At 32.2% G+C, this 144179-nt stretch overlaps 12 protein-coding genes and 1 pseudogene across 16 annotated transcripts; 9 read left to right on the forward strand and 4 right to left on the reverse strand.

Moving 5' to 3' along the window:
* The first annotated feature begins 8450 nt into the window (after window positions 1-8450).
* Window positions 8451-13777, forward strand: LOC114728846 (5'-nucleotidase SurE-like). Its single transcript, XM_028915802.1, is given in 10 exon segments — window positions 8451-8581; window positions 10217-10311; window positions 10762-10826; window positions 11189-11232; window positions 11764-11841; window positions 12016-12133; window positions 12135-12170; window positions 13052-13201; window positions 13525-13584; window positions 13667-13777. Coding segments are annotated over 10 exon segments (888 nt in total).
* A 19603-nt stretch (window positions 13778-33380) lies between these two features.
* Window positions 33381-37281, forward strand: LOC114728808 (uncharacterized). Its single transcript, XM_028915759.1, has 7 exons — window positions 33381-33479; window positions 33666-33783; window positions 34055-34143; window positions 34217-34263; window positions 34368-34456; window positions 35649-35782; window positions 36586-37281. The coding sequence occupies exons 1-7, from the start codon at window positions 33381-33383 to the stop codon at window positions 37264-37266; spliced, it is 1257 nt and encodes a 418-aa protein (XP_028771592.1). The 3' UTR covers window positions 37267-37281.
* A 1885-nt stretch (window positions 37282-39166) lies between these two features.
* On the forward strand, window positions 39167-40597 carry LOC114728811 (NADH dehydrogenase [ubiquinone] flavoprotein 1, mitochondrial-like). The gene has a single exon (XM_028915763.1). It carries the CDS (start codon window positions 39167-39169, stop codon window positions 40595-40597), a length of 1431 nt encoding a protein of 476 aa, XP_028771596.1.
* A 3123-nt stretch (window positions 40598-43720) lies between these two features.
* LOC114728807 (phenylalanine--tRNA ligase, chloroplastic/mitochondrial) lies at window positions 43721-51173 on the reverse strand. 3 transcript variants are annotated; one of them, XM_028915758.1, is made up of 11 exons: window positions 51037-51173; window positions 50344-50653; window positions 49674-49864; window positions 48481-48687; window positions 48285-48402; window positions 47273-47349; window positions 46116-46295; window positions 45445-45489; window positions 44703-44807; window positions 44308-44421; window positions 43721-44194 (listed from the first exon to the last, which is right to left on the reverse strand). In XM_028915758.1, exons 2-11 carry the CDS (start codon window positions 50549-50551, stop codon window positions 44144-44146), a joined length of 1296 nt encoding a protein of 431 aa, XP_028771591.1. In that variant the 5' UTR covers window positions 50552-50653; window positions 51037-51173; the 3' UTR covers window positions 43721-44143. The 3 variants fall into 3 exon arrangements, with proteins under 3 accessions (XP_028771591.1, XP_028771589.1, XP_028771588.1); XM_028915756.1 differs by having other exon boundaries at window positions 50344-50656; XM_028915755.1 differs by lacking the exon at window positions 51037-51173 and having other exon boundaries at window positions 50344-50730.
* A 13297-nt stretch (window positions 51174-64470) lies between these two features.
* LOC114728862 (thermospermine synthase ACAULIS5-like) lies at window positions 64471-67683 on the forward strand. The gene is made up of 10 exons (XM_028915820.1): window positions 64471-64721; window positions 65276-65342; window positions 65586-65680; window positions 65776-65878; window positions 66018-66106; window positions 66226-66382; window positions 66465-66540; window positions 66629-66687; window positions 66879-67015; window positions 67288-67683. Exons 1-10 carry the CDS (start codon window positions 64570-64572, stop codon window positions 67364-67366), a joined length of 1014 nt encoding a protein of 337 aa, XP_028771653.1. The 5' UTR covers window positions 64471-64569; the 3' UTR covers window positions 67367-67683.
* Window positions 67684-78366: 10683 nt separating this feature from the next.
* Window positions 78367-80790, forward strand: LOC114728824 (phosphate metabolism protein 8). The gene is made up of 8 exons (XM_028915780.1): window positions 78367-78554; window positions 78651-78716; window positions 78807-78904; window positions 78990-79027; window positions 79139-79226; window positions 79880-80089; window positions 80195-80260; window positions 80365-80790. Exons 1-8 carry the CDS (start codon window positions 78494-78496, stop codon window positions 80536-80538), a joined length of 801 nt encoding a protein of 266 aa, XP_028771613.1. The 5' UTR covers window positions 78367-78493; the 3' UTR covers window positions 80539-80790.
* A 1137-nt stretch (window positions 80791-81927) lies between these two features.
* On the reverse strand, window positions 81928-85672 carry LOC114728821 (linoleate 9S-lipoxygenase 5-like). The gene is made up of 9 exons (XM_028915776.1): window positions 85491-85672; window positions 85134-85426; window positions 84744-84984; window positions 84017-84364; window positions 83846-83931; window positions 83587-83694; window positions 83179-83483; window positions 82807-83070; window positions 81928-82696 (listed from the first exon to the last, which is right to left on the reverse strand). The coding sequence occupies exons 1-9, from the start codon at window positions 85651-85653 to the stop codon at window positions 81928-81930; spliced, it is 2577 nt and encodes an 858-aa protein (XP_028771609.1). The 5' UTR covers window positions 85654-85672.
* An 18224-nt stretch (window positions 85673-103896) lies between these two features.
* On the forward strand, window positions 103897-110624 carry LOC114728822 (vacuole membrane protein KMS1-like). Its single transcript, XM_028915777.1, has 8 exons — window positions 103897-104195; window positions 106461-106672; window positions 106955-107033; window positions 107279-107578; window positions 108445-108593; window positions 109369-109485; window positions 109791-109973; window positions 110264-110624. The coding sequence occupies exons 1-8, from the start codon at window positions 104120-104122 to the stop codon at window positions 110441-110443; spliced, it is 1296 nt and encodes a 431-aa protein (XP_028771610.1). The 5' UTR covers window positions 103897-104119; the 3' UTR covers window positions 110444-110624.
* Window positions 110625-111376: 752 nt separating this feature from the next.
* On the reverse strand, window positions 111377-113631 carry LOC114728823 (uncharacterized). Of its 2 annotated transcripts, XM_028915779.1 has the most exons (3): window positions 113443-113631; window positions 112103-112851; window positions 111377-111963 (listed from the first exon to the last, which is right to left on the reverse strand). In XM_028915779.1, the coding sequence occupies exons 2-3, from the start codon at window positions 112848-112850 to the stop codon at window positions 111896-111898; spliced, it is 816 nt and encodes a 271-aa protein (XP_028771612.1). In that variant the 5' UTR covers window position 112851; window positions 113443-113631; the 3' UTR covers window positions 111377-111895. The 2 variants fall into 2 exon arrangements, with proteins under 2 accessions (XP_028771612.1, XP_028771611.1); XM_028915778.1 differs by having other exon boundaries at window positions 111377-112851.
* Window positions 113632-120594: 6963 nt separating this feature from the next.
* On the reverse strand, window positions 120595-122641 carry LOC114728857 (uncharacterized). Of its 2 annotated transcripts, XM_028915813.1 has the most exons (3): window positions 122288-122641; window positions 121988-122126; window positions 120595-121748 (listed from the first exon to the last, which is right to left on the reverse strand). In XM_028915813.1, the coding sequence occupies exons 2-3, from the start codon at window positions 122056-122058 to the stop codon at window positions 120599-120601; spliced, it is 1221 nt and encodes a 406-aa protein (XP_028771646.1). In that variant the 5' UTR covers window positions 122059-122126; window positions 122288-122641; the 3' UTR covers window positions 120595-120598. The 2 variants fall into 2 exon arrangements, with proteins under 2 accessions (XP_028771646.1, XP_028771647.1); XM_028915814.1 differs by lacking the exon at window positions 121988-122126.
* Window positions 122642-128598: 5957 nt separating this feature from the next.
* Window positions 128599-129431, forward strand: LOC114728847 (mavicyanin-like). The gene is made up of 2 exons (XM_028915803.1): window positions 128599-128788; window positions 129079-129431. Exons 1-2 carry the CDS (start codon window positions 128599-128601, stop codon window positions 129429-129431), a joined length of 543 nt encoding a protein of 180 aa, XP_028771636.1.
* A 6124-nt stretch (window positions 129432-135555) lies between these two features.
* LOC114728830 (sugar transport protein 13-like) lies at window positions 135556-140928 on the forward strand (annotated as a pseudogene).
* Window positions 140929-142128: 1200 nt separating this feature from the next.
* On the forward strand, window positions 142129-143100 carry LOC114728848 (mavicyanin-like). The gene is made up of 2 exons (XM_028915804.1): window positions 142129-142306; window positions 142814-143100. Exons 1-2 carry the CDS (start codon window positions 142129-142131, stop codon window positions 143098-143100), a joined length of 465 nt encoding a protein of 154 aa, XP_028771637.1.
* Window positions 143101-144179: the final 1079 nt, after the last annotated feature.

Here is a 144179-nt window from a genome sequence, read left to right on the forward strand (position 1 = left end):
TCGTATTGTTTTTAAAGAAATTTAACTTTTCAATACTATTTCTGATCCTAATTATAATATCTTATTTATAGATTACAAACGAGGTTTTATAATTAGTATCGGAGGTAGTATCATTCATGAATTCTATTATCTAATCAAAAAATGAACATAATTCTCAACATGCAAAACATTTAGATGTTTGTACGAAACACTCAGTATGTCGTGTTTCAAGTCTTTGTGATTCATTGAAATCATGTGATTCAAATAATATATCAGACTGGGGCAACTAAAAAGCCCATAGCCCATTGGACATCTCATATCTCTTCTCGTGGATGAGGTCATGGATTGTAAATTCCATGTTAATATGTTGTCAGGCGAGTGAGGGGGTGTCCTCTCCTGGTGATTTGGAGAAAGGGACCAGTTATAACCTAGTCAACTTTTGTTATTAATTTTAGTGATTGAAAAATTGTAAGGATTTGTATTTTGAATGATAATGTACTTTGTTATTGTGATAATTAAATTAGAAAAAATCCTAATAAAATACAGTTGAAATACTTAAATTCAAATTATGACCTATACTTTTAACAAATTCTTAAGCCTAATATAAGATTTTTGAATGTTGTTAAATTATTAAAACATCATTCTTGAATTAAAAGGAAAAATTGATTATTTTACTCAATCTTTTATCTCTTATGATTATTTTTAGGACAAAAAAAAACATAAGTAATTTCATAGGGTTTAAAATTTGTATATATAACTAAAAAATTTGAAAATATTCTAATAAAACATTTTAAATTACAGCATAAATAGCCTTAAAATAAATAATTTTTTTCTGCTTGTAAATATTTACTTTAAGATTTCAAAATATTTTAATTACATGAAATATTTAATATTATGTTTTTATAATTTATGTTAATTTTATTTATTTAAGTAGACATTGGATTCCTACTCAAAACACATAATTTACAACAACTTAATATTAAATATTTCTTGTAATTAAAATATTTTAAATCTTAAAATAAATATTTACAACTTGAAAAAACAAAATATTTAGTAAAGAGTACTTATAATGTAATTTAAAATGTTTGATTAAAATATCTTTAGATTTTAGTTATATATAGAAATTTTAAAAACTATAAAATTACTTATGTGTGTTTTAGTCCTAAAAAAATAATTACAAGAGATGAGGGAACAGTTGGAAGAAGTGAAATAACTAATTTTTATTTCTAATTAAGGAGGGCATTTTGATCATTTAACAATATTTAGAAATTCTTAATAAAGCCTCATGGCCTAATTAGAAATTTGTTAAAATTGTATATCTAAATTTGAATTTAAGTATTTCTATTCAATTTAATTGGAATTTTTTTCATTAAATTATCATGATATTTTCTTATATTTTATTATTAGAGATTATTGACATTATTGTATTTTGTTTGACCATTAAATTATATTATTTAATATAATTGATATGAACTGTTGACTTTTGTAACCATTGTTTTGACCTGTCTATCTTTGGTTCAATTTTTAATATTTTCCAAAAAATTTTAATCTGTTATATCTATTATGCTCGAAGATTTTGTCTATACCAACTCCCTGAAGCGACAAGGTAATGCATGCATAAACATGTTTACTTATTATATGTAAATCAGTTTTAGCCCAAAATATATGTTTGATTTTTTAATTTTATATAAAGTTTTATTTTAATCCTTAACTTTAAAAGCTATATTTTAATTATAAAATTGTAACATTCCTTTTTTTTTTCCTTTATCTTATTATAGGGTTTAGTTTATATGGGTGAGATTAATTCATAATACTTAATATTAAAGCTTATTGAATAAATTGTAAATCATAGTTTATGTGATATACATATAAATTATTTTTTTAAAAAAAATAAATATAAATAAAAAAATTATATATAAAAAAAATTAATTAAAATATATATATATATAAAATAAAAAGGCAAGTGGGTGGCACGTGGGCCACCCACTGCCAGCGGGAAGAAGGGGGCTAAGACCCCATTAGACCGTGGCTTTCAACAAAAAAAAAAAATTGAATTGGAAATTGGAATGATGTGGTGGATCACGTGACCCACTATTATTTCCCCCTCCCTTCGTCCGCTTTTCCCTTTCCCTTTCCGCTTCGTTCTTTCCTCTGGTCCGCATCCACGCCGCGCCGCGACAATGAGTGGGCGTGAGAGGTAGTTTGAGTGTGTGAGAAAGGAAGGGCTCTACTTGGGTACATATAAAATATTTAGGTAAGCTATTTTTATCCTACTATTTTTTATTTAGCTCATTCTTTTTATTTTCTAAGTTATGGCAGAATGAATATTTTTAGGGCTTGTTAGATTTTTAATTTTTAAGGCTTCTAATTTAGTATTAGGATATTAATAGAGCTTATGTGGTTAGAATAAGAGTTTTATGACTTAGATTTTAGTTGGATGGTTGATTTGAGGCATTGTAAATTAGGGATTGGTTGAGAAATGGTGATTTGTATTAATGATGATATTAATTTCAAAATTTATCTCTTAGTTGAGTTCATTTGAGGTTATATTGAGGACCCAATGCTTAAACTTTGAGGATTGTTGTTGAAATAGTAATGTTGATAATTTTTGGAGAGACTTTAAGTAGTGGAAGTTGGATGTTTAGAGTAAATTGAGGAAAATATTATAAGTTATTGATTCTAATGAATGGGAAATGATTAATGGAAGAAGGGAATAGGATTTTAATAATGATTGAAGGCATAGTTGATATATGGTTATTCTTCTAAGAGTTAAAGTAAGCACTTTTTGGAGATTTTTAGATGATTTGAAGGAAATATTCTTATTAATGATGTGAATGAGAGAAATAGAGTTGGGAAGTATTAGGAATTGTCACTTGGAGGAATAGATGAATTATTATTTTTCTAAAGATAATTTTTTTTAAGCAAACCAATTATGGGGATTTAGTTAATAAACTATTTTAATGCTATATTAATTAGTCTTTTTATATTAATATATGTTTATCAATTTATTATTGTAGAGTAAGCTTGGTTTGGGCTCTTGGGTTTGAATCCTCCTACTTTTAGTTCTTGTGTCAAGAACTTGAGGTAACCACTTTTTAATTTACCTTGTATGCTTGTTGATGTGATTATAAGCATGTGTTGATATTATAAATGTTCTCAATATGTGTTATGGTGGTTTCTGTATGAAAAGTAATTTATATATCTATATCAAGATTTAAGTTTTGATAAATTTATTAGTTAAGTGGGCATGAATTATTTCATCTTATGAATATCTTGTCGATGTTGAACAAATTTGATTATTGAATATGAGAATACTTTATGGATATGAAATTGTGTAGAATTGGATAGTTGGATTGGGCTGTGTTGGTTGTGCTGAAATGTAGTTGTGGGAGGTCTGATTATTTATACCACGTGGTATAACCGTCACTTGGCGCCCAGTGGTTGGCATTAACATTCTTAGGGCCCTCGGTATCACCCTTCCTTTGGCCGGGTCAAGGGTCAGCCCAAGGGACATGACACCTTCCCATATTCCAAGGGAAGGGAACTAGAGCCGGGAAAACGGGCCGAGCCCGTCGGGCTGAGCCCGTTTAAGCCCGTTTAAGTCGAGGGCTGGGCTTGTATTTTGGAGCCTTAAAAGGAAAGTCGGGCTTAAAAGGGCCAGCCCTGTATGGCCGAAAAATAAACGGGCCGGCCCGTTTAGGCTCGCCAATTTTTTTTAAAAATTTCTGTCTTTTTTTTCTTAACTTAAAAAAGAAAACCCTAACATTTTAAATATTGCATACTCTTAGTTTTACTTATCTTGGCAGCTCACATAGATAGCATTCACAAAAAGAAAAAAAGAATCACTATAGTTGTGGGAAAAATAACCAAAAAAACATGAAAATTGCAAAATTTAAAACTAGGTATATTCATAAAAATATATTGTTATTTATAAGTTGTCAAAACCTATTAAAATACTGTATCTGTAATTTTTACAGTCTTTATTTATCATTCTCCCATATTTTTTATACTTGAAATATAATTGATCAAAAAATCTTTTAAACTAAAATAAAGATCTATATCATTTTTATAGTAGAAACAAATTTAGAACTAAGGATGATGGACTCTTTTCTTTTTTGTCGGTATGATAAATGATTATTCTTTATGCATACTATGTTTGTTAGTTAAACTTTTTTGTTAATTATTTATAATCAAACTAGATCATCCGTATTGTAATTATCTACTGAACTTAATGCTTATTTAGTTGTTTATGTCTGTCCTCTATTTAGTTTGTTTATTCAATAGACTTTATTATACTGTAATATATGTTTAGACATGATAATGTTTATATTTGTGACTCAATTTTATTTATAGTTATACCTTTTATTAGTAATTTTTATTGTTTCATTTTTATTATTTTGATAAAATATACAAAAAAAATAAAAAAATTCATTTTAATTAAAAAGACCAAAAGCCCGCGGGCTAGCCCGAGCCCGTCATCTCACGGGCCGGGCTTGAAAAAATAACTTATTTTTGGAACTCGGGCTTAAACGGGCCGGCCCGTTTAAGCCCGAGCCCGTCAAGGGCCGGTCCTGCAGGGCCGGGCCGGCCCGTTTTCCCAGTACTAAAGGGAACCCATGGTCCGATATGAGCTCTGTAACTTTTGGCCGAGTTACACCTCATTATTGGAGAGCTTGGTGCAGTCTTGTAAAAGAGATGAATCCTGTTATATGTGAATAGCCCATGGGTTCTGTCAGAGGTTACAAGGAGGTTATAAGGATGGATGATGAAGTTCTATGCATGCAAGTTACTTTTTGAATTATTATATATTGTTTTCTGTAAAGATGTTTAACTTATATGTTATTTGAAATTGTACTTTGCCCGCTTAGCTATCTTGTAATCACTCCCTGGATACTTGTTAAATTGGAATTGTCGTTACTGGGTCAATTTGACTCACCCCGTGGTTATTTAACATTTTTCAGGCGAGGGTTCAGGTGTAGGTCCCAAGGGGAAGGTGTCCGAGGCTTGAGTTTTCCTTTCCACTCTGTATAGCCTCTATTTTGATATACATGATTTGACTGATGTATATTGCCAAACTTTAGGGCCTTTTTGTTTTAGTTAACATTATCATAGCCTTTCCGTTGCATTCTAGACTTGTATTATTGGGCGGAGCCTTTTTTGGACATATGTGATTGTTATTTTGATTGCACTTGACAATGGGCAGCAGTGGTAGTTGTTTTGGTGGACTTCAAATGCCCTAGCCCATTTACAATTGGTCTTAATTGTATCTGAGATTCCAGAGTATTGCTGATGGATTTGATATATACATGAAAAATCAAATGTTGACCATTTCTTATTTTATACATGAAAATGTTTATTTACCATGAATTACGGGGGTTGTTACAAAAATTATTAGTCTGGAATAAAGGTACTCTAATAGCTGATGCTTAGCACACATGCACGAAGTGCTTCTTATGAATGCATAAATGCAAATGGAATCAAAGGTACTAACAAATTCTTAAGCCTAATATAAGATTCTTGAATGTTGTTAAATGAATAAAACATCATTCGTGAATTAAAAGGAAAAATTGATTATTTTACTCAATCTTTGATCTCTTATGATTATTTTTAGAACCAAAAAACACATGAGTAATTTTATAGAGTTTAAAATTTGTATATATATAACTGAAAACATTAAAAATATTCAAGTGAAACATTTTAAATTACAGCATAAATAGCCTTAAAATAAATAATTTTTTCTGCCTGTAAATATTTAATTTCAGATTTCAAAATATTTTAATTACCTGAAATATTTAATATTATGTTTTTATAATTTATGTTAATTTTATTTATTTAAGAAGACATTGGATTCCTACTCAAACACATAATTTACAACAACTTAATATTAAATATTTCTTGTAATTAAAATATTTTAAATCTTAAAATAAATATTTACAACTTGAAAAAACAAAATATTTAGTACAGGGTACTTATAATGTAATATAAAATGTTTTATTAAAATATCTTTAGATTTTAGTTATATTTATAAATTTTAAACACTATAAAATTACTTATGTGTTTTTCAGTCCTAAAAAACAATTATAGGAACACTTGGATGGGGTGAAATGGCTAATTTTTATTTTTAATTAAAGAGGGCATTTTGATCATTTAACAATATTTAGAAATTCTTAATAAAGCCTCATGGCCTAATTAGAAATTTGTTAAAATTGTATATCTAAATTTGAATTTAAGTATTTCTATTCAATTTAATTGGAATTTTTTTCATTAAACTATCATGATATTTTCTTATATTTTACTATTAAAGATTATTGACATTATTGTATTTTGTTTGACCATTAAATTATATTATTTAATATAATTGATCTGAACTGTTGACTTTTGTAACCATTGTTTTGACCTGTCTATCTTTGGTTCAATTTTTAATATTTTCCAAAAAATTTTAATCTGTTATATCTATTATGCTCGAAGATTTTGTCTATACCAACTCCCTGAAGCGACAAGGTAATGCATGCATAAACACGTTTACTTATTATATGTAAATCAGTTTTAGCCCAAAATATATGTTTGATTTTTTAATTTTATATAAAGTTTTATTTTAATCCTTAACTTTAAAAGCTATATTTTAATTATAAAATTATTAGTCTGGAATAAAGGTACTCTAATAGCTGTTGCTTAGCACACATGCACGAAGTGCTTCTTATGAATGCATAAATGCAAATGGAATCAAAGGTACTAACAAATTCTTAAGCCTAATATAAGATTCTTGAATGTTGTTAAATGAATAAAACATCATTCGTGAATTAAAAGGAAAAATTGATTATTTTACTCAATCTTTGATCTCTTATGATTATTTTTAGAACCAAAAAACACATGAGTAATTTTATAGAGTTTAAAATTTGTATATATATATAACTGAAAACATTAAAAATATTCAAGTGAAACATTTTAAATTACAGCATAAATAGCATTAAAATAAATAATTTTTTCTGCCTGTAAATATTTAATTTCAGATTTCAAAATATTTTAATTACCTGAAATATTTAATATTATGTTTTTATAATTTATGTTAATTTTATTTATTTAAGAAGACATTGGATTCCTACTCAAACACATAATTTACAACAACTTAATATTAAATATTTCTTGTAATTAAAATATTTTAAATCTTAAAATAAATATTTACAACTTGAAAAAACAAAATATTTAGTAAAGGGTACTTATAATGTAATATAAAATGTTTTATTAAAATATCTTTAGATTTTAGTTATATTTATAAATTTTAAACACTATAAAATTACTTATGTGTTTTTCAGTCCTAAAAAACAATTATAGGAACACTTGGATGGGGTGAAATGGCTAATTTTTATTTTTAATTAAAGAGGGCATTTTGATCATTTAACAATATTTAGAAATTCTTAATAAAGCCTCATGGCCTAATTAGAAATTTGTTAAAATTGTATATCTAAATTTGAATTTAAGTATTTCTATTCAATTTAATTGGAATTTTTTTCATTAAATTATCATGATATTTTCTTATATTTTATTATTAGAGATTATTGACATTATTGTATTTTGTTTGACCATTAAATTATATTATTTAATATAATTGATATGAACTGTTGACTTTTGTAACCATTGTTTTGACCTGTTTATCTTTGGTTCAATTTTTAATATTTTTCAAAAAATTTTAATCTGTTATATCTATTATGCTCGAAGATTTTGTCTATTCCAACTCCTTGAAGCTACAAGTTAATGCATGCATAAACATGTTTACTTATTATATGTAAATCAGTTTTAGCCCAAAATATATGTTTGATTTTTTAATTTTATATAAAGTTTTATTTTAATCCTCAACTTTAAAAGATGTATTTTAATTATCAGCTGAAGTATTCATTTAGTCCTTTAACTATATACAAAGTTTTAGTTTAGTCTTTTAACTTTAAGAAGTATACTTTTAGTCTATTAAGCTTAAAATTGTTAGTCTTAAGTGATAATTTTTTGAAACAATCATAATTGTTTTACAAATTAATCTTAACATATTAGTATTTAGTAATATTTTATTAACATTTAAGAATTTAATATCATCATTTTTTGTTAACAGCTTTAAGGTTAAAGGATTGAAAGTTTACTTTTTAAAGTTAAAGGACCAAAATAAAATCTTGTGTAAAGTTAAAGAACTGAAAGTATACTTTAATCTTAACTATTTAATTATAAAATTATTAGTCTGAAATGAAATCAAGACACTCTAATCGCTGTTGCTTAGCGCACACGCACGAAGTGGTTCCTATGAATGCATAAATGCAAATGGAATCAAAGGTACTCTGATGGCTGTTGCTTAGACCACACGCACGAAGTGGGAGCAAGATTTCTGGTACAATTGTATAAATACTCTCCTCATCCTCCTTCCCTTCCGCTTCCTAAACTCTCTCGCATTCTTCTTCTCTCTGAAACGGAGTACTCAGGCAACAACAATGGAGGAGACTAGCAAACCCACAATTCTCGTCACAAACGATGATGGAATCGACGCGCCTGGTCTGAGAGCTTTGGTTGAAGTTCTCGTTGCCACCAATCGTTACAATGTTCAAGTAGCGGCCCCTGATAGGTGCCTATATATTTTCAATAATCACTTTTTTTTTTATCGTTTGTTAATTTCTTTGGATTTGATCATCTCGTGTTTTCGTCTGACTTCTTGGCCATTTATCAAGTTCTAGGCGTGATACGAAATGTATTCTTGGATGTGGAGAGAGATATATATATATATATATATATATTGTTGCTTTGCTACAGCTAAACTTCGCATGTCCATCATCAAGAAGTATTAGCGAGACTGAGTTTGCTTATTAATTTAAAAAGGTGTTTGGATAAAATCAAACCATAGTTTGGAGAAAAATTTCTGAAAAATAGATTATTGGGATAATAGATTTTGTGAAAGAGTGATTCTGATAAAGTGAAAATATTTGGATAACTGTTGTTAGAAATACTTTTTATATGTGCTAATTACTAAAAAAACATAAATTAACATTATAGTTACATAAAAGATAGATTTTATAATTTATTTTAATTTGAAGGAATCAAATTGTTAATAATATATTTTTTTACCAATATAATTAATGACATATAAGATAATGTAATTAATAAATAATTAATATTTGTATATATATTTATAAAATATAAGATCAAATATGTTTATAAAAAAATAATTGAGGAATATTAAAATCATATTATCGTTAAAATTTACTCTAACAGGCATAATTATAGTCTTCAATTTGAACCAGAAACAGAATAGATTCACTTTTTTTGAAACTATAGTTTTGAATCCAAAACTATTAGGGCTTGTTTGGCTAACCTCCAAAACCATAGTTTTGGAACCCAAACTATGGTTTGGATTTCAAACTTGCCAAACAGGAGAAGAAATTGACAAACTATGGTTTTGGATCCAAACCATGATTTTAGAATAAATGAATTCATTCTGCTTCTAACTCAAATTAAAGGGTATGATTGTGTCTGTCAGAGTAGATTTAAACGGTAATATGAATTTAACACCTGTCAAATTTTTTTTTTATAAACATATTTAATCTTATATTTTATAAATATATATACACATATTAATTATTTATTAATTATATTATATTATATTATTAATTATGTTAGTAAAAAATATATTATTAACAATTTTATTTCTTCAAATTAAGATATATTATAAAATCTATTTTTTATGTAATTATCATATTAACTTATCTTTTTTTAGTAATTTGTATATATAAAAAGTGTTTCTGATAACAACTATCCAAACACTCTTACTTTAACAGAATCACTTTTTCTGAAGATCTATTTTTCACAAAATCTATTTTTCCAAAAATCTATTCTCCAAATCATAGTTTGGTTTCATCTAAACACCCTTTATGATTTTGGTCCCAAATTATGGTTTGTTAATTTTACTTCCTGTTTGGTAACTTTTTTACTCAAACTATGGTTTGGGGTTTAGAATGTTACCCAAATAGGGCGTAAAGAATGGCCAGCTTTTTCATATATAACAATGATTTTGTACAACCTGTAGCTCGGATTTTGTACCACCTGTAGCTCGCATTGTTATCTTACAGGTTTTTGTTGTGGTTTCGTAAGCGTTTACTTTTTTGTTTCCAAAGCTCTGGAGCATATTATTGACTCTTCAGCCCTTCCCCAGTTGTTACTTTTTCTTTAACGGTTTTCTTTTCTGTCTTGATTTGAACTTTTTCAGTGAGAAGTCAGTTGTAAGTCATAGTATGACTTGGCGTCTCCCTGTTACTGCCAAGCAAGTACACATTGATGGAGCCACAGCCTTTGCAATCTCTGGTTTGTTTCTGTTTCCCATTAACCTAAGTTGAAATGTTATTTCGCGCGCGCGCGCCACCAACTTGCATGCTTAAACATCTGCATCTTTTCCTCTGCTTTCTTTATATTCTTTTTGCTGTTGAGCCTCTTCCGCTTGGTGATTTTGCCCTTGGAATGGGAAATGGTGACTTTCATATGATCGATCAGTTTATTGAAGGCGGCCTTCTTTTATTGCTTCTTACCTATCAGTTTCAGGAGCAAATCCGCATGGAATAATCAAGATATTCGGATTTGTTAAATTCCTCTTCAGACTCTTGTACAGTTAAAATGCTTTTCAGTTGAGACGCGCGCGCGCGCACACACTTGCTAATTATTTAAAAAGAGTCTAATATTTTGCCTCGCATTTATTTGACATCAAACCTATATATTTTTCAGTCTCTCAACATCAAACTTTTTTTTTTTTTTTTTTAGGGACTCCAGCTGATTGTACTTCCCTGGGAATTTCCAAAGATCTTTTTCCAACAGTGGCTGATCTGGTACGGTTGAGGTTTAAAATTTTAGTTTTGAATTTATAAATTATCACATTCCTAGGATGGACTCTCTTCCCAAGTTAATACCATTCTGGCAGTTCTTCTATAGTTTCTTTATGAGAATACTATAGCGTATAGCGTTGTGATATGGTTTGTTAAAACTTGAAAAGGAGCTCATGGAACTTCTGATGATACAACGGTTACTGAACTCATCTGTGCCAAAAATTTTATGCCATATTTTTATTTTGTCAGGATTTTCCCCTCTCTTTCCTGAGAAGATCTCCTGCATGAGACCTATTTGATCAAGTCGATCCACATAAATAATCCTTCCTTTTGTTCACTAATGTCGTTTCTATCTATAAGTACAGGTAGTTAGTGGTATAAACAAGGGTAGCAACTGCGGTTATCACATGTATGTATCTTTTTCCCCCTTGTTTGGATTCTTTAATCGTATCTTTATAAAGAAGCATGGTTACCTTGAGACGGGGAAGAAGGGGTAGCATCTGAGGCTCTATTCCCTCACTAAGTAAGCAAAATAAAGTTAGGTACCATGACGTGGATTTATATCAATTCTATTTTTTATAGTTCTATTAGAAAGCTGTTCTTTTTTCATATAAAGCATTGAATTGGAAGGTACTGCTTAAAACTTGTTATGTGGTCAGTTTTAAAAGCTGGATGTTCAAGCAAAGGATGTAATAGAAACTTTAGAAGGACATAAAATTGAATTATAACAAAGTAATATTATTATTTTGACATTTCTTGAAGTGAGCAAGGAGATAATCGCATTTACATTCCATGAAATTTAAGGCACACCCAACTGCAATTGAAGCTATGATATATTTTTCCACTATTGTTGCTTCAGTAGTCATTACTTATGTCTCCATCTTGCCATTTTACACTTATGGGCTCATTGCTGTGCTGATTAGAATTCCCATTTATGCAGTGTTTCCTCAGGCACTGTGGCTGGAGCTCGAGAGGCTTTTTTCAATAATATACCTTCCATTTCCATCTCATATGATTGGTATAATGAAACAACTGTAGCTATATCACTGGGTTTAATTATTTCTACAATTGATTTAATTTTTGAAACAGCTTTTATCAATGATAGAGCTGATGGGAATTATAAGCCATGCCAATCACTTTTCCTTTTTATTCATTTTCCTATTTAATCATTTTAGATTTCCTGTACGTCCAGGGTTGAAGGAAAGAGTGACCCACATGACTTCACCCTTTCAGCTCAAGAGTGCTTGCCTATCATAAGTGCTGTATTGGTTGAGATAAAGAATCGAAAATATCATCAAGGATGCTTTTTAAAACGTAGAAGTGCCAACAAATGTTGCTAGTCATAAGGTACATTTTGATCATTGCTGCATTTCTCTATTTGGCATGCAAAATTTTGTTAACATGATGCAGACCACCATGTGCCTGCATGCCCCCATTTTGGCAAGATACAGAGCAAAGGATGACAACATTTCTTACACAAAACTCAAGAACTTGGCACTGTTCTTTTAACCAATCCGTCACTAAATTTGTCAAATAGTAAAGCTTACAAATCATCTACTTTTGGAAATATTTTTTCAGTAATAACCATCGCTTCTGACTTGACTGCTTTTGCTGATATCCAATTGCTTTTGCATGCATTTTTGCTTCCCTATCCTATAGAATTCCCCATCAGAAAATCCTATCAAGTTTTCACTTATCACTCGGATAATGTCTAATTAGATCTAACACGTTGTCAGCGGCCTAACTGAGTAATATTAGTGTAAATTTTATAGAATTGATATACTGTTTGCGGTAACTTGGCAATCCTATTTTCCATGATTTCTTTTTTGAAATTATAGCTTTCATGTGAATGGTGTTTATTTTGAGAGCAATGTCATCTTATCATCAATTATGATTTGTGGTACATATTGTCTGGAATATTAGAAAAATAGTTTAGCTCAGAATGCCAAGTCACAAGGCTAGGATCTAGTGTCTGATTTCATACATAATTGATATGCCCTTTTATCTTTAATTGACACATTTTGACGTTGTTTTCCACTCCATAAGGAATTGTCATGATTTTGTTTTTATTTGCCTTGGCATTATTGTATCCACCATATCAAAGTTAAAAGTTGTATATCATAGCGTAGTTGAGTTCAGGGGATTAATATTGCTGACTCTGCCACAAGAAATTTTTCCATCCAATCAAATATAAATTGTTGTTCTTGGCTGTCTTTTATGCATCAAAGGGCTACAAGCTGACTAAGCAGGGCCAAAGCCGGATCAAGATGGGATGGCGGCAAGTCACCTCTGAGATGACCATGGACATAGAGACAGCAGGACCTACAGAAGCGCACTCATCATCAGGATCACCTGGACTTCTTGTATTCAAGAGAGAAGTAGGCCCATTCCTTTATTTTATCTTCTCTTCTATTTAGAAATCTCATGTGCATTGTATATAATGCAGCCTGTGTTTCTACATTTTCACGGCTATAAGTGGAACTCCATTGTTATAACTACTGTATAGTTAATATTGTGCTTGGCAGCTTGAGTGTGCCGTGTTTGATTTAACTTAAATATGATGATGTAATTCTCCAATCTTGTCCGCTTATAAAGGATATGCAAAGTCATAGGGAATGCAGAATGATCCCACTTATCTTTTACCCTCCTTTGGTCTCAGTCTCTCCCTGATATGCTGTGGAAGTTTGTTTAACTCTTGCAGAAAAGAGGGCCCCAATGTGATGCCAACGATAATGATTACAAATTTTTGCAAGAAGGATATGTGAGTATTCTTTTACAAAAAAAGAAATTTCTTGAATACCAAACCATCCCCTCACATTGTTTGATTTTTTTTTTTTTTAAAGATTACTGTTACTCCTCTGGCTGGTCTGGCTAATGTGGAGGGAGATTGCCATTCCTATTTTAAGGATATGTTACTAGAGGTCTCTGAACACTCCTCTCCGGCAGTAATATGAACTGTAAGAATCATCTTGTATATGTGATTTATATGACAGTCTTTACATCATCCTAGGTTCAAGGGCGAACCGGCCTGCCCACATACGGTTTGGTCTTTTAAGGCCTGTTTGAAAAAGGAGACAAAACTTATATACTCATTCATATGCATTCTTCATTTTGCACGCACCTGGCGCATTCACACAGATGCATGCACACTAACACTCATAGTAACACTAAAACACACAAGAATCTCTCGCTGCAATTTGATGATTAAATAGGGCGCTGAAACATTCATATGGTAACGCCAAGCACATAAACTACTACGTGTAAAAATTAAGTATCTGAAGGCGTTCTTACTGCAATTTAAATTTCATAAAACATGTATTCATCACATTTAAGGCTTACTTTAACGACCTTTACTATCTCCCAACTTAGCACCATAGGATTAACTGCTACTTTTCCTCCTCCCTACCCCTGTCAGTGAATTCTTTCCTCTTGCAGATTACTCTAGTTGGGTGATTATGAGCTCAATCTGGAGCTAACGAAGATTATTTAGATCCTGAGCAGTCTGGTTGCTTTTATATGCACATCATTGCCTCAGTATTGTTAAGTTCGGGGCACATATTCATAGGAACTAGGGGCCTTTACTAGTTTATTGTTCAGTGAATTATTATGGGATGTTTGGATGAAATGGTTTAGAAAATAGCTTCTAACAAATAGATTTTGTGAAGAATAAATTCTGATAAAGTGAGAGTGTTTGGATAGTTATTATTAGAAGTACTTTTTATATGTGCAAATAACTAAAAAGGGTATAAGTTAATATGATAATTATATAAAAAATAAATTTTATAATATATTTTAATTTGAAGGAATAAAATTATCAATAATATATTTTTTACCAACATAATTAATAATATATAAGCTAATGTAGTTAATAAATAATTAATATGTGTATATATATTTATAAATTATAAGACTTAAAATGTTTATAGCAAAATGATTTTTTTTTCTAACAAAAATTTTGTGACATTTTTTCAATTTCGCTAGGTATATTTGTCTGGGCCAAAAAAAAAAGAGGCACATATCCGTTGGAATTATACAAACCCACTTTGACACTCGAATTTTCTTTCCAAAATCATATCAATTTTGCTTCTCCCCAAACCATGGTTTTTGGGCCAAAACCATAGTTTTGACCCAAAACCATGGTTTCTGCTTTTTTCCTAGTGTTTGGCAATTTTTTTGCCTGAACAGGGTCTATGTCTTATGTGTTTTGTGTTTTATTACATGTCTTGTATTAATTGTTACAAGTGTCCAGTGGTGGTAGCATCATTGTCAGTTCTATATGGATAGGACAAGGTAGATATTTTCAGTTTATGTACCATACTATAAATATCATACATGTATTCTGCCAAAAGGGGAGATTAATGAAAAGCATTATTTAGTTTGCCTTAAACTTCCTCTTCTCCTAGAATTTTATATTCTGGTTCTAGGCTCTCTCTTCCCCCCTATCTTTTTCTTTTTCTTCTCTTCTCTCCCCTTTTCTTACTGTCATAACTCTCAAGATCTACCATTTTGGTATCAAAGCCTTTGCATCTTGGGCTGTTGGGATACAATGAATGTAGTATTATCCAGTAAATTGTCTTTCTCCCATCTAGAACTCTAGATCCTGGTTCTAGATTCCTCTTTCCTTATCTCTTCTCTTTTCCTCCTAAATTCCTTTCTTCCCTACCCTTGTCCTAGATTTATTTTCTCTATTTTTCTATCTCTCCTTCCTATTTTCTTTTCCTCTTCTGTCCTAACAACTTCATCTTCTTGCTTCTCTAGGACTACAAATTCTAGTTCTAGAGTTTCTCTCTCTCTTCTTCCTCTCATTCTGCTTCTGTTTCTACTTCTATTTGGCTGTTTTTATCATTTTTGGCAGAAACAAGCTTCTTCTAGACATTTTACACGGAGAAATATGAGGCTACGTGTTGTAGAGAGCAATCATAATTCTATGGAAAAGAAAGATAATATTCCAATGTAGTTAATGATGTCAGTTACTGGACCAACCCAAGCAGTTACTTTTATTCCACAAATTTCTAAAACTAACAAGTAGTTACTGTAATATCCTAAATTAATTTTAGGATTTATATCAAAAAATTCAAAAAAAAAAAAAATAATCATATTTTATTATTATAATAAAATAATAATATTTATTAAAAAAAAGGGAAAGAAGTCAAACTTTCCACTAAATTTTGGTGGAAAGAATATAACCCCCCACATTCAGTTTTCGCCGAGCAAGGGAGAGAAAGAGAGAAATAGTGCGTGCGAGAGAGAAAGGAGCAGACCGGTAAAGAAGAGGAAAAGCTTTAAAGATATTTTAGGCACATAAAATTATTTTTTTCTATCAAACTTTCTTTATGAATATTTCCTATATATTTACACTTTCTAATAGTAATATTACTGTAATAATTAGAGAAAATTTTGATACTTATATGTGATGCAAGTATTGAGTTTTGATAAAAGATAACCATAAAAATTTAGAGGTAAATGAGTTATTTATTTTAATCTGTTTAGATTTACCCATTTATTAGTTTTTAATATTTAAATTAATTTATTTAGTTGAAAAATATGTTATATATGGCATATATCATATTTTTACGAGTTAAATTCAAGTTAAATAATTTATTTGGGTTGTTTGACATATTATTGATATTTTAATCAGTTTAGTTTTATTTATTGGATGACTGGAGGTTTTAAAATAATTATTTTAGGTAAAAAATTTATTATTTATGAAAATATATATGGTAGTTATACTATTAAAGTTTTGATTAGATTATTTATTTATAAATATTTAAATATTATTGAATTTTTATGGGTTGGTTTTGAGGTTCAAACTTAAAATGAGTTTTTAGAATTTAAAATATAATAATTCCATATTTTGAAATTTTGGAAAATTCTTTTTATTTGAGTAAATAATTTGGAGGATGTAGATAAATATTTTGGCTTGTTAGAAAATTATAAGTTGGTTTTGAAATACTTAATTTTGGCTTATGAGAGTTACGAGAATTTAAAATAAGAATTAAATTAAATTAAAAATTCAAATAATATATAGAAGCTTAATTAATTAATTAATTAATTTATATTAATACGTGGTTATATTAATTGTGTAGATTAATTATTGGTTGAGTAAAAGATTGACCTTATGGTAATCTTTTTTATTGCTTTGGTGAGAGGTAATCACTTTCCACTTGTTATATGTGTTAATATGTTATTTGTGAGGATTTTGCTATTTTAGAATAATGATTTATTATTTGGAACTTGAGTAGATATGTTATACTTTTTGAGCTATGAAAATTGTCTTGTGGGATTTTTGAAATTGTGATTGAGAAATTTAAAAAAATATATGATTTATATCTTATGGATTGTACTGAGAAAAAATTGAGACATTTTTCGTTATATTGTGAATGATTGGTAGTTATTTGGATTTTGGATTGAGTTTTATCCTACTATGTGATAAGGCTGCCATTGGTACATATTGGTGGGCTTCCTTCATTCCCAGAGTAAGGGATAGACCTTTATGACTTTTTATTCGTCCTTTAAAGTGTGGGATAGGCCAATTGTAAGGGATAGACTTTTGTGATTTTATATTCGTCCCCTAAAGTGTGGAATAGACCTATATGTCTGATTGATCTCCTATAGTAAGGGATAGACTTATGTGGCTTGTGCATTAGTCTCATAATGAGGGTTTGGATTATTGAAACTATCTGAATATACATTTTTTTATTGATATATCTATATTTTTTGAGATTTAATAATTATCCCACTTGACACCTGACGAGCACATGTTAATATGTATAATGAGTTGAAAAGTTGGTTACTGAGACGTTTGTTTCACCTCATGGTTTCTACTATCTTCAGGTGGTGGCCTATCAGGGAAGGCTTTGGAGACATAGTGTGCTGCTATAACTTGTACAGCCTCCCGACTTTTGTTCTATATGCTGATTTGTTATATATTGCCGCATAGGGCTTATCTACTCTAATGTTGTAAATTAATACTTTTAATTACTACTATCTGATATGAGAGGGTTGTTAGAAGGCTAGAGACCTTTAAAACTCTACAAATGACACTCTTTTAACATGTTGACTTTTGACTAATGGACTCCATAACTTATATTAAATGATTTATTAATTCATATGTTTGAAAGTATGAGTTTGGTTTGGGCTAATGATTAAATGATATTTTTGGACTTTGGAAATCCAAAACCCAAGTTAAAGAGCGATATTACTCATGATATAAGTCTATTTCTTTTAACCATGATAGTGATTTTAAATTTTTAAGGTTTTTTTTTCAATCATGGTTAATTTTTCACATAAATTGTTTGATTTAATTTAAATGAGTTTTGAAAGAACAGTGGTCACTACACAAAGAAAAAGGTTATCTTTCAAATGTGGGGATAAATTTTTCCTAATCATATATGCATAATTGCCTCTCTTATGCTCCTTGAGTTAATTGAAGATCCAAAAAATGATAATTTGGAGAACACGCACTGTGGCCTCTAAAGGAATCCAGTTGGGGAGGATATGATTTGACTCCCTCCGCCTTGAGGACAAGGCTGTTCTCCTAGGGGAGGGTTTTGATAGGAACCAAGGGCCTTTACTAGTTTATTGTTCAGTTAATTATTATATTTTGGTCTGAGTCTTGTATTAACTGTTACAGGTGTCCAGCGTTGCTAACATCATTGTCAATTCTATATGGATAGGATAAGGTAGTTATTTTCAGTTTATGTACCATACTATAAATATCATGCATGTATTCTGCCAAAAAGGGTGATTAATGAAAAGCATTATTCAGTTTGCCTTAAACTTCCTCTTCTCCTAGAATTTTATATTCTGGTTCTAGGCTCCCCCCCATCTTTCTCTTTTTCTTCTCTTATCTTCCCCTTTCTTTCTATCCTAACTCTCAAGATCTAACACATATTTCCTCAGGGCTGATTTAATGAGAAAGCCTATTTTTTGTGTAATAATAACCTACTATTTGTCACACAAAAAGAAACTACTATTCATTTTTATACCAAACCGATTGCCGTTCTTGTTTTTTATTTTTTATCTACATATTTGTACAACTTCCCATACAAACGAATAGATAACCTCCATTTTCTGCAAGATGTCACTCGCTTTTAGATAATTCTGATGAAAAATTCATGTTACTTCTTTATTTATGTGAAATTCTCAATTTGGTGCAATGTTGTGCTCATGAGGAGGTGCCATTAGCACCATGTGGTCACTGACCACAGGCTTGATTTTTTTAAATTCAGCCCAAGCAACGTTTCTCAATATTCATGGTTTTTTTCCCCTTCCACACTAATTGCCATTATTATTATTTATTCATACAAAGTTAAGATATATGCTGGTTTGAATTTCCATAAAGCATGTGGAAACTTTTAAATACATGAGATTTTTTGTGCAAAACTATATTATTGCGTATGTATTTGGAACATTTATACTCTTTACAAAAATTTGTTGAATAGAGATGATGCTTTATCAATTTCTTTGATCATTCTGCTGTCTTCTGAATTGATCATGTTGGGATTATTGCCGTTAAAAAGGATTATATTGAGAAGGCAAGCTTGTCTCCGCTCTGGCTGCTGCTCGTGCTCATTCACCAGGGCGATTTATAATTGAATGAGATAGGGATGTCGATCTTAACATGTTGATTACCAGCAAATATTCACACTTTTTATTTCCAATTGAAGATGAGTTGAAAAGTGGTTATACCAACTCTGGATTAAGTCATACTGGTAGTTGGATTACGTACCTTCTCCCCAGTCAGACAAGGCTAAAAATGTGAGGAGTTATGCTGTGTAAATCATTGTAGTCTTGGAAAAAATTTCAAGTAGCAAACAAAAATTCTTTAGATTTGACAAATGAAGAGGAAATTTGTTTGTTGTAATATCCATTCTGAAGTAGCTTTCATATGTCAACTTCAGCTAGGAAAGAAAAGGAACAAACTACCATCTCAACTGCTTAAACTAGACATCTTAACAATAAAAAACCTCGAGGTGGAAAAAAATTTGATTGGTTCATCTTAATAGACATACTTCTCAGAATACTCCGCGATATTTCATTCTACTATAATAGAAGCAGAATTACTAAAGTAGAAAGAGAAAAGATAGGATTTTTAAATATGCACTTAGTGGGAGCTTTATTGAACACAAAAACTGCAAGGAGGATAACCACTCTCTATTGGTGCTGCAAAAGTTAAAAGAAGAAAGGAGAAGAAAGAAAAGAAAATACTGCATGGGTTTTGGACATTAAATATTAATTACTTTTATGTACATCACGCGTGCCCCTTCTGTACTCTGCATTGCACATACAGTCTTCATTTTTTGGATGGCAAAGAAGGTGGATGTGATTCCACTAGTATTGACCAGAGGACGTGCACGTCTTCATAGGGGCAAGATTTGACATCTTCGTACAGAATGTAGATCCCTCTTCCTGAAATGATGAGGTAGAATTTGAGTTATCAGAATGCAGATTGGCCTCTTGCTAGTGATAATGAATGTTGGAAAGATGAAAAGCAGGGTATGATGAACATGATTCTCAGAACTCAAACAGAATGCAGAAAGAAAAGACAGGTTAGGTTCCATCATTTGAATGGTTTCTTGGAAATCTCATTGATACAAACATGCTAACGAAGGATTGCAGATGAAAGCAAATGAAGAAAGATAACTGATTCTCTCAAGCATTTCTGGATCAGAAGGAGAGCGCGCGCGCACAAGACAAAACATTGAGAATGCAGGCATGATGGAGAGTATCACAGAATTAACTTACTCTTCCTTTGAGTGGAATGCAATCTGAGCCACACTTTCTTGAGTGGAGAGAGGAGGGATTGCAGCCACCCCATTTGGTGAATTGGGTGTGGCTCATGCAGGTGAAGCAATTGGAGCGAAACAATAAGAAGAGAGTGTATGTGTGCGTGTGTGTGAGAGAGAGAGAGAGATAAAGGGGGGAAATCCTTGGCTTTGCTTAGACAAGGGTGAAGATTTTGCAAGGTCACTGTTCATATTTTGAGACATTTTACATTCCCTTGCAGGCCAATCATGAAACTCACGTTTGGTGTTGGTACAACGTCCTTTTCTACCGTGTACTAGAAGAAGCCACTCCACCAATCAGCTGTTCATCTCACTCTCTTTCACCACAAAAAGGTGAGATTCTCAAGTAATATGCATATTAATTGATATATGCCGGATATAGTTTCTTTTTTAAACGGGGCTCACTTCTAATATATTTATGTGTTCTTTAGACTGTTTCTATTGATTTATGTTCTTTAAGAAAAAAAAAAAAGCTATTCAATTAAACTTCTTTGTCTTATGTGAGTATGATATATATGTATGTATTCACTTTATTTATACTTGAATTTCCTAATCTTGATTTTGAAAAAGAACCTCTTTTCCTTTTTCCTTTTTTTTTTTAAATCTTTTTCTTTCTCAAGTTGAGATGCTTGTGGATGAAGACTGGGCATCGTGTTTCCATCATCATGGGGCATAGACATTAGTGGTAAAAGGCAAACAAGCACAATGTTTCCTTTTTTGACACTTGGACTTGCTCCTCTTGCATTTCAAGCAAGTACAATCCACTTTTTAGGATTATCACACAAGCCTTTGTTTCTCATTAGTCCATCTGTTCCACTAGGGTGCCTTACAAGAGTAAATGTTTCTCCCTTGTCTTGTTGACTCAGATTTGACGTGGCATCACATGATAACTGAAAAATAAATTAGTAGTTAAAGTATACATTTGATCCTTTAATTTTATATAAGGTTTCAATTTGATCCCTTAACTTTAAAAAATATACTTTTAATCCTTTAATCCTAATTTTTTTAAAAAAAATGATGATATTAAGATTTTAAACGTTGATAAAATATTTTAAATGCTAACATATTAAATTTAATTTTCAAAATATCAATTATCGTTACAAAAAATTATCATTGAAACCTAATAATTTTAGGATTAAAAGACCAAATGTATGTTTTTAAAAGTTAAAAGACTAAATTGAAACCCTGTACAAAGTTAAAGGACTAAATGTATACGTTAGCCAAAATTATTTTAAAGGAAATTAAAGAAAAAACAAAGAAGCTTGGTTGAACACATGGTATATAAATATTTTTATGCTTAGTTTGTCTTTATATATCAATTTGGCTTTAAATCGAATGTTTGTGTGTTTATTAATAGTTAGTTCATTCAACTTGGTGTTTAATAATGAAATCAAATTTACTAATATTATTGATAAAAAGACGTTTTAGACCCAACAACCAGTTGACGTAGAACAAAATATATAAACTGCTAAATTGACCACGTGTAAGTTTGTTACGATACGTTGAGTGTGCATACCAATAAAAATCATTTGTTTGGTCTATTTAAATTACATATGGAAAAGGAAAAATCCATCAAACCGCCCAGGAAAAAAATATTTGTTATGCTATTAATATAATCATTTCTGTGTAAATTATGCTTAATTTTTATAAGGTTATGTTTTATTAATAGTAATAAGATTTATGGGAAGATTGACTCTTCTTTTTGGGTTAGATTTTGATGCAGATATTTTAACAATAGAGGCTTGAGAGTGGTCCAAAGGGTGGAAAAATAATTGAAAGGAATAATCTTGAATAAAGTACTCTCTGGTTGGTTTTAATCATAAATATAAAAATTTAATATATTTTTTAAAATTAATTTATTTAACTTATAAAATGATATACTGCTATAAGCTAATGTTATTTTAGAAAAAAAATTTCATATTTATTAGAATTAAGTAATTTGTTTAGCTTTTTTAATTTATTTAAATTAAAGGGCTGTTTTTGGGCCTAGCCTCGTGGAAAAACACACATAGACGTACAATTCTTTGTTATTATTAATATCAATATATCAATATAATATTAATATTATCCACAATACAATTTTTAAAAAATGAAGAGTTGTATTGCTTGTTTGAATTCCCGACAGTGCGAATCATTTGAATTTTATACAAATATATCAAAGTTATTTTAATTATATATAAAATAACAAATTAATTTCCTCTATACTCTATACCATTGTTCAATTTATAATATGTCAAAATTGGGATGGTCTATTTCGATTTAGATCTTTCAAGAAAAGTTCAAATGTTTGTAAAATGTAAATGAATGTGGAAGTGCAGAGCTCTGTTATTGAAAAATAAATAAAACGACATTTTAAATCACAAGAAGTTTTCAATCATGTACGATTAGCACTTGAAGATGGTGTCCTTGTCTTGAAATGTACAAACTACCAAAAGCTGTAGTTTTTATGACTATCCAAAAGGGTTTAGGGATTGTCATTGTAACGTTAAGCCAATCTAAGAATGACTAATATTGTAGACGTGGGGTCCCACCACCATGGATTATGGATATAGCATGTCTTCAATTTACGCTTATGCCAACGTTTTTTTTTTTTTCAATTTAACAAAATAAAATTTAAATTTAAATTTCTACATAAAAAGTAGTGGGCAAAGATGTAACTAATAGATTTCATGCGTTGTATGAAGTTTAAGAAATAATCACATTATTGATTACTTATAAATAACGTAACTTGGTAGAATTTTCATGCGATATGCATAGATCAACTTTGAAAATAATCGTACTATGCATTACTTGTACACTAACACACAATCCATCTTTATCTTAATTCCTTTTTGGAGGAAAGATTTTTTTTTTCCCCAAGTTATACCACCCGTAGTTCTTAATATAAGAATTAGTTGTCTAATTTGAACAGGTTAAGAAAATTAGTTAAGTTAGTTATTTGTAATAAATAAGTATTACCTTTTTCTAAAATATCATTATTGATCATGTCTATTAATTAGAATTACTATTTGATGAAACATTTAACATATGCAACTATTACAAGATGTATTTTTTAAAAAATAGATAAGTATAAAAAATGAAGTAAATTAATATTTTATATTTAGAGTCAAATTAAATATCAAATTTGCTCGAGGTAGTACTATCTTATATTTGGTGTTATTGCTCAAAATCAGGCATCACCGCGTCTAAATGAGAGTAGTTCTTCAATAGCGTTTTTTGTTCTTCGATTTACATTGCTGGAATCCAATGGTCTGTCCTTTCTTCTTTCCATTTTCTCATATTCACTTTTATAAAGTTTCGAAGTCTCTTTGGCAGTGGTGCGTTGAGCCGTTGCAGTTGCCGGTAGATCAACGGTGGAGATCGTGCAGCGTTTAATGGCTGAGATTCACTTTTAATTGGGGTTGGCATACGTGGCCCTTCCCCATTCGTAGATTTAACCAACGTTTAGATCGGAAGAAATGCATCTCGATCCCAATTGCCAAGGTCCAAATGATGGTACAGCTTTCCTCTTTCCTTTCCCAACAATTATGATCATGTGTTTGTCATTGGATTAAGAGGTTGGGCCCTCAACTTTGTTCTGATTTTTATGGGCCCAGGTCTTCAATACTAGGCCTACAATTAATGGGCCCAAGTTGCTGGAGTGTACATGGGCCAAACCCAATAAACATGCCCGATTACATTTAGCCACCGTTTTTTCAACAAAAAAAAAAACACTTTAAGTGAGGTAGTCATTATTTTAATATTCATTAGTTGTAGTTATGCACTCTTATTTTAACATTTGTTGTTATGTTTTTATTATCTTTTCTTTTTCAAACTCAAACGAATGTGTCTTCTAAATTTTACGTGCCCTCAAATTTATTATATATATATATATATATATTTTTTTCGCCATCATGCATGTGTGTGTGTGAGATTTTCAATGGTAGGAGCACGTATTCATGATTCAGTTCATTGAAACTTCAAACAATCCAAAACACTGGCTTTTCAGAAATATTACGTGTAAAATATTTATTTCCGTTTCATAATTTTTTTTTAAATATTAATGAAAGTCGCCATTATGAGGAGGACACATGATGTGGGGGGGGGGGTTATGGTTTTGGGGAAAAAGAGAAAAAAACACATTTCACTTTGAATTCAAAAGGTAATGATTTAGTCATCATCATGTGGTCTGTTATAGTGGTGATCTGTTTCAAAATTTGAAATCATAAAATGATCCAGCCTTTTAAAACTACTACAAAGGGTAGGTTACTGATTCTTTACATACACACACATGTACTCCACTCCGATCCTAAATATAAAATTCATTTTATACAAAATTTAGGACTAGGAGAGTATATTGTGTGTATGTATTTGTAAATTTGATTTCAGATGTTTATATTAGACATGGATACTTTTTTGGCCCCAAAAAAAAATCTTTTCTATGTTTATAGTTTAATTCAATTATAATTCAATCCCTGTAATATAACCATTTCAAAACATTAGTCTCCATATTTTAGAAAATAAAATTATATGCTAACTCCTATCCTTGGTATCATAAGAGCTATTTTTTTATTATTAATATAAGATCTCAATTTATTTTTTCTGCCTTCAAAACATTAGTCTCCATATTTTAGAAAATAAAATTATATGCTAACTCCCGTCCTTAGTATCATAAGAGCTATTTTTTTGTCATCAATATAAGACCTCTATTTATTTTCTTTGCCAAATTTATAATTTTTTAAAATATCCTCATAAAGTATACGTACTAAGAAAATTTTCACTAACAGGTAATTTTAATATAAAAAAATAAATTATTACTAAGTCAAAACTGAACATAAGATTAATTTTCACAATTCCATATGATCCAAGAAAAGCAAGTGTGTGATGTATCTGGATGTATCAATCACAGCTTGTTTTTCAAATTGTAACAGGTGGTAGCTCAACTAAAGCCAACCAATCCCTCCAAATATTAATTTTCAATACAAAATAGTCAGAACTTTAAGTAGAGTTTATTTCTAGAATTCAGTATTTTTATTATTGTTTATTCATCTCCTGAACTTTTGAAAATATGATAGAAAAAGGAAGAATCTGTCTCATTTTTTAATGAGGACAAATGAATCTAATTAAGTCACACTAAAGTCCGCATTTGTGATTATTCATTTAACTTCAACTAATAAAGTATCAAACTTTCTGGTATTAAAAAAAGTATCAAGCTTGAGCTTTAGGAAGAGTGAATTAATACATTAACATTATTTATCGCTTTCACTTTTGATAATTTACTTGATTAATTTTTTTGGTAATCGAATTACCATAAATCCTGTCTCTAAAATGAAAGGAGAACCTATCGCAAATTATGAAGACTTTTCTTTAGACCTGAAATATATATTTTACATGCAAATATGTCAGAATACTAAAATTACATATTTGTAAGTATATTTATAGATATTTTAATTTATTAAAATTTTGGTTAATTTTAATTAGTCTCATATGAACGATGCTATAGTGCATGATAACATATGGCTATTCATGGCAGTGTTAATAACGTTACAGTTAAATAATCAAATAATTAACATGGCTATTTATGCGTACGTACTTAAAAAGTGAAATTAACAAGCGTAATAAAAAAAATTCTTTTTAACAGGTCACTCTGTTAGATTACGAATATAAATTTGACATTTTTATAAAGTCAATATTTTTTAAAAGTTATAAATTTGACTTGATGAGACACATAACATCCAACATGAATTCATAAGATCCACAATATCGCGTTGACAAGTCAACACATGGCCATGTAGATTGGTCAACGGTAATGTAGATGTCATCAATTCATGGCATTTGGTTCAATAAAACACTCGTACATTTTGTAATTTAATGGAATTATTAATGACATGGTTTTTTATTTAAATTTGAAAGTTCAACAAAATTATCTGCATGTGATCTAAAATTCAGAAGATATGAGCCCAAAGTTGATATATGAATTTAGAAATGTAACATGTCTTTAAGATGGCTACGATTAGATTATGGTGGTATTGTTCCTGTTTTAATACTTGCAAGGCAATATTAAATCCCAAAAAGTTTTTTTAAATACTCACAATTTCTAACCAAAACTTCTAGAGCAAAATGGGACATATTAACGCTCGAAAAAATTAATGAAAAGTTGAGTTGTAAATTTTAAGTTTTTTTTTTAGAATTTTTTTCTCATATTACAAATTATTTTTTTAATATATTTTCCAAGGAGACAATGTTGTATTTTATATAAAACTCAAATTGTCTGTCATGCAGCAGAATTTCTCATGCGTGAAGTGTAGGATCCACACTTGGCGTTGCACGGTTGGTGCATTTCAAAAAAATGGAATATTAAAAAAATTATTCATGGCCATTTTACATTAAATATAAGAACATTTAATCTTAGCTAAGGATGCATGATTCAAAATTTGGATAAAACTCGCATATACCAAGAAAATATTTAAGTTTGAATTTTATCTATTTTTCATCAAGACAGTGTTATAAGACTCAAATTGTCCGTTATACATTGGAGTTTCCATACAAGACATAGGGTAACACATAATGTTGCATGTTGGTGCGTGTCAAAAAATGGTCTCTTGTATTATGTATTGAATATTAGAAAATTAATTCTTAACCGTTTTACATTGAATATAATAAATTTTATTTTTAACAGCTAAATATCCATGATTCAAAATTTGCATAATAAAACTCACATGTACCGAGAAAATATTTAAGTTTGAATCGAACAATGTTGTATTTTATAAGATTTAAATTCTTTGTTATGCAGTAGAGTTTCCTATACATGAGTCGTGTGATCCACACAAGGTGTTGCACGATTGGCATGTGCTAGAAATTAGTCTCCTGTATTATGCATTGAATATTAGAAAATTTATTCTTAATTGTTTTACACTGAATGTAAGAGAATTTATTCTTAATATAGCTAAAGATGCATGACTCAAAATTTGAATAAAAACCCATATATACAACGAAAATATATTTAAGTTTGAATCAAACGTATTTTGTTTAATCTATTTTCCAATAGCACAATATTGTGTTTTATAAGACTTAACTTTCTTATCATGCATAAGAGTTTCTCTTACATGAAGTGTAGAGTTCAGTCCTGGTGTTGCACAGTTGGTGCGTGTAAGAAAATAGTCTCATGCATTATGTATTGGATATTAGAAAATTTATTCCTAGCCATTACACATTGAATATAAGAAAACTTATTCTTAACAGTTAAAGATACATGATTCAAAATTTGAATAAAATTTACATATACCAAGAAGACATTTAAGTTTGAATCAAACAAATTTTTTTTAATCTATTTTTCAATAGGATAATGTTGTGTTTTATAAGATTCAAATTGTCTTTTATGCAGCAGGGTTTCCCATACATGCAACGTAGGATCCACACTTGATTTTACACAATACATGCTAAAAATAATTTCTTATATCATGCATTGAATACTATAAAATTTATTCTTTACCGTTTTACATTGAATGTGAGAAAATTTATGTTTAACGGTTAAAGATACATGATTCAAAATTTGAATATAAAACTCACATATATCAAGAAGACATTTAAGTTTGAATCAAACAAATTTTTTTAATCTATTTTTTCAATAGAACAATGTTGTGCTTTATAAGATTCAAATTGTCAGTATTCCATACATGAGGCATAGGGTTCACACATGGTTTTGCACGGTTAGTGCGTACTAAAAAATAGTTTCCTATACTATGCATTGAATATTAGAAAATTTATTCTTTACCGTTTTACATTGAATGTGAGAAAACTTATTCTTAACAGTTAAAGATACATTATTCAAAATTTGAATAAAACTCACATATACCAGGAAGACGTTTAAGTTTGAATCAAACAAATTTTTTTAATCTATTTTTCAATAGGATAATGTTGTGTTTTATAAGATTCAAATTGTCTTTTATGCAGCAGGGTTTCATTCAAATTGTCTTTTATGCAGCAGGGTTTCCCCTACATGCAACATAGGATCCATACTTGCTTTTACACAATACATGCTAAAAATAGTCTCTTATATCATGCATTGAATATTATAAAATTTATTCTTTGCCGTTTTACATTGAATGTGAGAAAATTCATTCTTAACGGCTAAAGATATATGATTCAAAATTTGAATATAAAACTCACATATACCAAGAAGACATTTAAATTTGAATCAAACAGATTTTTTTTAATCTATTTTTCAATCAAACAATGTTGTGTTTTATAAGATTCAAATTGTCAGTATTCCATACATGAGGCATAGGGTTTGCATATGGTTTTGCACGATTAGTGCGTACTAAAAAATAGTTTCCTATTATGCATTGAATATTAGAAAATTTATTCTTTATTGTTTTACATTGAATGTGAAAAAATTTATTCTTAACAGTTAAAGATAGATGATTCAAAATTTGAATAAAACTCACATATACCAAGAAGACATTTAAGTTTGAATCAAACAAATTTTTTTTAAATCTATTTTTCAATAGAATAATGTCGTGTTTTATAAGATTCAAATTGTCTTTTATGCAGCAGGGTTTCCCATACATGCAACGTAGGATCCACACTTGGTTTTACACAATACATGCTAAAAATAGTCTCTTATATCATGCATTGAATATTATAAAATTTATTCTTTGCCGTTTTACATTGAATGTGAGAAAATTCATTCTTAACGGCTAAAGATACATGATTCAAAATTTAAATATAAAACTCACATATACCAAGAAGGCATTTAAGTTTGAATCAAACATATTTTTTTTAATATATTTTTCAATAGAACAATGTTGTGTTTTATAAGATTCAAATTGTCAGTATTCCATACATGAGGCATAGGGTTCACACATGGTTTTGCACGGTTAGTGCGTACTAAAAAATAGTTTCCTATACTATGCATTGAATATTAGAAAATTTATTCTTTACCGTTTTACATTGAATGTGAGAAAACTTATTCTTAACAGCTAAAGATACATTATTCAAAATTTGAATAAAACTCAAATATACCAGGAAGACGTTTAAGTTTGAATCAAACAAATTTTTTTTAATCTATTTTTCAATAGAATAATGTCGTGTTTTATAAGATTCAAATTGTCTTTTATGCAGCAGGGTTTCCCATACATGCAACGTAGGATCCACACTTGGTTTTACACAATACATGCTAAAAATAGTCTCTTATATCATGCATTGAATATTATAAAATTTATTCTTTGCCGTTTTACATTGAATGTGAGAAAATTCATTCTTAACGGCTAAAGATACATGATTCAAAATTTAAATATAAAACTCACATATACCAAGAAGGCATTTAAGTTTGAATCAAACATATTTTTTTTAATATATTTTTCAATAGAACAATGTTGTGTTTTATAAGATTCAAATTGTCAGTATTCCATACATGAGGCATAGGGTTCACACATGGTTTTGCACGGTTAGTGCGTACTAAAAAATAGTTTCCTATACTATGCATTGAATATTAGAAAATTTATTCTTTACCGTTTTACATTGAATGTGAGAAAACTTATTCTTAACAGCTAAAGATACATTATTCAAAATTTGAATAAAACTCAAATATACCAGGAAGACGTTTAAGTTTGAATCAAACAGAATTTTTTTAATCTATTTTTCAATAGGATAATGTTGTGTTTTACAAGATTCAAATTGTCTTTTATGTAGCAAGGTTTCCCATACATGCAACGTAGGATCCACACTTGGATTACACAATACATGCTAAAAATAGTCTCTTATATCATGCATTGAATATTATAAAATTTATTCTTTGCTGTTTTATATTGAATATGAGAAAATTCATTCTTAACGGCTAAAGATACATGCTTCAAAATTTGAATATAAAACTCACATATACCAAGAAGACATTTAAGTTTGAATCAAATAGATTTTTTTAATCTATTTTTCAATAGGACAATGTTGTGTTTTATAAGATTCAAATTTTCAGTATTCCATACATGAGGCATAGGGTTCATATATGGTTTTGCACGGTTAGTGCGTACTAAAAAAATAGTTTTCTATATTATGCATTGAATATTAGGAAATTTATTCTTTGCCGTTTTACATTAAATGTAAGAAAAATTATTTTTAACAGTTAAAGATACATGATTCAAAATTTGAATAAAACTCACATATACTAAGAAGACATTTAAATTTGAATCAAACAGATTTTTTTAATCTATTTTTCAATACGATAATGTTGTGCTTTATAAGATTCAAATTGTCAATATTCCATACATTAGGCATAGGGTTTACATATGGTTTTGCACAGTTAGTGCATACTAAAAAATAGTCTCCCATATTATACATCAAATATTAGAAAATTTATTCTTTACTGTTTTACATTGAACGTGAGAAAATTCATTCTTAACAGTTAAAGATACATGATTTCAAATTTAAATAAAACTCACACATACCAAGAAGATATTTAAGTTTGAATCAAACGGATTTTTTTTCCATATATTTTTCAATAGGACAATGTTGTGTTTTATAGGATTCAAATCGTCAATTTCCCATACATTAGGCATAGTTCACACATGGTTTTGTATGGTTAGTGCGTATTAGAAAATAGTCTCCTACATTATGCATTGAATATTAAAAAAATTTCTCCTTAGCCGTTTTACATTGAATATAAGAAAATTAGTCCTTAAGAGCTAAAAATGCATGATTCAATTCTACCCAAAAAAAAAAAGCATGATTCAGAATTTAAATAAAACTCACATATACCAAGAAAATATGTAAGTTTGATTTAATGGTTAAGGAGTTTAATTCCATAATGGTTGCTAAAGACCTCATGGAAGTTATGTCATTCCAAGGGATCCTTTTAAAATTATCATATTTCTGTGGTCATTGTATGTATCTCTCTTTTTACTTGTTCTTTTGCCCGTTGTTTGGTAGCAAAGTAACATGGTTCTTGGCACTGAAAAAGAGAAGATCCATACTGAGTGGTCGTGAAAGATTCAAAATATCAATAGAAGCACAAAACTCACAATTATATGTACATGTAGAAAATATAAGGGAGAGTCACACTTTAGTATTGAAAAAAAAGAATTATATAATACTTTAATACCTCACAATTATAAAATGCCAATAAACTAAATAATGAAAACAACATAAGTTATATGGATGCTGAAAGATCGAATATAATGAATATTAAAAGGTGCTTATTTAAAAATAATTCCAGCTAGAGGCGGCAATTTCTATTTCGTGTTATATTTTTCAAATAAACCCATTTGACATATATAATATAAACCTAATAAATTCCAAATCTTATTCTATTCACTTTTGATGTTCATGTGCCCATCTTGTACGTACACCTTCACTTTTCATCATCAGTTCCGTAGTCCCAAATTTTCCCATCCTTGTTGTTTCTTTTGGGCACAACAAGGGATGTATATCTCAATTATCCTCTATCTTTTTGAATTTTCTATTTCAAGATCATTATTTTTTCAAGCCAAGAATATCGTTACTCTTTCTCAGGTAGCCATATGATATTTAATATTATTGAATCAAATTTAAGCATTATCCACTTTAATGAAAGGTATTTCTTTATGGATTCAAGCCTGAGATATACGGGGTGTTTGGTTTGTCTAGGAAGCATTGTTAACACAAATTGAGACAATTCATATCATATATTTATTTCATATATCGTAAAATTACTTTTAAAATCATAATTTGATTTCTAACGTAACATCCTCATAGTGTTTAAATGGTTATAGCCCCTCTTATTAGGACCAACCAACACCTGTTTGTTAAAATATTATCCTTTTACAAGCCAAGGAGATATTATAATTTCAAATAATATATATAAATTTAATGAGAGATTATCTGTGAAACAGTAAACTTCTTCAAAGATGTTTTGATGATATGCATTTTTTCTTCAGAAAAATGAATTCAATTTTAAAAATAACATGTAAACTAATTTATATTTTTAAAAACCTAGTTACTGTTGATGTTGAAGTTATTGTTGATTGTTAAGGAAAATTACTAAATACTTCCATATAAAAAATTTAATTATTAAAAAATATGTGACAAAATAAGTAACATGTAGTGGGAAGTTCTAATACAAGAGATGACACTAATTCACACTAGTCACTTGTCAAACTTTTTGATGATCAGATTACTATCGGAGAGTAATTTTCTCTGGTTGTTATATACTTTACAAATACGTATAAATCAATATGTTCGTAATACAATGGTAAAGATATATTTGCATGAAAATTAAACTTTAAGAAATTATGTGTAACTTAAAAAAATTTATCTATGCATACAAATTAAAATTCCATCAGTTTTAAAATGATTCTCATTTGATCATTTCAGAGTTTTTTTTTTAGAGTTTTCAATTTTTTAATTCGGGTTTTTTTTAACCGAAATTTTTTATCTGGGTTAAAAAACCGCTGTTGAATTAGGATTTAGAAGGGGGACAATGTACAATTTCCGTTACAACACAAGGGCAGAAAGTATCACTGTGGTGACACGTAAGCCATTGACCATCAAAAGCACTGTGAAGTCGTTGACGTTTTCAAATACTAATAATAATAATAAGCCCTTTATTTATTTATTTTATTAAAATAAAATAAGGCGCTTCTTTCATTTTTGAAAATTTCTTCTTCCCTTAAGCTTTGCATGCGTATAACGGCGTTCTCGTCAGCCGTCTTCTTCCTCTATTTATACGCCCTCCGTAGCCTCGTCTTCCTCCACCCCTCTCTCTCCCCCCCTCTCTCTCTAAACCTCTTCTTCAAAGTTTGTATTCAGATTTCTGAGAATGGGGAAGAAAGACCAGAATCACCAGAAAGACCCTACCTTCAAAGTTGAAGCTGTTCTTCAACTCATCAGAAAACAATCACCCCTCACTCTCAAACAGGTCTCTCTCTCTTTCTTTCTCTCTCCCCTCCATTAATCCACACTCATTTCTTCTTCTACCCACACCCACACACACACACACACACACACACACACACACACAGAAAATGTGAGGATTATTACCTATTCATGGATTTCTAATTAATGCTTAACTTGTATGGTTTTGCTGGTTTGATTAATTTTGCAGGAGAAGTTCTGCAACTATGCTTGTGTTGAACGGTTTCTCAAAGCGAACAAGGATAATGTGAAGAAAGCTGCCAAGCAACTCAGGGCTTGCCTCTCTTGGAGAGAAACTATAGGCATCGGTGTGTGTATATATATATGTATATATATTCGTCTAGTTCTCTCATCAGATTCTCTCTCTGTAAAAGCTTCATTTCTGGCGTTATTCTAAAAAAATCTGCGAATATTCTCCTTTTGGTTCACCCAAGAATTTTGCTGTTTCCTCTCCACTTCCTTTCTGAATCAAGAGTTAAACTATACACTAAAGTTAACACGCAGAAATACATGTAAACTAATTAATCCCCATACCTAAAGCTGAAAGATGATAACTTTTTTTTCTTTTGGGGTAAACAGAGAATCTGATGGCAGATGAGTTCGCAGCTGAAATCGCCGACGGGTTAGCTTATGTGGCTGGTCAGGACGATGAATCCAGACCTGTAATGGTAATTTCACTACCCTTCTGTCTTCTTCCTTCTTCTTTCCATGGAACTGAAAGTTTATTGGCTGTATCCACAGATTTTCCGGATGAAGCAGGACTACCATAAGTCACATTCTCAGAAACTGTAAGTTTCACTTCCCCCCACTTTCCCGCTTCCCAAACAGTAGAAAACTTGCACTTCCTCCAAGAAACCAAACTTAACGTTGTAGTTTTTTGAAACTTCCAAAGGTTCAATCGCTTGTTTGTGTTCACATTGGAGGTGGCCATTTCAACGATGACCAGAAACATGAAAGAACTCGTCATCCTCTTCGATGCAAGTAAGTGCCTTCAAATATCCTTTTTTATTTTTTTTTGACCTGAGCCTTCAAATATCATATGACTTTTGTTTTGGGAGACCTTATTATTATTAAGATCAAACAGAGAAGGACAGCGAAGCATAGTTTCTGAGGGAGTTTCAGAGATTGTCCGGTGTGCCCTTTATGTGTCACGTCTAGGCTGGGATAGGTTGCTTAGTTTGGAAGGGGTATTATTGGGAATTGGAGTGTCGTCATTTGACAATTGACATTCTGCTCAGAAATTGGTCCATTCTTTTGGATTTTTTTTTTTAGTGAAAAGATTATGCCACTTGATGATTCTCCTCCTGCACTAACTGCTCCTTTTTGGCTTTTGACAGTACCATCCCAAGAGAGATCTTTAGTCTGCATTTCTGTTTCCTCAGTTGACATTGTCCTGAGAATTTTGATTCCCATTCTATCTCTATTCACAGTTAAGGCGTAACCATTTGGTGTTTGTTTACTATAATTGTGATTACTAAAAGCACTTATTTATATAATTTGAGATAAAACTTCTCTTACATATTTACTTTTTATTTTATAAAGCTTAATTGAAAAACTGTTTTTAAAGATTTTTATCGTCATCACAAACAGTCAGATAGTGCCTACTAAAACCGCCATTTGTTAAGTGCTTGTAAACATTTTTTTACATAAATCAGAATAAAATTTTTCTTATATAATAATCTCGTGCTCCTCTAGTCTTATTTATAGGTCAGAGAGAAAAAACATTTTTTTGATACTATTTATAGGGTATTAAGAAAATTTTTTTGTATAGATGTACAATTTTACTCTTCATTTATTATTTTGTTGATTTTGTTTGCATAAAATATAATATATATTAAATAGGAATAAAATTAAAAAATTATTGAATTTTAAATTAGAGTTAATGAAGTTTAAGATTTTTCTTGGTCTGTGTGAAATATATTAAAAGTGACTTATAAATAAGATTAAAAAAGTATTTTATAAATGACAATTAAAAAATTATTTTTGAAGGGTTTTATCGCCATTCCAAGCAAATCACAGTTGGAAGTGATTGCCCTTCACTCTCGATAATCCGACACAGAATTGTGTCTTCCTGTTGGTAGACTATTTCCTCATGGCTAAAAGAAAGTGAAAAATGAGTAATTAATTACTGTTGGGTACTGAAAAATAGGTAATTAATTACGGTTGGGTGCAGGTTTTTACAGGTCAGCATCAGCTTTAATGAACATATTAGTGGGAGCACTGAAAATTGTGGCAGAAAATTATCCAGGGCAGCTACAGAAGGCCTTTGTGATTGACCCTCCTTCACTCTTCACTTGTTTGTGGAAGGTATAATTAAATTCAAATCCCCAAACACTGCCTAATTTTGGTACTTACCAAATTCTGTTCTATTCACTAAATATTATAATTTGTTACTATATCTTTCTATAATAATTATAAGATCTTATTCCTATAATTAGGATGGGAGGTATTATAATTTTTTTTTGAATTAATTAGTATAATTTTTATAATTCATATATCAATCACATCACATATATTTAAAACATTGGCTTTAAATTATTAAAAAAAATCTGATTGTAGTGCTCATGTGCATGGCTGCATGCTGTGTTCCCCCTTTTTTGACCATCAACAAAAGGACCACTTGCCCACTGTTGACTTCTTATAATACCTAGCCAGTCAGGTCCCCACAAAATCTTATCCCCAGTACATTTGAAAATCTTTTGTTTATTATTTTCTTATACTTTATCTGGTAAATTAATATATGTTGATCTCTATAATTTTGTACTACTTTTTTGTACCAAGCCCTTCAAATTTTATATGGTTTTAAGATCTTTTTTAAATTCTTTTTATCATTATCTTTATAGTTTTACTTGCTTTTTAATCAGATTTTTGTAGTTTTGTTTAATCAATCACATGAAATTATGAGAACTTAATTATAAATCAGGCATAACAGGACATGATAAAGAGGGGAAAACAATAAAGATTTTATTAAAAATCAGGTAAAATTATAGGGACCTATAAATTCATCTTTTTTAAAAATGCTTACCTCATAATTTCATATTAAATCGATGATTATATAGATAATTATTAATTGATACTACTTTAATGAATTTTGTATATCGTGAGTGCAGGGAGTTCGTCCATTCGTTGAGCTTTCAACGGTGACGATGATGGTATCGTCATCAGACTTTGAAGAAACGCATGATATAAACGACTTCGTATCATATCCCCGAGTCTCATCTCTGCGATTTAGCCCGTCCGTCACAAAACCAACGGCTAGAATTGGTTCTTCCGCATCTTCCCGATTTGCCTTCACAGCGTCCAATGGCAATAACTCGTTAAAGCCTTGGTACCTTAGCCTAACTGACACATCAGCATCCAAGGTGGGACCCACAAGCCCCTCACCCAGACCTATGGGCCCCGCACTGATCTCCCCATTCAACGCCCGATCCTATTCATTCGCGTCGCCAGTTGCTCGTGGGCATCCACGTGGAGGAGATCTCAATGGTGGAGGATTAATTAGACCAAACGCAATGTCGTCTACTCCCATGCCGCAACGTGTCACAGATAGAGAGGCTACCAAGAGGGGCCACTCGTTCTTCCAATCACCGGCCGTTTTCTTCCGCAGGGATGGCCATGCGAGTGAAAACGGCAAGTCTCGAGATGCCTTCTTGCCGTTTTTGCGGTTTTATAGAAGGCCGTATAATGAGATGATATATAGGTCAAAGATGAAGCCTCCACTTGGTGGCCTCATCTCTATTGTCTCTCCACAATTAAGAAGATGTCATGTTTCAATGTCTCAGCGTTTTTGAATGGAAAAAGTAAATTTTCCCCCCAATTTTATTATAAGTTACAAATGTAACTCTTTGGTATTATACTACTATTACATGAATTTCTTTTTTTTTCTTTAATAAAAGAGTTAGATAGATCATATGGGTTTCAAGCAAATTGAAAATTGTGTTGTTCACAATTTAGTGCACAATGTGACTTGGGAGATGTACATACCTTTGTCCATGGACTCCAATTTCTACTTTTGATGATATTCCATGGTAGTTCATTGGTCCTAATTCTTATTTTCATGTTTGGTTTCTCTCATTTTCATTTTAATTCTTAGAAATTCACAATGAACTTGAAACAAGTTAAAGCATGATATTCCTAACTCTAAAATTTTGTGTTTTAATGCCTTTTAGTGAAAAAGTTTAGATAGACATGTCTTGCACTTAAATAATACTATCTCTAATCTTTAATATAAGACCTTGTTTGATTTTTATTTTGGTCCTAAATATAAGATCCCAATCCACTTTGTCTCTCATATTTATACTTTTTTTTTTCAAAATAGTCCTTCTAACAATGGTAATTCTAGCCAATATACTTGATTAGCAAGAATATTTTAGGAAAGACAACACATATCTAGAATAAATAACTAACTCAACTTATTTCTTTAATCTCCTCAAATTAGTCAATTAACTTTTATAATTAGGACCGGAGGTAATACTTATAGAAGTGATTATAAGTTGCTCACTAGTAAAATTCTTGCATCACGACCAAATTTATATACATGTTTTTGTGAAATATGGAGCAACTCTTTTTCAATTAGACCAACTTGAAATGGACTACTTTAATTTATTTTCCTATTATTCCATTTCTTAAAAAGTAATTTTAAATACGAAACTACGCATTATATGTTTATAATGTTCAAATCTCTCTCTCTCTCTGTGAAATAATACTATTATTGCAACACTCAATAATTTAAATCTTTTCTCTTCTGACATGCCATTCTATTAAAAATGGAGTGATCAAAATGAATAAAAATTTATATCAGACCTTATATCTTCTTTTGTTATTACAAATTCTCTCTATTCATTTTTTATATATTTTTATTGCAAATTATCTCTATATTTGATATTCCAGGGCACTAACATTTGAGCTCGAGACATAATGATCCAATTACCAATGTCTCCCCACGAAGAACAACTTTACTAATTTAGCTTTGTCATACCTCAAAATGATTAAAAGTATAGTAGTGTCTGGATATATCCACACACACACACATATATGGACTATCTTATTATATTCATAATTTTAGAATAAAAACGTATAAAGAATTAAGAACTATTTACTCTTATTTTACTTGGTGAAATTCCACTTGTAATTTTGTTCAATGCAATGGAGGCTTGAGAGAAACAAGAAAGCGTCTACCGTGGGCAAAGAATTGGGAACTCAGCTTTGATCGTTGAATCAAACCTATAAAGTAGATCTCAGTTTTCTCCGTTACCGTACCCCACCCTGGAAGCCATCCATATCGGTACCTTCTTCTTCTTCTTCTTGATTTCCTCGTTTCATTCATACATTCAGACAAATATATTCCTGTGAACTTGGGACCCTAACAAGTCATTAATAACTATGCCATTTGACATTGAAAGGAAAAAACATTACTGATTCAGAGGGTTTCATTTCATCATTTAGGTTTCATACACACGAGTTTGTTATAATGCAGAGACTATCTGAATCAAATATCATAAAATATTGCCATCTACAAATTTGAATCCTTTCCCTGTTTAAGATTTGTTGTTATTGTTTTCCTTCTGATTGCATTGAGATGTTGTAACGGAGACTTTAGCACCGCTTATTTTCCTTTCTCTTATTAACTATAACTTGGTCCTTTTCCATTTCATTGTTATAAAAATTGATCTTTCATTTGATCAGGCAACCATGAAAGGCATTCTTAATTCTCAACAGTACAGAAAAGCTTTGATTCAACTGCAAGCTGATAAATTGTGTTCTGGGTTGAGACTGTTAAGCACTCAGACTACTCCACAACCTCAACCTGCAGAGAAAACTCATTTTGGTGGCCTCAAGGATGAAGATAGGGTTTTTACAAACTTGTATGGTTTGCATGATCCATTTCTCAAAGGTGCAATGAAAAGGGGCGATTGGTATCGGACTAAAGATTTGGTACTCAAAGGAACAGATTGGATTGTGGATCAAATCAAGAAGTCAGGCCTCCGTGGACGCGGCGGTGCCGGCTTCCCCTCCGGCCTAAAATGGTCCTTCATGCCAAAAGTTACAGATGGTCGTCCCTCGTATCTTGTTGTTAATGCTGATGAAAGCGAACCTGGGACTTGCAAAGACAGAGAGATCATGAGACATGACCCGCATAAACTCTTAGAAGGTTGTCTAATTGCTGGAGTTGGAATGAGAGCCAATGCTGCTTATATCTATATCAGAGGAGAATACGTAAATGAAAGAAAATCACTGGAAAAAGCAAGGCAAGAAGCTTATAAAAAAGGATTTTTGGGGAAAAATGCTTGTGGATCAGGCTATGATTTTGATGTTCATATCCATTTTGGTGCTGGGGCATATATTTGTGGTGAAGAAACAGCTTTGTTAGAGAGTCTTGAAGGCAAACAAGGAAAACCCAGATTGAAACCACCATTCCCTGCAAATGCAGGCTTATATGGCTGTCCAACCACAGTTACAAATGTCGAAACGGTGGCGGTTTCGCCGACTATTTTAAGGAGGGGACCGGACTGGTTCGCCGGATTTGGGAGGAAGAACAATGCTGGGACAAAACTATTTTGTGTATCTGGGCATGTGAACAAGCCCTGCACTGTTGAGGAAGAAATGAGCATACCATTAAAAGAGCTAATAGAAAGGCACTGTGGTGGTGTTAGAGGAGGATGGGACAATTTACTGGCAATAATTCCCGGAGGATCATCGGTTCCATTGATTCCTAAGAGTGTTTGTGATGATGTTCTGATGGATTTCGACGCGCTTAAGGTGGCGAACACGGCGTTGGGGACGGCGGCGGTGATAGTTATGGACAAATCAACTGATATTGTGGATGCCATTGCAAGGCTCTCTTACTTCTACAAGCATGAAAGTTGTGGACAGTGCACTCCATGTAGGGAGGGCACTGGATGGCTATGGATGATGATGCAGAGAATGAAAGCCGGCGAGGCGAAACTCGAAGAAATCGACATGCTTCAAGAGCTTACTAAGCAAATTGAAGGGCATACAATATGTGCTTTGGGTGATGCTGCAGCATGGCCAGTGCAGGGACTGATCAGACATTTTAGGCCAGAGCTAGAGAAAAGGATTAGAGAGCATGCACAGAAGGAGGCACTACAAGCAAATGCTTGATTTGCCTCTTTATAATAAGGTTGTTTCTTGGATCTTTTCTTCTCTAAGTTCTATTTTTTCTTTGACTTGCATGTTATTTAATTTGATCTATACAAGTTAAAGGAATAAAACTGTTGGAAATGTTAAATTGATATTAGTTGGTTAAGAATGAATATAGTTGCTTAAGAATTTGCTTGGTTAGGCACAAAGGATTAGGTATTTGCAGTTAATTTTGTAGATTAGATAGTACTCATCTGATTCTAAATATAAAATCTATTTTGTAGTGTAAATTACACTACAAAATGATTTACACTATAAAATAAGTGTTATATTTAGGATCGTAGGAGTAATAAATGTTGCCTCCAACTACTTCATGAACAAGTTCTTATAATGCAAAGCAAGATGTTGCAAAAAAAAGTGGACAGGCTTTTTCTGACAAAAACGGCTTCTATATCTTACCATGTCAGTTGAAATGAAAATCATTCCATTGCGGGATTGGAGATTTTGTTTTAGAATATAGGAATATGTTTTAGAATGGTTTTCTTAGCTAACAAACAAGCTATAGTGTCTATAACTTATAAATAGTACATGTTATAGATTTTACATTCCACATATGTAAAAACTTCTTGTCTCTAAAAGTGAAGTTTTTGATCATATGGTACCTAACTGTCATTTACATTTACCTTTTATATGTGTGTATGTGTGTGTGGTTTGCTATAAATTTATCTTATTTTTTTGTAGGGCACAATTGTATTCATGGATGGAGATAGTTGAAATAAAGCCTCTGTTTTCAGAAAAACAGGGGACTTGTAGGCTTCCATTAAAATTTTGATTTGCAACAGCTTTTTGGACTGTATTTATTTGAACCTGTTTAACTCTTTTTTTGTTGTAAATTATCAATAATATCTGCTTTCTCTAAGTATTTCTTTTTAATGCTCAATTTTGTTTGTTTAATTAATGATAAGAGATGAACTCCGTCATATATGGCCATGAATTGATACCAAGATTAATCTTTTTTTTATTTTTTGAATAGAAAAATATGTACTAATGATCTGAGATTACAAATGAGATAGAACCCACAATCTCCCCACTTTCAAAGGAGCACCAAGCCTTTGACATCCGTTTTGGTTCTGTGAAAATCAACATGATAATGGAAGCAAAGGTGAAAATAGACAAAGGGATTGGGCTCAAGGCCATGGCCATTATTATAAGCAGGCCGACCAATCTGGCTGTTTCTATTTTCATACAAATAAATAAATAGATATTATATATACATATATATATATATATATATATTAAGCCTATATTTTTATGGATATAAATTTTTTGTTGTCTAGAGTATCCTCCCACATGAACGGTGAAAGACTAATCTCTCAAGGTATTGTTAGATGCCGTAGCGGGAACCATTCCCAACAATGTTTGTTCCATACACACCGTCTCAAGAATCGAACCCGGGACATGATGTTTAAGGTACCCAAGTCCCTTCCACTTGAACCAATATTTGTTGGTATATGAATATAAATTTAACTCACATTAATTTGACGAAATATCCCAGACTTTGTATGCTTCATTGGGCTTCTCCATACTTTATTGATAAAAGGCCCGTTTGTAATGGTTTATAAACAACTTTTTAACCGAAAAGATTTTTCTTGACTTACATAAAATACGTTTATAAATAATTTTAATAGTAATGCTAAACAGGGCCATATACGGTTATTGTTACTTAAATCCACTTCCATTGCCGGAGTGTCTGTCATGCTTTTACATGTCTCTCTTGACTTATGGTGGTCAGTCGTGTTAAATAAAGTCACCTACGTTGCAGCTAGTTTTAGCCATGCAATCATATTAGAATAAATTTTATTTACTGATTTACTCGTGATGCCAAATCTCTGATCTATCTTTTAACGATAAAATTTATTACTAGTCTATTCTGTTCTATATATGGTGTCCTTCAAAGCCTCATCTTCTCCTTTATGTTCCAAACAATTCACAAGGATATAAGATTTAAGGCAAAATTATTAAAGAAGCCCAGTGTATTATAAAACATTACTCCTATTTTTTTATACAATAAAATTTAGGTGAGTTAAATCTTAAAAGCTCATTAAGAGTAACACATACTTTCAGACTTAGAGTACTTATAAAGATAATAATAAATTGTTCATTGATAAAATCCTCACATTAGGAGCGGAATTCCAACTGATGATTTTGTGAATTATTAATCCTTAAATCACTTTAACAGCAAGGAACAAAAAATCGGATAGGACACTAAACCAGTTGAGGTAGTGGTTCGAGGGTTAGTGGGTCAGATTGGGGTCAAACCAGTCACATTAAAATGATAAAATTTAATTAAAAAGGGAAAACCATATTGGAGGTACTTATACTTTTTTTCAATTTTCAATTTGGTACCTATGTGTTTTTTTGTTCTTAACTAAATCTTTATTTTTCTTCTATTAACATCATTAATCCTTATGTAGAGACTAAAGATATCAATAGAACAAAGTTATAAGAGCTAATGTTGCTAAAAAGATAAAATTAAATATTTAATTAAAGGGAAAAAAACACATAGGTACCAAATTAAAATTGAGAGAAAGTATAAGTACCTTCAATATGGTTTTCCCAATTAAAAATAACAAAGTATAACAACATTAATAATCACTAATAACAAAATGTAAGAAAATACAACAATAATTTGATTGTAATTAAAACAAAATACAATAACATTAAAGATTTTGATCTTTATGATTTCTCAATAACTAAAATTAATAATTATTAATACCAAAATCATTATTAAAATTCATTTAAATATATAGTAACTAAAATATTAGGAGTTGAACGAGAAAAAAAGAAAAATAAATAGTAACATAATAATTCAAACTAGTTCATCACCGGTTTACTCCGATTTTTGCTGATTTGCACCGGTTCATCCCAGTTTGACCAGGTTGATACCAATTCATTCTATGACCAGTTCATTGCTTTAACTGAACCAGGCCGCTGGCCAGTTCATCAGTTTTTCAGTTAAACCGACTAGTTTGGCCTCTCTTTTTTTACACTATTTAATAGTTGATCTCAATGTTTTAAAAATCAAACCGGACGTTAAACATAAAAGGCCAACAATTGAGTTTTAATGGTTCAACAGTTCCCACGTGGCAAAAATCATTATTATACATCCATCTACAATTTTGCTTGTTCAGCTAGCCATGACCAGCAAGCTATAAATAGTAAAATGACAGTTAAGTTCCGACATTTCATTTAATGACAGTCAGATCCAAAAAACTTGCTCAAAGATAAACGGCAAATACATATTTAAATAGTTGCAAATATGGAAATCTCACTTACAAATCACTAACCTATGGCTTCCACGTTTAAAGCAGTCTCAATCGTGAGTCCGATACTTGCGACTCATCTTTCAACAAAAATTTTGGGGACTTAACTATCATTAATTTAATTTTTTGAGATCTAAGTACCGCTTCCAAATCTCATCATCATTCAATAGCTACGTGTTACATCTGTACATCAACCAATTTGAGAACACAGGAATTGACGTCCAAGTTGAGCGCATCAAAGTTTTCATCTCAGGGTAACTTTCAATTTGCTCTCCGCCAGTTCTCTAACCTTCCACTGCATTCAAAGGTTATTAGGAAAAAAAAATTGTAGCTTTCAGACTAAATACGATGAAAAAACTAAAAGCTGGATATAAATAACACCACAATTTCTGATAAAACAACAATAACCTGGAGGTCGTTGATTTCATCGTCGGTAAGAGAACGTTCCATAGACCTATATGCAATCCGATAGCAGTGGCTGGTCATTCCTTTCTTGTTGGTAAAATTGTCTATTAACTTCACCTGGTATTTCAAGAACATCAATAAGCAGGGGAAAAGAATAAGATGATTATACTTTATTTTAAAAACACGTTCTTTTACATAAATATCAAGTTGGGTCAGTTAGTGGCTCAATAATTATCTTGCCTAACCAACTTGGCTCTTATTCCTCTGTGAAATGCTTGATAGTATAACCCGAAATGCACTTTATCAGAGTGAAATTAATATGAAAACAGATTTAAGGGGATATCACAATAAATGTAAAAACCAGAAAATTTTGCTTGCAAAAGTGCTCAAAGACCTACCTCCTCAACAAGATCACCGGCTACACTTCTGACAACTTCACAAAGATTGTTTTCAGTGAACGACTCATTGATCCAGAAGCTCATGTCCTTGTAACAAGGAGGATACTGTCAAAGATTAAAAAGAAGAGAAGGTCATCTCAAGTTCTGAAAACTTTATGCAGTGAAGTTACAGAACTACTATAAACCAATGGGCCACCACGACTAAGGAACATAAAATTTATGAAGTGTAAGAGAGTAGGCTAGTACTGGGAAACATATATACAGTGCTTTGTAAGTGGGAGGGACAAGAAAAATAAGAGCGCGGTTTGGGAGAGAGCTAGCCCCTCAAAAGCTAGTACCGTTAGTGTTTTCTGCTATTTCCTCTGTAGTTCTCTAGTTGACCTACACTCTTCCAGATTATTATTAATCTTAATATCATTTTGAAGGTGAGTTACATCATAATGACACTTGGATAGACAGATATCAAAACATCAAGGTCCCCAGAGTAAATTCTAGTGATACATTTCCTCAGCTAAATGTTGCCTGCCAAGACAAAGAGATTCACATATATAGGACATGGATCATTTGAAAACTTAAACTCACGAAATCATATACTTTGAAGTTCAAATAACTGCAGCTATCAGAATTAATACTGACCAGACATTTAACACGCGAAATATCAAAGGAACCAACATATACATACTTAACCGCAGAACTAAGGATAACCAAGCACATATACATACATGCCTCAGGCAGAAGTTACCTTCGAAAAAGGCTTAAACTTGACTCCTAACTGGCCTTTAGAGAACTGTATGAAAAAGACAATATAGAATGTGAGTAGCAGAGAAATATGAGGAAGAGAACAAGAGAGGATGTGGGACCTGTACTAAGTGATTTCTAACCTAACCTCTTATGCATAGCAAGAGGCTAGGACAACATATTAAGGCTAATAATTACAGAATAAATGCAAAAATAAATCTCTTTAGTTATGCATAATATCCCTAACAACAGAAAATCAATACTCAATCATCATAAGCAACGTGCACTGTTAAAAGCAGCAAGTGCAAAATGTTAGAGAAGGTGAAGAGTGTGCGTGACTAATATCATCTACTTAAAACACAAAACAAACATGAATCGATACTATTTTATAACCTCCCTTAACACAATGCATATAGACTAAATGCCCAAGCTATTTATAAAGCATGCAAGCCTTGGAATTGAAGAGACTCCGATAAAACCAAAGTGAAGAGGAAAATTAAATACTGCAACAATCCCGGAAACTAGCTTCAATCCAAAGAGAGAGACAGAGAAAGAGAGACTACAAAAAGAAGAGACAAAAATTCTCAGTTCTTGAGATGACTACATCATTGGCATCAAATATAGTGTCTAGGAAAATGGACAAAGGCCAATAGAACAATGTTGTTAACCATATACCTGGGAGGTAAATCGCTCATCGGATGACCAAAAGAGACGAATATCTGGTATGTCAAATAGAACCATAGCTAACCTCTCCAATCCTAGGCCAAAAGCCCAGGCAACATTATTTGGGTGACCATTTCTTTTTAGAATTTCTTGCTCTGTCACGCCACAGCCTAAAACTTCTAACCACTCTTCCTGGAAATAAAATGTCAAACATCAGCTAACTCTGTACAAACATGGAAGCAAATGTTCAGCATTTTCCGTCAATTGTTTTCATCTAATTCTTTTGTTTCTTGTGCATGTTTTGATTGTCTTATAGATATACACAGGCCTGAATGAGGTTTCATCGTACTCTAGACATTAAGTGTAGGGAAGGTCCTGTCCATATCAATACAACAACAAGAACAAGCCTCATCCTACTAGATGGGATCTACTGCATGGATCACACTAGGTCCTGTCTATATCAATTCCATTCCTAGATTTATTAGAGACACTCATAAACAACATAGGCAACAAATAAGGCACAGAACCTAAGGCAACATCTTTTTTTTTTTTTTTGATACAAACCTAAGGCAACATCAATCATCCTTCTTTTACATCTTTGTGAACTATTTTACAATTCGGACCAGTCTATTAATTCACATCAATATTACTCTACATGTTTTAAGGAAATGAATGCAAACATAACATAATTGTTAAAGATTGTGCTACTGGTAAACATATATTTTTTTTCTAGTTATTATTTTCCTGCTATGTACTGTTATTATCTTCCATCATTTTAGGTTAGTTAGCTTCAGGATTTCTTTTGACTATCAATTCCATTACGAATAGATCTGATTCGAATTTAAAATCAGATTCCTCCTCTATATGTACTTTCTGCATTTGATTGACTAACACAGCAGAGGAAGGCAAAAATACCTCTGTTTCCACAACCTTCTAGTAATCTTCTTTTTTTTCTTTTTTGCCTTCTAAATTAGTTGCAGGATAATTTTACATCCTCCTATGATCCACTCTTCTTTCTATTAATAATTTCATTTTCATACCCAAATAAGCAGAATAATCTACTAGAAAATAAAAATGAAGTGTATTAACATCTAATCACCACATGGCTTCCCAGTCAAACATAAATAAACTTATTACGTCTTACAAGGCTACCCAAGAAAATAACTTACATTAAAATATATCTCAAGCTCAAATGATGGATTGGTAAACGGGAAATAAGTATCCACCCAACGCATTTCCACCGCACCTGCAATTAATAATAAATACAAGTATACAACCATATATGACTGTGAAGCAATGTGGGAGAAAATTTTCTGAATCTCGTTGATTGATTCAAATGTACAAAAACAGGCTATGTATATGCATAAACGAGTAGCATTAAAATATAAAAAGCTAATAAAGACTATACACTAAGCACCTGATCACTGACCTATCTAAACGAGTATTTACAATAAATGATAATATTGCCACAGACAGTACAAGGGAAAGTGTTAGGAATTAGCGATTTGAAGGAAAATCATAACTTCAGAGGAATAACTTAACTAGATTTAGATGTCCAGCTACTTATCTATTTTTTCTTTTTTAAAACATTTCAAGGAACAATTTAGCATTTTATTTTCCAGTTTAAACACTATCTTTTTCTCCAAGAATTTTGCAATAGCAAGGTGAATTTTATTTCAGAATTACTTTTGGTTCATATATACCATATCCTTCAGTCGGTAATATTGACTGAAGTCAAAATAAACCACAAAAAAAAAAAGGCATATGCTTATGACACTGGCTTACATACCCCCAATGCATTTCCACTTTACTTGCAGTTAATACTACATATAACCATATATGTCATGACTAAGAAGCAGCACAGGGGAAAGTATTACAATTTAGCAATTTGCAAGTAAATTATAACTTCAGGGGATTGACATAACTAGAATTATATGCCTTTTCATTTATCTTTTTTAAATTTTTGAAGGAACAATTTGGCATTTTAATTTCCGTGCTGAATATGCATCCGTACACATGACATGTTTGACAGTGCTCAAAATAAAAATTCAGTTTCTACCATGTCCACATTGGTTCTTTCATATTCTTCAGATAAATTATCATACAAATTCATATTGACAATGCAATTGCAGTGACTGATTATGTAATCCGCACATTAGGCTATTTGCATTTTGGGAATACCAAATAAATGGCGTGCTAACCCCTCAAGGCATTTCTTTAAGTCAGCTGCTGCATAGGAAGTGGCATCCATTCCCGATGGTTCCCATTCATCTGGAACAAAAACCCGGAAGCCTTCCATCTACACAATCAGACAAAACTAAGAAATTTGGCAGTCCTAATCCTAAGAAAAATCTAATTCCTGGCTAAGGCAACACACCTGATGGAAGACAGGGTAATGAGTTGAATCAATTGAATCTCTTCGATACACATCTCCTGTAACAAGGAAATGAGTGTATCCGCTTCTCAATAAGCCTGCCTGATGAGCACTTGTATGGCACCTAAGAACGGTCTGAGGGTCTATGTAGTATGTATCATTATAACTCCTACTCACATGGTCCTCAGGAACTAATACATCATCAAAATTCTGAAATAACAGGAAAATCATCAGCAAAATATACTACCATGAAGTTCAAACAACCTGAAACAAGCCAAAGAGCAATATATTTCCCTTTAGCTACCCTCAATGTAGTATTGGGCACATTTAGACTGCAAAGGTTGGACGTTGTAGTATGAAGGCAGTACAAATTGATAATTGGCAGAAGTATGAGCAAAAGCACAATAATTCAGCTCTAACAGTAAAAGGTTAACATTAATGACATTTCAAACAAAGCTTCGCTATTAAATCAATTTCTCTTCACTCATTATAGGGGGCTTTGGCAAGAATAAGAATGCTTACATCTGATAGTCGTGCACAGCACTTACAGTAATTTGGTGTTGGTAAGAAAGGAAAAATCTCATTCTTAATGGTGTGCAATGGTTTGCCCTATTTGTGGGACCTTGTTTTTGCAATTTCTTTCAGGTAAGAGAATATATGAAATAATCTTATCAAAAGGCAATACATGCTAAATCAGCTTCCATATAGGCTCATCAATTAAATCCAGAATAGGAATTGTTTCCTTAAATTGATGACATTACATATAGGAATAATTTGGATGAAAAAGCTAATGAACTAACATAATTTCTGAAGGACTAGTAACTTTCAAAAACTTTCATGCTTTATCTTCTGTGGCTCAACAAGGCTTGAAACTTAAAAGTGCATTGGACTTACTTTTTCCAAGCTAGAGGTATTTTTAAAAAATATTGTTGACATATCTACAAGTGGAATCAATTACCTATTAGTTTTCTCTTCTAACATCTAGTGCTGACAAGCAGGAAACTCCAGTAACATGCCCTACTCGCTGGAACTATCAGCATGAATGTTGAAGCAAACAAACATAGGAACGGCACAAAAAATATTAAGACTTTTTTAAGAAGCAAGAGCGGAATCATATCCATGGACAGCAAAAGCTAGTAATGGCAAAAGAAAACATAGGATTCAAGTGAAACTAGCCTTAAAAATCTTTTACGTACCTCCTTTACTGAAACAATCGGACAAAGATCATCAAACTTATTGAACTTGTTTGAATAGTTGGAATCAAAGTATTCATATATGGCATTCTTCAGTATCCCAAGGGGGTGCTGGTCTCTCCTGTGAAGTTGCAACCCAAGTTTTGAAAATATCGTGTCTGGCACATTATTTGTAGGATCGTCCCTCACCACATCTAAGAAACCACAATGAATAAGATATAAGTATGAGTTAAAACAATTAACAATAGAATATATGCGAAGGGCAAGCACATATAGAGTAGGAACTGTACTGATAAAGCATCCACACAACCCCCATAATATCCTTCTCACTTGTATTAGTTGATAAAAATTCCTCCCAGAAGGCCACAAGAGACTAAACATCACTGAAATGACTTCAATATGATTCAAATTTCAGACTTGAAGAAAACAAGGAAATTGGTAATGGCTCATAATATTCTGTTGTAGAACCCTTTTTTTCAACAATACGAGCTTCAGTATTTGATCTGTTAAAACTACATAAGATGAATGAGATTCTAAATGTGAAAAATGAACTTATGTTTCTTTTAAACCTGCCAGTATAAGTTTCCAATTCAAATAGGATGTTTAAAGTACGAAGTTGAAGATAACTAATCACCCAAAAAACAAAAAAAAACCAAAATAAATATTTGACTACCTTCCCTGGAAATCTTGACACCACCAACATCCAACACTGAGACAACTGGTCGCCTCCATTTCTTTCGTGAAAGGTTATCAGTAGAAACAGAACTAGCCATCGACGAGAAAGGTATACATAATGTGAAGCTTCTTAGAGTATCACTTCTACGAAGCAGTGAAGCCCCAGAGAAAAGTGTGGCTTGTACAGAAGAGAGAGCCATTGCCATCCAAATGGGTATAAACTTTTATAGAGGATAAGTATAGCTCACAGAAAGAGAACCAGAGGCAAGATTCGCAGGGAAGTCGAACCACTTGATTAGCTCATAGCACTTCTGTGGAACATTTGTGGCGGTTAAAGTTAACATTTTGAAGACTGGGACATGTACAATCATTTTATAATTTATAAATAAGTTAAGATTTTGAAGACTGGGACATGTATAATCATTTTATAATTTATAAATAAGTATTAACACACACACACGGACATTTACACACAAGGCGGAACCACAAAAGTAGGATGTGACTCTCAGTCCGAAAGCCCAGTGAATCAAACAGGACTTCAATCTTTCACCAGCAACCAACTCAATCTCCTCCACTATTTAAATGAACGAAAATGGCAATTGAAAAACACTTAAAATGGAGAACTAATTGAGTGCAGTGATGGAGGAACAAATTGGTAAACGGAGAATGATGGAGAGAGCTAGTGTCTTACACAAAACTGATGGAGCCCTAGTTGCAGAGCACAGCCACAGTGAAAGAAGGATGGCGAAGAAGAAGCTCAACTGCTGCAATAGACAGTGACGAAATCAACAAGCACAACGACGAGGAAGGAAATGAGAAGAAAAACGCGGCACAATAGGAACAACAGAGAGGGGATCAGCGAGAGATAATGCGATCTATCTGCATAAATGAACGAAGAGGCATTTGCATTTTTTAATGGGAAAATAAAAATAAAAGCCCCAAAAAAATTGTAACACAGGAAGGGAAAATTATAAAAAGAGACTGTTGAAATAAAAAACATTACAAACAAGACTCTATTATAATATTTGTATTGGTTTGACAATAATTTTTGTGAACGAGTTTTTTTATGCAATTTTTTAATTTTTAAAGTCTTTTTTTAACAATAATTTTAAATATAAGAACTAATTAATTGAAGGTTTAAGTTAATACTCTATATCCTGTATTTATTTTTTTAAAAAAAAAATAGTTCCAACAATTACACATGTTAAAAGATTTTCATTTTAATATACATTATTAACAAATATATTTTTAAAAAATAACACTTATTTATTATAAATAACTAATTTAATTTATTTTTATAATATTTGCTAATGAGTTAGCTAGCTCATGTATTAAGTAGAAGCAGATGTAGTATTTATTAAGAAGGAATATAAACTTGAAAATACCAAATTACCCTCAAAATTTTAGCTTCCTCCCAACGCACGAATCTCACAAAAAGTAGTCAAGTGTGAGGATAAAAGATTTGGAATTTAGTGATTTTAAAAAAATTATTCTCCTGGCAACAAGGATTTAGTATTGGAAAAATTACACTCAGGTCCTACACAAGAAATTAATTCACAAAAAATCTCCCGAAATCCCAAAATAACTCCCAAGTCCCTAGGGATCCATGTGTAATAAATTATAATTGTGAAATTATCTATTTACTCCTATTCATTTACAACTTCAGCAGTGGTTGTTGACAACCCGAGGAGAAGTGGTTAACAACCTCTGCAGTGTCCCTGACCACTCACACTGTCAACAGCCACTGTTGAGGTTGTAAATGAATTACTGCAATAAAATTAATAGGGGTAAATAGGTAATTTCATAATTTCAATTTATTACATACAGGTCCCTGGGAACTTAGGAATCATTTTGAAATTTCCAGGGACTTTTTATGAATTAATTATCTTGTGTGGAACCTATGTGTAATTTTCCCTTTAGTATTTTACAAAAGATAATACTTATTTATCATAAAAAGTTAATAAAAATTTTAATCCCTTAAATTTGTTTTTATTTTGGTTTTAAAATCTCAAATTTCAAACTATAAATTTTTGTTTTTCAAATTTTTTTGTGGTTTATGATATTGATCTCTATCATCTAATAAATACTAAGATTATTTTGCTTATTGAGGAATCAAAACCTATAGTTTAAAACTTGAGAAACTAAAATCAAAATGAAGACAAATTTAGAGAATAAAAAATTATATAAACTCTGTTACAGATAATTAACTTAATTTATATTTATATATATATATTTTGTAGTGTAGAAGACGTGGAAGGTGATTAGTTGTGCGGGGTCGATGGGGCTGATGAAAAGCGTGGAGCCTTTGACCCAATCGGAGAAAGTTTGGAGGCCGTCTTGGCCGGAGGAGTTTGCGGAGTCATCATTGTCGTCGGCGATGGAGATTTACGAGATGATGTTGGGGTTAACGATGGCGTTTGAGTACCTGAGCGTTTCATAACGGTGAGGCCTTGGCATTTTAGACGCCTGGGCCGGGAAATTATTAGTATTTGACATCAATTGGGAAGGTATTTTGAGTTTGCTTGTTTTTAATTTTTAAAACAAAGGTTCAAGAGATAATTTAGTATTTTTTAAGTTTGTATTTTAATATTTAGTCTTTTTAAATAATTAAAGTTTTTAATATTTTTCTTAATAATTTTTTTAAAGTCCTTCCTTCTAATTTTTTGCCCTTTTTTTTTCATTTGTTTATTGGCGTGTCTTCCACAATCCTATAATTTTTTACTAAAGCCTATTTATTTATTCCCCATTTTATGTGATTTAGTAGTTTATAAAATAAATTGTCAAGCCTCTTATTAGTCTTTCATTTTTATTTAGATTAGCTTTTATGACGGTATGTTCCCTATTGCTTTTTGAATAAATTATATTATTATAGAATAAAGAAAAATTATAATTGGGCTTTAGCCCCGCATCATCCATAAAAAAAAACAAAAAGAAAAGAAAAATTAGAGAGTAAAGGAAATTGAAGAAAACATAAAGATACTCCTCCGGTCCTTAATATAAGACCCATTTAACTAATTTGATTAGATTAAGGAAGTTAGGTAAGTTAGTTAATTATAAGAAATATGACATGTTTTTCCTAAAATACCATAATCATATTTCTTAATACCCCATCTTTCTCTTCTACTTGATTATGGTTGAAAGAGTATCTATAGGGGTAATTTAGAGATAATTGATAAATATGAAAAATGAGTCTTATATTTAGGACCAAAACCACCTCACCAATTGGGTCCTATATTAAGGATCGGAGGAGTACAAAGCATGGAAACCAAAAGCAATGTGTTATGAACACAATATATGTGGACATTCATAAGTCTCAATATCTCCTGTTATTTTACAATTATTTTATATTATCATAAAATCTATAAATTATGTTAATGTTGAAGTTATAAAATTGTACTCGTACATATGACCATATGTTTTATTTTTAAAATATTAATATTTGATAGCCTCACCTAGTGGGATAAGGCTTGTTGTTTGTAATATTTGATAGCATTTAAATATAAATTTATGTAAAACAAAAAATGACACATGGCACGTCTGATTGGAGAACTTAACATAATAAATAAAAAAACTTGACTTGAGTTTTTTTTCCTAATTTGTATTAGGCTTAGTCCCTTTTTATTACTCTTAAAGGAAAAAAGAAGATATCTCACCATTTATCACTTTTTTTTCTAAACACATGTATTTTTTTATTGGAGGTGATAATATACGATGCATTGTTGGACATCTTTCCTAACAAGAACTCGAACCTTAATTCATTGTGCTATGAGAAGCTAATTCTCCCCATTACATCCAACTCTGTTAGTCATCTCACCATTCATCATCATTTCTATCAACACTCCAGCATTACACAAGCGGATTGCCCAAGGAACGGACAAGCTTAGCTGGATAAGAGACATTCCAACATTTAAGATCCAAGTGGGGAAATTGGATCCAATTTGAAACTGTGTAATGGCCCCTTTCTGTATGTTCTTTTTTACTGGAAGTTCTATAGTCCATGGTTTGACGGTCTCACTGGTTTCTTTTTTATCAAATGGAAAATTTCCAGCCTTCAATATTTCATCTTTGGCGTTGGCACTTTTCAACTTTACCAAAAATAAGTCATTTTTCATTAACAACAGTTTTTCAACCCCAAACTTTCCCCAGATTTGCCGTGCAATCCATTTATCATTATGAAAAAGGAGGGTTAGCCCCAATAACATAGCAGCACACTACAGCATCATCTTTCCATAACTCAGGTTTCACATCCTTCCTAGCAGTCCTTGCAATTCTACAATTACCCTCATAGCTAGCTTCAATACAATTCAATCTGCTTCCCATATTCTTCAGCTTCCTTTCTTCAGTCTAAAGTCACCGGCAGAATGGAAACCATGAACATTCATTTACCGATGAGTGTTATACCATCAGGTCATAAGGCCATTAACCATATTTTTCATTTTTGGTATATCAAATTTAGCCCATATCGAGCTAGAGGAAGATAGTTGGAACTCTCCCCTCTTTTGCTGTTCCCCTTCTTGTGCCTTTTTTAGATCGAATTGCATATGAAATCACTGGCATAATTTTGTTTTAGCCGTTTGCTTTCGTTGGATGACTTCAACTTTGTAAAGTATTTCATAAATCTAAATTCCTAGAATTTTTATTCATATCAATATGAAACAAAATTTATTAGATTATTATTTATCTCATACGTATACTAGTGAATAAATCAAATTGAAGTTAACGACTAGTTGTCTCAGTGACAATACCATCCGTTATGTTTAAATGAAATTTTAGGTTCGAGTCTGACATTGACACCTTTATATACATTTCATTGTATAATATAAAAAAACAAGAATAAATCAAATTGAAGGCAAAAATACGAGACAAGTCATGATTAAAAGGAATGGATGGAAGGAATACTGGGACCATAGTGTAAGGAGCACACCAAGACAGGCAAAGCATCATACCTTTCCCCCTAGCCCCTCAACCAAGGATGATTTCTTAGTACTTCTTTTTGCTGGCCAAGCATCATATCCAACATTCATGTCACCTTCAACCTTATCCTCTTTTACTTTTATTCTTTTTCATTTTTCAAAAATTATTAATATATATAATATTAAATATAGGCCATCCACTTCATATGTAGGTTGAAGGAAGGAACAACATGACATGTAAAGTGCCATTGAAGCCTTCAAAAATAATTTTTCAGTCATAATTTATAAAATGAGATATAAACCAGCCTTAAATTGTGGCTTTTTTCTAATACTCCTCTAATCCTTAATATAAGACCTATTTAACTAATTTGATTAGATTAAAAAAGTTAAGTAAATTAGTTAATTATAAAAAAAATGATATATTTTTCCTAAAACACCATAATCATCTTTCTTAATATCCTTCCTTCCTTTTCTACTTGGTAATGATTGAAGGAGTATTTATAGTGGTAATTTAGAAAAAATTGATAAATATGAGAAATAGGTCTTATGTTTAGAACCAAAATCAACTCAATAATTAGGTCCTTAATAGGAGTATATATACACACACAATTATTCCATGTTAATCTATGAGCTGAAACGGGAGAATATTAATTATAAATTATGAATAATACAACGTAAATGTTAGTACTAGGAAAACGGGCCGGCCCGTTTAAGCCCGAGTTGCAAAAATAAGTCGTTTTTTCAAGCCTGGCCCATGAGATGACGGGCTCGGGCTAGCCCGCGGGCTTTTGGCCTTTTTAACTAAAATGAATTTTTTTTTATTTTTTTGTATATTTTATCAAAATAATAAAAATGAAACAATAAAATTACTAATAAAAGGTATAAATATAAATAAAATTGAGTCACAAATATAAACATTATCATGTCTAAACATATATTACAGTGTAATAAAGTCTATTGAATAAACAAACTAAATAGAGGACAGACATAAACAACTAAATAAGCATTAAGTTCAGTAGATAATTACAATGCGGATGATCTAGTTTGATTATAAATAATTAACAAAAAATTTTAACTAACAAACATAGTATACATGAAGAATAATCATTTGTCATATCGACAAAAAAGAAAAGAGTCCATCATCCTTAGTTCTAAATTTGTTTCTACTATAAAAATGATATAGATCTTTATTTTAGTTTAAAAGATTTTTTGATCAATTATATTTCAAGTATAAAAAAATATTGGAGAATGACAAATAAAGATTGTAAAAATTACACATACAATATTTTAATAGGTTTTGACAACTTATTTAACAATATATTTTTGTGAATATACCTAGTTTTAAATTTTGCAATTTTCATATTTTTTTGGTTATTTTTCGCACAACTATAGTGATTCTTTTTTTCTTTTTGTGAATGCTATCTATGTGAGCTGCCAAGATAAGTAAAACTAAGAGTATGATATGTTTAAAATGTTAGGATTTTCTTTTTTAAGTTAAGAAAAAAAAAGACAGAAATTAAAAAAAAAAATTGGCGGGCCTAAACGGGCCAGCCCGTGGCCCTACAAGGCCGGCCCGTTTATTTTTCGGCCCTACAGGGCTAGCCCTTTTAAGCCCGACTTCCCTTTCAAGGCTCCAAAATACAAGCCCGGCCCTCGACTTAAACGGGCTTAAATGGGTTCAGCCCGACGGGCTCAGCCCGTTTTTCCGGCTCTAGTAAATGTTAGCCATCAACATTTTAGTTTTTGATAGTAAAAATAAATTTTAAAAGCTATTTTAAAAATATATTAAAATAATTTTCATTGATATCTTTTAAAAATACATTTTGGGCATCTAGCAACTATAAGATAGTATTTTTATGTTGTTGGAAAAAAGATAGCATTTTTGTGTTATCACATTATCAATAATGAATATATTACCTATGATTTTTAATATAAAAATTATTTAAATAATTTGAATAATATTAAAAAAATTAGTTAAATTAGTTATTTGTAACAAGTATTGTTGATTTTCTTAAAACACCTTTTTTAATTATCATTATCATTGGATGCAAACCCTGACATGTGTATTTAATAGAGATATCTAAAAGAATAAATTACAAATTAGAAAGACAAAGTAAATTAAAATCTTATATTTAAAATAAAATTTAATTTTAAATTAACTCTTATACTAATTACAGGAGCTAATATATAGCTAAAATCAAAATTACATTGAAATTACATTTTGTTTTTTTTCCCATTATTGCGTAAGTGGTTAAAAGCCCAGTTGCTTTGAGCAGCGCGTGCAAACTCAAAGCGTGACTGTGCAATTGCATGCGGTGATTCATAATAATTTTAGGAAAAATTTTGTTAAAAAACTGCAATACAGAATTAATTTCAAAGAACTCCCAAAACTTTTTAAAATTTCACTGTAAGACCAAGGGAAAAAACTGATATTAATTCCATAAAAAAATGACACTATTGCCCCTTATGTGAACAAGTGTGGGAGAGCCTATTTGCAAGTAAGACTAGATAATTTGCAACATACATACATATATTTACAACTGGAATTAGTCCATTTACATGTCACCTCTTTCACCTGAGGAAGGTTTCCGTGAGTGAACAAGTATGAGAGAGCCTATTTATAAGTGAGACTGGACAATTTGTAACATACATACATTTATTTATAATTGGAATTAATCTGTTTACATGTTACCTCCTTCACTTAAAGAAGGTATCTGTGAGTAAACAAGTATGGGAGAGATCATTTGCAAGTGAGACTAGACAATTTACAACATATATACATTTATTTACAATTGGAATTAGTTCGTTTACATATTACCTCCTTCACTTGAAAAAGGTGTCCGTGAGTGAATAAATGTGAGAGAGCCCATTTGTAAGTGGGACTAGTCAATTTGCAACATAAATACTTTTATTTACAATTGAAATTAATCTATTTACATGTCACCCTGCAATAAGTATTATAAGGGGTAATAACGTCATTTTTTTGTGGAATTAATATCATTTTGCCTTCTTGATTCCGCAATGAAGTTTCATGGAGTTTTGGGGCTCTTTAAAATTAATTATGTACTGATATCTTTAAACAAAATTTTCTTTAATTTTTATTCGTGAGTGAAAATACCTTTCAAGAACTGAAAGTTTGAGCCACAATTTTTGGGAACATTATTTATAATGTTAAAAATAGTAAAAGGAAATACTATTTTTTAAAACAAGAATAAATATCAAATATTATAAACCATAAGGTTTTTTATTTTAATTGGAATGAAAAGACAATATTTTTTTTCCATACAAATAAGTTTCCCTACATCCTCATTATGCCTTTTTCTATTTTATATTCCTTTTTATTCTTATAATAAAATATTTCCTTCAATCATTAATATAAGAATTAGTTGGAAGTTGAGTTTAATCCTAAATATAAAAGCTCAATTCATTTTGTATATTATACTTGTCATTTTTTTAAATTATTTCTATTAATTACACATGTCAAGTGAATTTTATTAAGAGATAGTTTTAATACAAATAATTTGAGAGAGTATTTAATGAAAATTAACATATAATTTTTACAAGTAACTACAATTAATTTAACTAGTTTTCTTAATATATTCAAATTAAATAAAGAAATAATTCAACTCTAAGGTTTTTATTCATACCTTGAGTTGAAAGTTAATCTTTTCTATTGACTCTCCATTAAGACTTTATCATTAGCCGGAAAAAAAGGCGTGCATTTGGGAATTTTCTCTCATACATGCAATTCTTATAAAAAGTCCTTTGTCTCCTCTTCAAATTTTCTCATTCACATCTTGTATATAGTTTTGATCCATGCAACACAAACACATTTCTTTTTTTAAGAATTTTCAAAATGCTTATCTTGTATATAATTGTAATTTTTTTTCAAAGTCAATAAACACCAAAAAGTAAGTCTTTTCTCTCCAATATAATACTTTTTCATTAATCTTTTAGTAGATAGATCACTTTTTTTGTTGCTAAACACATGTTGTCTTATTGGAGACAATCATTTTATCATACATTAAATATAATTATCTCTTTTAATAAGAATTCGAATATTAATTTGTCATGTTCTAAGAGATTAACCCCTATTCCTCTTAGTTAGATGGATAACTTTTGTTGTGACTCTTGGTGGCGTAAATCCAAAGTTAGATAGATAACTTTTGTCACTCTTAATAGCGTAAATCCAAATTAATTCTTAGAAGTGTAAGTCTGTCATCCTAATTTATGTTCAATTACTCTTTCCCATAATTTCATTATCTGACTTAAATTTTATTGCACAATTCTAAATATCAACTTTTTTTTTTGGTAAATAGAAATTACGGTGACAGGGGATCATCCTTTATTGGCATTTGTTTAGAGCAAAATTTTATTAATTGAGCATGTAAGAATCATTTTAACGATATGATTTTATTTTATTTCCTTATATTTTTTGTGTGGAAAACATCATGCTAACGTCAATATTGCATAATCAGGAAATCATCTAATGACACCTCCACCTGTGGGCCAGAGGGACCCACAAAAGTGCATGGCAAGAAAGAACTTCGGCACTTCGCAATGCGGCCGCGGGGGACAATTTGTGAGAAGAATATATGTTACTAAAAAATATATTATTTTAGTAATTAATATAATAAAATTTCAAAATTCTGGCGTTATTTGTGTATTTTTAAAATCATCATTTATATTTGTCAGAATTATTATCATACATTACAAATGGCAGAAAAGAGAGGGAGAACAAAAAAGCAGAAGAGAGAAAAAGAGACTTTAGAGACTGAAAAGAAAGAAGAAAATCAAGGATGAAGGGAAGATCATAGGCAAAATGGCAAAAAAATAATCTTAAATTTTAAAAAGATAAATAGGTTGACTATTTGTATAATGGTTTTGATTACTCTTATAATTTGCCATTTTTGAAGTTCAATAGATATTTTTTTTAATCATTTTCTCAATAAACTTGTTTGAAGTAATTTATAAATAGCTTTTTAATCGTGATTTACAAAATACAAGATAAATATATGATATGAGTTTTGTCTCAATTTATATAAAATATACTTACAAGTAATTTTTAAAACCATGTCAAACGAGCCCAATATCTAGAAGAGAGAATCCCAATTCAATCCAGCCGAAAGACCTAAATTCAGATTTAGGCCTACACTTTTAGCAAATTCCTAATTAGGCCATGAGACCTAATTAGGGATTTTTGAATGTTGTTAAATCACCAAAATGTCCTTCTTCAATTAAAAAGAAAATTTGATTAATATACCTCTCCCAAGTAATTCCTCATCTCTTATGATTTTTTTTAGACCAAAAAATATATAAGTAATTTTACAATGTTTGAAATTTGTATATATAACTTATACTATTAAAAATATTTTAACAAAACATGTTAAATTACAAATATAAGTAAAATTATAAATATTTTTTATTTTCAGTTCTGGTAATTTACCTTAGTTTTATTTATTTAAACAATATTGGATCCAACTGAAAACGTAAATAATTACGATTTAATATTGAATTTTTATTATAATTAAAATATTTTAAAATTTTAAAATAAATATTTACAACCTGAAAAAATATTAAAAATATTAATTTAAAGATTACCTATATTATAATTTGAAATGTTTTATGAAAATATTTTGAAGATTTTAGTTATATTACAAAATTTCAAACACTAAAAAATTATTTATATTTTTTTTGTCCAAATATTAATAAGAGATGATGAACCACTTTAGAGGAATAAAATAATCAATTTTCATTTTTAACTAAAGAGGGACATTATAGTTATTTAACAATATTCAGTAATTCTTAATTAGGTCTTATGTCCTAATTAAGAATTTGTTAAAAGTGTAGGCCTCAATTTAATTTTAAGTATTTTAGCAGGATTTAATTAGGATTTTTCCTATCTAGAATGCCAATTTATATAAAACATACTTATAAGTAATTTGAAAACAAGCCCATACGTTCATGCCAATAGATGAACAAGAATATTATGAGAGAGAAACTCAATAGCTAGTTTGTTTCAATTTATGAGACTTATAAAATGATACTCTAGAATGCAAATACACAGAGATTCAAAATTAAAATAAAATAGCTGCTTAAAACAGAATACTTGATAATTTCCGATTTAATCTTGAAACCGCAGCATTAATTTTCATATCTCATCCGTAGTTTTCAAATATTTTAGCATCTTTAATCATTCCTTCTCTTTTTTTCCCCCTATTTCCATCAACTTGTCTTGAATTATAGAAATAAAGTAGCTGTAGTATCAGTTATATTATGTAACAAAAAAAAGTATTAGCTATATTACAGAAATAATGACAAAAAATTTATATTATAGAAATAAAGCACCCAAGGTTCTTTGTGGGATAATTTCTCACCTTAAATTTTTATGATCATTAATCAGAGAATCCTCCTAAGGCTGAATCCCACACCCATATACTCTTTCGGTTTTTAATATAAAACATAATTAACTAATTTGAATAAATTAATAATATTAGTTAAATTAACTAATATGATATATTTTTTTAAAATATTCTAAATGATGAAATACCAAATTTGGTCTAGCATTAAAGACCGGATGAGTATATAATTTAACAAATTTGTTTAATCGGGGATTATATACTCTTCCTGTCCTTAATATTAAACCTAATTAAGAAGTTGATATTAGTCTTATTGTCTGATTGGGGAGTATATAATCTTCCTCTCCTTACTATCTATCTCAATTCTAAATCATTTGTATCAAAATTTGATTAGTTTAAATTTGATTATTTTATGTAATACTAACAGGTAAATAATTTTTCTCCTGAAATAATAAAATGAAAACCACTATGCTGTCTAAATTATAAAAAAATAAAAAATAAAAAGAGGTTCAAGGAAACAAATGAAATCGAGAATAAACATGATGAGTCAAAGATGATGCCTGAGTCTATGAATAATCTTTTTTTTATATATATTATTCATTGTCCAAATTTAGAAATAATAATTATAAAAGATCTAAATTCCCCACCTCATACAGTTAATTGGCCAGTCATTTTTTCTTTGGTGAAGGGCGATAGCATCATATGTGCAACTTATGGCAGTTTCACTCTTGAAATTTTTCCTTTAAAATTCCTAATATTGGTCTTTAAATTATAAACATTTGATGATAAATAATTCAATATTTGATACAACTGACTAGTTTAAATTTAAATTAAGCATGTAATTCAACTGGAAGAGACACTACTACATATAAGACTCAATTCAAAATAGGGGAATGACAATTAAGGTTTCAAAGACTTAATTTAATAATAGTTATATCAGGTTAATACAATCTTTAATAGTGCTTGAAATTTTAACCTCATTTTAATTTGAGTTTCTGAAATTTGGAACAAGTAGTTGCCCTTAAAAATTGAAATTACTCCATCTATAAACATTAGTCCCTGTAAATTAAACGGTGCTAATGTGGCATAAACAACGTTAATTTTAATTAATTTTGATTGGATAGCCTGAGATGTGGCATCGTAATAACTCGTGTGAATATGTACAAGCAATTCAAATTAACAGTGTTAGATTAACAATTAATTTGCAGGGATTAATATTTACAGATAGAGTAAAATTTAAGGATAAAAAGTACTGGTTTCAAATTTCAAAGATTAAAACCAAAGTGAAAGTAAATTTTGAAAACTAAATATTATATTAATCCCCAAAATATTAAAATAGAAGTTGTAAATATGGATTCAGATGGTTGTAATATGCAGAAATTAGAGTTGCAAATCACATATCACCTGATGATTTGCTATTGAGACTCCAATATTTACAACTATCTGGCTCGATACTTACAACTTATTTCCTAACAAAATTTGCTGAGATATAACTACTGTTAACTGAACTTTTGAGACTTAACTACCATTTCCCATTTAAAATTTTGAATGTATCAATTTCACACACTTTTTTTTTTTTTTTTTTTTCATAACCGACATACTCAAGACTTGTCTGTATCCACATTTGTGTATTTTTAAGCATTCTTATTATTAATTTTTTGTGTAAAAAAGTTTAGGTGAGTTGGGTCCAAAGATCATGGCATGCCTCCAGGCTCAAAGAGTGCTTACAGATCGCCCACCAATAAGATCTTCATATTGATAGCGGGATTCGAACTCACCTAAACTTTCCTTAAATATTTAGCTTGTTTTTCATGAATTACGATTGAATAAAAATGCTTATAAATTATTTTAAAAACAAGCTCTTATTATATCCTTTATTGCATATTTAAACCTACAACCTCACCCTTTAGAAAATATCAAAGGCAATACTTGGAGTCAATTGTGACTGAAGGATTCAAAAATACTTATAAGTACGTTTTCTAGACAAAATTTTTCTCACATAATTTTCATAAATTATGATTAAATGGTTATTTATAAACTATTCTGAATGATCTAATATCAATTCATACTTGACCCCCCCTCTCTCTCTGTCTGTATTGAAGATATTGTTTGTATATATGTTGTCGTGTAGCTGTGGGTTTTGGAAGGTGATAGTGATGATGAGGGATAATGGGGAAGCACGCGCAGCCATGGTGCGAAGCCTTTTTGGGGCAGCAAATAGAATATATATGATGATCTTCCCTGCACGCTTCCCTTCCCTCTCTCCCAAAACCTCTTAATCCAATCCATGAAATACTCAAAAATATTAATATTATTAATAATAATATATTTCATCTTATAAAAGAAATGATAGTGATAACAACAACAAGAAGCCTCAATCTTCGGTATTTGTCACTCCCATCATCATTGTCTTCTTTTACTCCCCATTTTCTCTGCATTCCCATTATTACTTTTCACCACTTTCTTCTTCTTCTTCCTCACCATTCTCTCTCTCTTCTCACATGCCCATGCCACCTGTCGCGCATTCATTACGTTCCATTCTTATTTAGGATTTTACACTACGTTAGAAATGGCAAAATATATACTTGTTTGAGGGGGGAAAAACCAAACGAACATGGAAAATGAAATTATGATGGATGTTGCAGCATGCATGAGCAATAATTTCAAAAAATGGGGCATAAACCCAGATCATCAAATCAGCCTCACAAATGGCAACAGAGCTTCTTTTGTATTCTACTTTACGAAAACCCAGGAAGATTTGCTTGAGCACACCCACTTTAGCAAGATTTTCACAGCTAATTCCATTCCCAACTCAAAGCCATCATTGTCGCTTTTGATTTCTCCCTTCTTATATATTCTCCACTCCCTCCCTTCTCTTCTCCACACTTCCCCACCTATCTCTCTCTCTTACTTTCAACTTCCCTCAAGCTTTGTGTCTCTCAAGGAAAGAAAATGGGTGATATAGCTTTCTCCAATGGCAATGGGATTACTGCTAATGGCAATGGAGTCAATGGCAAAAACCATTCTCTTAATGGTTACAGAAAGAGCTGTTGGTATGAAGAAGAGATTGAAGAGAACTTAAGATGGTGTTTTGCTCTCAAAAGGTATATACATACATACTTATGTATACATCTATTTTCTTCTTCTCCATCTAAAATAACTCAAAAGGCTACATTTTTGTTACTTTTTTGAGATAAGAATCCAAATCAGTCTCGCCCCATTATATTGCTGAGTTCGAATCTCTGTTCTATATGAGAGCTGAGTCTTGATCATGCATCTTTATTTACTGTTGTTACTTCTTTGTTTAGTGATGATGAATTGATGATTTGTTAGAAGCAAGGCAAAAACTGTTCATGGGGTTTGAGAGACAAAAATGAATATTTAAATAACTAAAGTACTCTTTTTTCCCCCTTTAGCGGCTAATGGGTCTAAGTATTCTTGGCCGTATATCACAGACAGACAATGGGGACATTTCAAGTTCTTCCTAGAAAAAAGTAATGTTATCCATAAAAGTCGAAATCTCTTTTTGCCTGTGGCCATGAAAAAGGCAGACAACATATACTATGAAATGAAAATCAGGCTTGCACTTTTTGTTACAAAGTTTATCACTTCCAACTGTTTGATAAAAATACTTTAACACATCTTTTTGTGGCTGCAGTATATTATATACAGGAGCTAGCCAGTACCAAGACATTGCCCTGCTGGACACCAAGCCCTTCGGAAAGGTTCAAACCTACAATACAATATTTCAAATTAGATCTTTTATAGTAATATAGTTAGCATTTAGAAAGATAATAATATAAAAGATTATGATTATGTAGAATTTACTTCTCTCTTTGCACTTTTTATAAATCTAGTTACGAAACAGAGGACAAAGTAGAATGTTAACTATTTAGGAATAAGAAATTAAATAATACTAATCTTTTTGTGTGATATAGTCTGAAACGTTTGTGTGCTCTCTCCTCCAGGCATTGGTGATTGATGGGAAGCTTCAGAGTGCAGAGATAGATGAATTTATTTACCATGAATGCCTAGTTCATCCTGCTCTTCTCCATCATCCCAAGTAGTACTTTCTCTTCTCTCTTTAGTGATAAAATCTTGAAGGATTTTAATTAACATTTGAATGTTTTATTAATAACTTTCTATTATATACTTTAGCCCAAAGAATATTTTTATCATGGGAGGAGGAGAAGGGTCAACTGCAAGGGAATTACTCAGACATAAGACCGTTGACAAAGTTGTGATGTGTGATATAGATGAGGTATAATCTACTTCATATACCAAGTTTCTTTCTTCATTCTAACCCAAACTTTTGCTTTCTTTGGTCGCTATTTTTTATGAACTTATTTTATAGAGAGCTTTTATGAACTTATTTTCTTTGCTGATCATTACTGGAGCAGGAAGTAGTGGAATTCTGCAAATCACACCTACTTGTAAACAAGGAAGCATTCCATGATCCAAGACTAGAAATCATCATCAATGATGCCAGGTCTAGTTAACAAACAATCTGTATCCCATGCCTGTGGGATTATTCACAATCATAGTGGCTTATAATATACTTCACTATTGAGCAGCTCATGACTGATATTAGTATGCGGTATATTGCAGGGCTGAGCTGGAAGCTTCAAAAGAGAGCTATGATGTGATAGTAGGTGATTTGGCCGATCCAATAGAGGGTGGTCCTTGTTATAAACTTTACACTAAGTCCTTCTATGAGTTCACTGTCAAGCCTAAGATGAAACAGGGTGGTGTATTTGTGACTCAGGTATGTGGGTGTGAGGAAAACTTGGAGGGAAAAAAAAAGGGAAAGTATTAAAAAGAATTGTTTCTGCTTTATTCTTATGCAGGCAGGACCAGCTGGGATATTCAGTCATACTGAAGTTTTCTCATGCATCTACAACACTTTGAGGCAAGTTTTCAAGTGTAAGTAATCCTCTAAGTCTAGGGAATATAATTCTATTTTCTCCCTAACTTCTTACTCCTACATTAACCTCCTCTTTTTCTCTTGCAGATGTTGTGCCTTATTCTGCTCATATCCCTTCTTATGCTGACATTTGGGGATGGGTCATGGTAATATATCCGCCCATTAAGCTTTTTAGCTTCTCATTTCATACTTTATGTATTTAGGAAAAGACCCCAAAAACAAATGATGAAGTACTTAATTATGGAAAACTTGGGTACTTCAGAACTTGGCTGATTCATTTTATGTAGATTTATTTACTTAACCGCTTAGAATGATTCTTTTTTTTGGACCATGCCAGGCTTCAGACTCTCCTATAAACCTGAGTGCTGAAGATCTAGACCTCAGAATGAAACAGAGGATAAAGGGAGAAAACAGATATCTTGATGGAAAGACATTTTCATCTGCCTCTACTCTGAGCAAAACTGTTCGCAACTCGTAAGTCAAGATGCCATGTATCTTGGAGCACATGGTTGTGTTTGGATTTAAATCCTTGGTATTTAGCAAGTAAATACATGATGTGCATTAAGGTAACCAGAAAACAAGAAATGAGTAGAAAGAAAAGAAGTGAACTCAAAGATACTTTCATTCCTGTGCATCACTTTATCTTCTCAAAGTTGAAGATGACACGTTAACATCATCATTATGCTCTTGGGATGATTCCATCAATTGTTCAATTTTCATCTGACTTTAAAATGACTGTTTTGCAGGCTTCATAGTGAGACTCATGTATACACAGAGGGAGCTGAAAGGTTCATCTATGGCCACGGCAAGCATAACCAAGCTTGAGAAGAAACACCGAAAGAAGTAAAGCAACAAAGACACATAGAATGCTAGTTGGGGGAAAAAAAAAGGCCTTTTAAGAGTTTTTCTTATCATTATAATGTATTTCTTTTGCTTTTCTTTTGCTCTCTCTGGTGTGTACTTAACCTGAAAAGGTATAATATTACTAATGGATAACAAGCTGGGTCCTACTTTGTTTCCTTGAATATGCTCACTGTACCTATCAATATTCTGAATATGAAAAAGCTGCCTAACGAGGGGGGGGAAAGGCTTATGGTGTGCTACCAATTGAAGTTTTTCCCACTTTCGTTACCATCCTTTTATGCATTTCTTTTCTTGTTTGGTGCCTTTTGGATATGTTTGGGTGGGGATAAAGAGTAGAAGATAACGAACGATATTCAACTATGCTTTAAAACCTTGTAAAGTCCTCATTCCGTTGTTTTTTTTTTTTCAGTTCTTTCAGTGAGTTCAAACAAGGTTAAAGCAGATTATCATCATTTTTGCTATCTCTCTTTCTCATTTCATTCTCTTTCTCATTCGGTTGTAATTGTGAATGTTATGATGCGAGGTTTCATTGAAATGGGCCAAAGAATATGGGTTGGAGATGAAGTAAATGGACTGAAAAAAGTATGTAGTTTGAAGAGTATAGGTTACACATTGTGAGCAAAGGGTACCATGAAATGTGTGTGGAGTGAATATGATTTTCCTTCTGTGTAGATTCCCCCTCCATGTACCTCTCTGCCTCCTGCCGCTTTTTTAGGGAGAATTGTAATAAAGTCTTACAGAAGGGACATATTCACAAAAAAATCTTATAATAATTGTGCAGTTTGTAATTACAAGTTACAAAACAAAAAATAACAAGTTTCAACTGCTCACTTTGGCCAAAAAATAAAAACTGCTCACTTGTCATTGAAACTTGTTAGTAATTATGCTTCTTCTTTTCTATTATCTTTACTAGTAAATATAAGTCAGTTATTTATAATAAACGTATGTTGCTTTCTTTAAAATCAATACTCTGTTGATATTGATGGAAACCCCCTTACATACATGTTAGTAAAAAATAGAGTCGATTGAGATCTTATATTTAAATTTAAAACCAAAATAAACACTCCAATTACTTTTTTAGATTTAGCATTGGAGGGAGTATTTCCTCTTCGGTGTAAACGTTTTCTAATTTACCCTGTGGCTATTCTGTTTCTCTCCTTCTCCATCTTATCCGCTACAGTTCTTTGCCCCCAACAAAAAATGCTGCGGGTTCCGTAACAAACATCAACCCACATATCGATAAAGAGCCCAAATCATGCCTTCAGAAGCCCCAAATCAAAGGGACAAACATCCCCCTAGCAATCTACCCTTGGTCCAAAACCAAAAGACATAAAAAACAGATACCAACGGAGATTTGGTCTAGTAAAAAAAATTAGTTCTTCACAACATGGCTAACTAAGGTTTGAATTCCTATTGAAAGAGGTCTCTATATTTAATGCTTAATAATATCTCAAATAGGATTGCCTTAAAAAAAAAAAACATATGCAGTGAAAAAGCAAGAGACATAGATAGAACAATTACCTATATTTTTTCTAACACTGTCCAAAAATCCCAAATGAGTAAAGATTTTAAGTAAGCTTAAAGTAGTCTCAACCAATTGCAATTTCTACTAAATTTGAAATACAATAATTTTATTATTTGAGTTTCAAACAAAGAAACAATCTTTGGTCAAATAACATATAGATTGATTATATTAAAAAAGTACTCGCAAAAATACGTGTTAAAAGTCTCATAAATTCAAAAAAGATCACGACTTGCAAATCAATCACATATTCAAGTCCTAATAGGCATTTTAAGGTTATTAATAACCAATAATTGGCAAGAATTTACATCCAAAATTACAATTCCATTTTTTACAGCCTAGGATTTTCAACTAAAACAACATTCAAACACCCAACAACTCATTCATGTCTGGCTCAAAGCAGCCATATTGATTTCAAGTACAAATGAAAAAAAAATCAGTTGAAACTTGAAAAAAGAAAGGGTTTAATTTTGTTTTGGAAATTTTTCATGAGCTATAAGTATTTGAAATTTTTTTTAAATCAATATTGGCCTGGAAGTGTTAAAAAAAAAAAAAAAGCAAAGTCACCCTAACCATTACGCCTGTTTGGATCTGCAATGAGTAAGTACTTATAAACACTTTTATATAAACCAAAATAAAACTTTTTTATATACTTATCTCAAGAAATCGATTGTATTTCATCATTTGTTCTCCATAGTAACTGGGGATTAAGAAGCACCAAATTTGATGACTTTTCAAAGAAAAGATTTTATTTCGTAAATCATAATTACAAAATTACTTAGAAGTCATTCTAAATAAGTCTTACTTAATTTTGACTATTAAAAAATTAATATTGGCCATTAATATTTTTAATACCATAGTGTAATATTGCTCATTTTTAATACTTTCAGTTTTCATGGTGAAATTAATCCAAAAATTAATATTGAACTTGACTCTGATTACTAACATTGAAGACTCACCTTCGGGTCTCTCAAAGTTAACGGATCTCTTCGCTTCAACAACGATGACGGACTGCCAATTAAGAAGAAGAACGTCGCTGGCTGCCTTTGGAGAATGCTAGTAACTAGCTTACATGAATGCCTGTGAGCAACTTCTAACTGCAACCCTTTCTCGTCCCTTTCCTTTTCAAATACTGAGCCCGTTTACATCAGAAAAGTAACTTATTGAAAAAGTAGTTTATAAAGAAGTGAAGTTGAGTAAAAACTAAATTAGATAAGCTGAATTATATTTGGATTGGAGTTTAGAAAAGCTAGTTTGCAAAAGTGAGATTGGTAAAAAATTGTTTGGATTATGGTTGAGTAAAAGTAAGTTTGGTTGTAAAATGACTAAAATATGTATGAATTTTAATAAATAATGAAACATGATTAAAAAAATGATTTCATATAATACAATGAAATTAAAATAATTTAATATGAAAAAGTCAAATTTAATAAGTGAATTAAATTTTAAAATTTTATAAAAATCATAAAAAATATTTTAAATATAAAGTGAAACATGATTAAAAAAATGAATTGAAATAATACAATTAATTTAATTTAATTTTATATAAAAAGTAAAATTTAATAAGTAAATTAAAATTAAAAACATAAGAAAAATATAAAAAAATTACTGCCAGTGGTTGTAAATTATGGAAGATATTAAAAAAGGAAGAGCGAATGAAGTCCAAAGGCGAGAGAATATCATACGAGGACCCTTTCTGATTGGAAATAATAAGGAGGAGTGAGAAATAATGAGGAGGAATAGTGCCATAAGGGAGAGAACAATATGGTGGGAAAAAGTTATCTGACACATTTGCAGAAATAAGCTCTTCAAACTGAGTCATAAGCTCCCTCCTCCAGCTTATTCCAACCGTGCGTTGAGCTAGCTTAAAATCCAATAAGCTCAATATATCTGAAGCCCTGCCAAACATCATCAAATGCTGCAATATGGCTTATCTTGAAATTAAGCCACGTTTTGGCCAGCAAATGCTGACCTAAACAGGCACACTATCTCCGGTCCTGATTATAAAAGCTAGTTGACTAATTTAAACAGATTAAAAAAAATTAAATTAATTATTTATAATAAATAAATATTATCTTTTTTAAAATATCTTTACTTCTTAGTTCTTTCTCTTTCAGCAGGGTGGGTGATTTATATCTTTTCCTTATAGGATTTAATTTCAATTTACTCTCACGAGGCTACAGTGGCATTTCAAAATTTTTGAGGGTATTTATAGAAGGGTTTAGTGACATTTGCCCCATCTTTTAAGGATGATATTAATTTTTATTTTTTGAGCAGAATGTGAACGCGGAAGGGGGCATCGAACCCTCTAAAAGCAAAAGCTGACAACTCACAAGATGCTTTCCCACTCAGTTCCCACGTCATTAAAAAATTGTCAGTAATTTGGTACCACTTTGTACTATTTATTAACTGTTACTATTGTTTTTTAGTGGAGTACTTTGTTTCACGTGAATCATTCTTCTAATTTTGGCAACAACAAAAAAACTCATTCTTCTAATATTATTATAAAAAAATAAAAAAAAAAAGTTAGAAATTACTAAATTTTAAGTCAGGTTTAGTAATAAAGTAAATATTTTTAATTTTTTGTAGTCATTTTCTCTATCCTTGTTCCCGAAGAAAACATAACCTCATTTTCTTGACGGAAAGGGATTATGTCATTTATCATTCAATTAACTAATGGGTATTTGAATTAGCTTTGCAAAAGTAATTTTTTTATAATTAATAATGAAAAGAATTTTATTTTGATTTATGTAAAAATATTTTTTAAAGCAATTATGGGGTATTGCTAAACCCTCCCCAGTGAGCTTCTATTTGAGTATCTCATGTGCTTACTTTCTAAAAGCAAAAACCACTAAAAAAAAAAAATCTTATCACGATATTTATTATACAAAAATATCTAAAGATGTGGGTCCTTTAGTGACTGTAAGTGCAATTCTTTTCCAATAGGTACCTTTTGTTTTGTATATAGTTGAAGACAGGTTGTAAATAATTAAAATAGTTAGTGTTTGGATCATTAAACAATATTTAAATCAGAAATTTTGCGATGAAAAATTCTTCAGTAATTATTTTTTAAAAAAGAGAATCACAAAATCAAATATTCATAAAGGTTAATATCATTTTTAATTTCTGAAACTTAATCTCATTTTAATTATGATCCTTAAACGAACCAAAACGAAATCAAATTTTTAAAAAACAAAATTAAAATAGGATCAAAGGTGATGAATCAAAACTAAAATGAAATTAAATTTTAGGGATTAAAAATGATATTGACAATATTTATAAAATCAGAAGGGGATAAAATTGAGTAATGCGTTGGTATCTTATCCCCATAAACACGGTATTTATGAACTGAAAAGTATTAGGAAACATTGGGAATAAATTCTTTATTAAAAATTTAATTAATAAATAGGATCTAAAGATTTTGTACAACTTAATTTTTAGTGTTCAATTTACTTTTCTTTGTGTACAACTGATCTTTCCTTGTGTAATCAATCATCTTAGAGATCATTTACCAATTAAATTTTTAATAAGACTTATCCCTAATTTTCCCAAAATATTAGGTTATATTACTTTGGAATGACTTGAGGCACACCAAAAAGGAATCTGAAATGGGCCTATGCATATTATAAATACGTGAGCGGTGGAACTCGAATAAGTTAGTTAAGAATTTTTTTTTTTATTAGTAAGATGCAACGTGGCTCTAGAAACTGGTCATTAATACAGTACCTAATTATTAAGTTAGTTTTGATTCTAAATATAAGACTCATTTTTTATATTTATTAGTTTTTTCTAAATTATCCCTATGGAGACTTTCTTAACCATAATTAAATAGAAGAGAAAAAGGAGATATTAAGAAAGATAATTATATTATTTTAGAAAAAACGTGTCACATTTCTTATAATTAACTAACTTACCTAATTTCTTAATCTAATCAAATTAGTTAAATGGGTCTTATATTAAGGATCGGAGGAGTATCTGTTTTAAGTTTTAAAAAAATTTTACAACGAAATTCTAGTTAGCTTTTGAGTTATTTTCTTCCTTTTTTTTTAATCATGCATTTAAAAAAGTATTGTTTTTTTAAATAAAAGACAATTTTATTCAAATGAAATTAAAAGGTTACACATAAAAGACTCACTTATCACACATAGTTAATTTCAGCAACGTCCAAATAAACCAAAAAAAAATCAGCTTAATATTGAAACAAGAAAAATAATAAATTACAGAAGAAAGAGGAAAAAAAACAAACATAACAGTCAATATTTCAAAGACAAGTCAAAGCTTGAGTCTCTTCTCAAACCAGCTCGAAGTCCCACAGAGTAGGAGTTGAAACTACTCAACAACGTTGAAGAAGCAAGGAATAAAAGAGGATGCTACAACGGACTGCTAACTCGCACCGGTTACCGTGAGGCTAATAGCTTGTGCCCTACTGAAAGAGTTCTCTGCATACCACAAGTAATATTCTGCCTGGATTGAGAGAAAATAAAAGAGGAAGAAAAAATAGAGTGGAATATAGGAGAGGAATGGAGTTTTTCCCCGCTTGGATGGGAAAGAAAATAAGAAGGAAAAGAAAAGTGGGGAAAAAACAGAGTGGGTTCCATGTCATATTTTCCTCTCAAAATTTCTCTCTATAAATGGAGATATTTTCACCAAAAAAATTCATTCCCCTCACTACCCTCTACCGCACCAAGCTCCTGTCATTCCTCAGCCTTTCCTGTGTCAAGACATTGGACATGTTTTTAATGTTTAGTGACATGTTGGCTATTTTTTGTTTAAGCAATATAGACCTTTTATCATGATGCTCATGACGTAAATGGCATGCCCACCTTTTTATTTATAATATTCCATGATCATGATGCAAGATATTTTATTCTATAAGTATCAAGATTAATTTTAATCATATTATTAGTGACATTTTCATGATATCAATTTCTCATGTTATTATAGTCTTTAATTTTATTCAATTGTTATCATCTTATTAAAATATTAGATAATGTATAATTTATTTATTTTCTTTTATTTTAATCAAGTTCAAAAATTATTCCCTTTTTATTTTACATAGAAAGATTTTTTTTGGCTAAATTATTTAGTTTCCTTGCCAATTGATTATAATAAGGATATTTTAGTCATTCTAATATTTATACATTTTCTTTCCTCCCTTTTTCTCTCACTCATCCAAGTTTTCTTTTCAGTTTTCTCTTCTCCTGATTTTTTCTCTCTCTCTTTCTTTCTTCCCAACCTTTCTTCTCATCCAAGCAGGGGTTAAAAGAGAGAAAAATAAGCATTGTGCACTGAACTGAGATTGTTGTGAACTAATTTATCTCACGTACCACAAGTAAGAATAGAAAAAAATATTCCTTCTGATCTTGTGTATAAAATAATTTTAAAGGAGTTTTTTGGTCTTAATTATGAGAAAAATATCATAATATGCGTTTAGTAAACTCTTCCAGTTATACACCTAATGCAAAATGCATTATGTTCACAAGGAAAAAAAATTTAAATATTATAATAGGGGTATTTCAAAAGAAAATAAACTTGAAACACAATAATAAAGAGCAATGATCTAGGTTAATATTATTTTTAGTCATTAAAATTTGACCTTATTTTAGATTTAGTCCTTAAAATTTGAAACTAATAATTTTGATTCCTAAAATTTAACTTCATTCTCGTTTTGTTCTTTGTTTTAGAAATCAAAAATCTTAAGTTTAACTAAAATAAAGTCAAAGTTTAAGAACCAATACTACCAATTTAAAATTTCAAAGACAAGAAACAAAATGAGGTCAAATTTCAATGATCAAAATTACTAGTTTTAAATTTTAGAAACTAAAACTAAAATAAGACCAAAATTCAGAGATTAACAATGATATATAGGATCATGAGATAATTACTCTTTCCTTATATATAAAGGGGGGAGGAAGTAGAAACCATTTATTTGAGTTAGCTATCTAATCATGCAATCCATCAAAATTTAATACAAAATATATTAATGTTTTCCCTTTATATATTTATTTATTATTTATAACGTCAACCCTTTTTTTTTACAATTTCTTTTTTATTACTCTCTGACTCTCTCCATTAATTATCATAAAGCACAATTTTTATGATTTTATGTTTCCATTCATAAAGCATTTTGAGAAATGTTAATACAGAAAGTAAATTTAAAAATATTCTAACGTATCAATTTTATTTTTTTAATTTTTTTCTCCAAACTTCAGAGTATAGTACTATTCATGGCAAAAAAATAAACCTTCATTATTCCCATCTTCTTGTTTTACCTTTTGCTCTTTCTTCCTTTTTTCCCGTGTTTTTTTTTTTTGGTGCCGTATGAGCATTTTTAAGCCCTAAATTTTTGGAACATCTTAAAAGATTTGTTGGGTTTAACATTTTAACTGGATAAGCGTTTCTTATACTTTATAACTTTCACATTGAACACCTTCTAACATGCTTTCACCTAATATTTGTCCGATTCTTAATATAAGACCCATTTAACTAATTTAATTAGATTAAGAAAATTAACTAAGTTAATTAATTATAAAAAAATATGACACGTTTTTCCCAAAACACTATAATCGTCTTTCTTAACACCCCATCTCCCTCTTCTACTTAATTATAATTGACGCCGTATCCATAAGGGTAATTTAGAGAAAATTGATAAATATGAGAAATAAATCTTATATTTAGCACCAAAATCAACTCAAATATTGGGTCATATATTAATGACCGGAGGAGTACTAATTATTCATTTTGGCCCTGAGTATACTTTGAAGTGGATTTAAATATTTTCTATTAGAAAAAACTTTCAAAACAGATCCAAGTCATATCAAATACAAACCAAACAAGATAATTCATAGAAATCTCAAACATTAAACCAATGTAAAATGATAATAATTGTCACTTAAGTGCTGCAATCCTACAAATAACACAAAAAAGATCGAACTAAAGATTTGCAGCAGCAATAGTCACATATATGATCATGTTCATGACTATAGTCAACATCAACAATAATTCTTCATCCTTGTCCTTGAGCCGAATGTTAAGCTTTTTATTTGGTTTTTTATCGCTAACCTTATCTACAACAAATAATAAACTAAAACCACACACTTTAAATAGCAAGTTTATGTGATAATAATAATAAAAAAAAAACATAGATGATACTATTAAAAAAAAGACGGCAAATAAAGAAAGGCTTAATTAAACCGGTCAACCTTTGATCTTGCCGGTCCATTTATTTCTCAGCTTATTAGTGTCTGTCTTAGAAGTTTGTTTAACTCGAAAAGGAACGTTTATTTCCCAACCGAGTTGAACAAATTTAGGGCTTAAAGGGGGCTAACTCAATAGAGCCTTGGCTCTTGTTTTCTGAAATCTAATAATTTACGAAGGTGTTCGAGTAAGAATAAAATCATGATTTTAAAAATGTTTTTACGGGATATGAAGTAAATATGTGAAGGAGTTTGCTTCGATCTACTAAAAAGTACTTTAGAAAAATACTTCTGGAGTTATCCAAACACCTGCTACATGGATTTTATATGGGGGCGATGAAGTTGATAAACCAGTGGTTTACTTACTTAGAATTCGAAATTCTTGGAAAGGCCGAAAATGCCGGCTATACATTACCATTTTGCTCGTAAAAAAAGAAAATTTATTCATTACTTTTCTAAGGAAAAATCTAAAATAAAATACTTTTAAAATCCCAAGTCAAGAAAAATAAGTTATCATTTACTTTCAAATGTTATTAATTGTTATTAAACTATAGTAAATAAGTTAAAAACAATATAATATTGTCTCCAAAGCTTTTTTTTAAATTTAAAATTATCCCGAAAATGTTAAAATAAAGCAATGTTGCTCTTTATAGTTGAAAATATTAACAGTCAATATCAATTTTTTTGTTGTTAATGTTAGTTTCTTAAAGTGATAGGACAATATTACTCCTCCGGTCCTTATTATAAGACCCCATTTGACTTTTTATTTGGTCCTAATTATAAGACCCCAATCCATTTTGTCTCTTATATTTATGCATTTTTTTCCAAGATAATCCTTCTAATAATGATAGTTTTAGCCAATATACTTAATTAGCAAAGATATTTTAGGAATGACAACACTTATTTATTATAAATAACCAACTTAACTTACTTCCTTAATCTCCTCAAATAAGTCAATTGGGTCTTATAATTAGGACCGGAGGAGTACTACATTTTGAAATTTGAGGAACAACATTGAAAAAAAAAATTCCAGGACAACATTATTTTTGGGCAAAAGATATCAAACAAATTTACACTCTAAAGTTATTTATTAATGTGCAAATTTATTTTATAATTTTTTATTTAAGGACAATATTATTTCGAGAGTTTTTTGAATTTAAGGTTGTCTCAAAAGTATTAAGATGAAACAATATTATTATTTATCATTAAAAATATTAACAATTAATGTTAATTTTTTTAACTCTCAATGTTAGTTTTTTAACGAAAATGGGATAACGTTACTATATTTTGAAACTTAGGAAAATTACACATAGGTCCCACACAAGACAATTAATTGATTTAATTCATAAAAAGTCTCTGGAAATGTCAAAATGATTTCTAAGTCCTCAGGGACCTGTGTATAATAAATTAAAATTATGAAATTACCTATTTACCCCAATTAATTTTATTGTAGTAATTTATTTACAACTTTAACAGTGGCTGTTGATAACTTGAGGAGAAGTGATTAACAACCTCTGCAGTGCCCCTGACAACTCACTCTGTGGGATACCAGGAGCACTGCTGAGATTGTTAACCATTTCTTTTTGGGTTGTTAACAGCCACGGTTGAGGTTTTAAATGAATTGGGGTAAATAGGTAATTTCACAAGTATAATTTATTACACATAGGTCCCTGGGACTTGTGAGTTATTTTGAGATTTTAAGGGACTTTTTATGAATTAATTGTCTTATGTGGAACTGAGTGTAATTTTCCCTTGAAACTTTATAGACAATATTGATTAAAAAAAAAAACTTATAAGACAATATTGTTTCAAAGTGAAAGCTCTCCGAACATATTCCCACATGAACTTTTTATACATATACACACACAACAACAAAACTAAAGCTATGCAATAGATAATAAAATTATTTCACCAAAAAAATAGATAATAAAATTAGATCAAATTAGAGTTCCACGTATCCAGCATCTTACAATTAGCATGACAAGGGAGTAAATCAATTAGTTCTTCTAAACAAGAGATTTACTGTCTTTTTTTATGCTTAAAATTACTTGGGTTTTATTAAACACATGCAAACGTACAACTAATACAATCATCTCCCGTGTGGACCCCACATCTACTCGGATTCCAGGGTAACGATGTGAACATTGACTCAGCACAGCCTCTATCCAATCCACGTGAGACACATTATTATTTCTCTAATCTATTCTTCCCCCTATATATATTCCTTTGCTCGTCCCACATTTCCTCCGCCAAACTCAGAGCCTGTCAGATCATTTTCCTGCATAGCTTACCGCGTTATCAGTCGTCACGACGTCGTTTTCCTTTTCTCTTCTCCGTCTTCTTCCTCGTTGTCGTCGTCATATTTCCGCCATGGATTCTTGCAGCAAATCTGCTCGCAACTCTGCTTCTCCTTTCGATTGCATCCTCTTCGGTGAGTTCCCTCTGGTTTTCTTTAATTCTCTCTTGCAAGTTTCCCTCTAGTTTCTTTTCATTGAAATTTGCTCATTTCATTTTGTACGGAACGCAGATTTGGATGACACTCTGTATCCAACCAACACCGGAATAGGCGAATCGCTCAAGAAAAACATTGACGGTAATTAATCTCTTAGTTCATTTAACTTTCTTTCTGGAAATCGTGTGTGATTGCTTTGACAATTTAAGAGATTATACATACCGAACGCAGATTTTCTGGTGGAGAAATGTGGATTCCCTGAGAGCAAAGCGTCAAGTCTCCGAATCGAACTGTTCAGAACCTACGGCAGCTCCCTTGCCGGCTTGCGAGTAATTTCTTCATACGATTACTCTCTCTCTCTCGGTTCGAATTGATTTTTTTGTATAATGAAATCTGTTGATTCTGTTGTTGCAGGCATTAGGCTATGATATTAGTGCAGATGATTACCACAGGTTAGAACTTAGAGCCTAATTAATTCCATTTTATAAGAAATAATAAAAAAACTAATATGCTTTGGCTTCAATTATTTGAGCTGATCGTTTTCGTTCTTCTTAATCCAACAGTTTCGTGCACGGAAGGCTTCCCTACCACTCCATCAAACCAGATATTCAATTGCGCAACCTCCTTTGTAGCATTAAGCAAAGAAAAATTGTAAGCTTCTAAGTTTACGTCTCTTTCCATTCTTTTGGTACGAGAGACATTTCAAACTAAAGTCAACTTTCAACTTTTTTGCCTTGACCTGAAACAAACATGAGCTTTTTTTGTTTTTTTTACCGTCTTTCATCTTTCACCTACCCGATGAAAAGATTAAGGTGTCTGGCCAGAAGACGGCACCTACAATTTATAAACATTGGTTCTGACTTACAGATTGTATTGTAAGAAATAGAAGTATAAAAAATTGTGCTATACTTTTACTCTTTACATTTTAAGACACGTTATTTTAAGGCATAAAAATTCAATGCCTGGGTAAGTAAAACTACTATATAAAGATTTTCTCAAAAATGAAATATTCTTTTAGTTCTTAATATAAAACCTAATTATTGAGTTAATTTTAGTCTTAAATATAAGATCTATTTCTCATATTTATTAATTTTTTCTAAATTATTTTTATAAATACTCCTTCAACCATAATCAAGTAGAAGATGGAAGGAGGATATTAAGAAAGATGATTATGGTGTTTTAGAAAAAACATATCATATTTTTTATAATTAACTAACTCAACTAATTTATTATTCTAATCAAATTAGTTGAATAGGTTTTATATTAATGACAGGAGGAGTAACAACAGTGGACCTTATGTGCAGATTTTCACGAATTCAGATAGGATTCATGCGGTGAAGGCGTTGGATCGACTGGGGATAAGTGACTGCTTTGAGCAGATCATATGTTTTGAGACCATGAACCCGAATCTTCCTAACTCAACCCGCCCGGATGAGTACCCGATCCTTTTGAAGCCATCACCGGATGCCTTTAAGATTGCTCTCGACGCAGCCAACATTGATCCTCGCCGTACGGTATGCTCGCAAATCTATCTTCAAAAACATTAAATCTGGAGATATCTGAGACTTCCCCCCCCCCTTACGTTGGGAAATTGAAAGATGATACTTTGTTGTTTGCAGCTATTTCTAGATGATAATGTTCGCAATGTGGCAGGAGGAAAAGCAATGGGTCTCCACACAGTTCTGGTAAATTAATTTCCCATCTCATACAATATTAATTAATTACTATCATTATCATATTTACTTCACAATATTTGTTATTAACAATGGTTTGATTTGATAATACGAAGGTTGGAAAGACTGTGAAATGTGAAGGAGCAGATTATGTAGTGGAGAGTATGAATAAACTAAGACAAGTGGTACCTGAAATATGGGTAGGCAGAAATGAGGGAGAGCATAAAAGGATCCAACGTTCCAAGAGCGAACTGGATGCTATTCTTACCACTACAGCAATTGGAGCATAGGCCAATCTGTGTCCAGTATACATATTCCACTCTACCAAATCAGCCATGTTGATAAATAATAAATACAATTGTACTCACAGTGTCCAGGGAAAGTCACCCGATTGTATTTATCAAGTCATGCGGGTGTTGTATAGGTTAACCTTATCCCACCAAATGTGAACAAATAAATAAATATGGTGAATTTACTTTGCACTAGTTTGTACATTTTGGAATTTTAATTCTGTGGACAATAAAACTTTGGTTATTTTGTTATGTGTTGCGCATGACAAAATTTTACAAAAGTGGTTCAAGACTTCAAGGTTTTGGGAATAGAAGCTGCCCAAATACGCGCTTAGCTTTCATGGCAACCAACAAAGTTTTTTCGATTATAAATTTGATTTGAATTGGAAGTCACAATAAAATGATAAGTATGTTCTTAATTCTTGACCCCAAAAAAAAAATTGATTAAATATGCTGATTTGAATTTCAAGGTGGTCAAAGTGGAGTATGATGCAAGTAGAGGTTAAACATTATGTAAGCAGAGGATAAACATTCAAACTCCAATAATACTAAAAGAAAACAAATTTTATGAGCTTCAGTATTTGATCATAAAAAGTTTAAGTGATTTGAGTTATCATGATTTTAAAGTGAGATTTCTATGTTGATAACGGTACTCCTTTTTATGAGGCATAAATCATTAAATGATATAACCACCAACTATGAATTTGATATTCGATATACTGGTGATTAATATTTGAACATAGGGGATAATTTAAGGTTTGTTTGGATTAACATGGACAAAAATGACTTTTATCCTACGTGCTCTTTGCAAATTGAAATTGAGACAAAAGTTAGTCTGTGTAATATAATTTATATTTAGATAAATTTTCATTAAAAAAATCAGTTTGATGTAAATTTTCTTAAATGATATATTAAAAAGTTAGTTTCAAAATGTTTAAATCTTAAGAAAAGCAAAAATTCAAAAGTTAGAAGCTAGAAAACCTTACTCTAATTTTAAATTGACTTTTGAGCAAAAATTCCGCTGGCCCTGAAGCTACGCTAAATATCATTTTTCTTTTTCACCTCACGTTTTTTTTTTTTGGGGGTCCCAACTGACTCGTGAAACTTCCTATGACTATCCCAATCATGCAGTTAAATGGTGTGGATAAAGATAAAATGTTAGTATGATTCAAACCTTCTGTTATATCCGAAAAAAGTCTCAAGGACTGGATTAAAAACGAATCTCCATGATTTGTTCTTCAATGTTAAATCTCACACCTAATTGAAGTTCTTCTTTCAATACTACAATGAGGAAGAATTGCACACACTCATATCTCATCATTTATTTCGCACCAACCTGATATTCAGAAGCTATATTGAATTATTTGAGCCACTAAAAAGATACGGATTTTAGATGGATATACTGTTGGGGATTCCCTTCCCAGTGAGTCCACCTTCTCCAGAATAATCTGATGTGCTGGGATAGAGCAAGGTATAAGGCACATTTACAGGTCCCGTTCTGTTCTTGAATCCTTTGTCTTTGTTCATTTCCATTATTCTCTCCTCTATTTCCATCAGTCTCTGTCCAAATTTTTGAAATGCAGCAAGAGGTTCAGAATCTGAAGTCCAGTGAGGAGAATCTCTTTGCCCAAGATAAACCTCATCAGTTGGGTGCCTGGACAAAATCTCTATCAGTGAGACACCAAGGAGGGTTTGAAACTGCGCTGTAATTGTTTGTAAAAATGCCAAGTCAGGATTTGACTCTAGTTCTGCATACTCAGGAGTTCCTAGCTCTGGCATGAATCTACGACTGATCGTTGGACGATTAGGGAGGTAACCTGCATATGGGTATTGCCCAAAATTCACGGCTGCATGGTAGGCAGAAGCCACCCAGATGATAATGGAGCATGATTGAATGAGCTCATCTCTAGTTTTCATCTCTGGCCACCATGTCTTGTCCTTTAAGTCACCATGGCCCTTGTGGAGGATTTCTTCCCACCATGATTGAAGCTCATGATCGTTTTGAACCATGTCATCAGATGGGTAATAGAAGTAGCAATATTCTCGTACCCATGTTTCAATTGCGTCCCATATTTCTAGTCCATCCACAGCATAAGGGTAGTCCTCCATCACAAGCCTGAGTCCATGACGACAGCTTGAATCTGGAACTGCCATTCCTCTAAAACGCAGCAAAAGAATTACAATGTTTTTATGTATTCACATAAAACCAGTAGTTCACATAAAACCAGTGGAAATCATTTTCCCTATTAAGTTTTTCTTCACACTTACCTCTTGAGTAGATCAGCAGGTAGTGCCTGATCAGTGAAAACCCAGTTTTTATAAACAGCCGATGACATTTCCATAGCAAATTTGCCTGGGAAAACTGTTCTTTCAAGTATCCCTCCGGCGTTGATGAGAATTTGGCGAGCCAATGCATTTATGAACATTGTGTCCCTGAAGTGGGGCTGCAAGAGTTTATATATTGGGTGAAGGACACTCAGCCGCCTGTTTGTAGCTATTATGAATGGCTCTATTGCTGCATGAGTGCATAACCTGCAAGTGAGTCCTAGCTCTTTGGTTAGTCATGTTGGACCAGAAACACAAACAAGGCATATGCTTTTGACTCTTCTACCATTGATACTATTTATCTACGCATCATACCAGTGACTAATAAGCTGATGGTATCCAGAATCATTCACAGCTACATAAGCTTTGGCTAGCTGCCACACTGAACTTGCAACACCTTCTTGTGCTGGAGTAAAAACTTTGCTGGTAGCACCATTATGATACCCTTGAGGATGGGGCAAGCTTAGTTCAATGGCCAATGGCTTCAATGTACCATCATCTCGAAGAAACAGTAAAGTCCTAGTGGCATAGGTCTTGGTGTCAGTAGAGTTTATTCGACTTAGGTATGGCATCAATGCATCGTGATGATCCAATATAAATAGCTTCTTGTTTTCAAGTGCCTATCACAAAAAAATATAAGCATGTTAATTGTTGATCTAGGACATTTGGTTTGATTTCTATGCGTCTATATTCAAGGAACAAAATGAAGCCTGATATCAGTACCTCTTCTACAGTTAGCCCATCCAAATTATATTCTATGTGTTCTGCTTTGATGGAGCTATTTTGATTCCCAAAGACTTTAGGGTCAAGCTTACTGGTCGGTGGGAAAATCTACACACGCCATGAAGATTAAAGTAATTTTTTTAGGGGGAAAAAATTTGTAATGCGCTCTTACATTTATAGATTAAGTATACGAAATATCATGCCTCCTTTCTAACACAAAAATCTTCAAACCGTTAAAAAAGCTAGAATTATATAATACTTGTAAGCATTGGATGACAACAGGATTAACCCCAGCAAGCATTTCTCTTGCAAATTCTTCATCTGTTCTCCATGCAGTCTTGTCCTCTGCAATTAATATGCGGTTAAAATAATAATACTTATGTCCAAAACCAAATTCCAAATAAAATATTGGGAAAACTTCAGTGTGTACCTTTGATGACATCAGGCATCGGTAATTTGAGGAATCGCTCACCATCATTGCGAGCAAGTTCTCTAAGTAGCTCCCAAGGGATCAGGTGTCTAATTTTTGCCTGCGTACAACTATTTGGTAGTTTAATGGACCCTTTGTAGATATTAAGCACATCTTCAAAGGTTTCAAACTCATTGGTAGTTAAGCGACTTGGAGAATTGATCTCTGGAAGGAGTTGAAACAGTACTGGAAAAATAGATTTCAAAGCATAGGCCAAAAAATCTGAAAACTTGAGGGGGCCAAACTGTTCATCTCTTGGAACATAGATGTTTAGGTTCAGAAGAAACAATCTTTTCTCACTTTTGGGATCTGCAACAATGACACAGTCAGTTTCCTGATTGAAACATCAGTCAAGATTCCACAACCACTAGTTTTTCTGCCACCCTTTGAATTACTTGAAACAATGATCAAATGCGAGTTAGAATCTATCAATTTCATCAGTTGCAATCGGAGAAGCACAAACTTTGATTTGACATGTACACAGACACTACAAGATGACAAATTTTTAAGTATTGTGTTGTGTCTCGCACACAATGTCCATGTTTTATTGTCTATGATTCATAGGTTATTAGGTTCAGAAGAAACAATATTTCCTCACATAACACGACAAATTTGAGGTGTTGTGTTGTGTCTGTCACACAATGTCCATGTTTCACAGCCTATGATTCATAGATTCAACCTAACTAACCTTCTTTAGTTTTTGCCCGACCAGTTCTTACTCTACGAGGATAGGGATGCTTCTCTGAACCACCAAGAACAGGACGTGCATATTCTGGTCCTTTTTCTGGGCTTCCCAGATCATTGTAATAGTCGTAGTCATAGACTCTATCCCACTCCTTAAGTTCCCCTGACCCATTTCCACGGAGGTTTTCTAGCTCTTCTTCCCTGAACTTTTGCAGTGGCTCAGGTGTTTGACATGGAAGATAACTCTGTATCACACAACCAGTAAATTTCCCAAGTGCATTATTTACTTATCATCACTGGGATTTCCAATAAAGCTAAAAAGAATAATTATTTATTTCGAGCAAGCAACAATAATAGGAGCAAAATGCCATAACTATGAAGAAGGTAAAAGTACCTTATTTGCGAAGAACACACGTTTGTAGTTGTAGCGATGAGCAGGGTAGACCCAGGAATTGCACACAAAATGTACAGGACCATGACCTGGTACGTCCTCTATGGTAAGTGTCTTGAGGTAGAACTGGCTACGGTGATGGTTCTTTATAATGAAGGCCCCGGGAACTCCCAAGCTCTCGTCCCAATCAAAGCTTATGGAGAACTCTACGTCCACAGAACTTGACAATGAAGAAATGGTGGAAACCCACTTCTCCAAATATGCCTCTTTTCCCATCTTCCCTCTCATCCCATTTTCTGCAAAAATAACAAATTTCAGTTCTTTTAATTGAGAGAGAGAGATGAAGAAGAAGAAGCTGACCTGGGTCAGGGTTATGAGCACTAATGAGCTGGAAAGAGACACGCATGCCCAAGAGCTCATAGATTCTGTCAACAATGGAGGATTTGAGGTCAGGAAAGTCCAGAAGGCTCTTCTTCATCAGAAGAACTCTCCCTTTGATCATCTTCTCCTCCTCCTTCTCCATCTTGCTTTGATGATTCTGCTTTTCCTTGTTCTTCACTCACAGTAACAAGTTCAAGATTCTCTGAAAAATGAACAAGACTGATATGAAAAGAGTTAAATGTATAGATTTATTTAAAAAAAAAAAATCAGCAGAAAGTGTGATCTATATGTGCACGCTAAACATGCATGAAGAGGATAGTTACTGTGAATTAGGTAAGTGCTCCTCTGTGAACTGTGAAACAGAGGAAAAAGAGAGAATGAAGAAAGGCATGAAGGCTTAGGTAGGAAATGGGGTTTTGACATTTGTAATTTATCTCTTTATTAAAGAGTGTAATTAAAGGACCTGATTCCAGCACGGCAAATCACCTGTTCTTTTCTTTCTGCACAATTTTCTGACTAGGAGTTTCATCCTTTTAGTAGCCTGTGTTACTTACAACTGAAAACAGAGAATCATTACTGTAATGCGATCATATTCTATGCATTTATTTAGGGAGAAAAACGTGATATCCACATTTTATTATGTTGTGACACACACACGCACATATCTTTTTCACTTTTCTCCTGAGAATTCATAAATTGAAAATGCTCCTATTTGTTTGGATAGAAAATGTAAAAGCATGAAATATATGAATCTTAGGGCCTCTTGGTAGGCGTGAAAACTGAGAACAACGATAAGAAAACATAAAGAAAATATAAGAATATATTTCTCTTCTCCTTAATTTAATACTTATTTAACTAATTTGATTAAATTAAGAAAGTTAGGTAAGTTAATTAATTATAAAAAATATAACATGTTTTTTTAAAACACAATAATCATCTTCCTCAATATCCTCTCTCCCTCTTCTACTTGATTATGGTTGAGGGAGCTTTCATAGGGATAATTTAGAGAAAATTGATAAATATGAGAAATAGATCTTATTTTTGAAATCAAAATCAACTCAACAATTATATCCTATATTATTGTCACCAAACCAAAATCACTTGAAAGAATACATAGTATTTTTGTAGCCATTTATATTTAGGAGAAATTACTCTATGATCTCAAGAAAGAGAGTTAGTCATCCAAAAATTTGATAATAATAAAAGTGCATATAATGACAACTTCCATATTACTGGCTTGTTATTAAAATTTTTTGATAACTAAACTTTTCATCCGGATTTCATAACAATTCTCGCTTATATTTATTATAAGTGTGCTTGGAAAAGCTTTGTTCAAAACCAAGGTTTCCCAAATATATATATATATATATATATTAATTGAAATTGAGAGATTGAAACTATTTAATTGGTTTTAGCTTAGAAAAACATTTTTTTCAATAAAAAAACCTTCTTTCTATAAAAAAGTATAACAAGTCCATTTAAATAACTACGGTGTTTGGATAGCATCAAAAGTGCTATTTAAAAGTATTTTTTCACAAATTGAGATAAATTCTTCTATATATTTATTTTATATATCGTAAAATTACTTTTAAAATCATTGTTTGATTTTCATCCAAACACCCTCAACAATTAACTCAATAAGCCAATATATCACGTTAGGCATTATATAACATGCTCTTTCCAATTTTAAATATAAGAGCTAGTAGAGTATTTTTTTGTGTTTTCCTAAATGATAAGACCATTCAATTAACTTTATCTTTTAAATTTATAATATCTTCCAAAACTCTTTCTATTAATTGCAAAATTAAAATGGCTACTTTAAAAAAAATTAACATATATTTATTATTACAAATAATTAATTTAACTAATTTTTTAATATTTATAAATTAATTATATGCATCTAACATTTACGAGCGGATGGATTATTATTATTATGATGATGATGACGATGCATGGACACACACTCAATAACCTTTTAACGAATTACATTCATTCAAGGAAATCCCATTTAATATATGAAATATGAATAATTTTTAAAAAATTATAATTTTGAGAGAAAAAGTAATTTGAGATTTTATATTTAGCATCATAACATATATATATATATATATATATATATATATATAGCTTTTACGTTTAGAGCCGGAGGTCATAGATAATCCAAGTTGTTTCGTATTAAAAGAAATTCATGGCGAAAAAATTACACCTCATCAGGACAAACATTGGTTCCGTTCAGAACAGCTTCTTTTCTTGTTTGCCATGGAAGGAATCAAAATCAGAAAGAAATTTTCTCCATCCCAAAACCTTTTTTTAAAAAAAAAAAAAAAGATGCGAACAAGTGTGTGCGTGTGTATTTTTCCTTACATTTTGCACACACCACCCAGCTTTTTATACACACAGACCATTAGATACTTTTCTTCTTCAAGAGAGTTTAAAAATGGAAAGAATATATATATATATATATATATATATATATATATATGATGGACAAAACTTTCATAAATGCTTTATTCTTGGTTGTTATATTATGAATCAACTTGTCGGACAGTTAAAAATTGGCTCATAGAAACGGAAGGATAAAAATTTTTGTTCCATAGCTCGAGATTTTATTCCAATGAAAAACTAAGTTGTTTCGTTATCGGTGGTTATGCCTAGTTAGTACTCCTTCTATTCTTAATATAAGAGCTAATTAGAAAATTAATATTGATTCTATATATAAGACCTATTTAAAATATTTATCAATTTTTTCTCAAATTAACTTTATTGATATCTCACAAATAATAATCAAGTAGGAAAGGGAAGGAGAGAATTAAGAAAAAGGCTTAAAGTATTTGAGAAAAAATATATTATATTAATTAATTTAACTAATATTTTTAATCTATCTAAATTATTTAATTAGGTCTTATATTAGGAAATGAAACAATATTAACATTTTCAAGTTAAATTGAAGGCTTCAACTTTATAAATGAAAAAAAAATTATATTAAAAGTAGGATTCAAAAACAAAATTTGATTGAAAGCTTCTTTTGAAGACCTTCTTCATCTCAATTTAAAAGAATTAACAATGTCTTATTAGTGTCACTACCATTCTTTTGGCTAAGTTATTATTGAAACTACCAATGATATTCTTGTTCTTGTCACTATTGATATCACCATTTTTTAATTATACTAATGTCGTTATCACCGCTGTTATTGTCACCATTAGGAGCTAAATTTCAAATTTTAAAACACTTAACACCACTACCATCGTCAATATTGTGATCACCATGATAAGAAATAAATTTAAAACTAAAAATGGTTTTTTAAACTGAAAATATAAGAAAATAGGATAATTTCGGATTTTATTATAATATAAATATGTTTTTTATACAATAAAAGTTTAAATGAGATGAGTTTGGGAGGCTCATCAAAACAACTAGAACATGTTTTTTGACTCAAAAAATACCGATAGAAGTACATATAGATCATCCATTAACAAGATTATTACATTAGTAATTAGATTTAAACTTATCATCTTTTAGGTTTTAGGCTAAATTCTTACCAATTGGAACAATTTTCATTAGCAATGCCAGCTCACTCTCTTTCCCTTTTACATCATTTTCTAAAACATAATGATCATTATAAATTTATTTCAGTAAGGCACAAATGAAATACTATAATCTCAGTAGAAAAGAAAAGGTTTGTCCTAATTTAAGGGAAAAACAAAAAGAAGTAAAATTTATTATTACACTATACTTCTTGTGCTTGGTTGATTTTAGAACAATTAATGGATGGTTGATTTTTTTTAAATTAATTTCCACTTGCTTAGACAAGTTTTGTCACTAGGTTTTGTTTTTATCACCAAACTCTTGTTTGACTAGCGAGAATGAATTATAGGAATAATAAAAAGGGAAAATGACTGTTGAAATTTGAAATGACAAAATGAGCATGTAAATAACTGAAATCACCAAATAGGCTTGAGGTATGAATATGAAATTATTACAATTCAGCAGAAAGATTAAAACACCCCTAAACATCTCTGAACACATGAGCTAAAACAAGACATGTAACGTATCTAGAAGAGAGAGAATTGAGAAGAGGAAGCTGGAGCAAGAGTGGAAATTTGGAAAGAGGAAAAAGGTAAGCAAATTTTTGGTTAAAATGCTAGTATCATACTCCTCCAACTATCACCATTGTGCAAACCTAATTTATTACAGTGGATTTTGCTTGTGGGCAAGTTGGTTTGTAGTAAGAGAGGGGTTGAACGTGGGGATTACGTAAGAGAGTCGAGGTTAATGATGGGTTTAGGTTTTTAACTCGCTTTACTGCTACATGCTTGAATGGGGATGTACTTATGAGTATAAAGGGTTTAGATGAAAAATTTGACTGGGATGAGAGAGTAAAGCATCAGAAATAGAAAAATGGTGGCAATTAATATCGTAGGCATGAAGTTTGAGGGCAAACAGTAAGCATGAGGTGGTTAGTGTTGTTAAATTCATTAGTGGAATTGTGAAATCTATATTTAAGTTATCAATAGAATAAGTGGGTGTGTGCATTTTTTAGGTGTTTTAGAAGGTAAATGAAATTGATTATTGGGGAACTAAAATATTGATTTATGTTTCTTTGGTGTAGGTTAGCAAGCTTTGATAAGATCTAACATTGGGTCAACTGTTAGATATGATTAGTTTTGATGATGTCAAATAATAGAGCAAAAAGTTTACATAAATTATTTATCTCATATTTTGACTAACTATCATACTTACTATCTTGTGTAGTTTCCTCAAGAAAAGAAAGGAATTATTATGTTGCACTTTGAGTTATGGAGAATGATCAAGAGAAAGAAGAAGAAGAGAGATTGAGAAAAGAAGAACTTGCAAGATCAAATGAAAATATCAAGATTCAAGTTCATAGATTTGATGTTAAAAGTTTTATACTCAATCAGAAGTTTGAATGGCTCAATCGGAAGCTCAAATGCACAAACCGGAAGTTATATAATCATATATTGAGTCACCCTTCATATAAACATGGAAAATAAGCTTCAGAGGTGATTTTCTTGGGCAATTATTGATCACTTGATCGATTATCTATTTATCGATCAAGTTATCGATAAAAACACATACTCTGTTATGCTCTGTTCTTCGTTCAGCTCTGACATAGGTTTAGTATTTCTTCAATATCTCCTAAACCACAAATCCGTTTGAGACAAAACTTGATTCATATGAAACTAGACTCAGAACACGGTTCATGGACACCAAAATCAACTTCAAAGAGTTTCATATGAGGGAGATATGCGGTTCAAAACATTGCAGTAAGGATTAACGCCTTGATTCCGACCTTCAGTCACTATGATGAAGATAACTTTGTAACTACAATGAATTTTGGGGCAATTCTTGTTGCATTATAAAGTAGACTCAAAGAGATTTCTGGGGATAGGTCATTTGCAAAATTTGGAGTTGAATTGGAAGAGTTATGATCACTCAAAGTTGACCTTCGTTCTGCTTGAATCAGAATTCGAATTTATGGAGGCAAAGACCAGAAGTTCTACATTGATTGATTAAGCTCTCGAGCAACATACTACTCAAACATGTTATTGAGTAAAAGCACTAGAAGAAATGAAGAAATGAGAAGCCATTATCAGATGTTACTCGAGCCTGATCAAACAACTACATACTCAATCATTTTATTGAGTTCCTGGTACTATCTCTTTAGTTCTTCTCTTTTATCTTCATATGCATTATTGAGATTTTATAACCTATTGGATAAATGGTTTTCGGATAACGTTATGGATAAATGTATTTATCGATCACTTGATCGATAAACAAGGTTAACGTTATGGATAAATAGGCATTTATCGATAACATGATCGATAAATAGATTATCGATGAGAAGACAGATAAATGGTAATGCGGTCTACCCATTCTATGTCTTGCTTTAGTCTCCATCTATCGATCACCTTATCGATCAGTCATTTATCGATAATATGATCGAACATTGCTTCATAGCTCTGCATGCAGATAATTATTTTAGTAGCTTATCGATCACCTGATCGATAATTAGCACATCGCTTTTAAACCATGATTCTTCGATCACTGGATCGATAATCTTATTATCGATAATATGATCGATCACCGCACTTCATGTTTACCTTGTTTTCACATGACGTGATCGATAAATCAGCTTTTGGTTTTACAAGAATAGATCTTTTTATCGATAATATTATCGATCAACCTTTTATCGATCACCTGTTCGATTAATCCACATAGTCTGTGTTTTTCGCTGAATATATTCTTACTCATTGTTTATTGATAACTTTATCCATCATCCATTTATCGATAATTTGTTCGATCATCAATGACTGAAGTTTCATTTCTGTAACACTTGGATTATCGATAATCTGTTCGATCAACAAGTGTTCGATCACTTGTTCGATCTTGGAACGTTTTCCGTTTAAACATCAGTCGACTATGATGATTCTTAAAATCAATAATCTATTTTCTTTCAAGCTTTTCTCAGCCTTCTTTTTACACATAACTCTCTATTAAAAGGATACGAAGGCAAACGTAACTTGAAAATGTTTATTCTTGCATAAATCATTTTTGGGTCACTGTATTCATGCTTCATCATTTATCGATCATTTATTCGATCATCATATGATCCATAATCTATTCGATAATTGCATCTATCTGCTATATCTTTTCTTCATGTAATTAATCGATAATATAATCGATCAAAGCTTTATCGATCAAGACATCGATCCAGTAAGTTCATCTTACTTTCTGAATATCTGAATATCTGATGACTGATTTCATGTTTTCCAACTTATTGTTTCTAAGATTATCAGATACTTATCACTTGATCTGAGGAAGATTATTTCAGGTAAAGAGCCACAACGAATTTATGAGGTGAAGAATCGACTTTCGTCAGAAGCTTCCAACGGCTAGTTTCAACGGTCATATTCTTCAAGCCAAACGGGAAGAAAGTGCTCAATGGTCAAGTACCCAATATCATCTATAAATAGAAGAGCATTCAAAACAAGAAAGAAGAAGAGTCCGAGCTTACAACATCAAATGCTAAAATGCCAAATCAACATATTCTCATTTAGAGCTTCGAAAGAAAACTCCCTGTCTCTGTGTTCCATAGACTAAAACATATGTATCCGTAAGATAGAGAGGAGAGTTTCCCAAACGTGCTTAAGATTCATCTATCACTTCTTTGAGAGAAGAAATATTCAATCTTCATTATCATTATTAGATTGTATCCTTACGGTGAGTAAGGGGGAGTATTTACCTCGGTGTGAGGTTACTGTTGAATAGACTGGTTAGTCTAAGGATTGTAAGTGGCAACATAAGTGCCCGGATCAAACTTGTGGTTGTAGTGGTTCTCAAGTACCCGTGTTAAACCTGAGGGAGATAGTCGATTGAAAATCTCAGGGGGAGCCTGGGGACTGGATGTAGGTCAGTGAGGACCAAACCAAGATAAATCACAGTTTGCATATTCTCTTTCCTTACCTTTTTATATTTCCAACTAAACCATTTTACTACTGTGATTATACTTATGTCAATTCATTGTTTTTATATTCAGAATTTCTTATGAATTTAATTATATTGCGAAAAGGTTTTTAATTTTAATTAACACCCAATTCACCCCCCTCTTGGGTGATCAGCCATTCTAACATCAACATCTTTAAAGCGTCTTGCTTGTTATTTTCATGTGGGTGGAAACTTTGCAGAAAATGGTGATGATGAAGTTAAGTACAATAGTAGAACTATCAGGGTAGGAGTGATAAAAAAAAGTAGAAGGCTTGAAGATTTGAGGGTTATGATAGGAGGATGGTTTGGTGTAGATAGTAATAGTTGTGACATTAAATACACATTAGGCTTTGATGATAGGATATTAATAAATCTCATTGATGATGTTGAAGTTGACAACCTATTTGAGTATAATGACAATAATGCACATGTTTACGTAGCAGCTAAAGGTAATAAGAATGCGGAGGAAGAAGTGGCTGATCCAAACAGGTAAGCTACAAGTTTTTGGTTATGGAAGTTGTTAATTGTTATAATGTTGTTGTCAATTTGTTAACAAATGTTGTAATTATACATCCAGCATCTCAAAATTCTTGGGACTGTCACAGCAAAATGATAAGCTTATGATTGAGAAAAATGCTATCCAATGTGTGAATTACATAGCATCTGAAAATGTTCTTAGCCTGCCATATGTAGTACAGAGTGCGCGAGCACCTTTGCCAAGCATGAATTCCTTGAAATGGAAGAAAGTATTGTTAGGATTGAGGTAGACTTTTGCACATGTGGATGATTTCAAGAAGAAACTACACAAATTCAGTATTGCAAACAAATTTGAGTATAAATATGTGAAAAATTCTAATGTCTATATGTATGTTAAATGCAAGGTTGAAGGTTGTCCGTGGAGGATTAGTGCGAGAGCAGCTGGAAAGAGTACTTCATTTTTACGTGTAACAACATTAAAAAATGGGCATGTTCATAATTCACAATACAATCTTTACGTGACACATGGTGGATCAGCTAGCTTGACATCATCAATTATAATTGAAGAGGTTAGGGATCACATAGACATGCGTCCATATGATAAAAGAAAGAGGTTGGAAAGAGATTATGATGTGAAGTTGACATACAAGCAAGCATATAGGGCTAAGAAAAAAGCATTGGAGGACATACATGGCAGAGCTAATCAAATTTATATGCTTATTCCATAGATATGTGATCGATTAAAGGAAACCAATGACAAAACAGTGGCAAAATGGGTGGCTATAATGAACAACACATTTGAGTGTGTATTCATAGCCTACAGGTGTTGTATAGAGAGCTTTGTTGCTGGTGCTAGACATGCATTGTATATTGATGGAAGTCATTTAAGTGGACCGTATAAGGGGCCACTATTTTCAGCCTTTGCTTATGATGCGAACAATGAATTATTACCTTTTGCGATTGCAATTGTGAAGGGAGAGACACTTGAGGATTGGATATAGTTCTTACATATGATTAAGGAGATAGTTGGGTCAATGCAATTAGCAATTATTTCAGACTGACACAATGTAATTATAGGTGTTGTCCAAGTAATATTCAGAGATGAGCGACATGCGTACTGTTATAGATATGTTAAGGAGAATTTCAATGTGTAAATGATTAAGTTAAATAGAGGAAAAAGGAAGACAAGTGGTAACACAAAGGGGGATGGACTGTAATTCCTAGATGCTATTGCATGTGCAAGGCTTGACACAGAGTTTGATAAAGCAATGGATAACATGAGAAATTTCAATTCCCAATTAATTCAATGGCTTGTCAATCATGGTGATATTCACAAGTGGGTCTTAAGCAAGTTCCCTTTTAAATGATGGGCCAACATAACAACAAACCTTGCGGAGTCATTCAACGCGTGGATGTTGAAGGAGAGACGATATAATATTGCTCAACTTATACATGAGCATCATGAAAAAGTGGCCAAGAAGATGTATGCAGCAAGTATGACAATGAGTAAATAAAAGAATGGTATAGGTCCAAACACAAATGCAACGTTGATGGAAAATGTGGCGAGATGTGCATGCATGTTAAGTGTTCCTTACGGAAGGGGGAGGGTGTGTGTTCATACAGTAAAAGTAGCTATACATGTTGATCTTGGAAAAGGTGAAATGTAGCTGTACAACTTGTAAATGTCAGGCATCCCATACCCGCATGCTTGTGCAGCTGTCAAGGCTTTGAATTCCAATGTCTATGATTTCATTGAGGAATGCTACAAGATTACGTCCCAATAAAAAATTTATGATAGGACCATGATTTTGGTGGTGACAATTGACATGCCAAATCTTAATAACTATCAGCTGCAAGATATAGCAAGTCAAGTGTTCTTGGCACCACCTTTAACTAGTTGACCACCTGGAAGGCCTAGGATAAACAGGCAAGAGTCATAGTTTCAAAACAAGAAAGTGTGCTATTATAGCGCATGCCAGCAAGTTGGCCATACAAGAAGAACACACAAGAATCTAAATCCAAGTTAAAGTTTGATGTCAATACCTAAGGGGTAATCTTTTAGTGTGAATGGAATGACTTTTGAACCCTTCTTAATTTTTTTGGGAGAAGGGTTGATAAATAGGTTATCCTTTTTGTAAATGATATTAACTGGGTAGGATATGTTTTGTAATCTGAATGACAAGAAAATATTAGATGGTGGTTTAATCTTAATGTTAACTTGTCATTTGAATATAAGTTATGTAGCTTCTATCATAGGCCTACTAGTTTTTGGTAAATATTGTCACTTTAGTGATTAATTCCATTACACATGTAGTAAAGTCTAAATGTTAATGTAAATATATTATAATGTTCTTCTGGTGTACTTATATGCTATTTTGTTAATGCATTTTACCATTTGTTGAATTCTTCCAAGGAAGATGGTGAAAGTTGCCAATAGGCATGACCGAAATGGTTAATTTGATTACAAATGTTGTTATTTACATTATAAATGTTGTCATTGTCATTACCGAGGTAGTAAAATTGGCTCCATGTTATTTGGGTTTGAAATAAACGAGTTACAAATGGCAATAGCGGAGTGGTAATTCTCATTAGAAAAGTTATAATTCACATTACAAATGTTGTCATTATCATTACTGGAATAATAAAATTCGCTTTAAAAACATGTTACTTGGGTTTGAAAGAAATGAGTTGCAAATGACAATAGCGAGATAGTAACTCTCATTACAAAAATTATAATTCACATTACAAATGTTGTCATTATCATTACTGGGGTAGTGAAATTGGCTCCAAAACATATTATTTGCGTTTGAAAGAAACGAGTTGCAAATAGCAATAGTGAGATGATAACTCTCACTACGAAAGTTGTAATTCACATTACAAATGTTGTTATTACCATTACCGGGGTAATGATTTTGCTCCAAAAACATGTTACTTGGGTTTGAAAGAAACGAGTTGCAAATGGCAATGACGAGATGGTAACTCTCATTATGAAAGTTGTAATTCACGTTACAAATGTTATCATTATCATTATCAAGGTAGTGAAATTGGCTCCAAAAACATATTACTTGGATTTGAAAGAAACGAGTTGCAAATGGCAACAGCGAAATGATAACTCTCATTACAAAAGTTGTAATTCACGTTACAAATATTATCATTATCATTACCGTGGTAGTGAAATTGGCTCAAAAAATGTTACTCGGGTTTGAAAGAAACGAGTTGCAAATGGTAATAGCGAAATGGTAACCCTCATTACAAAAGTTGTAATTCATGTTACAAATGTTGTTATTATCATTACCTAAGTAGTGAAATTGGCTCTAAAAACATTTCTGGGATTTAAAAGAAACGAGTTGCAAATGGTCATACTAAGATGGTAACTTTCATTACGAAAGTTATAGTTCAAGTTGTAAATGTTGTCATTATCATTATCATGGTAGTGAAATTGGCTCTAAAAACCTTACTTGGCTTTGAAAGAAAGGAGGTTCAAATGACAATAGTGGGATGGTAACTCTCATTATGAAAGTTGTCATTATCATTACCCAGGTAGAGAAATTGGCTTCAACTTGGGTTTGAAAGAAACGAGTTGTAAATGGTAATAGCAAGATGGTAACTCTCATTATAAAAGTTATAGTTCACATTACAAATGTTGTCATTATCATTATCATGGTAGTGAAATTGGCTCCAAAAACACGTTACTTGGGTTTGAAAGAAATGAGTTGTAAATGACAATAACAAGATGGTAACTCTCATTATGAAAGTTGTAGTTTACGTTACAAATATTGTCATTATCATTACTGTGATAGTGAAATTCGCTCCAAAAATGTTACTTGGACTTGAAAGAAATGAGTTGCAAATGGCAATAGCGAGATGGTAACTCTCACTACGAAAATTGTAATTCACAATACAAATATTGTCATTATCATTACCAGGATAGTGAAATTGGCTCCAAAAATGTTACTTGGGTTTAAAAGAAACAAGTTACAAATGGTAGTAGCAAGATGGTAATTTTCATTACGAAAGTTGTTAATCCTATTACTTGTGTAGTGAAGTTGGGTCAAAGTAGATGTAATTTGTGGCACAAATAATCGAATTACAAATGCCATCACGGAACTAACAACTTTCATTATGTATGTTGTAATTACCATTACTTGTTTAGTGAAATTATCCCAAAAAGGATTTAAATTAGGCCAACAAATATTATAACTTACAACCTACAACTATAAGTCAAATATCTTGACAATATCTGGACACTGCTTTCACAAATACTATATGCTTAATCTACATAATCTTTACTACTATCATAGATGCTGTCTTTTGCTTAGTGTGGTGGCTTCATTTGATGAAAGTAAGCTCAATGCTTCGTCACGTATTGAATTGAGGTCATGATTTACTAGCCACTACATGAGGTTTCACTGAAATTCAGCTACTTGTTCATTCGTATAGTCAAGTATGTCATCAGGCTTTCATTTACTTAATCATATTAGTACATGAACACCACAGTCTTGCCTATACATGAAAACATTCCAATGATGTAAATGAATAAAAAAAACACGTTGGGCTACATTGACACGTTATAATATCAACAACATAAACCACTCACAGATTGTTTTGTTATGGAACAGGAGCCCAAATAATATCACTCATTTTCTTCTTCCTAGTGGCAATAGGCTTAACTATAGCAATAATGTCATAAAATCTATTCCTCTACATAATATAGAGTTGCATTTCTAAATAAAAGGTAAATGAAATGTCAATCAAACAAGATGAGTTACATTATCCTTATACAATTAGTGACCACGGTCATCATGTCATCATTAATTACACCCTTATTCTTGCTCTTCTTCTTACCCTCTAAATTTGGCTTCATTGAGTCCAGCATGTAGAAATTTATTGTGCTAGGCTCAAGCACAACACATAACTAGTGAGTGCTAACAAGTGTGGGTCTAAAGATCAAATTACATTCTCCTATGTTGTAACCTATATTTTTAGATAAAAATTGATTCTTTCGTTTTGTTGCATCTTAGCTATTTGGGTTAGCAGCCATTATTGCCTACAACATGAACATGTTAGTCATTTATCGATATCAATTCACAAAAAAATGACATATCAGCAAGCTTACCATAAAGTCAGCATAAAAAATGTGCCGCTTCACTTGTCCTTCCTTGTTCATATCAACCATTAATGTCTTGCATACAATTGACATCAGTTGTATGAAAAGAAATGATAGCTTTGATGAACCTAAAACATAGCATCAATTAAATAATTAAATCACCTGATCACAAATATTATACTTACCCAGTTACCTATTTTCTCAATTCCATCAAGTGTCCTTAGTTGATCCCAAGTGATATCTTCATCAAAGATTTTAACCAAAGGCCTAAAAATATGTTGTTAATATCATTATGCATGTAGTTAATTAGTACAAAATTGTGATGAATATCATTATATGGGTAGTGTCTATGTACTTATTTGTCACCCTCCTTACTTGAACACATGCGGGAAATTACTTCGAAGAATTGATCCTTGTCATCCATGGTCTTCTTTCTCCTCTTAATTGGCTTTGTTAGAATTCATGGAGAATTTATAGCTGATTTCATCTCCCTTCACGATCTCCTGAGTTGAAATCTCCTGTCCATAAGGGAAAGGGGCAGGGGAGAATCCATATTCCATATTCCCTTTTTCTACTCCTTCTACTTCAACACCTATCTCTTCGCCCTTATTTGAGTCATCTCCATCATCATCTTCCTGACCTGACTCATCTCCATCATCATCTTGCTAATTAGACCTATGTCCATCATGATCATGAGGGTGCTTGACAATGTAGGTAGCCCAATCAAATTGGTGAAATCCCTTCATGGTATAACACATAACTCTTATTAGTTTGTCACTCACAGTTGTTTACGAAGTAGGAGTTAAAAAAACTTCTCAAGTGTGTACAACATAAATAAGAACTCAAAGTCATCTTTCTTCTGCTTATGACTTAAATTTTGTACCCTGACTTTCAAACTTTTATCATTATTTATAAAGTCCACTAATGACTTAAATTGCCAAACTGAACCACAAGTGCTAAAAGAAACTTTTTTCTTCCTCTTCTTCTTAGTTCCCTCCTTTCTTGATTGTTTAACCTTATCACTACATTTCTTCTGCTCCTCTGGTATCAGCTACTTCCATGCCTTTGCTGCCTCTGTTACTTGTTCGAACATATTCTTAAACTTTCTCCCCACCTTAAGAAATTCTTTTTTAAACAACACATACCCATTCTTCACTTCTTCACTTGGCTCATCTTCTACAACAAGCATATGGTTACAACAAATACATAGGATGCTTGCTAATGAAAACAAGATGCAAAATGTTCAGTTTAACAATTATGGTACGCAATGAATAACTAAATCTGGTTAGTTTAACATGTCAACTTTCTTTATTTTTCAAAAAAGTTGTCATTACCAATGCAAATATAGTCATTCACATCCCAACTATTGTTATTTAACCACAAAATCAACCTCTACTAGTTACTACTTAAATAAACAAATTTGCTGATCACATAATGAAAGTTATTACTTCTTTCTGAATTATCAGAACAAAGCAAAAAATAAAGACCAACAACATGGTACACTTTAAGAACAAACTACAAACACTCTAATATATTATCTTTGAACGTAATTTAATATTTGCCCCTATATAATTACTATAGTACACTTTAAAGAAGCAAAACCCAATGTTAAATTTTTACAATAATATTACCGAAGGTTTTGGTTTTGCTATCAATCGCACTTTAAATTGATCGAAATCTATCCCAAATGAATACTAATATTAGCAAACCATTAAAACTCAACCACTCAATTGTTATTACAACTGCATATTACCATTTATCGCAGTTTGAGTTACTTTACCGACTTCCTCCACGACAGCAATGCGGTTGATGCTTCTCACCACTTCAGCGACCTCACCTAATAGTTGAGGATGACTAACCAAAATGCAAAAACTCATGTGATAGCAGAATAGATCATAGGATTTTTTTTTTTAATTAGAAAGGATACAAGGTATTACGAATGTTCTTTTCTCTTTTCAATTACCACCTCCTTTAATTTGGTTACCAATGTTCAACATGGAGAGGGAAATTAGAGGTTTTGTCATTTGGCTGTCCACGTTCAACATGTAGAGGGAAAATGAAGAGCAAAGGGGAAAATGTGAATATTAAAGCGTAAGCATTAAACTATAGAAGAGCCAAAGTGAGAGGATACAATAAAAAAAATTGAGAGCATTTTAGTCTTTAACCAAAATTTGAAAATCCTAGATTCGTACTTTAGGCCTATTTGGTGATTCCAGTTATTTGCATGCTCTTTTTGTCATTTTAAATTTCAACAATTATTTTCTGGTCATTTTCCCAGCACACATATGCTTATCTATCACATTTGATGAGTATTTAAATTAGTTTTAATCTTCAAAATATTCAGACAGCAACACTATATGACCTAAAAGATATTTCCAGTTTACACTTAAAGCATATTTTAGATAGATAAACAATTAATTAGTCAAAGAAGGCATCAAACAGTAACTTGAAACTGATTTTTCAGCTTCTACTTTGAACTCACAAGCTATAAAACAATCTGATTCAAACAGCACAACCATAATTCAGCACTTAGAGATATAAATCATTATGTCCAAATCAATTTTTAATCTCTAGCTCTTTAATCCTCAAACCAAAAGATTTTAAAAAAAAAAGGAAAATCAGTTTTATGTCACAATAATTTAATTCCACAAGCATCAATTCACAAGCAATGACCCATATACTCACACACATACAAATATTTTACAAGTATAGAATCAGCTTTTAACCTTGAAAATATTTCAAGTAACAGTAATATATAATCTATAAATTATTTTCACTTTCAGAACATGCTAACATATAATTCAGATTCATTAAACATTCTCTGAACACCATCGTGTTAGCTTCTGAATTTCCAAAACTTGAATCCTGCAACCTCAATCATCAACAACCCTAATAGCAATGAACACGCACATGCTTGTAAGATGATATACCATAGAAAAGATAACCACATTCTCACAATTTTGAGAACTCTTGAACAAGAATATTGATTTTAGAATCTGTAGACATCCTTTATTCATTTAGCATCAAAAAACACAATCCCCAAATGATAACCGATTAAACCTTCTTCTGAAATAAAAAAAACTTGGTCCTTTACCCATATCAAAATCATAAACAAACACACACATTATATCTTGCAACATTACAGTAGCACAACAATCAGAGGGAAATCCTGTCAGGTAGTGACTATGATTCAAAGGAAGGGAACAACTTGAATAATACGGACACACACAAGCATAAACCCAGTCTTCCAACTTCACAATTCAGAGCAATCCAAGCATTGATTAACATAGCTATAAGTTTTAATATACCTTCAGATTCTATTTTAAGCCTTTACTATTGCTTCCCCCCACTTTAGAACCAACATTCGCCGTGTTCCCCATATAAAACCACTCTAATAAGAGAAGTAGGGGATGGAGAGATTTAGGTGGCTTACCTTGGTCAAAAGCGAATACTGGCTTCTTCCTCCACCGGTGACGACCTTATAGGTGCTCTCCCCCCCTCTCTCGCCACCCTCTCTTCCTTCTAAAGATTGAAGCTTGTCATTGGTTTATTGCTTTTCATTGTGACCCCATAGAAAAGAAGAAGATTGACGCTAAGCACATTCCTTACTGACAGTATCCTCAATGATGGCAATGTGAGACTTGGGAGAAACCTACGCAGTTTCAGCAAGCGCAATGTGAGACTTGGGAGAACCCTATGCGATTTTCAGCGAGTGGAGACCTGGAAACTTGGTTGCAGTTCCGTTGAAAACTATCCGATTTTGACTATGTTTTTCCCCCCAAAAAATTGAGGGCATTTTAGTCTTTAACCAAAATTTGAAAATCCCAAATTCATACCTCAGGCCCATTTGGTGACTTCAGTTATTTGCATGCTCATTTTTTTATTTCAAATTTCAACAATCATTTTCTTGTCATTTTCCCTAAGAAAAAATTAGTCCAAATTACTTGCCAAAATTTTGTTTCCCATTGGTTTTGCATGTGTCTCTTAATGTTCATGGCTTGATTCGTTTTGGAGGCGCCATCTAATGAAGTAAAAATTATACTACCTCAAGTTCTTAATATAATACCTTGTTTGACTTTTATTTTGGTTCTAAATATAAGACCCTAATATGCTTTAGCTCTCATATTTTTGTTTTTTTTCAAGGTAGATTTTCTAATAATAGTAGTTCTAGCCAATACATTTGATTAGTAAGGATATTTTAGGAAAGACAACACCTATTTATTATAAATAACTAACTTAACTTATTTTATTAATCTCCTTAAATTAGTCAACTAACTCTTATAATTAGGACTACAGGTGGTATTATATTATTAGTGTGATCATGATGAATTCTCATGATTGTTTCCATTACTATTGTGAAAAAATATTCTATTTATAATCTTGTAAACTTGTAATTATATTGAGTTTTTATGAAATATAATGAAATTTTGTTATTCTATTGTAAATTTAAATTATATTTATTTAAATAATTAAAGGATTATATATTTATATACAACCTTAGACGTATAGATTTCTAAACTCATTTAAAGATCTACGTTTTAAGCAGATTTTTAAAAACAGACTTCAGATCATGTCAGGTATTTTTAAGGCTAATGTCAAAAAACCTATAAGTTTAGGCTCACGTCTTCTGCCAAAAAAAAAAAAAGTTAGGCTCATGTATTATCCATGGGGGCAAAAAAACAAAAAAGACTCCCGTTTCATGCCTCTATTTGAGACGAGACCTATTGGTATTTGGCTAACGTCCGACCAAACATTCTAACCCTACCGACCACAACGAATGTAATTTAAGGACAAGTACGCCTTTTAATTAACCCTATTTTATATTAATATTGATGTTGGCATTATTTTTAGCATAAATTATTTTCCCAAAATACTAAGTACATTAATAATTTAATACTTTTTAATGAAATGATCAATGATATAAAATTAAAATGAGTCATACAACTAGAGTTGCTGTAAGAGGGAAATAAATTGTTGGAAAAAAAGAGGGAAATAAAGAAAACTTCAATTTTGTAAAAGAATGATATTAATAATTTAATGTTGATATTGATTATTGATGAGTATTACTATAATTTTACATTTTCGACTATTTCAAATTTTATATTGATATTGATATTATTTTAGATTTACTTACCCAAGAAAACTGTTGCTCTGGATTATGATCCCAGAAATTATTAACCGAATAGTATTATCATAATCATTGTTATTACTCAGGAGAAAGAAACGAGCCAACTATATAATTCTCAGATGGGAATTGGGTAGCGGCGTGGGAACCCCGCGGAAGTGAGCGAACGCTTCAAACGGAGCTCTGATTTTGTAGTTTTAGATCTGCAAAATTGGGCGAAACCATTCGAAAAACCAAACTTCGAAAACATGGGTCTTTAGTTTTAGAGAATTCATTTATTCTCATTTCTGAATCATTTGTTGGCTGTTGCCGTATTGTGAAGTCACAAGACGCAACGCAGATAGCTAGAGGTTCCAAAAAAAACTAAAAGGGATTCTTCGTATGTGAGAGCGATGAGGGGGTCGGGAACTAACGCAGTTTCTTCTTCTTCTTCGTCTTCTTCGGAAAGCACTGACATGTCGATCTCAGGCAAGTTGTTTGATTTCAGTTCAATATATACTATTCTCGTAATCATATTCTTCTCTAAATTTTGACGTTGAAAAGTGTGCTTTTGAAATAATTACTTTCACGTTTATTCCCGTTTGTGTATTGTTTGATGATTTTAATTATACTCTTTTTGGGGGAGAATTTTTAGATTAGAAATAGTGTGTGGGTTTCGGATGTTTCGTATGAAATCGCAGGGTCCAAAGTTCGGACCTTTGTAGAACGTGAGAGACCGGTGTCTGGGTTGGGACTTGTTAGAGTATGTGTGGGGTGTGGTTTTGCCAAATCAAAGTATTGTGGTCGAAGGGGGTTTCAGTGCCTCAGTTCATCACATTTCTTAGAAATCAGATATGCAAGCGTCTTACTTTTATGGTCAAGTGGAATGGGTGATCAACATCGGTCTAAGTCCCTGGAGGGATTTTGTAATGTGATGGGGGACTACTTAGAGTGACATGTGCAAAAGAGTCAGTTGACTTGGATATCTCGAAAGGTTTTTATTTGCTGTCTTGGCATCTTAGAACTCCTCGATGCTTAGCTATCTGTCTTCTGAGGGAGTCTTGGATTTGAATTTGTTTGGGATTCTAAAATCTAAATCACTGAATGCTGATAGGCCCCTCAAGAAATATTTCCAGATCGGACCACCTTCGGTTATCTAAAGAACAGATTTACACACAGATGAAAATTTAAGCTAAAATACATTACTTTAGATGCAATACGCTACACTGGTACAAAGAAGATTACCTACAAATGACACTGTAAAGGAAGGAAAATGATTACAGTTAAGAAGAGCAAAGATACAAACCACACACAATGACACTACAAATAACATAGAAGATAACAGGATTGCCAATCATTCGAGAGGGTTGGCTCCCTCCACTCCAATGCCTAATCCTGACTTGAGGTCCTTCTTCCCCCTTTCGTCCTTCCAAACTCCTCTCTATATACACCCACTCCCAAATTTCTGACTGTTTCCCTTACCTTTGTCAGCATGACTACCCAGCTTTACTCCCCGCTTTTCTGTCTCCTATGGTCCTCACCCTTATATTTCCTTCTAGACCAGTAGTTCCACCTTTTCTGCCATTTTGCCACGCTTTCATATCTGCTTCTGTGAGTTTTGGCGGCAATAAGTGATAGGGTCTTATCAATCACCAATTTATTAATTACAGCTGGTATTCTGAAGGGTTAGAATTCTTGATAAGGGTTTTAGATTTGATATGTATGAATTAACAACTCAATGGCTGAATTGCTTGCTTTCACTCAGAATCACAAGTCATCATTGTATTTCATAGATTGAAAACTTGTTATCCTGGATTTTTGTTCTGGGTTCAAGCTATTTGGGTGGCTTGGAAGGGAGAAGGAATTGGCCTAGGGAAGGGATGTGATTTAGATTAGTATCAGTATCAGATATTCAAATCAAGTGCTCTGTGTTTGTGTTAGATAAATATAACAGGGAGTAGGAGTTATTTAGTTAGTTGTGACAGTTATGATTTAGCAGTTAGATTGATATAAATAAGGGGCCTAGGACTTGATTAGATGCTGTTGTTATTGTTGCTTATGCAGATGATTCAGTTTGATATTTGTCTTCCTAGTTTCTTTCTCTCCGTCTCCTATTTCTTTCTCTTCTCTCTTCTCTTCCCTTTTTATACCTGCTTCCTATGAAATAATAGCAATTAGACTAGTAATTAGCAAATCGCCCACTTTTCTTGTTTCATTAAAAAATGCATCAAATGTTTTGTAAGGAAGAAAACCTAATTAATTATCATCATTAAATAACGTCAGAAATTTCTCCATGCCAGAACAAGTTGAATTGCATAAGATCAGGGTATTCCTTGCGGGCTTCTTCTCAATTGCTTTGGTTTCTAATTGTTTCAATTGGCCTGAATTATCTTTAAGATGTATAACAGGAGTTACTTGCAAATTCTTGGCAGCCAAATGTGTGATGGGTCTAGAGTTGAATGTTGGTTGGTCTGAGTTATCTTCTTTGTTATCACGATGCACATAAAAAACAAAAAACAATTTAAATGTATATAGTAAGTCAGCTTAGCCTTAGGGAATGAAGACAGGTTGTTAGTGAAGCAGTTGCTCTGTCACACTTTCACAGTTATTGGAATCTTGTACTTCATTGTCAAAGTTGAGATGGCCTTTTATGTTGGAATTTGCGATAAATCTTTCTCGTCAATACAATTAGTTGTGACTCAATCTGCATCCGTAATATTTGGAATTAATTGCTAAAATTTCCTTGTTTTGCAGGGCTCCGTGAGAAGCATCAACAGGAATTAGAAATTTTGACACTAACCACACAACCCTTCAAAACATTAAAATTCTTCACATTAGCTGTTATTGATTTTATGAAGAAGACAATATTATATTTGTTGGCAAAAGGTGGGTGGCTTTTGCTGTTCAGTGCTTTTGTAGGAGCTTTTGGCATAGTGCTGATGACCATTGATGGTCCTCATGAAAAGGTATTATCTTATATTCTATTTTCTAACCTTCGTAGTGGGCTTGGTTGGCAATTTCACGCTATATACACTTTTGGAAGGTGAACTTAGACTAAAATCCCTCTACAACAGCCTCAAATAGTAATATGTGGGATCAATGTTTCTGTTAAATGTCAATGATGATGATGACAAAATCTATATCCATATATATCGTCTTGTTACTGTATTCTACCTTTATAGTATTTATTTTAAATCTTTCACGATGTTGTTTAAATACTTCGACTACAATAACTTGTGATCTTGCAGCATATTGAGGAGCTTCATAATTATTTCCAATTCGGATTGTGGTGGATAGCCCTTGGTGTTGCATCTTCCATTGGCCTTGGTAAGTAAAAGATGCATGCAAGAAGATAATTTATCTTTGTACCTTTGTGTTTTCTTGATTGTTAGACACCGTTGGTTTGTGATCTTCACTTTAAAGAGGCACTTGTGTAAAATGTGTGACCATACTTTTAAGGATTTACCAATCCTTGTAAGCCACAATCATGTTCGGTCTTTTACCTTCTGCTTCCTTTTTCTATTTTGGTAAATTATCTTCTTATATATGTACGTATTTTTCCATTGGCTCAGGATCTGGTTTACACACTTTTGTCTTATATCTGGGTCCTCACATAGCATTTTTCACAATTAAAGCAATGCAATGTGGCCGAGTTGATTTGAAAAGTGCTCCATATGATACAATACAATTGAAAAGAGGTCCTTCTTGGCTTGACAAAGACTGCTCCGACTACGGGCCACCATTGTTCCAAACAGTACATGGTTCACGGGTTCCGCTTAGCAGGATTCTGCCTCAAGTCCAGATGGAGGCTATTCTTTGGGGTGCTGGAACAGCTATAGGGGAACTTCCTCCTTACTTTATCTCAAGGGCAGGTATGTGTTGTTATCTTAGTCATTCTCTTAATTTAATAATTCAATACTATTTAAAAACAATATGCTTACCGTTGAAATAATGTTATTTTCATCTAGCTTGTAAAGATTACTTCAGTAGGATGATATGAAGCTTTCAAAATTTTGCTGCTCTTTTGTTGCTTTTACTAGGAAGAGGAGAACGGGGCAAGGCTTTGTTAGAATTTAAAAATATATATGTAAATTATTTTTAACTGTGGTAAGGCCTTCGCTATAGCTAAAATATATATAACAATTTTATATAATTTGTAATTTGAGATTGTCGTAGGCCCTACTACCCTTAAGCTTATCTAAACTAAAGCTTAACCCCAGCTTCTGCTACTGTGTATTTTTCTGACCTTGTGGTCATCTTTCCTGTGCAATTATACATTTCAAATAAGTCTTATCTTTTGTAGCTTATGGAAATTTGTTTCCCTCACGCTGTATAGAGATTTCTTCATGATCGGACAGAGTTAATAGGACATCTGCGTTTTAATGTTTGAAAGTTATTGGATATGACAATAATTATAAGCAAGCCCATGTCTCCTCCATTTTATGGATAACAGCTGTGGGTTGGAATCCACGTCCATCTCTTGCTTTGTTCTTCAGATCAGTTCATATACCATTTGACTTTAATCTCATATTATGGTCTTTCACTATTGTCGTCGAAGATATTGTTTTGGCCATGTGCTTGACCACTTTATTTTATCATCTTTAGTTTTCTCCTTTTCCATTCCGATACAAATGCTTTGTTTTGCCCTTTTAATGTATTTTTGGCCCTTTTTCTAGTCATTTGGTTCTTTGTTTTTGGAATTTGTTTGTGCATGATTCTAACAATCATATTCCTGTAGCACGTGAGTCTGGAAGGGCCTTGGACGCCATGGAAGAGCTGGATACTGAAAATAAAGGGATTATGGCCACTTACTTAAATCAAATGAAGCGTTGGCTCCTTTCACACTCCCAACATCTGAACTTCCTTACCATTTTGGTGCTTGCTTCGGTTAGTATGGACTTTGTCCTACATTACCAGTTCAACCTTTGTCTGTACAACTTGTTACTTCTTCTATAGGTGGAATTTCTGTGTGTTGCTAACTTCTTTAACACTAGTTGCCTTTTATTATTATTATTGTTATTATTATTATGTTTATGAACATTGGGACTCTGGACTGCTGTGTGTGTTCCACCATCTAACAGTTCATGATTTTTATTGACGTTTTTTTTTTTTTTTTTTCTGACCGGAATTTTTAGTCTTCCTTGACAAACCACTATTTTTATAAGTTTCTTTTTACCGTAATTGAGATATGGGAAATAATGGTGGTCTATGCTCATATATAAGTGGGATATTCTTTGACTTTCCCTTAATTAGAGAATGATTAACTTAAGCTTATTAGTTGAAAACTTTATTGAGTCAATTTACTGTGCTTTCCTGTTAAGATCCCTTAATTTTGGCTTTAGGCCTTTGGACATTTTCATCTTCAATGATTCATCTTATTAAAGATTGCATCATATTCATTGAATTATTGTTTTGGTTGCCATAGAAAACATATTTTTGGCCCGTTGAAATCAAATTTTCCTTGTTAATCAGCTTATTAATCAAATTAAGCTGGTAAGTGTGCACTTTTATAATGCATAACTGTGTAATTGGTAAATGAGCGTTGACCCCAACCCTCGTTTTAACACATCAAGTTGCTAGAGTGGATGATTTCTTAGTTCAGCACGTGAGCTGCCTTAGTTCTTTATTTTTATTATTTTTATTTTTATTTTTTTAATTTCAGGTGCCAAATCCTCTATTTGACCTTGCCGGCATCATGTGTGGACAATTTGGGATTCCTTTTTGGAAATTCTTTCTTCCAACCTTGATTGGAAAGGCACTTGTCAAAACTCATATACAGGTATGTTTAAATTTTAGTTTTTCATACGCTGCTCAGTATTACTTTTGCTCTACTTGTAACAAATCAAATGATGATCGGCTATAGAGGGAACTCTAGATCTCTTGCACTAGTATTCAACCGGGAAAAAAAAAGAAGCCTGCTTAACTGTTCTCAAGTGTTAATCCATATATCCCACTTTCTGGAGGTTCAAAATTTTCATTTTTCTTTTCTTGGTATGAATATTTCATATTGTATAAGGCGAATGAAAAGATTCTGAAGAACGGGGGGGATTTTGACTGACTCTAAATTATATTCTTATTGTGCAGACAGTATTTATCATCTTAATCTGCAATAATCAACTTCTTGATTGGATAGAGAATGAGTTCATCTGGGTTGTAAGCCATATTCCTGGTTTTGCTTCTATCCTGCCTGATGTGATTTCAAAGCTCAAGGCAGTCAGAGAAAAGTATATGAAGGCACCCCATCAAGTTTCTCCTCAGAAAATCCAGGTACCCATAGATCTTTTTGTGAGCTAGGTTGGGCTAAAGTCCAATAAGCTTGTAGGCTCTGTTTGCATAAAATATAAATTCTTCTTATGTTGACAAGTGGAAGTTCTGTCATTGCAAATATAAATATCCCTTTCACAAGGGCATTATTGTCCAAAATGTTTCATATTCCTGTCTAGCCCATGAACATCATGCAGCTGTGTACGACAACTTTAATGTCTTCATGTTGGTTTATTGCACATATTCTTATTTCCTTTTTTTTCCCCCTCTTCGGCTTATCTCTTTACATTCAGGGGGGAAAGTGGGATTTATCGTTTGCTTCGATCTGGAACACTCTCGTGTGGCTGATGCTTTTGAACTTCTTTATCAAGATAGTGAATTCAACTGCCCAGGGTCACCTGAAGAAACAGCAGGACCGAGAGCTGCATGACTTCATAGACAAATCTGCACCCACCGATTCAGATGTGCAATAAAATACCTTTTCGCTTGAAAATCCTCCTTTTTCTCTTTTTCTTCTTTTATCTATTGTGTAAATCTCTATTTCCTCTACCCGTCATTGGGTTCTTCTTTCCCCCTTCTCGATTTCCTGTGACTGGCAGGGGCATTGAAACTTGATTTGCGGCTAATTAATCCTCAAGTTGTAAACCACATTAACCAGGCATTGGTTTCATTAGCTATTGCTACGATTGTACTATGGGAGTCTTCCTATTCTTTTGAAATGATACACAAATTTTTAATGTGACATCTGGGACCTGAAAATTTTTTTGGTAAGCACCAAAGATACGGGATTGTTGCAGATTTCTAATTTATTTTGGAGCCATTTTCTTTTCTTCTTTTCACTCCCGAGGGCAATTTTATCAAATGCATCATGCCACGCAGCTTGCGTTTCGTAAAATTAATAATTTGACGAGAGCTTTTATTATCAACATTATTTATATTTGATAAATTGTAAAATTTTTTTGTCTATTTCAACTTTCAAGGCCGATAAATTGTCCTATTTATATGTAGAAACTTGACATTGCAATGGATAATTGTACTACTCTTTTTTATTTCTTGGGGAAAAAAAAGTATTAACAGTTTGATATTACATCATTTAGTAATATAGTCCAACATATCCACTTTCACTAATACACATAGGTGGGGGCAAGGCCTCTTTTTCAACATGTACAAAAGTTCCCAAATATTTCTCCAGCCTTAAACTTATAGTTGAATAGAATATTCTCACTCTTTAGCGTGTGAGCCACAAGGGCAGAAATACTAAAAGGCTTTTATGAAAATGAAACGTCTGCTCCAAAACAATGATGCCGTTGACGGGTCAATAGGTTTTAATTATTTGCAACAAACCTAGCTTTGCCCGGTCAAACTCAATCACTACCCCGTTTCTTAGCAAAATAGGACCCATCATATCATACCATACCGTAGTTCTCATAAATATCTCGTGATAATCTTCTATCCAAATAAATGTGCAGTTAAAATGAAGTACAAACCATTGAACACATCATCAATACATGCTATGTGCCAGAGGTGAGCACACCAGGTAAAAGAGTGATGCAAACAAAAAGTAATTAACATTTTATTGCACTGCAAAAGAAACTAACATGAGATAATGCGCATGAACACCTAACTATTTGATGCTTGAGATAATTTAGGACAACATGTGATATGGGATTCACAGTGACATTTACCAGCCAGTCTAGGAAACATCCAATGGATAGAATAAAATCCTCTGAATGGGGGTAACCAACGAACAATTCCATCTTTGAAAGAATATATACCAACATTCTTCTTCGAATTACCCTTCAACGAACTACTTAAACATATTTGATTACCTTGAACAAGAGAGGTCGGAGGGCAATCTTTAACGTCAACTATCTCTGAGCAAGAGTCATTTAGTAATACAATTTGATCTCCCAACGTATCCAATTTCACCAGCCGATCTCCACACACCTTATAGATCTCAAACTCAACAGTAAAAAAATCAACTTTAACCTCCCTACAATGGCGCATCACGAGAAAAAGATCATTTTTCTGAGGCTCAACCACTAGATATGCTCGGAATGGTCGATCCCACTTTGATGGAGTATTAATAACTGGAGAAGAACACACAAAAGCTAAAGGAAAAAGCTTCATACCATCGTCAATTTCTATAACACCCACAGGCAAAAGCTTCAAATCATGGTCAATTTCAAATATGTCAACCTTGCTATAGTTCTTTCTCATAGCATATAATTTCATATCGTGAAATGCCACGTTACCATACTGCTCATCTGTTTCATGGGGTTCCCACGCACTGCCTCCAATCTTACATACGGATAACTTCCCATCTTCAGAAACAATCGCAGTCATAATGGGTCTCATAAATGCGCAGAATAACACTGCAAAAGCTCTGACACACCCAGGAGGGCCAACAAGAGAGAGAGATTTGTCAGAAGGTATAACGTTCTTCATGGTAGGCAAAGGTGGGAGATCAAGATGAATATTGGAGAAGAGATTCACAAGCTGGATTAATTTTTCCTTGTAATATTGCAGACATAACCATCCCTTGAAGGATCCAATAATACATGGGTTGGAATGCTGGAAAAATTTAGGTTGTATCTGATAGCATGTTATCTCTTTTAGTGTTCTTCTTCCACAGAAAGTGGGGTCAGCAGTAAGACTAAGACCAATGAGAGATGGAGTCTCACGTGCTTTAGGATTAGGTCTCTCGAAGACCAAAGAGTGGCACAACTTGCAGACTCTAGCAAACTGAAGTTGATCTGAAATCGATAACCGATCAACCATGAGCTCAAGAAAATCTTTGGGCATACTGAGGATGTCTCTAGGTATGAGGTCGAATGATCTCTCATCTATTCTCAATTCTTCTTGCTCTGATTCTTCCATGCTGAGATAAAAACATTAGAAAATGAGATTCAGTTAAATTTCAACAAAATCTTTTTGAGTAATTCCTACCAAGGAGGAGTGAAAAAACTATAAATCTGCAACTTTTTTTTAATTAACCATTCAATTCTTTAATGCTCCTAAAGAGTATTATAACCATAATAATGTGTGCGTATCAATGGCAATCATACACCTAAGGTTTCATAAAAATTCGCAAATAGGATTCAATCAATTTAAACGAATCGATTCTCGTTTATAAAACATAACTCCAGAAGAAATAAAAAAAAGTTAACAAGGAAGTGCGGCAGAGAAGATCCAAATTCCATTCCAGTTGCTAAAATAACGTGATAACTGCACCCATTTTCACCCATAAAACAGAAAGACAATTTATTGTTTGGTTCATGCGGAGAAAGGGGTTTTGGCCTTGTTATGATTAAAATGCCACTTCTAAACCCACCAATTACCAATTTAGAGGGGAGGGTAGTCTAAAACTCTAAAACCAAACAGGGGATAGTCTCATACAGTGGATATTTTGTCGCGGGGTGAAAAAGAAAGATTTATCAGGTAGAGAATGAGAGAATCACAAAGCACATACTTCAGAGAGGCGTGAAGGTGAAGATGATATCTCTGAATCTCAACACTGAAGGCGCACAAATTTGACAGCTACGATTGATTTCTTCGCAATCGCTCCTCGACGGCTCCCCAAATCTCCGGCCGCCAATCTAGTGCTCTTCTTCTTCTTGATTGCTGCTGCCGCCTGAGCCCTTATATTACGTCTGAGTCATAATCCCGAACATCGTGCGTTTGACGCCACTTCCAAGGTTTCATTTATTTTAGGATTAAGGTGTAATCACAGCATTTATCCTATGTTTGGCGTGAGTGATGAAATGGAGGCAAGAAGGAGAAGGGAAATTTTCATGAGCTCAATATAAAAAATTAAAAGAATGAGGTTATAAAATTTTAATTAAAAAATATAAAATAATAAAAATTAATTCTAGATGCATATCTGGCAAAAAAAAAAGTAATTTGAGAGACATAATTGTTATTAAATTTTTTATGAACTATCTAGAATTTTAGGAAACCTTTTGTGTAATTTTTTTCCGTCAACCAATGATCAAATTAACTGATATTTGATGGAATATACTAAAATAATAAGATACATAAAATAGCTGTATTTGGAATAATTTATAAATAGTTTTTCCATCGTGATTCACAGGATACGAAATAAATATGTAACAAAAATTGTATTGACTTATATAAAATATGATTTTTAAGTATTTCTAATCATGATTTCAAACAAAAACCATACCTTTGGTCCTAAATATAATAGCTAATTGACTAATTTAAATAGATTAAGAAAATAAGTTAAGTTAATTATTAAATATAAGAGTTAGTTAACTAATTTAAATAAATTAAAAAAATAAGTTAAGTTAGTTATTTGTAATAAATAGATGTTACTTTTTTTAAAATATCATTGCTAATCAAATGTATTCGTTAAAACTATTATTATTAGAATGACTATCTTGAAAAAAAAACATAAATATGAGAGATAAAGTAGACTAGGGTCTTATATTTAGGACCAAAATAAAAATTAAACAAAGTCTTATATTAAATATCGGAGGTAGTTATATGGAAGGGCTAAGGGTAATTTTCCCCCTAGACAAACTTTTAAGATTCATATCATCATCCTTTTCTGTTAGCCTAATTAAATTATTTGAACAATCCAATTGACCACTTATGCTTACGTGATCACTTTTTTTTTTTTTTTAATTTTTACTAATACGGGCCAGTGCCCAAATTTATTACTTCAAACTAGCTCGTGGAAAATAAAGGCCCACTGGGTCATTGTACAAATACTTCCTAACTTTGAAAGTAGGCTCATCAAAAACCACTGCCTCCCTCTCCTCATGTAAACTCAAATTTGCTGAAGTGTCAGCACAAGCACTTCTTTTTTTAATTTTTTTTATTGGTACAGGTATCTTCCTATAAAAAGTAATCTATATGCATGCTGAATCTTTTCAAGGTCAAAATTGTCTAGGAGTCGTTTAGTAATAATCGTAAATCTACATCCAGCCTCTCTTTTCTCTGAGGCGTGTCAGCATAATTCAAAATATCATTTGAATTTAAATATCCATTTAATTGGGCCATAGATGAATGATGATGTGGACTAATAAATTTCAGATATCATTTGAATAATTCAAAATATCTAGAAAATATATTTCAAATCTTCTTAGTATTCACTAAATTCAAAATGACTCTTTTAAATAACAAAATTACATAGAAATAAAATAAAAATAAAATGACTTAATTAGAGGAACTCCAATGTATATATGCAACATGCCACTTGTCATATTCTTTTCTACCGAGACTTCTCTTACTCGGCTGGCTAAAATATGACGTAAAGTGACAAAATTGCCCTCTAGATTCGTATCAATGTGAGTTACAACAGCATCCAGTTGTTGCTAATCTAGGAAATATCCATTGCACGCCCCTAGACAAAAACTTTTTTGTAAATATGAGAGATAAAGTAGACTAAGGTCTTATATTTAGAGCCAAAATAAAAATCAAACAAAGTTTTATATTAAATATCGGAGGTAGTAATATGGAAGGGCTAAGGGTAATTTTCCCCCTAGACAAAAACTTTTTAAGATTCATATCATCATCCTTCTCTGTTAGCCTAATTAACAATCCAATTGACCACTTATGCTTACATGATCACTTTTTTTTTTTTTTTAATTTTTACTAATACGGGCCAGTGCCCAAATTTATTACTTCAAACTAGCTCGTGGAAATCAAAGGCCCACTGGGTCATTGTACAAATACTTCCCAACTTTGAAAGTAGGCTCATCAAACTAGCTACTTGGAAAATGAACTGTCTTTCGCTTGCAGGAAGAATTACATTGGCAAAATCAGTGTTAAGCACAATTCCATTGTACCCAATGCAAGTAGCAAAACTACCTGTAACCATTTGCAATGAAGTTGAAAAGTTACAGAGGGGATTCATATGGGGTGACTTACAAGAAAGGAAAGCTCATCCAATAGGGTGGGATAAGATCTGTTTACCGAAGAATGTTGGTGGCTTGGGCTCTAGGAAACTTTCTTCCATGAACAAGGCATGCGGTGTGAAAATAGCTTGGAAGTTGAAGAGTGAAAGTACTAGGCTCTGGGCTGATGTCCTGAGACATAAATATATATATTCCAGGACTGGATGTGAATGGGAGGCAAAAGCTACAGACTCTAGACTATGGCACTTTATATGTCAACAACAGGAAATTTTAAACCAAGGCATTTGCTGGCAAGTTCGTAATGGCTGCATTGTTAAATTCTTTACTGATGCTTGGCTGAAACCTTGCTTTTTCCTTAAGGATGTTTGTATGAGGCATGTTTCTGATATAGAACTAGAATCTGTGGTGGCTACATGGGTTTCAAATGGACAGTGGGACTACACTCGTTTGAGTAGCATTCTTCCTCCTGATATTATTAATATGCTTATTGCAAAATGTCCTCCTAATGAGGTATTGGGGGATGATATCTTAATATGGGGAGGAAATAATTCTGGACAATTCAAAATTAAAGATGCTTATTGGATGATTGAAGACAAAGGAAACTCACCTATTTCCCGTGTCTTTGATGTGATATGGAAATGGAAGGGGGTGGAAAGAATTAGAGTCTTCCTTTGGCTCATGGTACAGGATAGGCTTCCTACAAATGAGAGACGCAGCAGATGGAGTTTAACCGGTCCTAATTGTCCATGGTGTTGCGATTCTGTCGAGACTATTACTCATATATTGCGGGATTGCAGATATGCAAAACAGCTATGGGAGGAGTTGGTTCATCCTAGATGGAAAAGGCAATTCTTCTCAAAGAATCTCACTGAATGGGTTCATTTTAATCTTAAAAAAGAGATTGGCTTGAATGAGGAAGCATCATGGTCACAGTTATGGGGAGTTGCTACTTGGAAGCTATGGAACTGGCGCAATCTTCATGCCTTCCAGCCAGGTTTTATCAAACCTGAAGATCCAACGAGAGTGATTCTAAATTTATACAAGAGTTATACTTTTGAGCCCACTGTTTATCCTATCAATAGTTTTGGTGCAGTAACTTATCCCATTAAATGGAGGAGACCGGGAGAGGATTGGATAAAATGCAATGTGGATGGGGCTGTTAATACTATTTCTGGACAAGCAGCTTGTGGAGGTGTTCTACGGAATAGCCAAGGAGAATGGATAGCTGGATTCTCTAAATATCTGGGGAAATGCTCAGCTATAGAAGCAGAGGAGTGGGCTATTCTATCCGGTATGAACATTGCGTGGGATCTGGGGCTACGAAAGATCATTGTTGAATCTGATTCTAAGGAGTTGATTGAGAGGATCATCAAACACCCAGTTGAAAGAGGGAACTTCTCTTCGGTTTGGACTTTGATTGTCGAGATGAGGAAAAGGAACTGGAGTATACAGTTTCAATATACACCAAGAGATACCAACAAAGTTGCTGATAGGCTTGCGAAGGATGGCCTCAGTAGGGTACACAGTTTTGTTTTTATTGATACGGTCCCAGACTCGCTGAGGGCCCTTGTGCACCAAGATTATATGGGATCTCTATCCCCTCATGTGTAGCTTTTCTTTGTAATGGGCTAAGCCCTCCTCTTTACCAAAAAAAAAAAAAAAGAAAGCAGGCTCATCAAAAACCACTGCCTCCCTCTCCTCATGTAAACTCAAATTTGCTGAAGTGTCAGCACAAGCACTTTTTTTTTTATTTTTTTATTGGTACAGGTATCTTCCTATAGAAAGTAAATCTTTTCAAGGTCAAAATTGTCTAGGAGTCGTTTAGTAATAATCGTAAATCTACATCCAGCTTCTCTTTTCTCCGAGGCGTGTCAGCATAATTCAAAATATCATTTGAATTTAAATATCCATTTAATTGGGCCATAGATGAATGATGATGTGGACTAATAAATTTCAGATATCATTTGAATAATTCAAAATATCTAAAAAATATATTTCAAATCTTCTTAGTATTCACTAAATTCAAAATCACTCTTTTAAATAACAAAATTACATAGAAATAAAATAAAAATAAAATGACTTAATTAGAGGAACTCCGATGTATATATGCAACATGCCACTTGTCATATTCTTTTCTACCGAGACTTCTCTTACTCGGCTGGCTAAAATATGACGTAAAGTGACAAAATTGCCCTCTAGATTCGTATCAATGTGAGTTACAACAGCATCCAGTTGTTGCTAATCTAGGAAATATCCATTGCACGCCCCTATCTGGTAATGCCCAAATAGTAGTTTCATCTTTGAGCGAAAAAATACCAACATCATGATATAAACCACCCATGAAACATATTTGGTTCCCTCTAAAAACAGAAGAAGTAGTGGGACAATCTTTAACGTCAATGATCTCAGAACACGATTCACTTAGTAACAGAATCTGATGATCTGCCAAGGTATCCACTTTCACGAACAGAAGATCATCGTCCCCGTTTATTACCACCTTGAAGATCTCAAACTGAAAAAGCAAGCCAAACTTCTCTTGATATTCCATCACAAGAAACATATTATCTCCTCTAGAATCCTCCACTAGATAAGCTTGCCTTAACAATGGCGATATCGAAACATTAATAACTTGGGAAGAATCTATAACACCCAAAGGAACAAGCCTCAAATCATCAGCACCACCTTCTTCTTCAATTTGAAATATGTCGATCTGGTGGAATTTCTTCCTCATAGCATACAATTTTTCATCGTAAAATGTTATATTAACATAGTACCTTCGTTGTCCTTGTTGGTGATCATCATTATCATCATGAGCTTTCCATGTACTTCCTCCATTAATCTTGCACAAAGCTAAGTCCCCATATTGTGAAACGATTGCAATCAAAATGGGTCTCATAGATTTACATAATGATAATGCAAAAGCTTGAGCATAAAAATAGCGACTTTTCTGTTTAAACATGGCGGACGACAAAGGTGGGAGATCAACTTGAAAATTCACGAAGAGATTCACAAGTTGGGTTAAGTCGTTGTGATAATATTGAACAAATAACCATCCCTTGAAGTATCCAAGAATTTTTGGATCAGGATGTTTGAATGATTCTGATCCTATATGATAACATGTGACTTGGTCGTCGTATATTGTTTTGCAGAACGACGAGTTCGTCTCAGTGAGACTGATGAGCCATGGAGTGTGATCTTCTTGGGATTTAGGGTTTGGTCGTTTGTAAACTGAACAGTGAGATGATTCACAAACCCTAGAAAATTGAAGTTGATTTGTAATTGATAAGTGATCACATAAGAAATCGAGGATATCTCTTGGCATATGATCAAAGAATCTCTTCTCGCTTCTTAATTCTTCTAATTGCTGTGACTCTTCCATAATCCTGGGTTACTTAACTATCAATATACTAATAATCATCCATAAAAAATAAAAGAAGTATAAAATTTTATGATGAATTATATTATTTATAAGGACAATTCATTCATAAGACTTCCTATATCGTAAAAGAACATACCTAGTTGGGAGGTAAAGTCTTGTTGAGTGATTCCAACTTCCAAAGAACACTTAACATAATAGGATCCTCCGAAACATATAAGTGAAGTTTCGTCATAAGTTAGATGACTCCAAATATATATTAGTGGAATTTGATTTAAATGGTTTAATCCCTTATCACAATAAGCCTTTTGGATATAATGATTTATTTCGATGATATGTCCGATCTAATTGAGAAGATAAAGTAATTAAACTAGAGATAATTGTCACTTATTTCAAGTCATATCAGAATAAATAAAATGGGCTAGAATCAGATTCAAATTCGAAAAGACCAATAAGTTTAAAAGGTTTTATTCTAGTGTATCTTAATTTTAAAAGGTTTTATTCTAGTTTATCTTAATTTATGTGTTTATTCAATGATTTTCGGATAAGATGGCTTAAAATATCATTTCCACTTCGATCATCTTAAATATAAAAGTCTGCTTATTTGTTTGAACATTTTTTTATTTAAGAAATATCATAACAGTTGAAAATCACTAAACACAAAACACTTTTATAATTATTACCAAATACAAAAAGATTTGTGCTTTTGAGTAGTTTGCCCTGAAAATATATGTTAAACTTAGGGCTTCTCTTCTTTTCCCTCCTCTTACTCTCCTTTTCTCATGGGTGATGTCATATCTCCATTTATTTCACTTCTTTCATTTTTTATTTATTTTAATCATTTAGGTGATAATTTTTTGGAATTATTTTACATAATTTTAGAACTATATTTATTTTTTAAACAAATTCATTTTTTTTAAAATTCTTTTAGTGACAAAGCGTATTTTTGTTGGTGATATTTCGTCAAAAACAAACTTCTAGTGGTAATTTTTAATGGTCATCGATTTGTCACCACACGTCACCAATAAGTCTTTTTTTCTTTTGGAGTAAGAAGAGAGTTTCTTTATTAAGATTTAAGCTACTACGCCTCAAGTTTTTCCTGAGACAAAGAGCCAATTCGTATTAAAAGGTTTTTAAAAAAAAAAAAAATTGATGACCATAGGCAAGGAATACAAAGAATTAGTGAACTACTCAAAGTCAAGTGAAATACTACTGGTACTGCTACTAATAATAAAAGAAACATTGGAAAAATAAATTTAGCAAGTGAAATAAATCTAAAAGAACATGGTCTCGAGCATCCAAAAATCTAGGAATTTTTTGTTGTTGCAGTATATCAATTTACGGAGAAGAATAATAGTAGCAGAAAATAGTTATGATGATGATGATGAAGGTTGTGATTCACAATAAGATGCAAATCTAGGAAACATCCAATGTAGACAATACATTTCCCTGAATGGAAATAACCATTTGATAGTTTTATCATTGAAGGAATAAATACCAAAATCATGATCAAATCCAGTAGTGAAACATATTTGGTTTCCCCCGAAAAATGCAGAAGAAAGGCAATCTTTAACATCAATAATCTCAGAACATGTGTCACTCAGTAACACAATTTGACCATCCAACGCATCCACTTTCACTAATTGATCTCCATCTTTTGTCTTAAAGATCTCGAACTCAATGGCCATCAAAACAGAGCCAAACATCTTACGATGTTGTAACACAACAAAAAGATTATTATCTTTAGAATCCACCACTAGGTAGGCCTGGAAGGGTGGAGGCACTGGTAATGAAGCATCAATAACTTCTGAAGAATCTATAACACCCACAAGAGAAAGCTCCAAATTGTCGTCAATTTCAAATATGTCAACCTGGTTAAATTCCTTTCTCATAGCATACATTTTCACATTGTAAAATGTCAGGTTAACATACCGTTCTTCTCTTTTGTGACCTTTCCAGTTCCTGCCTCCAATCTTGAACAAGGCTAAGCTTCCAAGACCAGAAACAATTCCAATCATAGTTGGTCTCATAAATTTACAAAATGATACTGCAAAAGCTCTAACGTACTTTATCTCAGAAGGCACAAAATTCTTCATAGTAGATAAAGGTGGGAGATCATAATGAATATTGGAGAAGACATTTATAAGCTGAGTTAAGCTGTGTAATTTATATTGCACATATAACCAACCCTTGAAGGATCCAATAATATGTGGATCAAAATGCTTGAATGATTTTGCTTGTATCTGATGGTATGTTACCTCGTTGTATGTTCTTCCACAGAGAGTAGGGTTTTCAGTGAGTCCGATAAGCCATGGCTTCTCACATGCTTTAGGGTTAGGCCTTCTAAATGCCAAAGAGTACAATGACTTGCAGCATCTAGCAAACTGGATTTGATCTCTAAACGATAAATGATCGCACAAGAACTCAAGGAATTCTCTGGGTAGATCAAGGATGTGTGTGGGCATGAGGTCAAACGATCCCTTATCAATTCTTAACTCTTCTTGCTTTAATTCTTCCTTCCTGAGTTAAAAAACGTCAGAAAATGAGATTCATTTAACTGTGAATAAAAATCGTTTTGAGTAGCTTTTATTTTGCTGCAAGAAAAGTGGAGAGAAATCATAAACACGAATCCATGGTCTTTCCTCAGTTGACTAAAAAGGCAACTAATTGAAAACAACTAAACCAAATCTAATTGCTTGTTAATAACTAAAACCAGAACTAAAACAAATATAATTCAAACAGAAACATCAAAGGGTTACCAAGCAACTTCAATAGGGAAGATCCAAATTCCAGTTGCTAAAAGAAACTGGAGACTTATTTCTGCGCCCATTTTCACTTGATGGCATATCCCTTTTATAATAACCCGGAAAAATCACTAGAAATGAATACCCAAATCTCCTGCAAAAAAATCCGGAGCAGTAGAGCATTCGAGGTAGAGTAAGTTTTCATTCCCAATTGGTTCTTTTGAGCATTTCGGATTGTATCTCAGTTTCATCGGTGAATATTTTGTGGTTGTAGGAGTGAAAAAGAATATAGAAGGGATATCACGAAGCAGTTACCTGATGATCTAACAAAGCGTGAAGATGATCCTTCAACTCTGAATTTGCTCAAAGCTTGACAGTTATGGCCGGTTTCTTCTCAATCTCTCCACGATTCTTGTTCTCGCACTTTCCTCCTCCAATTTCTTGCTTTTCTTCCTCAATCGCAGTTTCGTCCGTCTAAACTATCTCCATTTCGTCGTCCCTCTTGTGTTGATTTTCTGGTCGAGCTTGAAGCTCTGCTTTGATATGAACGGCGCCGTTGACGCTGCAATTGAATTTTCGAGATTTGGCATCCCAACATCGCCACTTTGCGCCCTTCCCCCGCCTTTTCTAGTCTTCTTCGGCCTTCGCGCACGAAATCGAATCCCGTTTCTTTTGTATTTTGGGGCTGAAGAATCCCATTTCTAAGCCGCTGTTATTTTTCTTTGGAAGAATCCCATTCAAAGCCCCAACAAGATACTTAATAGCATGAAGGGGTCAGAGAGTTTAAAATGTTTGCAAGCTCTGGGTACTTAATTAAAATTAGGATTAAGATGCAAATTTACGCCCAAAATTTTTATTCTGAAATTTTTTTTAGATTCAAATTTTTTTAAAAAAATTTAAAATCCTAGTAATATTACTGAAAAATGTCAATAGTCTAGAGATAAATTTATCCTTCAACTATGTTTCATTGCAATTTAAACATTCCTGCTTAATTTTTAATAATTTGAATTATTTATTTTTCAATAATTTAAAATTTTGTTACTAAATTTATAAAATATTAAATCTAAGCTGGCTAAGTTTTAATTCAATGGGTAGTGGTTTAGGCCAAAATTTAGCATGACCATTGAGCTACCAGTATCTTGTTCTACTTAATTATAGCTTAAAAAAATATAAATAAGAGTAATTTGGAAAGAAATTAAAAAATATAAGATAAATTGAAATATTATATTTATGACTAAATTAAATTTTTAACTAAGAAAAATAATATTATTTTATATATTATAACTTAAGTAATTTCTTGGTTCCATAGAACATCCTTTGCACCTCAACACATTCTATCATTGGCGGTGGCCGGATGGCCCAACAACAATGGTGGCTTTATATATATATATATATATATATATATATATATATAATTACTTGAAAGGTGTTTTCAAAATTTAACCGTACAATTTAATTCCAAATGAGGACCGGTAGTGAAGTTTCAAAATTCTTTGAGCTTGATATGAGATTATCTTGCTTCTAGGGTCCTATATGACATTTTCCCTTCTTAATACTTGTCTTTTCGCAAATACCCTAACATTTTTCATGTCGTTTGAATTACCATACAGCAAAAAACCTTATGAACTAACTCTTGCTTTTTTTGGGAAAATCCTATGAAAGTTAGTTTAGGCAGCAAGCAAACCGTTCCCTGCATGACCCACCCACTATCAGCAATGTTTTTTTGTCCATTTGAGTCGGCCCATCAAAAGCCCGAAATGGACAGACTTAAATGAGCCGGGTGGAAGTATTATATGGGGGCATAGCAGGCAAAGGCACAGGTTACTCGTACCTGCCTGTTTATTGCTGTATATTATATGTTCACATCACATTATTATAGATTTCGTGTCCAATTGAAGCAAGCAATGAAAAACACCAACAAAAAAAAATCAATAATGACTTTCATCTAAGCTATCTTTACCTCAGTCTAAATTATGACGTGATTAGTCAATTGACAAGATGTTAGAGCCAGGAAAATGGATAAGCCCGTCAAGCCAGCTCGTTTAAACTTATTTAAGTTGAGAGTCGGGCTTATAATTTGGAGTCTTCAAAGAAAATTTGAACTCAAAAGGGCTAGTCCTATAAGGTCAAAAAATAAAAGGTCTAGCCCATTTAAACTCGTCAACAGTAATTTTTTAAATTTATTTTTTTCTTGACCCTAATCTAAATCCCTAACATTTTACACACACTCTCTCTCTAAGTTTCACTTTCAGTCTTTCACTCACTCTTAGCTAACACCTCAGTCTCTAACAATATTAAAATAAATAAAAATATATTATTCATATCCTAAATCAGATTTCAAATTTGTATTTATTTGAATCAACAGTTATATATTAAAATAAACAAAATATATTCACCATATTAAAACAAAAATTTTAATGATTGAACCAACAAATACGAATCAATTTGTATATATGTTATAAAATTTTAACAAATAAATTAACATTTTTTCTATAGTGACTATATCAAAATTTTTACTCTATATTTAAATAGAGTTAGACAAGTGAGCTAGACAAAACTAAAAAAGACCATCCTGAACAAAAGTAAAAAGAGGATGACATAGTTAGCTAATGAAAAGCATATTATGGCTTAATCCAAAGCGTCAAGGTATTTCAAACTTCTCATGAGACTGTGTGACAAAGTGATTTTTACAATTAAAACCTAAGAAAATAAATACTACCTCTGATCCTAATTATAAGATCTCGTTTGTAAATTACAAATGAGATCTTATAATTAGGACTGGAGGTAGTAAGTAGACAACACAGAATCAATCTCCAATGATTGCTAAGTTGAAACCTCTAAAACAAACTTAACATTAATACTTATAAATAAACTTATTAGTGCGTAAAAAATTCAATTAAAAAAGACAGAAGAAGACATATTAGACTCCAGAATAGCTAAATAGTATTGAGAAGAAATTATTAACATTTTTAGAAGTTAAGAAGAGCCTATTACTAGTGAAGCACAATCAAATATCATTACAATTGATGATAGTGATAATAATTTTTGTCTTTTTTTTTTTTTAAGTGAAAGCATTTGTCTATTTTTAATGGAATTCTTGGATGTTAATGTTATTGACTTGTTATGTCTAATGGGTGTTTTAGATTTTTTGTATGTTAATAGACATTTATATATGATGATCTCATATTTGTGACTTAATTTTATTCATACTTATATCTTTCACTAGTAATTTTATTTGTTTATTTTCTTTTTTTTTTTGTAAAACATGTAAGAAATATGAAAAATAATTTTTTTTAAACAAGCTGAAAGGCCATGGGCCGGTCCTGAGCTCGTCTGTTTAAAGGCCGGGCCTAACAAATTAGGGTATTTTTAAAATTTCGACCCTATAAGACCAACTCTTTTAAGCCCGCCAGCCTATTTTCCAACTCTACAAGAAGTTTAGATTAATATTTTTTTTTGAGTTCATTTTCCTTCTAATATCATTCATATCAGCTATGTATTTGTTTTATTATATTCAAATAATTGCTCTGGTCTTCGCAATAGAACAAAAGAATAACGAGGAGACTAAGAGTAAAAGGTAAGCAGAACAAATAATTAAAGAAACAGAGAAAGAAAATAAACAATTCATGCAGGATTCATAAATTTAATCCAAAACGCTACTTATTCTTCATGTTAACCAAATTCTTTATCGAGCAGAATGTAAGTAGAACAAATACAACAATAACAACAAGCCTTATCCCACTAGGTGGGGTCAGCTATATGAATCAATTATACTCTGTCAACAACTCAATCCTTAGATATGTTATTGACTAGGAGGTCTCACTCAATGACTTTATTGAGCATTCTTCTCGGTCTTCCTTTGTCCCTTTTTATGGGACTCCATATTGTCTGATCTATCCTCTTTACTGAGGCCCCCAGTGGCCTTCTTTGCACATGTCCAAATCATCTTAAGCGATTTTTAACTATTTTCTCTTAGATAAGCACCACATCAACTCTTGTTCTGATATTTTCATTTTAGATTTTATCTTTTTTTGTATGACCACACATCCATCTCAACATCCTCATTTCTACTACCCCAACTTTGTGCTCTTGTTTTCTCTTTATCACCGAATATTCACTACTATACAGCATAGCTGGTCTTATAACAGTCCGATAAAATTTTTCCTTAAGCTTCTCAGGTACCTTCTTATCGCAAATAACTCCGGTAACGTTCCTCCACTTTAACCAACCAGCTTGTATTCTATGAGAAACGTCTCCATCAATTTCACCATTCTCATGTATAATGGATCTAAGGTATTTAAACTTTGATACTTGAGGAATGATTTAATCCCCCATCTTCACCTCTAAATCACCATTGCTTTGCCTCGCACCAAAATTACAATCCATATATTTTGTTTTGTTCCTACTCAAGCGAAAACCTTTCGACTCTAAAGTCCTTTTCCATAACTCCAAACTAGAGTTAATCTCTTCTTTTGACTCTGCTTTGAGGACTATGTCATCCGCAAAGAGCATGGACTTGGGGATTCTTTCTTGAATAAGCTCAGTTAGAACATCCAGAACAATATTAAACAAATAAGGACTCAAAAAAGATCCCTGATGTAGACCAATCTTAATGAGAAAGTCCTTTGTCTCACCTCCAGGCGTTCTTACGCTAATAGTTACCCCCTCATACATATCTTGTATGAATTTGATATAAGTGACCCGTACACCTTTCTTTTCCAAGGCCTTCCAAAGTACTTCTCCTGGCACACGATCATAAACTTTTTTCAAATCAATAAAAACTATATATAAATCCCTTCTTTTACTCCTATATCTTTCTATTAACCCCCTTAGTAAATAGATTGTTTTAGTTGTGGATCTTCCAGGCATAAATCCAAATTGGTTCTCCGAAATAGAAATCTCCAACCTCAACCTTTGTTCAATCACTTTTTCTCACAACTTCATTATATGACTTATAAGTTTTATCCCTCTGTAACTTGCACAGTTTTGAATGTCTCTTTTATTCTTGTAAATAGGAACTAAGATGCTTCTCCTCCAATCATCCGGCATATTCTTGGAGTGTAAAATTTCATTAAAAAGCTTGGTTAGCCACAATTCACTCTTCTCGCCGAAACATTTTCAAATTTCAATAGGAATACCATCAGGCCCAACGGCTTTACCATTGTCCATTTTTTTGAGAGCTGTCTTAACCTTTCCAATGCGGAACAATGAAAAACCAAATTCTGATCATCTTTGCTACTTAGCAAATCCTGTAAGTCCTGAGTCACATATTCACTTCCCTCATTAAACAACTTGTAAAAGTAAGCCTCCCATCTATCTTTAATATCACCATCAGTAACTAGCACTTTACCATCTTCATCCTTTATACACTTCACTTTGATCCAGATCTCTCTTTTTCCTCTCTGTTTGCTTCGTAATCTTGTAAATATTTCTTTCCCTCGCCTTTGTTCCTAACTCCTAATAAAACCCCTCGTAAGCTTTATTACATGCTTTGCTCACCGCTCTCTTTGTCTCTTTTTTAGCCAAACGATACTTTTTCCAGTTTTCTGCACTATTGCACAAATGTATGGCTTTAAAACAATTTTCTCCTTTTTCAATGTTTGGGCGATATAAATAATTAAAAAAATAGAGGAAGATAATAAATATACGTGGTGGGTATATATTTCAATGTGTATTGTTTGATTTAATTCCCCTTCCTGTTTCATATCAATGACATCAGAAAGGTAGGAGAAATTGTTTTTTTTTTAACTAATTGAAATCTAGAAATTCCCAAGACTTAAGCTTATAGTTATATATGTTAGGAATTGACTTACATCTTAACTATTACTTTTTTAATTTTAAATGCAAGACCAATTTTATAATATAAATTATATTATAAATTAAGTTTTATATTTAGAACTAAATTAGTATCATTTTTATTACATATTTTAATAATTAATTTTGTCCAGCAAGAAAAAAAAACAGAGCATTACTTAAAAAAGTTAGCCCAAAACCCATGTGAACTTGACCATTTAAAGATAGCCCGTTTATAACAGGCTTAAGTGGGTTCTATATAGGTATGGGCTAACCTGTACCTATTTAACCTTAAATAGACAGCTGCGGGAGTTACCCAACCCACCTATTGACAGTCTTACCTGTTGGTTTTTAGTTTTTTTTTTTTTCAATGAAAAATCAATTATTTTGGCCTCAAAAATTAAATCTAATGCATAAAAATCTCAGATTTTTTAGTTGTTTGGAAAAGGGTCATGATTATTTACCCCATCCAATTATAGTGGGTGGCGTTGCCACTATAAAACAACTATTTGTTGTTGAGAATGATCAAAACCACATACATCATCAACTGAAAAAACAAACAAGACAAAAGACAGCGGGCCTAAAAGCACTGAATTAATTAATTTGCTTTTAAAAGAGCTATATAGTTATAGTGATAATTACATCTAACTATTATTACCAATTATTCCATTACTGATGTTGCAACTTCCACAACCCTAATCTCCTTTTTTTTTAAAAATCGAAGAGATGCATATATAAAAAGAGAAAAGCCTCCATTAATTCTCAATACACATACAGCACAAAAAGAAATTAAGGGATTCTTAATTTGCTTAATCAGATCAGGTCTAGGAGATATGTCGTCTTTGGTACAGACAAATAATGATGTTGTTCTGCTGATTACAATGATAATGATGATGAAGATGGCGATAATGTCAAATGCAGCAGTGTACAAGGTTGGAGGCTCTGATGGTTGGACCTCCATTGGCCGTGTAGACTACAAGAATTGGGCTGCTTCTAAGAACTTCCAAGTTGGTGACACCATCAGTAAGTTTCTTTCATCTAAAAACTGAGTAACTAATTTATAAATATTAAAAAAATTAGTTAAATTACTTATATATATGTACTGGCTGCCGTTGATCATTAAAACCCTGTTTCTTACATGTAATCAAAAAGAATAGTTTTTAAAAAATTTATATATTTAAAATATAAAATGAATTGAATTCTTATATATATTTATTATTGAAGAGGGTAGTATAATTTGTCTCGAGCACACATGGTGTCTTACCTGAGATTCACATCTAATACTCCGTAAGTTTTGTTTATTGTGTGAGCAGTTTTTGAGTACAATCCCCAATACCACAATGTGATGAGAGTGGCATATGAGATGTACAAGTCATGCAATGTTTCGGAAGGGACTCCTTTGGTAACCTTCAGCACAGGAAATGACTCCATAAAACTCAACCATTATGGGCATCACTTGTTCATGTGTGGCTTTCCAGGGCACTGCCAAAAAGGCCAAAAGGTTGATATCAATGTCGTCAGGGTTTCTGCAACAAAAGCTCCAACTCCATCAAGAACAAACGATGGCCTTTGTTCTTGCCCTAACAAAGCTGCCCCTTTCATGGCTTCTTTTGGTCTTATGATAGCACTCTCCATGTCATTATTGCTTGCTCTTGCTGCTTTCTAATCATCTCAACTTTAGTACTTCACAAGAATATATGTATGGCTCTTCATCAGAATGATAGTTAAGTGTACTGTGCGTTGTACAGTTAAAAAATAAGCTATATTTTTAACGATTTGTGAATAGTGCAATTTTATGATGATTTGGAGTTATAAAAAGAGCAAATTGCAACAAAGTCACACCCAACAGAATTAAATATAAAAAGATCTCTTGAAATTATCAAATTATTTTAAAGTCCCAAGGAACCTCATTGCAAGATAATTTATTTGTTTAATTATTAAATTGCTCCTTTTTTTTTAATTTGCATCAACAACTAAAAGAGTAATCGTTGACAACTTAAGATATAAACATTAACAACTATCGCGACAGGTATTAACAAGTCATGCATACATTTTGTGATGTGCTAAGAAAATGTATTGTTAATACCTATCGTGATAGTTGTTAATCCTTATACCTTGAGTTGTCAACGACTGCTCTTTCAGTTGTCAATGCAAACTTTGAAAAAAAAAAAGGGTCACTTGGTAATTAAACAAATAATTTTTTTGCAACCAGGTCCCTTCAGACTTGATAATAATTTGATGATTTTAAGGACTTTTGTATTTAATTCCCTTGAGTGGGACCTTATTGCAATTTTTTCCTATAAAAAGGGTATTAGTGCAAAGAAATTAAAAAAAAATTATCCGTTAAAAAGTGCATTGGACTACGAGCTACATTTTCAATTCGTGGTAAACATGAGTAAATTGTATTTTTATTTCGTTTTCAAACCAAGTTAATGGTTTAACAACAGATCTTTTTGGTTTTTGACGAGGTAGTATCCGAAGTGTCTTAGAATAAGTTTTAGAAGGAGGGTACATTACATTAAGTCTAAATAGAAAAGAAGACGACGAGGATCCTGAAACAATAAAAAAAATTAAAAGAGAGGAGATTTTCAAGAAGACAATTAGTGAATAAGTAATGAGAAAATAACACAAGATTGGTAATTAATTAATTATGAACAGATAACTTCAGATTGTCCTAATTAATAGGACGGAGCAAGATGTGATTCACAATCACATTGAGCTCCAAACGCGGGAAAAATCCAATGCAAACAATACATTCCATGACGTGGCCTTACCCAATTAACAGTTTCATCTTTGAGGCAATAAATGCCACAAAGATCATTAGAACAAGTGAAACATATTCGGTTACCTTGAAAACAACAAAAATGGTTACCAGCATCATCATTAGGGGAACAATCTTTAACGTCAACAATCTCACAACATGCGTCACTCAACAACACAATTTGATCTTCCAACATATCATCCGCCATTATTTCCACAATCTGGCGGCCTCCTTCATCCTCTTCAACCTTAAAAATCTCAAACTTAATAGTTGGGAAACTAAGCAAATGAATATATTTCATCACAAGATCATTCCCTTTAGGCTCCACTACTAGATAGGCTTGGCATTCTATACTTTTTTCATTAACAAACCAATATTAATGCTTGGGAAGAATCTATAACACCCAAAAGATTATGCTTCAGATCATCATCGTCAATTCCAAATATGTCAACCTTGTCGAAAAATTTTCTAATGGCATACAATCTCGTGTCGTGAAATGTCACATTAACATACTTTTCTTCATATATGTTGGTGATAATAAGCTTCCCATCAAGATACATAAGAAGCTATCAATGTGGAAGCAGAAGGTTCTTAATGTGGCTGGCCGATCTGTGTTAATTAAATCGGTTCTAGCCGTGTTACCAAGTTATCAAATGCAATCCTTGCTCCTTCCTGTTGGCACAATTGCTGAAATAGAGAAAATTAGTCAAAAGTTCCTTTGGTCTCAGGATGAAGGAAAAAGGAAACTGCACCTCATCTCTTGGGACAAAGTAACTATGACCAAGCAAGATGGCGGTTTAGGCTTTAAAAACCTAGTCGCACAGAATAAAGCTTTCATTATGAAGCCTTGTTGGGGCATGCTAACCAAACCAAATGCTTTCTGGGTCCAATGCTTGAAGTCGAAGTACAGGTATAGTGAGGATCTTATGCCAAGTATCAATAAAAAAAGAAATTCCCCAAGAACCTGGCATGCCATTACCTCAGTGTGGGAGACCTTTGTTCAATAGATAGGAAAGAGAGTCAACAATGGACATGATACTAGCTTTTGGTGGGATAAATGGCTTCCACTGGATCGACCACTTATCTATTATGTGCATCATTCTCATGGAATTAATTCTATGGATAAAGTGATTGATCATGTGTTAGAGGATGGGCATTGGAAGGTGGATGGTTGGGGAGGCATTCTACCCTCTTGGATTATTGCCAGAGTTATCCAAATATCTCCTCCTATTTCTAATGTTAATGACTGTTTCACTTGGAGAGCTTCAATAGATGGGTGCTTTTCAGTTAAATCAGCTTATGACTTTATAAGGGGGTATAGAGAAGGGATTGGAAGATGCTCCTTTGTGTTTGATGGCATGAGTATGAGTACAAGGGAATTACTTCACAGGTGTCTCAATTTACTTATGGAGTGCTCCACTAATAATAAGCTTTGCCATCAAGTGTTCAACATTTTTGCAATACAGGAGAGTAGATGGACTCCACCACCACAAGATGCAATCCGGGTTGATGTGGACAGGTCAGTCAAACAACAAAATAGTGCAGCATGTGGCGATTTAATTAAGAACTATGAAGGAGATTGGTTGATGGGCTTCAGGAAATGTTTAGGATGCTCTTTGATAGATGCAGAACTCGTAGCCATCCGAACAGGCCTGGAAGTGGCCAAACAGCTCAGGTATACCAAAATCATGGTCTATTCTGACTCTTTAGAGGCATGCAACCTTATCATGCGCATGTGTGCAGCAGATAATCTGCTTAAACTGGTTATAAATGACATAAGGGACCTGGTTTTTGGAGACGGAGAAGTGACGCTCCATCACACTACTAGGGCCATCATGGGTGTGCTGATTTTTGGCTAAGACAGGTCATGGTAACTATATTGATACAGTTTTGATTCCAGAGGCTCTGACTGAATGCCTAGCTCTATTATTGGAGGACAAAGACGCCACAACTGCTGGAAGATCTACTGCAGCAACTGCATGAGCTTTTTAGGATTTTAATTTTCTCCTTCAAGCCTAGCTTGTCCTTTTCACCCAAAAAAAAAAAAGATAATAAGCTTCGCGTGCTTTGCCTCCGATCTTACACAAGGCTAATTTCTCTTTACCTGAAACAACTGCAACCATAATAGGTCTCATAAACTTACATAAAGACAGTGCAAAAGCTTTCGCATGTTGTATGTGGTTATTGTTAAGATCGGGAGATTTAGTTTTCATGCCACTATGCCACAAGGCAATTGGAGGTGGAGGTGGAGACGGAACCTTATCAGAATGTAGAAAATTCAGCATGATGGGGCCAGGCAAAGGAGGGAGATCAAGACAAATATTGGAAAAGATATTTATGAGTTGGATTAAGTCATGATTGCGATATTGGAGAAACAACCATCCCTTGAAGCATCCAATAATGTATGGATTAGAATGTTTGAACGATGTTGTTGCTTGGATCTTATAACATGTTAGTTTCTTGTTCTTGTTGTTGCTGCTGCATATATTTCTACGGCAGGAGGAGAATTCATGAGTGAGAGCAAGAAGCCATGGATTTTCACGAGCTCGTGGGATGGGTCTCTTGAGGGCCAAAGAATGACATGATTTGCAGACTCTTGAGAATTGAAATTGGTCTGTAATGGAGAAGCCATCGATCATGAGCTCCATAATTTCCCTGGGTATGAGCTCCATTAATAATGATCTCTTATTCTCATCATCAGTTCTGGTTTGTTCTTGGTTTGATTCTTCCTCCATTCTAAGAGATAAAAAGAGATTCAGTGAATTACGATCTCATATATATATATATATATATATATATATATATCATATCAATCTACATATCTATATATATATTTTCCTTCTTGTTTCTCCACTTTTTCCTATATTGAGGAGAGAAGCTAAGAATGTTGCCGGCGCCATTAAAGCTGATGCCACTTTGCTATTCTCAGCGATGAAATGAGAGCAGGAAATAGAGGGTCCTAATCATGTGATTTTTTCAGCTAATATTTTTCTCACTTAAACCCGTCTTGGCTTTTTAAGGGTAGGTCCACATAAAAAAAAAAAAAAAAAAACGTAACCCTTCACATTACTTTTTTTTTTAAAAAAAAAAAAGAAACACGATTTATAAGTAGTGTGATTTGACATATTGGTTATATTTTTGCACTAAGTAATGATTAGAGTTTAATAATAAAGTTGATGACCCTAATAATTTGTACCGTTTAAGTGTTATTATAGTTCATAATATGAAAGCATACAAGCATGACTTTGGATCTCCATGTCAAATCTATTCTGCTTTTAGATTGAAATTATTATCTTTCGCACTAGCTATATGACCTCGTTAATGAAGTTTTATTATTAGGACGGGAGGTAGTATTACATAATGATTGCATTGAAAATTTTCAATTTACTATACTTTTATTATAATTCAACATTAACCTTTTTAAGAGTGTAAGAAATATTTATATTTTAAAATATTTATTTATTTTATTTTATTATTCCGCGTACTAACTTCTTTTTACCAGCAATTCTCGTACTATACTATAAAAGCTAGTTTTTGAATAAAGAACCAACCGTCCGGTTCGACAGAAATGATTTATTGTCTACTCAAGAAAAAAGGACAACTTATATCAAGATACTTAGGTCAAGAATGTCAAGTTAGCCAATCAAATTATGCCAACTGTATTAATTTTACGCCTCATCATTTAACCCCAAAACAACTCTTAAACACTGTTAAAATAAGGTTGGAAAAAAAAATTTTTGATTCACTGACAAAAAATATCTTTCCTTCTAAACGCCGTCAAATTTCTTATATCTCCAAGCAACTGCAGTCACTGATTGATACACACTTTATTTCTCCTTATTAGAAAATGTGACAAGGGAATGGTGCCTCCTCCCATTTTTTCTTAAATTCTATTTCAATGGCATAAGAAGATCCACAATGAAGATTTATGACTGATTCAATCAGTATATGAAATCAAACTAAAAAATAGTTTAGAACTGTTTGGAGAAGGCGGGTAAGGGAATATGACTATGATGGATAAATTCTATAAGTCAAAAAGCAATTCGTAGCTCACAGGCAAGATCGTGCATCCTCTCCTTCATTGATAGTGTTGCCGTCAGTTTGATTCACTGCCAATTTGACTCGTGAGCTTGTGTCTAAACATAAAAATTAGTTGATTAATTTAAATAGATTAAAAAATTAGTTAAATTAGTTATTTGTAATAAATAAGTATTATCTTTTCTAAAATACTTTTTCTAATTGTATATATTAGTTAGAACTATCATTTAATAAAAATTTTAACATATACAACTAATACAATAATTATTTTTTTAAAAAAATAGATAAATACTACCTCCGGTTTTTAATATAAAACCCTATTTGACTTTTATTTCAATCCTAAATATAAGACCCTAATCCATTTTGTCTCTCATACTTATACATTTTTTTCCTAAGATATTTCTTCTAATTATAATAGCTACAGACAATATATTTGATTAGCAAGGATATTTTAGAAAAGACAACACATATTTATTACAAATAACTAACTTAATATTTTCTTAATCTACTCAAATTAGTCAACTAGCTCTTATAATTAAGAGTAGAGGTATTATGATAAATAAAATGAATGGAGATCTTTATATTTAATATGAAAAAACTAACTTATGTATACTCCTCCAGTCTTTAATATAGGATTTAATTTTTAAGTTAACTTTTGTCCTAAATATAAGACATATTTATCATATTTACTAATTTTTTTTTTTTAAATTATCCTTATAGATACTTCCTCAACCATAATCAAGTAAGTAAGGGAGGGAGGATATTAAGAAAGAAGATTATAATGTTTTAGGAAAATATGTTATATTTTTTAATAATTAACTAATTTTACTAACTTTTTTAATCTAATCAAATTAGTTAAAAAGATCTTATATCAAGGATTGAGGAGAATGAATTACGCACAGGAGAAGAATTTTCTAAAATACGGACAAGAGATGTGAAATTGTCATTTAGTAATGGTGGCGATGGTGGTGGAGCCACTTTCTTTAATATTTATTATTCTCTTCACTCCGTCCACATTAATTGTTTGCCTCCTCCAATCTTCTTCTTACTCTCGCCTTAACTGACTTGATTGGTTGTTTGTGCTGTTCGACCTGCCTGTATTGATCCGAGACAACCATGACCGGCGGAGATTTCGCCACCGCCAGCAACGTCGGCGGAAACTTCGATGCCAAGGTCACTCCGACTGTCGTCACTTATGGTTTCATGGCCGCCACCGGTGGCCTCATGTTCGGCTACGACATCGGCGTTTCAGGTGCATATCTTCAATTCGTTTCTCGTCCTCCTCCTCCTCCTTCTCAACGGAAATCGGGATTGAGCAGGAGTTCATCGATTTTGCAGATGTTGATTGCAATTTCAAGTCATAATTTCTCGAAAATTCTGGAAACCAAGTCACGGACTGTGTTATATTCCTATGAAACTCGTGGCTACAGAGATATTATTTTCTCTACTACTCATCCGGTCCTAAATATAAGACCCTTATACACGCTTATATAAGGGTCTTATATTTAAGACCGGAGGAGTATAATTTACTCTCCAGCCCAACGTTTAGCATGGATTAATAGAACATGTATGAAACTTTGAATTGAATTCCAGAAAACTATCATTTTCCCGGGAAAAAAAAAAACGAGAAAATGGGTATGTTATATGACCTTATGGGATTGAATCAGGTGGGGTGACGTTCATGCGACCATTCTTAAAGAAGTTCTTCGGAGGGCCAGAGGAAGGGGGAAATGGTAGTTACTGCCAAAACGACAACTGGAAGCGGCAACTGTTCACGTCGTGTTTATATCTGGCAGGGATGACGGCGACAATAGCCGCAGCTTATACGACAAGGAAATTTGGGAGAAGGACGAGTATGCTCGTAGCTGGCATCTTCTTCCTCTGTGGAACTGCGTTTAGTGCAGGTGCTCAAGACCTGGCCATGCTCATCACTGGAAGACTTTTGCTTGGTTGTGGGACTGGCTTTGGTAACCAGGTTGTCCTCCTCTATATATCCACTTTTCACTTTCTTGTTATTTATCATCAATTCATCTGCAAACAACAAATTGATCAACTATTTTTAAGTTGTACAAATTAATTAAGAATTTAAGATGGCCTTATTTAAATCTGGAGCATGGTTCCTTTGTATGTACTATTTTTATTTTTAATATAAAACTTAGTTGACTAATTTGAAAAAAATTAAAAAATCTAAAAAATTGTTTAATTATAGTATACCTTACATGCTCTCTTTAAAATATTTATATGTATTATTAGATTATCAGTTTATAAATTAGAAAAATTAATTTTAAGAAAATGGCAAATACAATATTTGGGAGCAATTTATTTAACTTTTTTAATCTTCGCTAGTTATTTACTCCCTCCGTTCCTTATTATAAGAGACAAATAACCAAATTACGTTGATCAAAAAAAGTTAAATTTAGTTGAGGACAATTAATATGTCAAAAGTATAATATTTTTTCCAACAATGCCCCCATTAATAAGGAGAGAGAGTATGAGAGAGAACAATTAAATTATTAAAAGAAAGAGAAGTGGGAGGGAGGGAGAGTATGAGTTAGAGACAAAATAAATAGGGGTAAAATAGGAAATCAATACAAAAAAATAGATATAACTTTTAAGTGTCTCTTATATATTGGAACATGCCATGAGCATCAAATGTCTCTTATAATAAGGAACAGAGGGAGTAACTGAATCTCAATCTTATATTGAGAATATGAAAATAACAAAGAAGTTAGTTGAACGCTTTTAGTCTTCATAACTATGTCGGGTAGCGCCCCCCCCCCAAAAAAAAAACTCCCAATTAATTTTGAATTTTTACCAAATATGTAATCACATACATAAAAGTCAATTTACATTTAAAGAAACATGAGGAGAACTTTTTAGTAAAAGAGATGTGTGGATAATTTGTTTCTGTTTTTTTTTGGCCAACGGATAATTTGTCGCTTATATTTACCATCAAGAGAAAACTCCCTATATCCGGTTGATATACAAATTGGTGATAAATTTAAAACCCTTAGGTTTCAATATCATGATCTCATTGGCCAAAAAAATAAAAAAAAATCATGATCACATCGGTGTTTGTATTTGCCCATAAATAATAAATAATGAATAAATAGGCAGTGCCAGTGTTCCTTTCGGAAATTGCGCCGGCAAGAGTACGTGGAGCAACGAATCTACTGTTTCAGCTGAATGTGACCGTCGGCATCCTCTTCGCTGAACTCGTCAACTATGGCACCAGCAAGTAAGCAATCCTACGTTGTTTTGGTTTGTACATTACTACGAATGTTCTTCACCAATATGATGATTATTGGTTGGTTGCTATTAAACGCCAAAGACTGCAAAGTACTAACTCCCATGTTCTGACTATTTATTTTTTTTAAGTAGTTTTTGTAATGGTCGTAATTCTAATTAATACTCTTGATGATTAGTAAGAGTATTTTAAAAAAATACAATATATTTTTATTACAAATAACTAATTTAATTAGTTTTTTTAATCTACTGAAATTAATCAATCAGTTCTTATATAATAACAGAAAGTAGTAGTATTTTTAACCAACTTCTTTTCATTTTTATGTGTAATGAGCAAGCGTTGCATGTTGCTTCCTCCTTTTGTTTTTTGTTTTAAATAAAATACAGATGACTGAATTACTACCCCAATTTTTAATATATGAACTAGATAATTAATTTGATGAGATTAATAAAATAAGTTAAGTTAATTAATTATAATAAATGTGAATTGACATTCCTAAACTATTCTTTTAAATCATTTGTCTTTATAATAAATAGGAATATTTTAGAGAAAATATTATAAATTTGATAGACAAAATAAATTGAAGTCTTATATTTAGAACTCAATCTAATCTCTGATTGGCTCTTGTATCAAAGATTGACCTTGAAAAATTAGTTAAAAATAATAAATATGTAAAAAATATTTTTATTTACACGTATGAAGGAAAAGTGAAATGGTAAATAGTTAATGAAACTCACAAAAATTAAAAATAATACCAAAAAATTCTCTTCTATTTAGAAACCAAGGGAGTATCTGTTGGATTGGATTCTCTCCACTACCTTCCCATCCTCTCCCCTCCACTATCCTTCTTTTCTCTTTACAACCATTAGATCAAAATTCCAATGGTCCAGATTTATATCTTATAAAATAATGTTATTAAAAAATAAATAATAAATTTAAACTGTTAAAATCTGATCTGAACAGTTTACAATTGTAATAAAAAATTAATTTTTTTTATAATAACAGTCTGTAGTTATGAACTGTTCAGATTAGATTTTAACAGTTTAAATTTATTTATCTATTTTTATCATAATATTTATTTTTATAAAATGTTATAACATATTAAATCTGGACTATTGGAGTTTTGATCCATGGTTGTGAAGAAAAAAAGGTTAGTGGAGGGGAAGAGGATGGGAAGAGTAGTGGAGGGAATCCAATTCCGTATCTGCTACTATAAATTTTAGGATATTACTAGTTCAGATGTTAATGAAAGCATCATTCCAAGCGTAATGCCAATTGCTTTGGATCATATCCCTGAGCGTTAATGAATATGTTTAATGGAACAGGATAAAAGATGACTGGGGATGGAGGGTGTCTCTGGGAATGGCGGGAGTACCGGCGGTGCTGCTGACGGCGGCGGCATTGCTGGTGGCGGACACTCCAACAGTCTGATAGAGAGAGGACACATTGAAGAGGAAAAGAGGTTCTGAGAAAGATCAGAGGTACAGACAACATTGATGCTGAGTTCACGCAGTTGCTTGAGGCAAGCCAGGTGGCCATTCAGGTGAACCACCCTTTCTGCAACCTCTTCATTCGGCGGAACCAACCTCGACTTATCATCGCCGTCGCTCTTCAGGTCACTCTCTAGCTATCTCCATCTTTTTTCCCCCCCCAGCATATACAACTCTATAATCATTATCTTCTTGACATGTAGGAAAACAGTAAGAATGTCACATAATTTGATTCTGGAAATCTAGCACTCCATCCTAAGATTCATCCCGTTATCTGTGTTAGGAGCATATATATATATATATATAAGCATTCGAGTTGATCTTTTACCTTGATCATTTTTCGCAAAAATTACTGATAAGATCTTCTCCTATCTTGGCATTACAAAAACATCTTCCAGCAATTAACAGGCATCAACGCTATCATGTTCTATGCTCCAATCCTCTTCACGACGCTAGGCTTCAAAAAACGACGCTTCCCTCTACTCCGCCGTGATCACCGGCGCCGTCAACGTCTTCTCCACCTTGATCTCCATCTACGCCGTCGACATGGTCGGCCGCCGCATGCTCCTCCTGGAAGCCGGCGTCCAAATGTTCCTCTCGCAAGTAGTGATCGCCGTCATCCTGGCAATCAACGCCGCGGATCGGCCCACGGAGCTCTCAAGAGGCCTGGCCATCTTTGTGGTGGTCATGGTGTGCACCTTCGTCTCCTCCTTCGCCTGGTCGTGGGGCCCACTGGCGTGGCTCATACCCACGGAGACCTTCCCGTTGGGGAGTCGATCTGCGGGCCAAAGCGCGACCGTCTTCACGAACTTCCTCTTCACATTCGCGATCGCACAGTCGTATCCGTCGATGCTGTGCCATTTGAGGTATGGGATCTTCCTGTTCTTCTCGGTGTGGGTGTTGATTATGTCGTTGTTTATGATTCTGCTTTTGCCGGAGACGATGAACGTACCCATTGAGGACATGACGGACAGGGTTTGGAAGCAACATCGTGTGTGGAAGAGATTTGTTGAATAAAATGAATGATATGATGGTGATAATTTGATCCCACAAAATGTGGAGTTTGTTCCCCCCCCCCCTTGCTAGTCACAACTATCCTTATATATATTGAATGCGATTTTGTTCGAGTAATATCTTTTCGAATCACTGTAGAGTACTAGATATAGAGTACTAGATATAGACACTTCTTCCGGTAAATTTCATCATGCTGCGAGGGACCAGTACTTCCTGTGGACCCAAACCGGTTGGGAAAATGTAGAGTTTGGTGAAGAAATTGACTTGAAGTAGATCAAGAGAAGTGTGAAAAAGTAGTAACACCTTGACTAACTCCATCTCGCAGAGACAGTGAATTTCACCTCCTCTTGCGTTTGGATTTCTTATCTTTGTAACAAAATTGTATAGTGGTTAGTGGAATATGTTGATTTTGTTTTGGGATCATCAGTATTCATATAATGAGGGTGATAGGTTGAAGGGGCTATGTAAAAATTTTGTATTGTACTAGTTCATAAGGTTGTTGTTATGGAGTTTTCAATGGGCTTTGATATTTTATATTCATAGTGTATATCTTGTATACTTATAATAAAATGATAAGTGTAAACAAAAGAGGTGAACTTGATTTTGAGTCTAATATCTTGAAGAATAGATGCGTTTTTGTTTACTTCCAAGGATAAAAACCACAGTACAGGTCTTTGTTTTTTTTTAACTTCTTTCTTAGATTACTTGGGGCAAGCAAAATACTTGAAATAGTTTAGCATTGAACCCATGATCTGTCACCGGTGACCTTCATGCCACTATATCACAAGGGCATTAGCAAATAGTCACTAAAGTTAGAATAAAGCTAATGCTTGAAATAGTCACTATGATGAATTTGCCCTTGCTTAAGCTAATGTTTGGGATAGTAAATCTACTCTTCACTTTACATTTGAGCTGCAACGACCATAATCCCATTTTGTTTTAAGCTAAATCCCACCATTTAATTGTTCATTTGAGGGATGAAAGGTGGAGAGAAAGGCCTTCGTTTCTCACCATTGTCTATGAAATTTATTGAAGGTGAAATGAGTTAATATAAAAATAAGTCCCACTTGAATAAAACTGAATTGAAAAATATGTGTGTGTGTAAAGAAGTCCGACCCTCATTCCTTAATTAGATTTTATTACTGATAAACTTATATATTTATAAATGACTAATTTGAAAATTTTAGTGTTAACAAATTAATTGTGGAGAAAATGACAGAAAAATGCCTATTGAATTTTTTTTTTAAAAAGGCCATGCTAATTACTTTTATAATGATTTTAATCACACTTGTAATGATTTTTATTACTCAAAATCTGTAAAATCATTTATTTGTCATTTCAAAATTCAACAGTTATTTTTTATATATTTTTTCTTAATTTAATTTCGTGTCCTGAGAGCATTCGATGAAATTAAGAAAGATAGTGTTCATGGAAGACTCAAATTTCTGTTGCAGATGAAGTGCAGTAGCAGCACTCCCATGCCACATAACAACTAAACCAATCCACCGAAACTAATTACCCCAAAAAGAGAAAGGGACACGAACTGAATTAATATGCTTTTAGAAGAAATATTGTTCTAATCATAATCACAGTTAACTATTATCACATAAATCATTCCTTAACCATAATCCCCTCTCCTTTTCCTTTTTCCATTAATGGAAGTTGCAACCTCTAAAACCCTAATCAACCTCCTTGATCAAAGTGACATATAAAAAGGGAAGAGCCTCCTTAACTCTGAAAAACCACAGGAGAAGGGAATTAAATACAGCAAAAGAGATCAATCTTAATTTCTCCAGAGAGCTTAGAGACAGACATGTTTTTGGTACTTAGAAATAAAGTTGTTGTGTTGATGACAATGATGATGATGGTGATGACAATGTCGGATGGAGCAGTTTACAAAATTGGAGACTCTGCTGGGCGGACCTCCATTGGCCTTGTAGACTACGAGCATTGGGCTGCTTCCAAGAACTTCCATGCTGGTGATACCATCAGTTAAGTCCCATAAATCCCAATTGTTCAATATATAAGAAACATCACGCAATCTAAAAATCACTCAACAATAAATCATGTTTGGGTTAATATCATCAGTAGTCTTATAGTTTAATAAAATTTGAGCTTCATTCTTGTATTTTTATAACTTTTTGGTCTGAATTTAAGAAAAAATGGTCTCTTATTTTTAACGAGTTTTAATTTTAGTCTCTATACTTAAATTAATCAAGCTTATAAAACTATAGGGAATAAAATGAATGATTGGAAACTACAAATACCAAAACCAAAATTGGGTATAACTGTAAGGACCAACAATGATATTATCTTATTTTCTTTTAAGGGTAGTAACCAAACACATGATAATTTCTATTTTCATAAAATCTCTAAATTTTCTAAAGACCACTTATTTTTAAACTCAACGAAACAGGGCTTAGGCGTATTAAAGAATCAAAATTAATGCTATGAATTAGAAGGAGAAAAATGAAACTGATGGGAATTTGTGTGAGCAGTTTTTCAGTACAATCCTCAGTTCCACAATGTCATGAGAGTGACAAACCAGATGTACAAATCATGCAATGCTTCAGCAGAGACTCCTCTAGAAACCTTCAGCACAGGAAATGACTCCATAAAACTCAATAATTATGGGCATCACTTGTTCATGTGTGGCTTTCCAGGGCACTGCCAAAGAGGCCAAAAGATTGATATCAATGTGATTAGGGTTTCCGCAATAAAACCTCCAACTCCATCAGGAAGGGATGACCAGCGTCCTTGTCTAACAAAGCTGCCCCTTTCATAGCATCTTTTGGGCTCATAGGACTGGCCGTGTCATTCTTTGCTCTTGTTGCTTTCTAGTCTCCCCTGTTAAGACCCTTTTTCCCCCCCTAAAATACAATATTTATGTGTAGTTTTGAGTAGTGGAGACATGTATAAGTTTAAGAAAAAATGGAACTATATGTGATCATCAATCATACATTTAATATGTAGAAGTTGTATGATCATAAACAGTAGATGAATATTGTTCTATCTATTAAAAGGCCTATTTGGGATAGTGAAAAAAAAAAATTTATAAATAGGGGTGTTCATCAAGCCCACTAGCTCAGTATGCCTGTCCAAGCCTGGGAAAAAATCACCCAGCCAGTCCAAAAAAATGTAGCCCAAAAAAAAAGTATTTTTAGGCTAGGCATGTCATGGGCAATGTTAGGCTGCAGGCAGGGTATGATGTCCTGTCCATTTGGCCCTGCCTGTGACACACACACGTATTTTTATAATTATTTTTTTCAGTAATATATATTTATAAGATATAATATATATTATTCTTCCCTCTTCATTTACCCTAGGTATATTTACTAGTGTATATAAATTATTCCCTCTTCTTTGTTATAAATAGAGACAAATTTTTTTCCGATAAAAAAATGAAAGTTTGGTCGTTTGTAAACTGAAGAATGAGATGATTCACAAGCCCTAGAAAATTGAAGTTGATCTGTAATTGATAAGTGATCACATAAGAAATCGAGGATATCTCTTGGCATATGATAAAGAATCGCTTCTTAATTCTTCTAGTTGCTGTGACTCTTCCATAATCCTGGGTTACTTACCTATCAATATACTAATAATCATCCATAAAAATAAAAAAAAAGTATAAAATTTTATGATGAATTATATTATTTATAAGGACAGTTCATTCATAAGACTTCCTATATCGTAAAAGAACATGCCTAGTTGGGAGGTAAAATCTTGTTGAGTGATTCCAACTTCCAAAGAACACTTAATGACACAATAGGATGTCTCTATGTAGGTGAAGTTTTGTTTTAAGTTAGATAACTCCAAATATATATTCGTGGAATTTGATTTAAATGGTTTAATCTCTTATCACAA

Source organism: Neltuma alba, unplaced genomic scaffold, assembly GCF_004799145.2.
Source record: "Neltuma alba isolate B1F8T4 unplaced genomic scaffold, ASM479914v2 tig00012576_pilon, whole genome shotgun sequence".
Taxonomy (NCBI): Eukaryota; Viridiplantae; Streptophyta; class Magnoliopsida; order Fabales; family Fabaceae; genus Neltuma; species Neltuma alba.

Coding starts and splice junctions, on each gene's coding strand:
- LOC114728862 (XM_028915820.1), top strand. CDS start 64,570: ATGGGTGATATAGCTTTCTCCAATGGCAATGGGATTACTGCTAATGGC. Junction 66,688..66,878: donor ACATTTGGGGATGGGTCATG/GTAATATATCCG, acceptor GGACCATGCCAG/GCTTCAGACTCTCCTATAAA. Junction 67,016..67,287: donor AGCAAAACTGTTCGCAACTC/GTAAGTCAAGAT, acceptor ACTGTTTTGCAG/GCTTCATAGTGAGACTCATG.
- LOC114728824 (XM_028915780.1), top strand. CDS start 78,494: ATGGATTCTTGCAGCAAATCTGCTCGCAACTCTGCTTCTCCTTTCGAT. Junction 80,090..80,194: donor ACATTGATCCTCGCCGTACG/GTATGCTCGCAA, acceptor TGTTGTTTGCAG/CTATTTCTAGATGATAATGT. Junction 80,261..80,364: donor TGGGTCTCCACACAGTTCTG/GTAAATTAATTT, acceptor GATAATACGAAG/GTTGGAAAGACTGTGAAATG.
- LOC114728823 (XM_028915778.1), bottom strand. CDS start 112,850: ATGGAAGAATCAGAGCAAGAAGAATTGAGAATAGATGAGAGATCATTC.
- LOC114728807 (XM_028915758.1), bottom strand. CDS start 50,551: ATGGCAATGGCTCTCTCTTCTGTACAAGCCACACTTTTCTCTGGGGCT. Junction 48,403..48,480: donor ATTACCCTGTCTTCCATCAG/GTGTGTTGCCTT, acceptor CTGATTGTGTAG/ATGGAAGGCTTCCGGGTTTT. Junction 46,296..47,272: donor AGCTTGAGATATATTTTAAT/GTAAGTTATTTT, acceptor TTTTATTTCCAG/GAAGAGTGGTTAGAAGTTTT.
- LOC114728847 (XM_028915803.1), top strand. CDS start 128,599: ATGTCGTCTTTGGTACAGACAAATAATGATGTTGTTCTGCTGATTACA. Junction 128,789..129,078: donor CCAAGTTGGTGACACCATCA/GTAAGTTTCTTT, acceptor TTGTGTGAGCAG/TTTTTGAGTACAATCCCCAA.
- LOC114728811 (XM_028915763.1), top strand. CDS start 39,167: ATGAAAGGCATTCTTAATTCTCAACAGTACAGAAAAGCTTTGATTCAA.
- LOC114728822 (XM_028915777.1), top strand. CDS start 104,120: ATGAGGGGGTCGGGAACTAACGCAGTTTCTTCTTCTTCTTCGTCTTCT. Junction 106,673..106,954: donor TTGATGGTCCTCATGAAAAG/GTATTATCTTAT, acceptor GTGATCTTGCAG/CATATTGAGGAGCTTCATAA. Junction 108,594..109,368: donor CCATTTTGGTGCTTGCTTCG/GTTAGTATGGAC, acceptor TTTTAATTTCAG/GTGCCAAATCCTCTATTTGA.
- LOC114728857 (XM_028915813.1), bottom strand. CDS start 122,058: ATGGGCGCAGAAATAAGTCTCCAGTTTCTTTTAGCAACTGGAATTTGG. Junction 121,749..121,987: donor TTCCCTATTGAAGTTGCTTG/GTAACCCTTTGA, acceptor TTTTTAACTCAG/GAAGGAAGAATTAAAGCAAG.
- LOC114728808 (XM_028915759.1), top strand. CDS start 33,381: ATGGGGAAGAAAGACCAGAATCACCAGAAAGACCCTACCTTCAAAGTT. Junction 33,784..34,054: donor GAGAGAAACTATAGGCATCG/GTGTGTGTATAT, acceptor TGGGGTAAACAG/AGAATCTGATGGCAGATGAG. Junction 34,264..34,367: donor AAGTCACATTCTCAGAAACT/GTAAGTTTCACT, acceptor AAACTTCCAAAG/GTTCAATCGCTTGTTTGTGT.
- LOC114728848 (XM_028915804.1), top strand. CDS start 142,129: ATGTTTTTGGTACTTAGAAATAAAGTTGTTGTGTTGATGACAATGATG. Junction 142,307..142,813: donor CCATGCTGGTGATACCATCA/GTTAAGTCCCAT, acceptor TTGTGTGAGCAG/TTTTTCAGTACAATCCTCAG.
- LOC114728821 (XM_028915776.1), bottom strand. CDS start 85,653: ATGGAGAAGGAGGAGGAGAAGATGATCAAAGGGAGAGTTCTTCTGATG. Junction 84,985..85,133: donor GTGTGTTCTTCGCAAATAAG/GTACTTTTACCT, acceptor TGTGTGATACAG/AGTTATCTTCCATGTCAAAC. Junction 83,071..83,178: donor CATCAGCTTATTAGTCACTG/GTATGATGCGTA, acceptor ACTCACTTGCAG/GTTATGCACTCATGCAGCAA.